The sequence below is a fragment of the Halichoerus grypus genome, chromosome 9, assembly GCF_964656455.1.
Source record: "Halichoerus grypus chromosome 9, mHalGry1.hap1.1, whole genome shotgun sequence".
NCBI classification, from domain to species: Eukaryota; Metazoa; Chordata; class Mammalia; order Carnivora; family Phocidae; genus Halichoerus; species Halichoerus grypus.
The window spans coordinates 59,948,669-60,092,847 of NC_135720.1; the positions used below are offsets into that span (position 1 = coordinate 59,948,669).

Sequence of the window (144,179 nt, forward strand, 5' to 3'; positions counted from 1 at the left end):
AAGGCCAGCCAATCAGAAAGCAGATAGTCAAAGTCACTTTGTGGTGATATACTAGCTTCCAGCTCTAACGTCGGTGAGGATTCGGGATGCCTGGGTAGGGTAGTGTTAGATCTCTTCCCCACAAGTCAAGCCAAGAAAGCAGAAGCTTTACAATAAAATCCAGGGTAACATTATCAATTAAATTGTTTATTCTTTGAATAATATTTTAATTTTTAATATTTTAGAGATATTTTAATAAAATGACATCTTAAATTTTATAATGTAAAACCAGCAACAGTACCAGCATCACATCCACTTATTATTACCACAGCAGCAAGGTCTTAAATCTTTTAAGCTGTATTTTGAAACATGAAGTATAATATAAATTTTTTCAAGTATCAATGACATTTATAAAAGAATTGTATCCATTTGTTTATGCTCTTTGTGTTGGCACTTGAGAAAGTTGCTATGCTAACAGTAATCTCCCAGGATCCTCTGTTTTCTCCCCCTTCCCACACCCACTCCCCTCCCCCACAACTCTCCTCCCCATGGCTTCCTCTCTCAGCTCCTAGCATTTGGACTAGGACCTCTCAAAAGTGATATGCATTCCTGTCTCTTCTAATTGCTCCTCTTGAGTCTTGATTCATTTTCTCTCCATGTCTGATTCTGCCGCACCAACCCTTTTATCTGTATGTCTGGTGTTCAAACTCATCAAGAACTGTGACTTGATTGGGTTGGTTTAGAACCATCCAACATGGAGTGTGTGTGTGTTGGGGGGGTCCTTTTGGGCAGAGTCTTTGATCCTCTTCATAAGCTGGTGGTGTAGACCACTTTTATTTTTTTATTATTTTATTTAAATTCAATTAATTAACATATAGCATATCATTAGTTTCAGATGTAGAGTTCAGTTGGCTTAGACCACTTTTAATCAAAGTATGGTTTAGTCTTACCAGGAAGCTTGTTAGAAATGCAGAATTTCAGACCTCACACCAGAACTACTGAGTTAGAATTTGTATGTTAAAAAGATCCCAAGTGATTCATATGCACACTAACGTTTGAGAAGAACTGATCTAATTGTCCCTTATTTGATCATTATGGCAGAGCTGCAGCTGATATACAAGTTTGGGAAGCACCGATTTACTTGTCCCTTGTCATATCATCAAAGCCAGGCATAAATAGGCATAGCAGTATTAGCATAAGGAACTGTCTGAGCCCACCTTTCTCCAAAGGTGACAGTATAACTGGTAGGTATTTGAGGATTTGTAGCTATGAGATTTAGACATAGTTCAGAATAGAATGGTGTAAAGATGGAATACCATGGACAGCACTCTAGCCCTGCTACATTTGAGATACTGTAGATGGTGGAAAGCTCAAAGGGCTGCTGGTGTAAGACACAGTGGGTTTGAATCCTGGCTGTATCATTACCTAGCTCTAGGAATTGAACTTGTTAATTTACCTTCCTTAGCTTCACTTTCCTCATTTGTTAATGGGGATGGCAATACTTATCCACTACAGGTTGTTTTGAAAAGTTACTGAAAAAAATATCACCAGACAGGCAGGTCTGGTGTACAATAAATATTAGTCCCTTTCCTTTTCTTGTCTTGTAAAACCTCAATTAGAGTTAATAAAACAAAGTCCTTGCAAAAGAAAAATAACAAGATCCCTCTAGCTTGGAGCTAATGTCCATGGTTTTGACACGAAGGCTGTCAGAATTGGTGGCGGTGGTGCGAAGAGGTGGACATCTGGCACCCATAGTCTTCATACCATTTCAGTAGCTGAAGGAGCCCTGGGAGGGGGGCTGGAGGGCAGGCATACTTAGCTCTCTACACCTTCATCCTGCAGGACTAGGAGTCCCGCACAGCCACTGGGGATTCAGCCTGGGATCTGGCCCTACACAGGGGATTGTGAGGAGCCATTCTTTGGAAGACTCAGTTGTTGACCCAGGTCTGTTCAGTTCCCCTCTGGCTGTTAACTACACCACCACCGCTCCCCTGGAGCTGAGCCCCTGCCTCTGAGCCATAGTCTTCCTTCTCTTTACGGGTGGGTTGCATCACTTTGTGGAGCAGCTTGGCCATGTAGGGCTTGTCCGAGCTTGCACAAAGGTTGGTTAAGCCTTGCATGGCTCCTGTGCCTTCACAGCTGTAGCTGCTTTCCTTGTTCCCCATAGCTTTGTTCTGACATTCTCATACCAAAATTTGTCCACTTCTTATGTCTACTGACTCTGCAGAGATTACTCTGCCTCCTTTCACTTTTCTACAAGCTGAGTTTTAGTAATCTCTCTTCTATGCCACAAGTCTAAAGGCTAAATTTTAATTTGCATCAGATTAAGATTATATTTTAGCTTTTCTCGTGAAATTTTATTTTATTTACATGTGCATCTAAAAGATGTTTCCTTCAGGGCGTCTCTGAAAATTTATTTCTTTTTATTTTTTTTAAAGATTTTATTTATTTATTTGACAGAGAGAGACACAGCAAGAGAGGGAACACAAGCAGGGGCAGAGGGAGAGGGAGAAGCAGGCTTCCCGTGGAGCAGGGAGACCCATGCAGGGCTCGATCCCAGAACGCTGGGATCATGACCTGAGCCGAAGGCAGGCGCTTAACGACTGAGCCACCCAGGCGCCCCGTCTTTGAAAATTTAAACCACATTTGAACTAAAGACCAGGTAATGCTCAAAGATGATCTGATAGGACCAGGAAGCAGCAGTTAGCCGGGCTTCCATGAGTGGGTGGGGCAGGTCTGCCTACCAGAAGAGCTGTGGGAGTAAAATGCAGCAAGTGGCTCTCTGGGATCAAAACATTCAATTCATCTGGTTTCTAACTTGTTTCCTGGACATCAAGTTTGCCAGTGTTGATTCTCCCTTTTGCCTTCCATATTGCTTCACTGCAGGTGATTTATGCTCATCCCCATGGCTGAACCTGGACACTCAGGCAAATAATTCAGTACCAAATAACAAATGGTCACTCTTTAAATATTGGCTCAACTTCTAATGAGAGCAAAGACTTAGTGCTATGTGGGAAGGGCATAGAAGAACGAAGAATCACTGGTGCAGAGCTCCTTGTCCCATCTCTGCACAGAGCATTTCTTTCTTTCTTTTTTAAGTTTATTTATTTAAAAAAATTTAAAAATAAAGTTTATTTATTTAAGCAATCGCTACACCCAACGTGGGGATCAAACTCACCATCTGGAGATCAAGAGCCGCATGCTCTACCCACTGAGCCAGCCAGGCATGCCGGCATGGAGAATTTCTGCGCTGATCCCAAACTTGCCCGCTCTGCTTCCTGAAGCCTTCTGGTCCCTCCCCCAGGAAGAATCTGGTGACCACCTCTGTCACTCCAGCAGGCCCTTGGGTTCCATTCCTTAGAACCTGCTTATGGGAATTTCGCTTCCAAGCGCACACACTGCTTCTCCCACACAGGTCACGTGTGCGGACACAGTGGTGAATGGAATCCCGCAAGTGCTGGTTCATGGCTAGCACCTTCCGCCGTTATCTCCTTCATGGTGGCCCAAAGCCCGTATTTTAGGAACGTGACAGCATTCACTGCTGTTCTAAGGGGCTGGTGTGGTAACGGAAGTAGAAAGGGAGTCCTCCTTTACCCCAGTGTCTGCCCCCTGACGCTAAAGCCTGGAGGGTTCCTATACCCATCCTTTCACCTTTGGAGTGATAGATAAATCCCCTACTTGATTTTTTTTTTTTTTCCAGTTCTTCCAAACAATTTTAAGCTATTCATGCTCTTGCTAAAATTCGTGTGTGTATCATAAAACTATGAAACATGGCCCTATTGTTTGGACTTACTAACTTTTCAAAATGAATTTAAAAATGAAGTTAAAGGAAAAAAATTGAACACACACACACACGCCACATTTTCTGCACCGAAAAGAAAAGGAAAACAAGCCCAAACACCCCACATCTATGAGTTCCCTGATACTGATTTCAAAGGGGAAAGACTTGAGCTGGGTCTGTCAGAGGGGCAATCTCTCTAGAGTACATTTTTGTTGTTATTTGTCAAACCAGACATCTCTCCGTGAGCACACGGCCAAGACCCAGGTAACTGTGCACTGTAATAAGAGTGTTTTTATAAATTATGCAAATACACAGCGCTTTCCTAATGGCCAGAACAATCTAATTGCCGACCTTAATCCGGGCCCTAGTTCCCAGCCCCCGCCGGGTGGCGTTTCCTGCCTGCCCCTCGGCGCGGCCTCAGGTGAGTCCCGCGCGCTCCGCGCTCTCGGGCCTGCGGGAGGAGCTGGAGCGACAGCGGAGGGCGGGCCGGGGCCCGGGGGCCGGGGGGAGGGGGGGCGGACGGAGATCCGGGCCCTGACTGCAGCTTCCTCCCCGTGGAGCCGCATTTCCAGGCACCTCCGCAACCCTAGCCCTAGCGCGCCGAGCCGTTCCCGGCCGTGCCGCCTGGAGGCGCGGAGCCCGCCGGGCGCGCCCAGCCCTGCAGCTCCGGCCGGGGCGGAGGCCGCCGGACCGCGGAGATGCGGGGCGGGGGCAGGGCGCGGGGTAGGTGACTTTATCCCGCCTCTGTTTCCCTGCCCCGGGGAGCAATGACATCACGCGGCCTTCTCCAGGCGCCGACACAAAGAGCGGCGCGGAGAGGCCGCTGCGGGGGGACCCGGCGGCCGCCGCTGCCGCCCCGGGCCCTGGGGCCCCGCCGGCCAGGCCCGCCGCCCGCGGCCCGCGCCCTTCCTGCTCCTCCTCCGCCGCCGCCGCCGCCTCGGTCGCCGCCGCCCGCGCCGCCCGCGCACCCAGCGCGCCGCTGAGCCCGCGCCGGGCCGCTCCGGCCCCATTCCCATGCGGGCGGCGCGGGCCCTGGGAGGGGCGCCCGCAGCCAGCCGCGCAGCATGCACTGGGGGGTTGGCTTTGCCTCGTCCAGGCCGTGCGTGGTGGATCTGAGCTGGAACCAGAGCGTCTCCTTCTTCGGCTGGTGGGCCGGGTCCGAGGAGCCCTTCTCCTTTTATGGGGACATCATCGCTTTCCCTTTGCAGGATTACGGTGGGATCATGGCAGGGCTGGGCTCCGATCCCTGGTGGAAGAAAACACTTTACTTGACCGGGGGAGCTTTGCTGGCCGCAGCTGCGTATCTGCTCCACGAACTCCTGGTCATTAGGTGAGCCGGAGAGAGGGCCCCGCGCAGGGGCGCCGAGAGGGGCACCTGGCCAGGGCAGGGCTGGCGCGAGGGGGGACCGTGCCAGCCTCTCGGTCACGCCGTGCAAATGCCCAAGAATCCTGCCCTTAACCTTTCCTTAGAGGCAGTCCGTGGTCACCTGGCCTGAGGGTCAGTTTCGAGTTGACAGGAGAATTAAACTGGTAGTGGGAGGGGAAAACATTTGTGTCCCAGTCCTTTGGTGCTAAAAAGCAAAAATTCTCCGGGTTGTTGTGGAGCAAGAGTCTATTAGGGAATGCCCTTAGTAAGATCCTAAGTGCAATGTTTGCAACAATAGAATGAGGCCTGGAAAAAAAAAAAAAAGAATGAGGCCTGGTAGAGATACTAAGTTACACTTTCATGAAATGCCTTATTTGTTTGTAGGTAATAATGCCGGAATATTAACCACTAACCTTATCTTTTACTTAAAGGTTAGTTCTTCACTATCCCTCCCCAAATTTCAACATCATCAAAGAGCTGAAATTGCAAAAGCCCCAGAGCCCTCCGGGTCCCTGTTAAAGAGGCACGGTCAAGTAGAGTGCTGTGCAGGTTTGGTGCAGCCTTAACCTGGTTAGCGGCTGCTCAGGTATTTCAAGCTAAGCACCCTTGTGGGGTTTCAATGCCATTGTCGTGCGAGCAGTGGGAGATCCGAGGACGGGACTAGCACATGGGCGCGTTTGGCAAGAACACGGGAGTCACCCAGGGCCGTAAACAGTTGCATAGGCTGCCTGCCGCAGAATGTTTACAGGACTGACTTGGAAATGCCAGAAAATGGAGGCCCCTACTGTTGGTACATCCAGAAAGACATGAGATCTTTGTTTGAGTAGGGGAATACCATAGGCTCCTAGGATGGGCCTTTGGCTCACTGATAACATCAATTTATGATTAAAATTTCCATGCGTTGGAGCCATATGACCCTGGGAGATGACCAGAAGTGGGCAGTTTTCAATAGCTCAGAATATCCCTGTTGGTCAGTATTTTTTAAGTAGTGACAAATGTGTTCCACACTGCCTTTTTCCAGGGGGGGATCCTACACAATAGCTTATAAACAAAGACAGTGATCCGTGACCTTTAACAGGCCTGCAGGGATTCCAGGACATTGTGACAGGCTAACTTAGGTATTTTGAATATTTCTAGTCTCTTGAGAGGGTGGGAAATCATTTAGGTCTGAGGAAATGTATTGGCTTTCACTATTATTTAGCCATAATTGAGAAGTTTTATTTTAAGCTTATTATGTACCCTGAATTCTCTCCCTTAGCAGGTGGCTTGAATCATCTAGTCGAAACACATAAAGATTTTTAAAGTGAATTTAAAGTGAATTTCTCTAGATCATTTCCTATTTTTGCTAGTTTTAGAACTTGATTTCAAGTTAGATTTCAAGCTGTATGAAAAAACCAAAACATTTGTACAGTACTTTAAATGGTAACCCAGTTGTTTCTCAATTATATTTCAGTCCAGAACCTTTTCAGGATCCAGAACCATGTAGCTTCTCGCCGGTTTAACACTTTGTGGAGGGAGTGAAGGCACAGCTTCATAGGACCAGGTCTAAACCTTGCTTAAATGACCTTGCAGAAATAGCCAGGAGCCCAGAGCTCATCCAGGGAACAGGCCACGCCCTGGCAGGTGTGGTCTCTGGACACAGAAGAACCCTCTGCCCACAGATGTGTCCTTCCCCACTTAGCATACTACTTGGATACTTCTTTAGATTGGGACGTTTTTAATCCTTAGTTTATTCACTTTTGTTTCTTGATGGATGTCTAAAGCCTGGGTAGGAAATATGTTATAATGGAGTAGAAAACCCTGTTATAAGGCAAATAATAAAAATGGCCGCCCACTTTTGATCTCTTAGTAGGGACTCTGTATAGAAGTGCTTTACTTGCATTTATCCCTCTCAACTGTGGTTGGATGCTTGATTCCCATTTCTTAGAGAAGGCATTTACAACTGAGGGAGGGAGGTTAAACCACTTGCCCAAGATCACACAGCAAGAGTAGTAGGATCCAGACCTGGGAATGTGTGTGTGCGGAGTCTGCATTTTTTCCCGCTGCCTCCTAGAAAGTACCAATGACAACATAAGCCTGGCTGGAGGGAGACGAAGAGAAACGTAAAGAATTGGGGCATGGCCCAGGGAAGACAGGCCTGTGGCAGGGACCTGAGTTTTTGACAGCCTCTAGGGACACAGAAAGACAGGGAGAAAGACTGAGCAAGTTCTGGGACTGTAAGTCAGAGGTGACATGACAGAGACTTCCATTTAGGGCGAACTCTCAGTGTCAGATGTCTCTGTAGTTTAGGCAAAACAAACCAATCCGGAATCTGCAGGCTGGAAGACACACCTTGAAGTGATCACAGCGTCTGAGGTCACGGACAGTGGTGAAGTCGTTACCACTCGACTTGGATTTTCTGCGGGAGAGACTTAACCTGAGTGTGTGGCCATGTGTCTAGCGTGTAAAGGAAAGTTGACTGGTGAGAATTACTTAGGAAGTTTCATTAAGGAGTATAACCAAAGGAGGTATTTTGAATTTTATGCCTGCTTTTCCCATGGCAGTATTTTTAACCAAATATTGTCTCAACCCTCTGCTTTACTTCCCCTGAGCAGTGACAGCCTAGCAGCTATCTTAAATTCAATCCATTTGAGAATGTGTGGTTTGTAAATTGAATGACTAAATAATGATTGTGTTGTTGGTAGATCTTTTGCACTTTGGGCCCTTGGGCTCAACCTGTCCTAGAGAATTTAGGGACTCAGAGCAGCCCCCAGGTCAACCAACATCGGACCTCCATAAACCAACGGCTGGTCAGCCGTACACAGAGGCATGGTCATCCATGATATCCGTCATTATGGGAGTAGGGGCTAGTCTTGCTGTTCCGTACGTGTTCTCTTATATAACCCTCATTATAAAGCCACTTTGGAAAGTACAGCTGTCCAGGTATTTTAAAAAATACCCGCTCCTCTGATTCTTCTACGTTAGAGAGTAGTTTCTGATGTGTGGAAGGAGGGCTCTGGAGCCAGAGCAGGTCCACATTCACTTTGCTTATTTTAACCACATAACCTTGGAGATGAGAAGAAGCTTCTTGGCTACTTGGTTTTCTCATCTGTAAAATGGGGGTAATCATAGTAGCCTGCCTTATGGAGTTGATTGAGTTAGCACGTGTGAATTGCTTCGAACAGTTTGACATGGAAGTGAGCATGCAATAAAAGTTGGCCATCATTGGCTATCAAAACTTCCTTCGGTAAGTTCCAGGCTTGAGTGGCCTGAGTCAAACTGGCTGTTTTGATAGAATTACTTGAGAAATTGCCCATTTCAGTGGTGTTGAAGGGGCTTAAGGGCTTGGGATCTGGAGCTAATAATGACCTGATCTTACAGTGATACTCCTTTAACCTCTCTGAGCTTCAGTTTCCTTATCTACTGTATAGTATAATACACTGAATTCAAACTATAACAATATCCACGCTATGGTGTTACTTCAGAATGAAATAATATGCATCATGTATACAAAGTCATTGGCATATGCTTGTCGCATCCATTCTTAATATGATATGGCCCAAGTTAACCATTAGAATTAGGTATTTCTGGCCAGCAGAGCAGAAGATTTTACATTTATCTCCTCTCTTTCCAGTTCTTAAATTTTTGTCTGGCTACTTTACATGAAAATACCACTCTGTGACTTGAATTATTGGACTGGACAAAATCAGTTAATTGTCAAATCTAGTTTGTGCTCTCTGGGAACAGTCTAAGACGCTTCTTAATTTTAATATCTGACCTCCCCAACATTTCATCTGAATGAAAGTCTTTGTTTTATATAGCAAATATTGCTGGAAAACAGCAAATATTTGTGTTCTTTTGACTTGAGCAGTGTTTTCCAAGTGAGTCATTCTGAACCCTTTAAGTGGAATGGGCGCTCCGGTGGTAAACGTCTCCGACAGAGTTGGTTTTACTGAACGCAGATGCCGCAGGATGTGAGCTCCATGGGCTGATGATACAAAGAGCTTGCCCTTGCTTGGGTGGAAGTAGGTTAAACTGGGAGTGATGTGACGGAACCAGAGGCTCAGGGAAGGCCCAGGGGAAGAGTGAGGTCTATCTGACTGGGAAGTGGTTGGGTCGAGCTAAAGACGGGGAATTGCAAATGGTTCCTGAGGGTGGTGTAGGAGCGAAGCTGTGGGGGATGATGAGATAGTGTAGTTTAAGGGGATAAGACCGTATCTCTGAATGAGAATAGATTTCTACCATTCTTACACGCTGCTTGATAGCTCCACAAATATTTACTGATTTTTAAAATTTAATCCTCATGCTAACTGATGCAGAATTGGTACTGCCCTCACTTTCTGTGGGTGAGAGGAAGAGAGGCCTAGGGTAACGTGGCCAGTAGGAAGCAGGGCTTGGATGTGACCCCAGGTGTCCACACTTGGAATCTAGCATTTTCTCTGTTATACGGTGTCCACTGAAAAGCTGCACCAGGGAAATCCTCCCACCCAAAAAAGTAGCCAAGGGAAAGCTAGACGTGTGGCTGAGAGAGAAGAAAGAGAAGAGGCAGGGTATTAAGTTAATATGCTGTGTGTCTAGAGCGGGGACCCTGGGAAGCTAGAGAAGATGAAAGCCCAGAAGCCAGCTTCCTTGGCATCACACAGATGAAAGGCCAGGTGAGGGCACACATGGTTTGGAAGGGGGACCAGAATATTCAGGGTCTCAGATTCCCTGCAGTCTTGGTTCCTAGCAGAGTAAAACTGTGCTGTTATTCCTGGGTTCTAGGGACAGTTTCATGGTACAGTCCAGGGGTCAAGAACGTAGACTCTGCTTGCCTGGTTCGGTCCAGGGTATGCCATTTACTAGCAAGGTGACTTTGGGCAAGGCAATCCTCTCTGCCTCAGTTTCCTCATCTATCACCCATGATAAGAGTAGTAGCTCCCTCATAAAGTTATTGTGAAGATTAAATGAAATAATACCTGTGATGCCCTTAGAACAATGCCCGACACCCAGGAAGCACACACTGTCATTTTTATCCCTTCAGCTTGTACCTGGCCACTAAGCATAGCCCGCTGGAGAAGGGTGGGCCTGTATTACAAAGTACTCTTCCTGCCCCCATGGGCTATAGTGAGCCGAGGGAGGTTGATACATAGCTACTCTCTAAGCCCTCGGGGTCACCGCGATCGTTTGTCAGGTTGTCTCGTGTTTTGGCTAAGCTTCCAGTCTGCTCCTGGGTGAGGTGAGCCCCTGTGACAAACAGATCTGCTTGTTCATGGAGGAGCTACAACCCACAGGGACCTCCGGGGAACTCAGGGAATTGAATGTGTAACACGTGGATTGTTCTTTATTTCTGTTTTGGTTTTGGCAGGAAACAGCAAGAGATTGACTCCAAAGATGCTATTATTTTGCATCAGTTTGCAAGACCTAACAATGGTGTCCCCAGTTTGTCTCCTTTCTGTTTGAAAATGGAAACTTACTTAAGGATGGCTGACTTACCCTACCAGGTACTTGTGTACAAACGTGTCTTATTCTCACGACAGTAACATCAGAGGGGGAGTTCCTCATCTCACACGGTGGGAAGGGCTTGCTCTTGGTGGCCGAGGGGTGGGTATGAAATTAGCAGTGCCTGGTCCTTAGATACTTAGGAGAGCCTGGATTCTAGGGTCTGTTGGTTTTTACATCCAGTTTAATGGGGGATCCAAAGGGTATGGACTTTTGTAAGTTTCAGGGTCATGGTATTTTTTTCCTGACATAGATTAGGCCTTGGTTAAGCTTGGATAGGCCTCCTGGGCAGCTATTAATAAAGGTGGGGTACCATTGCTCCGTGTGGTTTTTTCCTTGAGATTTCTGTTTGATAGCATTATATTTTGTCTCTCATGAATCCTAGGGGGCAGAGCACCTGGCAGGCCACCAGGGAGCTAGTTGTAGATTTTGTGAGAGCTTTTCCAGGGTGCTCCATGTTCTGCTTGTGTGGCTTTCAGGGAAACATTCGCTCATTTCCGCATTCAAGAATGACCAGAGGCATGTATTTAACAGTATCCGTTCTTCTGCGAGCTGTGTCTCACAAATTTGGCAGGTTGTGTTTTCATTGTTACTCAGTTCTATGTATTTTTTAAAAAAATTTTTCCCTTCTCTTTCTTTTTCACCTGATATCTAGCTATATATACAAGTTTGTAAAGCTTTGATTTTTGTTATTGTTTTTTAATTTTGTGATCAGAGCAGACAGTCTCTGTGATACTGAGTCCTTGAAATTTACTGAGGCTTTAGCCTAGAGTGTGGCTAGTTTTTATGAATGTTGAAAATCATTCCGTATTCTCTGTTTGGGTGAAGAGCTCTCTAGATTTACTTGCTTGAGCGTTTGTTTAGTGGATTATTTAGCTCTTGTATATTTCTGCTTATTTTTTGTTTGCCTGTTCTAGCAGTTTCTGAAAGGAGTAGATTTAAATATCCACGGGTATTTGTTGATTTATCTTTTCTTCCTGCCATCCTCTCAGTTCTTGGTTTTTTTTTTTTTTTTTTTTTTAAAGATTGTATTTATTTGACAGAGAGAGACACAGCGAGAGAGGGAACACAAGCAGGGGGAGTGGGAGAGGGAGAAGCAGGCTCCCCGCTGAGCAGGGAGCCCGATGCAGGGCTCCATCCCAGGACCCCAGGATCATGACCTGAGCCAAAGGCAGACGCTTAATGACTGAGCCACTCAAGCACCCTCAGTTCTTGCTTTATGTAAGAGATCATAATGGTTAGGTAGATATAATGTGAAAGGTCATATTTATACTCTTTTGTTTCTTCTCCCAGTATACATAGCACATGGCTGTGTCCCCTGCTTTTTTTTACTGCTTGAATTTTATATTGTCAGATATTGAGATTGATTCTCCAGCTCTCTTTTGGTTCATATTTGCTTGGGATACCCTTCTCCATCCTCTTTCTCTTTTCTTTGTGTGTATCTGTCTCTCACAGGCAATGTATTACTTGTAGCCAATCTAAGAGTCCTTAATTGCTGTGTTTTTTCATTTACACTTGTAATTATTGTTTAACTAAGTTATCTCTAACATCTTTATTTATTTATTTATTTATTTTTTCCTAACATCTTATTTAATATTTTTTCTCCATATTACATTGGTTTTTAAATTTTTTTCTCGTTTCCTGCTTTCTAATGGATAGATAAAAAGAAACTTTCTTATCATTTAAAACAAATTCTGTTTTTGTTGTTATGGCGGTTGCTCTTAAGATCCAAATTGGAGTTTATTTATCCCTATTATCATTTCTCAAATGCCGTCTTAGTCCTCTGATAATACAAGGATCTTACAGGTTCGTGTGAACCTTGGGTCTTTCTTTTCCCAGCCCTGATCCCAAGTGTGTTGTTGTTGTCTAATGTTTTTAATTCTGGAATTTTGGAAATCCTTTCCTTTTTTTTCCTGGTTCTTTTTTAGGCAACAAAGCTGACTAAGTTTTTGACCAGCCTTATTTCCCATGTATCTTCTCCTCCTTGTTTATTTATCCTTATATTTGAGCACTTCCTTGATGCATACTTTCAGATTGAGCCTTTATGCAGCAAACCTCCAGTGGCTTTGCATGCCTGAGGACGTCTTTATTTTGCCCTCACGTTTGAGATGTCTGCGTTCAAAGTTCTTTTCCTTCAGGGCTTTTTTTTTTTTTTTTTTTAAGATTTTATTTATTTATTTGACAGAGAGAGAGAGACAGTGAGAGAGGGAACACAAGCAGGGGCAGGGGGAGAGGGAGAAGCAGGCTTCCCGCCGAGCAGGGAGTCCGATGCGGGGCTTGATCTCAGGACCCTGGGATCATGACCTGAGCCGAAGGCAGACGCTTAACCATCTGAGCCACCCAGGCGCCTCCCTTCAGGGCTTTAAGAATATCACTGCCTTGTCTTTCTGCGTCGGTATTGCAGACGCAGAAAAATCTGATGTTAGTCAGATCTTTTGCTCTCTCTTTCTTTCTGGAAGCTTTTAGAATTTGCATTTAATCTCAATATACTTAAATTTCACTATGATGTGCCTTGGTGTGGGTCTTTATGTATCTTGTTTGGTCCTTTCTAAACTCTTGTAGTATGAAATCTTGAATCTTTTTTTTTAATTCTGGGGAATTATTAATTTTCTCCAAATACTTCCTTTTCTTTTTTATTTGTTTTAGCCTTCTTCCTTCTTGTCCCCTATTATCCGGATGCTGAAATCTCTGCTTTTATTTTCTCTATATCTGAATATATTCCTTCATTCTTTTCTTCCTCCTTCTAGCTGAATTCGTCTTCCTGACATTCCGTCGCATCTCTCTGTCCTCTTCTTGTGCCCATCGAGCTGCTTGTCTATTGTGTTCAACTTCTGTATTTTTCTTCTTAATAGTTCTCCGTGATTTGTATTACAATTTCTTCTTTTACACCTTAGAGGATCTCTGTTATGCTAATTAAAATTGGTCTGTCCCCATAATCCTGCTTCATGGTGTAAACATTCCGTCTGATGAGGTTGTACACGTCTCGTATCGACTTTGGTTTGAGATTTCCTTTTGCCAGAGATGTCCACTTCCCTGCCTGGGGGTTTGTACGGGGCAAGGGCCAGAGCTTACGCTACAGGTTGGTGCCTCTGAGGGCATGTAAGAAAAGTAAGAGGTGAGCCCAGGCACCCCCAAACCACTATGGTCCCTCTGGTTTGCTGCCCCTCTCCAAGTGCCTCCGACTGGTCAGGGCTTCACCTGTAAGCTCTGACAAAGTGGCAGCACCGGGAGGAGGGGTCTCCTGTGCTTGTAACAGAGCAGCTGGGCCAAGCTCTTGGCTGCCGGGATAATGTTAACCCTGCAGCTCCCGGTGCCCCCGGGCCTGTGGTTTCTGAGCCAGTTTCTCTGCAGAAGAGGGGATGGGGCGGCAGTGACCCTCCTAAGGCAGTGCTGGGATGAGATGAGTGGCAGCCTCTTGGCTCGGTGAGTGCTATTATGGAGGCGCCACTGGGGAAACGATGGGAGTGGTACCTAACGGACTGCGGGTGAAGGGCTCTGGGAGGGCACGGCGTGTTTGGGGACCAGAAGGGGGTTGTTTGGGACTGGGAACTGGAATGCAAGGGCTGAGTCTGGAGAGAGGAACACAGCTATTATTTGGAACTTTCTAAGCCAGGAATAGAGGAGAAAACAGCACTGAAGACAGACAAAGCTTGAAGCATCTAGATGCAGTGGGTCAGATCGGAAAGATCATTGTTGAGCTTGGTGTTGGCAGCCTGCGCTGGAAGGTACGTGTCACCGAGGGCTCCAGCAGCTGCCTGTCTCTGTGTCATCATCACTCTTGACCCAGTCCTGACAGTTAGCTTGACAGCTTTGGGGCAGTTAGGGCGCCGGGACTGAATTTTGTGCTCTGTAGTCTCTGAGGGCTTTCTAGATCTCTTGCGCCCCCTCCCCTTGATGAAGCGATCGCGCTGGTTGCAGGGCCGGCCCAGCTGCCACGCTGTGCTGCCCTGTCCCCTCTTGCCTGCAAGCCTGCCAGTCCTGCCAATCCTGCCTTTACCAGCAGCCCATGTCGCAGAGCAGCTGATTTTAGTGCGTGTGACTGGAGCTGCGGGACACACATCTCACCAGGAGCCTGAAGCTGGTGCAGAGGCCTTGGGGGAGGTGACCACTTACCCCCTTGCAGAATTATTATTTCTTGTTTGGTACATATACTATATCTCTCTATAATGTATGTATTTTAAAAGAAAGGTGTGGGCGTGATTTTTCTTCTGTGAGGTCTCTGTGGAAAATAAATGGAGGGGGTGTTCAGCTCAGGGCAGAGATTTGTAAGAGAAAAACGGTTCTGTGGTTTAGAAGGCTGCTCTGTGCCTGCCCCGGGTGCCTTGGGACCTGTGTGCCCTCAGTGAGGGTTTGGGTTTATGCAGCTGGCGCCTGGGAAGTGCTGGGTGGGGGCGGGGGATGCGTCCCCTGTGCTCAGTGGTACGGAGGCATTTTGTCGGAGGTCCAGAGAGCTCTACGCTCTGCCCCTTCTTTGCCCTGTGCCGTGAAAAAGAAAATTTTAAAATGCCATATTCCTAAGAGCACGACTTTATATTTGAAGTTTTTTTTTTTTTTTTTTTTTTTACGTTTTAACCAAAGAGAGACTGGAATAAATATTTGATGACCATTAGTAGAAACTAAAAGGCTTTTGTTTTTTTTTTAAACCCTGATCGATGGGTCACAGTTACTATCTTTCCATCTTTTTAAAATCAGAATACACATATTAGTAGGTCAATTTTGAAAACTTTTCATTTTGTAATAATTATAGATTCATAGGAAGTTGCAGAAAAGGTACAAGGAGGTCCTGCAGGTATGGTTAATTTTTTTTTCAAAACGAAAATATCTTTATCTTTTTTTTCTGATTACATATAGATGATGTGTGGTCCTTATAAGAATTTCAAACAATACCCAGAGTGTAAGTGGGAAGTGAAAATCACCTGGCATCTTACTAGCTAGAGATTGCCATCACTAACACTTTGGGCCACCCTTCCATACATTTCTCCAGACACACACGAAGATGCCTACATCGTTTGCCGTAACTGGTTGTATTAAGAAGCCTGTATTTCACACAATAACTTTTTTTAAATATGAGAAAGAAACAGAAAGAAAATGGCTCATTTGGAACTCTGCTCTGGCTTTCAGCCCTTTTTTTTTTTTTTTTTAAGATTTTATTTATTTGAGAGAGAGAGAGAGCTAGTATGAATGAGGGGCAGAGGGAGAGGGAGAAGCAGACTCCCCGCTAAGCGGGGAGCCCGCCGTGGGGCTTGATCCCAGGACCTGGAGATCATGACCTGAGCCGAAAGCCGACGCTTAACTGACTGAGCCATCCAGGCACCCCCAGCCCTAACTTTTGATTGTTCTATTTATTTGCTGATCTTGTCTGTCCCCCACCCCTGCCCCGTCTTTTTGTGTTAAAATTTTCTAAGCTACAGACAAGTTAAAAGCCTAGCACTGTGAATATCCATATGCCCTTCACCTAAATTCACCAATTATTGCCTTTTTTGCTTTATTTCTCTTTATATAAACCATCGTGAACAATTTTTTATGAACCATTTGAAAGTAAGCTGCAGAAATCATGCCATTTCACCCCTTAATACTTCAGTATGCATCTCCAAAAAATAAGGACATTTTTTTTCTACAAAACTACAACACATAGTTGTAAAGGGAAGTGCTCCATTTTTTCCTTTTTATATGGGAGAAAACCCAGTTTTCCCTATTGTGTGTTTCTTTCCTGTGAGTCTCCTTTACTACTAACATAAAACACTTCATTTCTGACACTTCTGGTCACCAAATGTGTGGACGTTTTCCTCCACACCAGGCAACTCTCTGTGACACGATCTGGGTGTCCTATAATTTAATTCAATTCTGACACTGTCTACCCAGAGACAGTGTCATATCCCACAGGTTAAGGGCTCAGTCCCACACACTGTATCCTTCCCCCTCTACAGAATTCAGGGAAGCACTTACGTTTACCAGTTCATTAAAAATACATTAAAAGATACAAATGAGCAACCAAATGAAGTGATATGTAGGGTGAGGTCTGGGAGGCTCCGAGTGCAGAAGCTTCTGTTCCTGTGGAATTGGGGTGTGTCACCCTCCCCGTATGGATGTATCTGCTCATCTGAAAGCTCTCTGAACCCCATACTTTTGGGATTTTATGGAGGCTTCCTCACATAGGCATGATCAAGTATTAAGTCAATTTCCAGCCCCTCTCCTCTTTCTGGAGGATGAAGGAGGGGGGCAGGGCTGAAAATTCCTGGCTGCTAATCAAGGTTTGGTCTTTCTGGTGACCAGCCAGCACCCAGGAACCATCCAAGGAGCCCACCCAGAGTCACCTCATTAAGACAAAAGATGCTCCTAGTGCTCTTATCACTTAGGAATTTTTATAAGGCTTTTAGGGGCTCTGTGTTGGGAACTGGGGGCAGAGACCAACATATGTATTTCTTACTATTTCATAACAGTGGATGCATGGATTTTTTTTTTTTCCCAAAGTGTTCTAATCCACAAAAGTTGCTCAAATTATCTGAAATGTAGCCAGTGGGAGACCTTTCAAGATGGCTCCAGGGACGCAGTGAATGTAATGGATGTATATAAGCTGAAAAGTGAGGGGACCATGGTTAGTGTAGCAAGTCAGCGTCCCAAGACTTTGGGATTACTTTTTTTTAAAAATTTTTTTATTGTTATGTTAATCAGCATACATTACATCATTAGTTTTTGATGCAGTGTTCCACGATTCATTGTTTGTGCATAACACCCAGTGCTCCATGCAGAGCGTGCCCTCTTTAATACCCATCACCAGGCTGACCCATCCCCCCACCCCCCTCCCCTCTAGAACCCTCAGTTTGTTTCTCAGAGTCCATCGTCTCTCATGGTTCTTCTGGGATTACTTTTAAGGTCTCACATTCTCCATTTCAGAATGGTGATGGTGATGTTAATACTTCTGATGAAGGCACCTGTCAAACACTTCATGTGCATTTTCTCACTTACTCCTGCAACTGTTGTTATCCCCATTCTGTAGATGAGGAAATTGAGGCCCAGGAAAGATTAAGGGAGACCCAGGGAAGACCAGGGCCACACTGAATAAATGATGGAATGAGATTTTTAAACTCAAAGCCTATGGCTTTCGCTGCTATGCTAATAATATAGTGTAAGTGTAGATTCTCTCGTAGGGCAGACTTGCAGGGGGAAACTTCAGCTCGGGAAAAATATAGAGGATTTACCTCTTCATGTTTCTTCTCAAAACTACTTTCAGAAACTACCCTCAGTGGGCCAGTCAGACTCCAATTGCTTAAATAAAACAGGCCAGGAGTTCTTGAATATATTTAAGGAAGTTAAGGAAAATTAAGTATTATTTTTAAAAGATATGTTTTTATTTTAACACTAATATAACCAATTCTGAAAAATTGAAGTTCATGGAAAGATCATCTGCATCTCATACTCTTGCCAATTACTTTAAACATTTTTATGTTTCTCTTTTTAGTATTTTTTGAATTCACCTAATTTTTAATTAGATTTGATCATAGTGTCTCTAAAATGTTGTCTCCTATTTTTTTATCTAGCAAGCAAGTAGTTGATCTTTTTTATTTTTATTTTTATTGGAGTATAGTAGACATGCAATGTTATGTTAGTTTCAGTGCACAACAATGATTTGACAATTATATACATTACAAAGTACTCACCACCATAAGTGTAGTTACCATCTGTCACCATACAAAGTTATTACAATATTATTGACTATATGTCCCATACTGTACTTTTCATCCCTATGATCTTATAACTGGAAGTTTGTACCTCTTGATCCCCTTCACCTATTTTGCCTAACCCCTACATCCCTTCCCTCTGACACCCACCAGTTTGTTTTCTGTATTAATGAGTCTGTTTTTGGTTTGTTTGGTTGGTTTTTTTAGATTCTACATATAATATTCCACATATAAAGCATATGGTATTTGTCTTTTCTGTCTGATTTATTTCACTTAGCATACTACCCTCTAGTTCTATCCATATTGTTGCAAATGGCAAAATTTCATTCTTTTTTATGGCTGAGTAATATTCCATTCTATCTATCTATCTATCTATCTATCTATCCATCCATCCATCCATCCCACATCTTATTTATGCGTTCGCTTATTGATGGACACTTGTGTTGCTTCTATACCTTGGCTATTATAAATAATGCTGCAGTAAACATAGGGGTGCATATATCTTTTCAAATTAGTGTTTTGTTTTCTTTGGGTAAACACCTAGTAGTGGAATCACTGGATTGTATGGTGTTTCTGTTTTTAATTTTTTTAAAAGATTTATTTATTATTTATTTGAAAGAGAGAGAGTGCACACAGGGGGAGGGGCAGAGGGAGAGAAAAACTCAAGCAGACTCTGCACAGAGCATGAAGCCCAATGCGGGGCTTGATTACAGGACCCTGAGATCACTACCTGAGCCCAAACCAAGAGTCAGACACATAACTGACTGCACCACCCAGGCGCCCCTGTTTTTAATTTTTTGAGGAACCTCCATACTGTTTTCCATAGTGGTTGCACCAATTAAGTTTCCCACCAACAGTGCATGAGGGTTTCCTTTTTCCTACATTCTTGCCAACACCTGTTATTTCTTGACTTTTTGATACTATTCTGGCTAGTGTGAGGTAATATCTCGTGGTGGTTTTGATTTGCATTTCCCTAATGATTAGTGACATTGAACATCTTTTCATGCATCTGTTGGCTATCTAAATCTTCTTTGGAAAAATGCCTGTCCTGGTCCTCTGACCTTTTAGAAATCAGATTATTATTATTATTCTTTTTTTAGTATTGAGTTGTAGGAGTTCTTTATATATTTTGGACATTAACTCCTTATTGGATATATCATTTGCAAATATTTTTTCCCTTTTGGTAGGTAGCCCTTTTGTTTTGTTGATGGTTTCCTTTGTTGTGCAAAAGCTTTTTAGTTTAGTCCCAGTTGTTTATTTTTGCTTTTGTTTCTCTTGCTTGAGGAAACAGATCCAGAAAAATATTGTTAAGGCTGATGTCCAAGAGATTACTGCCTACATTTTCTTTTAAATGTTTTATGGTCTCAGGGTGCCTGGGTGGCTCAGTTGTTAAGTGTCTGCCTTCGGCTCAGGTCATGATCCTGGAGTCCCAGGATTGAGTCCCACATTGGGCTCCCTGCTTGGCAGGGAATCTGCTTCTCACTCTGACCCTCCCCCCTCTCATGCTCTCTCTCTCAAATAAATAAATAAATCTTTAAAAAAAAAAAGTTTTATGGTCTCAGGTCTTACATTTAGGTATTTAATCTATTTTGAGTTTATTTTTGTGTGTAGTGTAAGAAAGTTGTCCAGTTTCATTCTTTTGCATGTAGCTCTCTAGGTTTCCCAGCACCATTTATGGAAGAGACTTTTTCCATTGTATATTTTTGCCTCCTTTCTCATAGATTAATTGACCATATAAGCATGGGTTTATTTCTGGTCACTCTATTCTGTTCCATTGATCAATGTGTCTGTTTTTATGCCAGTACCCGTACTGTTTTGATTACTGTACCTTTGTAGTATAGTTTGAAATCAGGGAGTGTGATGCCTTCAGCTTCGTTCTTCTTTCCCAAGATTGCTTTGGCTATTCAGGGTCTTTTATAGTTCTATACAAATTAGGATAATTCATTCCAGTTCTTTGACAAATATTAATAGTATTTTGGTAGGGATTGAATTGAATCTGTAGATTGCTATGAGTAGTATGGACCTTTGAATAATATTAATTCTTCCAATCTATGAGCATGGTATATCTTTCTATTTATTTGTGTAGTCTTCAGTGTCTTTCATCAGTGTCTTATAGTTTTCAGTTTTGGTCTTTTACCTCCTTGGTTAAACTTATTCCTAGGTATTTTTTTTTCCTCTTTTGATGCAATTGTAAATGGAATTGTTTTCTTAATATTTATTTCTGCTAGTTCATTATTAATGTATAGAAATACAACAGGTTTCTGTATATTAATGTTATATTCTGCAACTTTACTGAATTCATTTATTCTAACAGATTTTTGGTGGAGCCTTTAGGGTTTTCTATATGCAGTATCATGTCATCTACTAATAATGACAGTTTTACTTCCTCTTACCAATTTGGCTGCCTTTTATTTCTTTTGTGTGATTGCTGTGGCTAGGACTTCCAGTACTATGTTGAATAAAAGTGGCAAGAGTAGACATCCTTGTCTTGTTCCTGATCTTAGAGGAAAAGCTTTCAGCTTTTCACCATTGAGTATGATGTTAGCTGTGGGTTTTTCATATATGGCCTTTATTCTCTTTAGGTATGTTCCCTCTATACCCACTTTGTTGAGAGTTTTTTATCATGAATGGATGTTGAATTTTGTCAAATACTTTTTCTGCATCTAAAAATAAAAGTTTTGATGACAAAAACCTACTAGAACTTTCATTTCCATAAGAATCAATAATTAATTTTTGTTACTCCAGTTTTTAAAAGGGGTCTAGATAAAATGTACCAAATGCTCAGGGAGGGGGGTGGTCTAGAGGGAAAGGCAGAGGTACAAACAGTAATATTATAAGAAGAGGGGAATATACACTGTACAGTGGAAGCTTGGAGGAAAGGAAGTGATGGTTGCACCTTGGGGAAATAGTTCACCAACAAGGTGAAATTTGAACTAAATATTTTAGGATGGATATGACTTGGCAGAGGTTGGGGGAAAGGATTCCTATAAAAGGTAAAGTGTGTACAAAGTCAGAGAGGTGGCAAAGACTTTGATGTGTTTGGGTGTGGGCAGTTGGAATTCAGAAGGCTGGAGGGGTTGATAGCAAGGAGGCTGGGCAGGCGGGCAGTGGCTAGATGGTATAGGCCTAGACTGCTATGTGGAAGGGGTTAGAATAGACCCATTAAACACCACTGGGTAATTTTGAGCAGCAGAGATCTTGTATCTCATTTGCATTGCAAACAGTTTCCTCTGATGCCAGTGTGCAGGGTAGAATCCGTCTGCAAATGACAAGAGTCCTGAAGGGGATGTGTTAGGATGATATGGGTGGTATAAAGAGTTAATCTGAAACAGGTGCTATGTTATATGGTAAATTTACATCTTTAGTGTACAAATTACAAGAATGTCTGATGTACCAGCAACTTTTAGAGGTATGTGACATTTCTCCTGGGCAACATCAAGGGAAATGTCTAGTGCCTGGCCAAGGAGTGGGGGCAGCAAATGTCACTCTAATTCCCAGTGTTCATAAAGTGTATGACTCCCTCACCCTGACTCCACCGCATCTGGGACCATGTCCTCTGAGACACTGTAAGATTCTAGCACGAGTGTGAATCAAAGGGGAACTTATCACAGATACAGAGTTCTGGGCACCATTCCTGGGATTCTGATCTGAGCTGGGGCCCAGGAATCTACATTTTAGCTGGTACTGGAGTTGAATCTGTTAGATGCATGTTCTTACACCTAAGTGTTATAATTTCTGGGACCACTTGTTTGCAGTGTAGTGGTATTAAGCATTATTTAGGCATAAGTTGGTGGGTTTCAGATGAGGTCTTTGGTTAGTAGCCTGGCCAATGTGAGCCTTATTACGGTTTATTTTCACTGTTTTGCATCTGTGGCTTGTTCTTACATTATAACTAGACCAACTGTTACCAGGATCATTTCAGCACTACCTCTCCTCTCTGGGCTTTTTTGTAACAATATACCAGAGCTCATGATAAAATCTATGGGAGTAAAGTAATATCTTCATGTGAGGTAAATCCTTTTTTTTTTTCCTTCAAGAGTGACTATTTATGGTCTTAAAGAGTTTATGTGCTGAGTTCATTCACTTGAACAAGTACAGCCACGATCAAATATAGGGTTGAAATGTTTGTTTCTGTTAACCATACAGTGAAATTTAAATAAAACATTGCTTTTCTCTTTTTAAAATTTACTCTGCTTAGAATTATTTTGGTGGAAAACTTTCTGCTCAAGGGAAAATGCCTTGGATTGAATATAATCATGAAAAAGTTTCTGGCACAGAATTCATAATTGACTTTCTGGAAGAGAAACTTGGAGTGAATTTAAACAAAAACCTTGGCCCTCACGAAAGAGCCATCTCCAGAGCAGTGACCAAGATGGTGGAGGAGCACTTCTACTGGTGAGTCCCCTGGGTGTGCTGGGTGAGTGCCCAGGGCCTGTCCCCGGCCTTTGGACTAAGCCCAAGTTCTGTTTCACTTTTCAGACACTCCCCAACCTCTTCAAAGTTTTCTGCATTCTGACTGATTTAGGGGTCAAAGTTATGACCATTAAGTTTCTAGGTATCTAGACCAAGAGTAGACCTTTTTTATAGAGGCCCAGCTAGCACATATTTTAGGCTTTGTTTTAGGCCATGGCTCTGCTTTCGCTCCTTAAACTCTGCCATTGTCATGCAAAAGCAGCCATGGATGAATGACACGGAAATGATGAGCAGGACTCTTTCAACGAAACAATAAAAACACTGACATTTGAATTTCATTTAATACAAAATGTATTCTTCTGACTTTTTCCCCCAACCATTAAAAATGTATTTAAAAAAATTTTTTTAACTTTTTTATTTTTATTATTTATTATTTATTTTAGAGAAAGAGAGAGAGAGAGAGAGAGCAAGTGGGTCGGGGGAGGGGCAGAGGGAGAGAGAGAGAGAGAGAGAATCTCAAGCAGGCTCCACTCGGAGCTCGATCTCATGACCCTGAGATCATGACCTGAGCTGAAAACAAGAGTTGGACACTTAACTGAGCCACCCAGGCCCCCCTCCAACCATTTAAAAATATAGAAACTTTTTAGTCTTTGGGCTGTGTTTTGCTGACCCCTGATCTAGACTACAGCTCACTGAGGTGAGGAAAATATTTCAACTGACTCTGCCCTTTACCCACACAAATTGCGGAAGTAAAATACTATTACATCAGACACCTAGAGGAGGGAACAGAAGACTAAGTCAGGATAGAAGTCTTAGGTGAAATGAATTATTCAAGCTTTGTAAAATTATCATCAGTTTTCCTTAGACGACAAGAGCTTCTCCGTGTTCCAGAAGTCAGGTGTACTAGTGCTTTCTGAGTATCTTTGTCCCGCCTGGCTGACTCCTAGGTTACGTCCCTTGTCTGACCCATCATGCGCTGTGTGGAGGAATTGCCCGTGTTCTGCGTGTGGTATGGTGTTGGCTAGGACCTGTGAGTTAACAGGCACAGGTCTTTTTGGTTTACAAACTCATTGTCTTGTGGGCTTTTTCTTTGCCTTTCATCCATTTTCTGGAGTTTTAGCACCTTTTTGGACACCCCAGTAGGTAAGAGAAATTTTCTTCCTGATTTCTCTAAACTTTTCTTATTCCAGAGATTTAATTAAGAATTGTTAAGCCCACTTTTTGGACATTCATTGTGACTCCTGGGTCATTGCTCACCCAGTAGCTTTCACCTCCCCCACTGAGAGATACCCACTCAGTGAAGGGTTGATTGTAGAAGGTTCTTCCCCATCACCTTCTGATCTCATCAATCGACTTTCTTTCTAAATGGAAACTTGCTTGTTCTTTCTAAACAGAAAACTTGCTGTTCCCTCTCTTGGATTTTAAGTGACTCTCTATTTCTCTTTCTGCTTGCAGTTGTTGCCCAGTTTATTCCAGGGCAGACCTGAAGTGCCGCTTCTCTTCCCCCTCTCACTGTAGAGGTGAGGGGGTGGGGAGTGGGGGGAAGGAGGGAACCCGGCAGAGAGTGGAGGCAGGGGTGCAGATTAGCCTGGAAGTCATCACAGACTCCGTATTCCTGGAATGAACACGGTCTTTTCTTGAGGATACCTGTGGAGAACTGCTGGGACTCCCATCTTCTAGAGTGCAGGGGTTAGAGTGTGGGCCAGACAGATGACTGCATGTGATGTCCTGAGCCTCAGGGAAAAGTCCATGGGACAGAGCCCATCTTCCCTCTTGCCAGGTTCCAGTCCCCACTTTGCAGCAATTGAGGGAAATGAAGAACCAGCACAGAGCCACCCTGACCCTCTCTCTGTGCCTTCTTTGGATGCAGTCCTCCAAAGTGCTACCTTGTTTGACTGATGGGCCCATTAATGCGGAGAGCTCTTGCTTTGTGAGCTAACTGAAAAGACGCTGAAAGTCACCTTTCATTTTCGTTAGTACTTGTGCTACAACTCTTTGATTTTTATAGTGGTTCATGAAATGTATATTCTAGTCAGAAAGACTTTGATCCAGCAAGACTCCCAAGAACCACCTGTCCCTGCTTTTGGCTCTGGGTGTGCAGACGTTCTAGTTCTATATATTTACTCCCTGGTAGAAGTTCATCTTCTGCTCTTTCCCGCCCCTTCTCTCCCTGCACCAGCCCCAGCTAATACTTGATGGGAGGCAGCTCTTGGTGGGGGAGGGAAGGGTGGGAGGGGTGAGTGGGAGAGTTGGGAGGCGGTACCCTGCTAGGGAAGAAGCTTAATTTTATGGACCATAAAAACCCAAGTGCTTGGGGGAGTTGCTTAGGTCACACAGCGACTCTTTTAAGGATAATTTTGTTTCTCTAATCAACTTTTTGATTATAAAATACATTTTCAGAGGGGGGCAGTTAGCCACTATTTCTCATGTGTTTCTCCTCAAAGGTTAATTTGAGAAAGAAATAGTGAAGGTGGGAGGTCAGATCTTGACAGAGATACAAATGTCCAGTGAACTTTCAAAAAAATTCCTAATTCCTTCAATTCCCTTTGGTTCTTAGCAGCAAAAGGAAAGCAAGCCTTCCTCTGTTTCATAAGGTTTCCTAACCTTTAGCTATGTTCTTGCTTCGGAGAGACCTTGAACAGGCTTTCCCTAGAGCTCTAAATCCCAGAGGAGAAAAGACGCCTGTCCCTCCAGTAAGAAAATGCCTGAGAAGGAGAGTTTGTGGACACTCTTCATCAGGTTCCTCTCCTGCTCCCCCCTTTCTTATCTCAGAGGCCACACACAAAATGTGCACCCATGGAAACTGGGGCCAGCATGAGAAATGGACCACCATTTGTAGAAAAATACAAGGATGAGCTTTTCATGAGAGCTTGTTAAATTCTGACAACGCATGATCTCCAAGGTTGTGTCTGTGTTTACAGCGGTGCAGGAGATGAAAGCAATTGTTTGACTCAATGGATTTGAATTATCTGGAGTTTTCAGATATGTTTATTTTGGTCTGAAACTGTAAAAACTCTCCAGGTATGATTTTCTGAAAAGCAAAGACAATGGAAAACTGGCATTTTTACATAAATACCATCCCATCATCCCAAGGCTCTAATTCTGGTTTGTTCAAATAAGCACACGCTAGAAAGAGGTTTTTCTTGAACTTGAAATCCATACCAGCCTGTTCCACTTGCATGACTATTATTGAACATGAGGAAGACAGGTTTTTATCCTCTTTGTTCCACTGAGTGCTTAAGTTAGATCCAATGCAGGCAAGTTGGTATGAAGGGCAGTACGAGAGACATGGGGTCAAATTAGTGGAATGAAATTGAGCTTTGGGAACAGACACTACGGCTTCTTCTGTATGACACGTTAGTGTGGTAAGAGCCTTGTCGGGAGGCGTGAGAGCACTGTGGCAAGCCATCTAGTCATACCACTTTGATCCATTAAAATATAGGCGTTAGAACAGGGAATTCAAATTTGCTTCTAGGTTGGCCATGATTTTTAAATTCTGAATTTGGCTTTTGGTATAGTTTCACTGAATGGGGGAGGTAGGATCCTTTGACTTACCCAAGATCTTATCTAAAAACCAGGAGTCTCTCTCTCCTTAATGACTTAAAATGACTTACCCAAGATCTTATCTAAAAACCAGGAGTCTCTCTCTCCCTGATTACAATTGGATTAATGTGTTTCACTCTTCCCTGCTCCCCCTGCCCCTAATTTCAGATGTAGTGAGAGGTCCTGTTGGGAGGGGGTGGTCTAGGGCCTGTGCAACTCGGTGAAATCACAGAAGCTTATCATACGCTCCTGCACCCCATGCGTTTAAAAGACAAGCAAACAATGACAGGGATGGAGCAGGACATGGAGAAAGGCATCCATGGTCAGGAAGGCCACATGCTAAGGCTCACTCATCAAACAGTAGATTGCCATGGTTTGCACTTTCCCACATGTTAATATCATCTCTGCTATAGGCCAGGGCTCCTGTTAGGTTATAAGGAGAGATATCTTCATTGAAACATCAGGGGTCGGCTCTTCTTTCCTGTCTTCTTGACCTCCTTTAAAAATATTGAACAGTATTTATTCTTCTGTTCTGACTAAGGTAATCAATCTTTAAGAGAAACCTTGACCCCATTTTGCAGAAGAGATCAGGTGCATCAGTTGTTTAAAGGAAATGAGTATCAACTTTCTGGAAGAGGTTCTCAGAATGATGACTTAATTGTTTAGCCTCGTCTAGTTTCCAGATTGGCCCTCCTTGCCCTCACCAGCTCATGATTCATGACTCCTTGTGCAGTGGGCCTCTTCTGAGTAGAGAGTGACATGGATCTCAGAAGGGAACAGTCAGCCCCTTCTTCATTCTTCAAAGGCATTTCTCTTTTTCCTTCATTCTATTTAAATATTGTCAACCCTTAGAAACACTACTTAGCAGTAGCTGGCTCAGAAGTGAAGCTTTTTTACATGTCAATCAATAATTCATTCTTTCAGTAAACTTAATGAATGACTGACGCCTAGTGGCCAGACTCCATGCTGGATGCGGGGGAATGAGGCGGTAAGATGCTGTCTCCATCCTCTGGTGACTCCCAGGCCGAGGGAGACGTCGAGCCATCATAACGGTGGGTGCTGGGGGAGAGTTTGAAGAACTGAGGAAAGGCAGCCAGCACCTGCTGGAGTGATGAGGGAAAGGCTTTCCCAGAGGAGATGGTATCACAAACGAAGCGAGGGACCGTCAGTGGTGGGTGAAGGGGCTGGACGCCAGGGGAAAGATTAGGATATCTAGGCAGAGGGAGCAGCGTCTGCAAAAGTTCAGAGGTAAGACCGAGGAGCCTGGGAAGGCACTTGTAATTCTGTGTGGCAGGTGCACAGGAGGCAGTGGCGGGGGGGTGGGTGGGGCGATGGGGCCAGAGAATGGCCAGCTGAGTGTGAGTCAGACTGTAGGGAGCGGGGGCAGTGTGCCGAGCTCAGGAGCTAGGGGGGTTCATGAATGGCTCCAAGAAGCAGCCTGATAGGACTAGATTTGTGTGTTAGGAGCTCTTTGTGACTGCCTTGGGACAAATGGATTTCTGAAGGGCCTTAGGGGATGTCAGGAGACCTGTTAGGAAGCCACTGTGCTCAGGGCCAAGAAATGATGAAGGGCTGAGCTACATGCTAATTGAGTTGGAGAAAAGGGCAAATTCACAGGGTGACTGGCTATCAGGAGCGAGCGATAGAGAGCAGTGAAGAACGAGTCCTGGGATTCTTTCTGGCTTGGGTGAGGAGAAGCAGATTTGAAGGGAAGGAAGATCATGAGTCCAAGTTTGGAAATATGGGTTTGCAGTTCCTGAGGACCCCTCACATGGATCCCTGGGTGTCAGGACAAAGGTCTGGGCTGGGTGTAGGTTTGGGAATCATCAGTGTGAAATCATGGGTGTGAATTAGATCATGCCACAAGTGTGGAGTAAGAAATAGGAAGAATAGTGATGAAGATCTTGGGAACATGCACGAGGTGGTGGGAAAAGCAGTAGAGATGTAAGCTAAGGGAGAGCTCTTCTACAAAAGACACGGACAGTGTCACATGTTGCAGACAGTTAAAGAAAGAGAAATATACAAAGAATGTTTAGGGGCACCTGGGCGGTTCAGTCAATTAAGCATCTGACTCTTGATCTCAGCTCAGGTCTTGATCTCAGGGTCATGAGTTCAAGCCCCGTGTTGGGCTCCTTGAAAAGAAAAAAAAAAAAAAGAAGGAATGTTTATTTGGATTTTGCAACAAGGAGGTATCGTTGATTTGGATAAGAGTAGTTTCGGTCAAGTGTTCATAGTTTGCCGGAAGCTTGGTTATGGAAGGAGGTGGATTCTTGGTTTTAAGGATTTGGAAGCATGTGTAAATGAGGTTTGCTGCCTATAGTGATTAATTTAGGATTCCATGAATTACCCATTTTCTTTGGTGTTTAAAATTTGTACCCACTTCATAGGGATTGACCCTTACAGAGCCTGGCTGGCCCTCATTTGCTTCTCTTCACTGACACTGGGCTGCAGTATTAGGCACAGGGAGTGAAAGAGGAAAGAAATCAAGAGCAGGGTGGGAAAGAGAAGAGAGGAAGACCAGATAGTTTCTCAGGTTACCTCTAGCTGCAAAATTCCAGATCAACCCAGTGTTCCTCCTTCTGTGCCCTCTATTCCACCCACTAATGGAGGTAGAGAACCTTACGCCATTGCGTTAGTGGGGATTCCTCCAGCTTAGCTGTGCGACCCAGGACAGCTGCCTCTTCCATCCCCATCTGCTACTTGAACCCATTAGTTGTGCAAAGCTCTCTGTCCATCATTGCATCCTCATCCTGTGCACATGCCCCCATTTCCTGCTCTATGGAGGAAACTGAAGTCACTTGGCAGGAACTCTGAACCTCTCTGCAGCCCCTTACCCCTTGTGACACTCTCCTCCTCTCTATCTCAGAGAAAGAGGTGTCTCTGCTTCTCTCCAAGCTGACCCTTCCAGCCTGGCCTTCTCACAGTCTAACTTGCCCTTGACCTGTGGATTCCCTAACACCACTCCTCACCCTAGCAACTTCCTTAGGTGACTCCTCTCCTCTGACAGCTTTGGCACTCTCGCTGACATGCCCTCACCCACAAGTTCTCTATCTTGAGTCTAAACCTGTCTCCTGAGTTCTCAACCTTCTGGACATTCTCATTTGGGGGTTCCATGGGGCCTTCAAATGCAACAGCTTGATGCGTCTTTCATCATCTGCATCTGTCGCACCTGGTGTGTACCCGCCCATATCGGTTAATGGCATTATCATCCACTCAAGTCATCGGCCTGAGAGAAAAGACTTAATCTCTCCTTATACCTAATCCATTGGTCAATAGACTCTTTTTCTCATCCCCCAGAGTTTCTCCTCTGCATTCGCTGTACACCCTCCCTCTGCCCACGTTGCCCTAGTTCTTAGGTCTTGCCAGAGTCTTCTAGCCAGCCTTTCTCCATTTCCAGCCCTTCCTTCACATTGCCTCAAACCTGATTACATTTCTTGTCTGCTTAAAACCTTTCAGTGGTTCACCTTTGCTTCCAAAATAGAGTTCATCACCCTTTGTCTCAGGCGCATCCGGATCTGGTCCTGGCCCACCCTTCCATCCTCTGCCCAGGCATCCTGTGCCCCCCGGCCGGTGCTCTTCACGCATACCCTTCCTCCTCTGCTCTGCCTGGTGAGCTTCTGCTCATCCCTCAGGATCACTTAGGCTTATGATGAAACCTGTGTAATTCATCTATAAAGAATGTATTTTTATGGGGTGCCTGGGTGGCTCAGTCGTTAAGCGTCTGCCTTCGGCTCAGGTCATGATCCCAGGGTCCTGGGATCGAGCCCCGCATCAGGCTCCCTGCTCCACGGGAAGCCTGCTTCTCTCTCTCCCACTCCCCCTGCTTGTGTTCCCTCTCTCACTGTGTCTCTCTCTGTCAAATAAATAAATAAAATATTAAAAAAAAAAAAAAAAAGAAATGTTTAAAAAAAAAAAAAGAATGTATTTTTTCACATCAACCTGTCAGTTTAGAGCCACCACATTCCTCAGTTTTACTCTTTAGACACTTCCTGGATGCTCTTATGACCTGGTCATGCTTATTTTGGGATAATTTAGTTTTATTCTCAGTTCATGGACTTGCAAAATAATCAAGGATGGTCTAGCTCTTTTATTGTGCCTTTCAATCCAGTACAACTTGAATCAAAGTGCTGAATTATTCTAATGGAATGAGAAAATTGATACCTTAATTACTGCAGGTGTAAAAAGAAGAGCAAGTAGGAAAGTATTTAGTTTGCATGTTTATAAAGAATTTACCAGAGCAAATGTGAGATCTTTTATGTCAAAGATCCATTGACTTCTCTGTCCGTATGTATTAGTTACCGTTGCGATGTACTTTTTCCTATTTTCAGCAAAATCCATTTCTTGACTCAATATTTTGAGAGACTTAATAAAAAAGAAGTACACAAAGCTTTCTTTTTTTTTTTTTTAAGATTTTATTTATTTATTTGATAGAGAGACACAACAGATGGGAAAAGTGACTCAGCTGAGTTCCTTCGGTCTTCGTATTCACTTTAGAGATCTGGAGCCCAAACTGAAACAGTTCTCCAGGCTTTCTGGAGAGCAAATCATATACATAATATTTATAATTTATATAGTTTATACCAACATTAGATAGGTATACTACTCCCTAATCCTCTGTCAAAAAGGCAAAAGTTTTCTTTTTTAAACAACTCTTTGATATGGTAAAATCTAAAACGCATACACAAATTGTGCGAAACAAAAAGGTGCAGCTTAATTAATGAACACAGCATATATCTGCACACCCATTCCTCAGATCAAGAAAGAGAATGAAGCCAGCCCTGTAGTCTCTGTGCCTCCTTCCTGGCGTCCCCGTGGGTACGCACGGTTCTGCCTCAAAACCTTTGGAAGTGCGTTTCTCCTGTTTTCTGTGGGGTTGCCTAAGAAGGTGTAGAAGCCGGCCTTGGGAGGTGGGGGGGGCGTGGATCTGAGGGCGGGGGCCCGGAGATGTTTGGTGGAATTGTAGCATGGCATCGTTATCTGGATTTGTTCTAGTTTCTCTTACAGACCCGAAGTCTAGGCATTGGCCAGAAGCTGTTGTCGTATCTGCAGAGACTGCTCTTTGTAAAGCTGCTCTGGCTCATTTCCTCTAGAGTGTGCTGACTTGTGACGCACTCACTGGAAATGGACTCTGAGGAGCTGACATACATCTAATGCCCAGTAGTAACCTGTTTCCACACAATTCCAGGACGTTAGCTTATTGCCAGTGGGTGGACAATCTCAATGAGACCCGGAAGATGCTCTCTCTTAGTGGTGGCGGTCCCTTCAGTAACCTGCTGAGGTGGGTCGTGTGCCACATAACGAAAGGAATTGTGAAGCGCGAGATGCACGGCCACGGCATTGGCCGCTTCTCAGAGGAAGAGATTTACATGCTGATGGAGAAGGACATGCGGTCCTTGGCAGGGCTTTTGGGTAACGTACCACACCTTCTATTCTCTATTTTATATAATTTGTACTTTTTTGCATGATTAGTAAAGCGCTGTTAGTTGACTGATTTAAAGTTTTATTTGGATTGGTTTCTTTGCTTCCACGTGTAGGTGGCAGTCCTACCATTTAACCCGACCCCCTAATTTTCAGGAGCAAACGTCTCTCTCCTTCGTCACTAGCATGAGCCAGGCTAGTGTGGCGAGGCCGGTGCGGAGAGGACACAGAGCGGGCCCCCAGCGGCTTGGAACGTGTTGTGAGCCAAGGGTGATTGTGAGCAAGGGAGCTCTTCTATTTATACACAGGCCAGGGTGAAAGGGCTGCTTGTAAACACCTCTGCTGGAAGAGTCAACTGCATCTCCGTGGCCATCAAGCCGGTTCTGACCCATTCCGCGTGCACCTGCCGCGTGTCATTTCTCATGCCTGAGTTTCCATTTGTGATCTTAGCACTCTTCTTACGAGCGTGTTGTAATTCTTCTGATTTTGCATTTACTGCGCACAGTGGGTTTCCCTGTGCTTGGGAAGCCCCTCCAGGGGGAGCCTGGAGCAGCATACGTGTGGGTGGGTGAGGCTGCTGAGTGGAGTTCGGTGTCTTTGCTCCCCTGGTTGGCTGGAGGTGGCTGGGCTGATGTGACTGTGCTGGGCGGAGCTCGAGTCTTACCTTTGTCAGTTCATAAACACATCATGTGAGTTCAAGAGCTTCTGTGTCGGAAATGATGGTTTCTCCTGGGGACAACTAAGGTCTAGGGAGCCAAGCCCTCTATGTGACCAGTCACGTGACCTGGTCCTTTGGGACTGCTTATTTTGCCCGGGGAAGGTGAGTTTCCACCTAAAAGGCACCCTTACCTCCATTCTAGAGCATATTACGTTCCTCACCTCCTCCAGGAAGTGGGGTTAGGGTCTGTTTTGTTGAAACCCACGTGGGGCTCCAGGAACTGGGGGCTGTACTAGGTAGGCCCTGCCCCCTCCAGGGTGACTCGTTCTGACTGGCTCCTTCCCTCTTCTGCACTCCAGATGCTTCCTGGACCTGGAGTGCCCCCCTGAACCCTGGCCTGCAGGGGAAGAGCCCAACAGCATATCCAGCTCTTGGCCAGCTTTGTTTTGGGGGGGTGGTTTGATGCTGACCAGACCTTCTGGTGCTTTGCCTCTCTAGGCCCAGAGGGGCCTGCCTGACGTAGATATGAGTGGAATTGGCCTCAAACGTTTGCCTCGTTCCCGTGGAAACAGTCCTGGGCTCACAGCCTCACAGAGCAGGTCTGCCGCGGGCTGTTTCCTCCTTAGTGATGGCCCTACCTGCTCACTGCTTCCTTTCCAGCCCACGCTGTCGGAGCCCCAGAAGCCAGGCACTGAGGCCTCAGAGTTAAGCCAGAGATTATGCAGTAAAGTGCTGCTCTTCTCTAAAAACTTCACAGTGTTGGTTCCTTAACCAGGGAGGGCTGATTGTCACTTTTCTGGAACGCTTCTTCTGGTTGGGAGAACCAGGGAGCAGGGGGATAGCGATTCTCTGGTACTTAATGACTTAGCAAAATGCTTCTTCCCCGATTATGGTGAGGTGGGAGGTAGAGCTATTGTCGGCAGCTAGGTTGGATATCTGGCAAGTATTCCAAACAGCATCAAGTCTAGATCATTTCCTGAGATGAGAAATTGATTCGGCTATTTGAGGGCCACCTGGGTGGCTCAGATGGTTAAGCATCTGCCTTCGGCTCAGGTCATGATCTCAGGGTCCTGGGATCCAGCCCCGCATCGGGCTTCCTGCTCAGCTGGGAGCCTGCTTCTCTCTCTCCCACTCCCCCTGCTTGTGTTCCTGCTCTCGCTGTGTCTCTCTCTGTCAAATAACTAAATAAAATCTTCTAAAAAATATTGATTTGGCTATTTGAAAAGCAGGGGTTTGCTGGAGTTCTATTCCACGTGGGAGCTCGGGGAACAGTCTAGGCTCTCATAGGAGAAGCACTTTTGCTGCCTTTGGGGAGAGAGAGGCTCCTTGGCTGAACATCAGAGGTTTTCTTACTAAATGAGGCAGAAAGCATCACCTCCCCCCTCACCTGGAGATATAGCTTACTTTTAAGGCCCAGGTGCCTGAGAGATTCAAAATGCATAATGACTTTTTGTTAAGTAGTTCAAGATTTGGGGAAATTGTCTAGGGATGTATTTGAGTCATCAGGATAAATGAATTATTGGTGTTTCAATTCAGTTGACTTCAAGGATTGAAGACCTTCTTTGGGGCAGGAGCTGGGGAATACAAAAGTGGATAAGAGATGGTCCCCTCTCTCAGGTAGCTTACTATCCAGTGGGAGAGACGAACTTATAAACCAGGAATAGGTGAATTATGGCCCATAGCTGGTGGCCTGTTTTTTTTTTTTTAATGGCCTATGAGCTAAGAATCATTTTTATATTATTAAAATGTAAGGAAAAAAATGCAACAGAGATCAAATATGGCCCAGAAAGCCTAAAATATTTACCATCTGAAGCTCCATAGAATTTTGCTGACCTCTGCTCTAAATGAGTACCCACGTTCAAGTTGGGCTCTAACAGGTGTCATGACAGAGGTTTGTGCTTGGTGCCCTGGAGACACAGGAGTAGGGGTGAAATGGCAGGGAGAGCTTGGGAGGGCTAGAGAAGAGGCAGCAGGTGTTTTGGCCCCAGAAAGTAAACAGTTGTCCCAAGGAAGAAAATAGGGAAGGACCATCTGGGCAAATCATGAGAAAAGGAGTCACAAGTGAGGGGCATTTTGTAATCATGGTCGAAATGAAGGTTTAAAGGTAGTTTGGGGCCATATTATAAAAGGTCACAATTACGCTGAGATATAAAACATGTAGGTGGTGCAGACTTCTAATATTAGAGAGAAAGAGGCATATTTGTGATTTAGAAAAGTGGCTCTGTTGCTGTCAGGGCAGACGGCTTGGGCCTGAGGGGTGGGTGGTAACGAGAGACTGAAGAGAGGCGGTACATATCTTTGGATGTAGTTTAAAAAATTGTGATTAAGTTCAAATTAAAATAAAAAATTAAATTTAAACAAAATAAAAATTAGTTGAGAAAGATGATATCTTTGTGTTGGAAAGGAGGAGACAAAATTATTATTTATAGAAATTAAGAGATTATGTAGCTAAAATAGGGGCACCTGGGTGGCTCAGTCAGTTAAGCATCTGCCTTCGGTTCAGGTCATGATCCCAGGGTCCTGGGATCGAGCCCCACATCAGGCTCCCTGCTCGGCGGGAAGCCTGCTTCTCCCTCTCCCTCTGCCTGCCGCTCCCCCTGCTTGTGTTCTTTCTCTGTCAAATAAATAAATAAAATCTTTTTTAAAAAAAATTATGTAGCTAAAATAATGGAGAATTGAAATTATAGTTAATGAGAGAGTTCAGTAATTTTACAAAGTTACAGATACCCAGATGGCCAACAGACACATGAAAAGATGCTCAACATCACTCATTATCAGGGAAACGCAAATCAAAACTACAATATATCGCCTCACAGCTGTCAGAGTGGCTAAAATTAACAACACAGGAAACAACATGTTGGTGAGGATGTGGAGAAAGGGGAAACCTTTTGCACTGTTGGTGGGAATGCAAATTCGTGCAGCCATTGTGGAAATCTGTATGGAGGTTCCTCAAAAAATTAAAAATAGAACTACCCTTTTTTTTTTTTAAGATTTTATTTATTTGAGAGAGAGAGAGAGAGAATGAGCAGTGGGGACAGGCAGAAGGAGAGGGAGAGAGAGAAGTAGACTCCCTGCTGAGCAAGGAGCCCGATGTGGGGCTCACCTGAGCTGAAGGCAGACACTTAACCGACTGAGCCACTCAGGTGCCCCAAAATCGAACTTACCCTATGACCCAGGAATTGTACTACTGGTTATTTACCCAAAAAATAGAAAAACACTAACTAAAAGGGATACATGCACCCTTATGTTTATTGTAGCATTATTTACAATAGCCAAAGTATGGAAGCAGCCCAAGTGTCCACTGATGGATGAATGGATAAAGAAGATAAATATATATATAATGGAATACTATTCATCCATAAAAAGAATGAAATCTTGCCATTTGCAGCACCATCGATTGAGCTAGAGAGTATTATAGTAAGTGAAATAAGTCAGTCAGAGAAAGAGATACCATAGGATCTCACTCATATGTGGAATTTAAGAAACAAAACAAAGGAAACTAGAGAGAGAGACAAACCAAGAAACAGACTCTTAACTATAGGGAACAAACTCATGGTTACCAGAGGGAAGGTGGGTGGAGGGATGGAGGAAATAGGGGATGGGGATTATAGAGTACATTCATCATGATAAAATAAACTAAAATAAAATGATAAAAAGTTTACAAAGTTACAAACATGTAAATCTTGATATCTCAACTGATTAGGAAATATAGTTAAAAATTTCCATTTATAATAATAAAAAATCAAAATATTAGAAATATGATGTATTAGAAATATTCAGGTCCTACAGAAATAAAATTAGATAGTCCTAATAAGAGATAGTAGGTTTTTTAGAAAATGGGGAGTGTACCTTCATTCATTCATTTGAGAGTGATACCTCTGGAGCCAGAGGTCAAACCTAGCTCCATCACTTCCGAGCTCTGCAACCTTGGGCAAGTTTCTTAACTTCTCTAGGCCTCAGTTTCCTTATGTGTAAAATGGGGACAATAATGGTGAAAAGAAAAGTAGCACATGTAAAGTGCTCAGAGTAGTGCCTGCAGGTCGTAAGCAATCAAGTAACAAGCAAGTGTAAAACACAACTGCAGTGAGGACAGGAAGCAGAGGTCCGCGGTGCTGCGAGGGCTGATGATGCGGGGAGGGTTGCCCAGTGGTCAGTGTTAGTCTCCATTCAGTTCTGCATGTTCCCGTGTCCCTTGGGGCAGGTGTGTGCGTTGGAAGCAGAGATACGACCTGTAGCGGCTGCCTGACTTTCACGTCATGCGAGAAGTGCGAATGCTGTCTATTTCTGTCCCCTCCCCAAAGGGTGAGAATCAGAAAAGCATGGAAGACATAAAAATCAAGAAGAGAAAGGTTAGGTTTTTGGGAGGCAGTGTGGCTGGAGACAGGAACTCAAGTGGCCACACGAGAGAGGTATTTCTGGAGTCAGATCCCCCGGGGTTCGCATCTTGGGCTCCGCCACTTAGCAGCTGTGTGACTTCCCATGAACCACCTGAACTTTTTCATCACAAAATGGGGGTGAGAACAATGTGTCCAGCATAGAGTGCAAGGACTCAGTGAGCACTTCTGTAATGTACTTACTACAGCGTTTGGCACATAAACAATGCTGAAAAGTATTAGCTATTATCATTACCACTGTCACAAGTTTTGTATGTAACACGACTTGTAACAAGAACATTGTTTTCTGAGAAAAAAGTCTAAGGAAACCTTTTCTCTGATTTTTACATGTATTAGTTAATTGTAGAAACTTGGGGAAGTTCAGAAGCACACAGAGAAGGAAACTAAGTCACTGTAATCTTGTAACTTACTGCTTGCTAACCACAGTTGTCCTTTTGGTACACGTCTTTCCAATATTTTTATGTGTAATTTTGAATCATATAGATGTATTTGTGTAAATGCACACATACACATAATTTTCCAACCTGTCTTTTCCTCACTTAATATATTGCAAATATTTTTTCCTATACCATATAATGCTGTGTGCCTGGTATCACATAAAACTGACGTAAATCTCATCAGCCTTCTGCCTCTTTTATATTTCTGTTCTACCATTAATCCTGAGTCTACAGGTATGAACTTGAAGTGGAAGGGAAATAAGACAGAATGAATATAAGAAAATAAGAATATAGCTGTGTCCCACGTTAGCACAGAGATCCCCAGCTGTGATCATTTGATAGGAGATTAAAATAAGAAAGAAGATGGAATCTGGTACACAGTAGAAGTAACACCACCCATTTGGCAGATGAAGAAACTGAGGCACAGAGAGGTTGAGTGGCTTGCCCACAGTTACACACAGTAAAAAGAGACATTGGTGAACAAGTTGGGCACAGGCCTGAGCTGCTAGAGCTGCCACGTGATGAAGATACTGTTGCAAACATTTATAAAATGGCAAGACTTGTGAGAAGTACCACCTGGAGAAGTACTAGGTGCAAGGAGGGTGCTTTTGTGGGAGAGACTAGTGTGGTCAGGGAGGTTATGCAAGACTTCTTTGAGGACATGATACTTCTGGACTCTGAAAGATAAGCTGGAGTTAGGCAGGCATGTGTGTGAGGAGGAGGAATGGGGTGGGACGGGAGACCAGCTTGGAACATAGAAGGGGCATCACGTGTGAAGGCTCTGACATGAAAAGCAGCTGGAAGCCTTCAAGGAATGAAAAGATGGCTAGTGTGTTAGTAACTGTGAGAACCGAAGTGTGGCATGAGGTAGAGGTGGGCGGGGGGCTAGATCACACAGGTCTTCTATATCACTTAAATAATCTTGGCCTTTGTTCTAACAAGAATGGAAGCTGTCAGAGGTTGAAATCGGGGAAGTGGCATGATGCCCTAGAGGGGCCAATAGTGGATGTGGGGTCCAGTGAGGAGGCTGTTGCAGCCCAGGAAAGGTAAGATGGTGTTGTGGTTACAGCCACGGTGACAGAGTTGGACATACGATGGTGGTTTAGAGCTATATTCTAGAGACAGAATTGACTACAGTTTGGTGACTGTGTGTGGGGGGAGAGAGGCGGGGATGAGAGGGCAGGGGTAAGGAATAACCAGGTTCTTGAACACTTAGTGGACAAAGTAGCCATTCAGAATTGGAGAATGCTGGAGTAGAGGGGATGATCATGAATTTCAGGGGTGGGTACGCTGAGTCTCAGATCCCTGTGAGACAGGCACGAGTGGAGACAAAGCATAAGATAAGGGCGCCCTTTTTTTTCTTGACTCATTAAAAAAAAATTTTTTTTTTTAAAGATTTGGGAGAGCTAGAGCACGCGCGGGGGGAGGGGCAGAGGGAGAGGGAGAAGCAGACTCCCCGCTGAGCAGGGAGCCCGATGCGGGGCTTGATTCCCAGGACCCTGGGATCATGACCTGAGCCAAAGGCAGACGCTTAATGACTGAGCCACCCAGGCGCTCCATTTAAAAAATTTTTTAAAAAGATTATTTATTTGAGAGAGAGAGCACGAGTGAGGGGAGGAAAGGCGGCCTCTTCAATCAGTACAGAAAAGACAAATTAATTCAGTAAATGGTGTTGGGACAGCTGGCTGACCTTTTGGAACAAAATAAGTACAGTCCTCCTGACTTTATGTCATACACCTGAATACATTCCAAATGGAGTGAGCATTTAAATGTAAAAAATAAACCATAAAGGTGTCAGGATAAACTATGGGAAACTTTTATATAATCTTGAACTTGGGAAAGTTTTTCTAAATATGGTACCAAAGGAAGAAGTGACAAAAAGTTGGATTGCTAGATTTCTTGAGACAAATAAAACCACCTGGATGTCAATAATCACCATAAATGAAGTTAAAATTGAAACGGAAAGCTGGAAAAAACGTTTGCAACCTGTGACAAAAGAATTAATGTTACTATTTGAAGAACTTCTGCAAATCTGTAAGAAATGTGAATACTTGGAGAAAACTGGACAAAAGACATAGAAAGAGAATTTGCAAAAATGACACACGTGATGAATAAATATATGAAAAATGTTGAACCTCTTTAGTAATCAGAGCAATGCAAGTTAACAAAGGAGGCACCACTCTGTCCATCAGGTGGGCAAAGTTTTGTTTGTTTGTTTGTTTGTTTTCTTAATGTGATGAACTGGGGGGGGTGTGAAGGAGACCCTGCCATACTGTACTGATGGGAAATAAAAACTAGGACATACTTTCTGGAGTTGAGTTCCACAGTTTTAAAAGTCATAACATCTTACATATTTACTTATTAAATAATTCAAAAAATCAGGAATTAAAGCTTTGAACCTTAACAAGAAGAAATAGGGAGAAATGTCAAATTCTGTACTTAGGTACATTGTATTAGTTACACACTAAGTGTAATGTTAGGCTCTTGGGAAACAAAGATGAGTAAGAATGGTCTCTACCTTGAAGAAGCTTATAACCAGTAGCACTTAAGTCTCTAAGTCCAAACAATGTCCATTGTGAATAAATCATACCAAAATGACTATTGTGTCTTGACTTGTTGGATTTACCAATTGGATAGACCATGTCTTGATTTATTCAAACCATTAGATACCATCTCTCAAGATATTCTTGTAGGCAAGATGGCTGGTTTTCAGAGGGGGCTTCCATGGGTACATATGTTGCCACCAAGCTTCCTTAAGTGCTCTGGTGGGGAGGAGAGGAAGCCCTAGCAGGTTGGACTCTCTCCACCCCTCTTTTACCTAGAACAGCTCCCTTGTTATCTGTTTATATATTGGAAATCCGTTTTATTTTGGTTTGATAGAGAACTTTCCCTACCAAAGAAAAAAATTTGAAAGCCCCCAGATTAACTAGTGGATTTGTGGCTGATTGAGTGACAGTATCTTTACAGTGCCGATCAACGGCTTGGTATCGCTTAAAGAGAGCTCTCCAGGGACTCTGCTCTTGACTTTTCTCAGTGACCAGTTGACACCTTCAAAGGCGTGCTTAGTGGTTTTTGAATGACTCTAGGTGGAAGGACAGCTAAAAAACTGGGTGGGAAAATCAGGAATCAAAGCTTTGAACCTTAACAGGACAAAACCTAATAGGGAGAAATGTCAAATTCTGTACCTCGCCTGTTTAATGCAGTGTAGTGTTTCAGCTTAAAAGTTGTTTCCTTAAGGAAACCTTTCTGGACCTTTTGTCCCAGTGTGTCAGGCAAACCTGTTCCTTGCCCCCAGGCACTTGGTGCTTTCTTCCTCAGAGCACTCCTTGCACCTTCTTTTAATGATTTGGTTTGTCTCCTCAGCTCAGCTGTGCCAGGCCTGGTGTTTTCATTTCTATCTCTAGGGCGTGACTGAGTGCCCGTCGCACGTTAGGCATCAATCGAGTGTTTGTTGAACAAAGGAGTTCAATGTTCAGTTCTGGGATCCGTCTTTTTTTTTTTTAAGATTTTATTTATTCATTTGAGAGAGAGAGAGAGAGACAGAGAGAGCATAAGCAGAGGGAGAGGGAGAAGCCGACTCCCTGCTGAGCTGGGAGCCCGATGCGGGGCTCGATCCCAGGACCTGGAGATATGACCTGAGCCGAAGGTAGACGCCCAACCATCTGAGCCACCCAGGCGCCCCTGGGATCCATCTTTTAAGGGAACTTGACCGAACTAGGGTGTGCCCAGAGAACGGTGGTTAGGAAGGTGGTTAAGTCTCAAAATAATTTCATGCAAGGAATTTGAGGATCCTGGGGGAGGATGGTCTGCAGAAGTGAAGATGTATGGGTCATATACCGGCGTTTTTCTGACTTAGGTGTTGTGGCAGAAGATGGACGTATTTGGGGAAGGGGGAGGGGAACAGAGGAGAGGGTGGAGTGTGTATGTGGGGGAATGACAACAGATTACAACTCGGGGTAAGGCAGCACTTTAAACAGACCAGTCCTAAATGGGAAGGGCTTGTCTTGTGGAGTGGTTGTTCTTTGGGATTACTCCGAGGTGAGGTTGATGACCAGCACCACCAGTCAGCAACCACCATCACAGGTGGTGAGATCTTTCACTAGAGATGGTCTCTGGTGGGTCCTTCCAGTTCTGATGGTTTCATGATTTTATATTCACTCTCTAGAGAGGAGAGCAGAGATGTTTCCACATTACGAAACAAGGCAGAGGCCAAAGTAGAGATCACTCGAGTTCTGGTTGGTCTCTTGGACTGTGATTTATGTTAGGCTGCCGCTCCTGCCTTCGGCGGGCCCCGTGCTTTAAATGATCTGTGTTTACGTCTCCAACCAACAACGGTGGGTTCCCAATAAACCTCTTTTCTAATCTTCCACTTTTTACAAGTTATTTTGACTCAAAGGTTTTTGGACAGGGGATTTTGTTTTGTCTTGTTTTTAAGCAGGCTTGGGAACAGGCTATTTTAATAGCTGCTCTTCCTACCCTGTTTAATTATATTATGCAAACAGCACTGCATCACGCAGGTGTGGAGGTCTAGGCTGGGAGCCACCTGGGCCACAGCAGCCACACACGGTGCCTCCCAGGGAAAGTGACGGGGGCGGCGGGGAGGCCTTCAGGACTAGGTGTTGGAAAAAGACGAGAAGCATTAGGTGTTACCTGCCACATTTAGCATATGTTGAGTAACTGAACAGAGGGCAGAGGAATAAAGACATAGAAGTAATTTTGCCTGTCAATCTAGCTAGAAAGATAAACACACAGATAAAAGAAGAAAATAATAGACACTAAAAGGAATGTTTCGGAACCTCAAAGCAGTGTTTCCTAGTGGGGGTTCTAAGCCCTCTCCAAATTACCGGCACTATCTCGCATAATGGTGGTTCTTGGCCCTGATTGCTCATTAGATCACCTCAGGGGCTTATAAAACACAGCTGCACAGGCCCTGTGCCAGGCCAAATAATTCAGATCTCTGGGAGTGGGGTCTGGGGAAAGGTATTTTTTAAACTGAGCAGGTGATTCACATGTGTCTGTAATCTAATACATAGGGCAGCCAGGAGGTCAGAAGGGCTGGCCTCGGTGCTGGGAGGAGGACTGGAGGGGGGCGGGGTGAAGACTGGGGAGGGGTAAAGACTGGTGTGTGGGGGGGTAAAGACTGGTGTTTTGGGGGGGTAAAGACCATGGAAGGGACCCCAGGAGGGCACTGGGCCTTGGTCTGGGCAGGTATCAGAAGGGAGAAAATTCAGAACAAGCCAAGCCTACTTGATTTTTGTCTCGAGGGTAACCCTGGTTGGGTCTGTGGGCACGTTGCTTAGCACAGGCTTTCCTTCTTTCCACGTCAAAAACCTAGTAGGTTGATTTTTCGTGTGGATAAATCTCAGATATTTAGATACATTAAAAATCTTTAACAGCATCTTTGAGATATTGTGTCTTACAACACCCCCGAAAGCTAGTTATTTTACAGATGAGAAAGCCCAGCGAAGGTCAGAGAGGTGAGGGAGTGGGTCTCAGGCCGCTTAGCTAATGGTGACATTTTCTTTGGCTCTAGTAAGACTTCTGTATGTTTGCATTGGTGGCTTGTTAAGATCACATGCAGGGAGAGTAATAATTTGACCTGGAAACCATAAATTCTATTTTTACCTGTACTGATTGGGTTCCAGGGAGTGCCTAAGCTTTTTACAAGTTCCTCCTGGAGTCCTGTACTCACCTCCTGAAGTGGAAGTGATTTACTCTACACGTATTATCCAATAACTCTCAATTGCTTGCAGCCCACTACTGGGCATCAACTCTTCTTTTGAGGTATCCTCTCCAGTCTAGAGTTCCGGGAGGAGGAGGGAGGAATGGCTGGCCAGGGGCTGGTGGGGCCAGGCCCTGCTCATGGGGTTTGTGCCCGCATGGGAACGAGGCAATTGGGGTCCAGATTGTGGCTTGTTCCTTTTCCATTCTCACTGTTGCTATCTTAGTGGGTACAAATATGTTGGTTATTCATGAAAACAATAAAAAAGGACTTTTAGCACAATAAAATTAAATGCTAATGAGTTTTTGGAAATCTTTGTGGCTTATTTTGCAACACAAGTTGGTTGGTATAATTCTGACGGAAGCAACCTGATCTCTATCCTGCGGGCATTCTGGCTGTTTCTTCCTCTGAGAGAAGTGTCTTTGGCTTTGTGTTTAAAATGTCAGGGTTCCCATTCCTGAATGATTAGAATAAGAGAATGAAAAATTCACAAGATAGCACCCTGTGGATAACAGGCTTTTAAAATCGTCCCCAGTACCCGTCCTTTCCTTGTGTTGCCAGATATGAAAGCCCTTCAGCATTTGTGTTCTGTTTGGGCTGATTTGCCTGAGTAGAATGCCTACCTCAGGGAGGAATTAGAGATCAAGGATGACCTGATGTATCATAATACATTAAGTCCTTGGTGAACCCAACCACACTTTTATTTATTTAAAAATTTCAATTTGTATTAAAAAGACTAATCAACATTTAAAACATTAGGAAAAAATGTAGATCTCTTTCATCATTCTGTCACCTAACTCAGTGACCATTTTCTATTTCCCTACATCTTCCACATGCATATTTTTAGGAAATATCATTTCTGATGGACACATCTTTGTATTCTGTTCATTTTTTTTTAAAGCAAATGCTAAAATTAAATGTGCTTTACTTTTGAGGAATTATTTACTTGAAATAGACTCATAGGAGTGAAATTACTGGGTGAAAGATTATGAACGTTGTTAGGTCTGTTCCTAGGGACTGCCATGGTGTTTTCCAAAAGAGAAGCACAGATTTACGAAGTGACCAGTAAAAGACTGAGGTACCAGTTTCACTGAAGGCTTACCAGTAACCATTCTGAACACTAAAAAAAAAAAAAAAAAATCATTTACCACTTTATTTTATTCATTATAAACTGTTATCTTCAGGTTAGTCTGTATTCTGATTCTTTAATCACCTGTAAGAAATATTTTTTCCTTTTTATTTTTCCTAATTGTTTCTTAGTGAATCAGCTGTTCCAATTCTTTTGTCCACTTTTCACCTGAATGAGGTTTCCATTAAAATGTAATTGGTCTATTTATATCTCACAGATCTACTCTCAGTGATGTTTGAGGCAAATATTTTCTCAATCTCACTTGGAATCTTAAAGATGTATGCAGAGGGACAGTCTGATTCATGGTTGTCCTCGTCTACCCTGACCCCGCTGTAGGCATCCACAGCGCTTGTGTGGGAGTTTGTCCAACACCTCCCAACCTTGAACCCAGCCCTGCAGGGACCTCTGCTCCTTCCACTGAGCTGCCTGCCTTCTCCCCGAGGCCGGCTCCAGACTCAGAGGGCACCTGGGGCTGTTGACTTCTGACCAGGACCTCAGAGCCTGCTGGAGCACCCCGCGTAGCCCACGTCACTCCCACACTTGATCACTGACTGCCTCCCAACCTCTGGTTCCTTTCTCCATCACCTTCTCCCCACCCCACCATTTTGTTAGCCTCCCTTCCCCTACTTACTTCACTGTCACTCAGCCTAGCCTGAGATCCGTCATGGAAGCTACTCTCATCCCTAGTATCCCCCATTTGCTCACCTTCCCCACCCAGCAGTGCTCCGGGTGGCCTGGTCAGCCTGGCTCCGCGGAGTCCCGGCCCCTCCCTTCCTTCTTCAGGAGTTTGAAGAAAAATTCTTTCCTCTCTTCAACCTTTATTGCTTTACAGATTCCTCCTACTTAACATCTAAGTCTCTCCCTCCCTTAAAAACAGCACTCCAGTTCTGTCCTGTCTCTTGCCTTCCCTTCACACAGCTTGTCTGAGAAGTAATAACAGTCACACTTACCTCCCATTTGCTCCTTGCGCCGCTGCACCCAGACTCCTAGCCCCCGCCCCACAATTGCTCTTGAAAGGGTAAATAACAACCTGCCTGTTCACCAGATCTACTTAAAGGCCTTATTTTTATGTCCGTTTTTTATTTTGACCTTTTGGAAGAGGGAAATGTCTACCTGAGGGAGAGACTTTGAGGAATCTCTCTTGCCTGCTGTAGGCTTAAAGGACATGAAGTTTCTTGGGTGTGTTGAAGAACAAAGGATTGGGGCGCCTGGGTGGTGCAGTTGGTTAAGCGACCAATTCTTGGTTTTGGGCTCAGGGCATGATCTCAGGGTCCTGGGATCCAGCCCTGCCTTGGGCTCCGTGGTCAGCCTGCTGGAGATTCTCTCTCCCTCTCCCTCCCCCTTTACTCTCTCCCTGTGCTCGAGTTCACGCTTGTTCTCTCTCTTTCAAATAAATAAACTTTAAAATAAATAAATAAAATCTTTTTAAAAAAAGAACAAAGGATTCAGCCTTTCTCTTTCTCTGGAGGCTTCATTTTTCCATTTTCAACTCCACAGATTCCCAGGTGCCCCCTGAGGAGGCATTCGTCTCTTGCTGTTTCAGGTGGTGCCCCTGTTCTTGACTCTAACCTACCAACACATGCAGGCATTTCATTTTTATTAACTCATTAGTGCTCACAATGATCTTTTTTACCATGAAGAAATTTAGGCACAAAGAGATACCTTCCCAAGGTACGCCCAGCTAGTAAATGGTGGAGCTTAGACTTGAACTAAGTGGTCTGGGAGAAGCCAGAAGTCCTTGCTGAACACTTTTTTAGCCTTTATCTTACTTATCGGATCTGTCTGACCCTTCTTTCCTGCTTTTCCTTTGCAGGTTCCTTAAATACTGATGGGGAAGGGAATGAGAAATTATTTTCTATCCTTTATGTTCTTCTAGTTGGACTAAAAATTAAATTTACTAAGATTAACAGGAGAAAAAAAAAGAGTTTTATTACATGTGCAGAGAGGTCCAATAATGAAATTGAGAACGAAAAAAATGACCAAGGCAGGCAGTTTTTATATTTTTTAGACAAAGAGACAATAAATCTGTGAGGACCTGATAGGAAAAAGAAAACTTTGGGAGCTTCAGTTAGTAAGGAATTCTAAACAGAATTTGGGCTGGGGTAGTAAATTAGTAAAAAGTAACATGGGTTGTTTATATAACCTTCTCGGCTCTAAATCTCCCACCTCCGGGGGGTAAGATCGTCTCTTTAGCTCCTGGTACAAGGAGGATGCCTTCCACATGGGAGATTCATTTCCTGTTTTCAGGGGGACGGGAGGGGCTGAGTGTGCTTGCACAGGCTGTCTCTAGGTCACTTTTATACAAAATAATCAATATGCCAAAGCGGCATGTTTTGGGGCAGCTTGCCCTTGGCCCCTGCAAGCGTTCCTAGGATTCCATCCCCCACCATCCCCCACCCTCCCGAGTCCAGCTCCTTTCTGTATCTTCACTTAGATGTCCCACAGCCGCCTCAAATTCAGCACATCCTGAAGGAACTCCTCACCCTCCCAGGAGACCAACACGCCTTCCCATGACCTCTCTGTGAATGGCTTCGTCATCCATTCAGTTGTTCAGGTTGGATGCTAAAAAGTCATTCTAGATTTCTCCTTTTCCAGGAGATCCTCCAGATCTTTGCATTGCCAGACCCTCCTTGACATTCATATCTCTGAGTAAATATCACCTCCACAGAGAGGCCTTCCCTGACTGACATAGCTGTTTAGTGTAGCTGTCAGTCACCCGCTATCACAGCACCTTACTTTAATTCTCTGCATGGTACTTATCACTTATTGATTGATTTGTTTATCATCGCTCCATGTGAAGTAAACACCATGAGGGCAGTGACCTTGTCTGTTCTGTTAGTCCCTGCATCCCAAGCATCCAGAGCTGTCTTGCATATCATCAAAATAATATTGACAAGAGCTGACATATATGGAGAATTGCCAATGTGCTTAAGCAAATAGTAATACAGTATATAATACTTACCCTCATATGGTAATCCCTACTTTCATAATAATATACATAATGTATATTCTACATTTATTATATAATTAACATATATATGATATAAAATATCTATGATATATAATATGATATGTACATATATATGTGTGTGTGTGTATCCTCACAGTAATATAATAACAGTACCTATGCTCAGATGATTTTGGTGAGAATTAAATGAGGCAGGAACTGTTCTCATTAATTTTCACCAATGTATATGAGGGTAGGGATATTGTTACTACTATCAGTAGTATTATGCCTGGTTTGTCGGTGAGGAAACTGAGGTACATAGTGGTTAACTAACTGACCTAAGACCACAGAGCTGATACGCGGTGGGGTCAGGCTTGGACCCTGGCGTCGGGCTTTTGAGCTGGAGGCTCTATCAGTGATCGCTGAAGGATTGGCTGTACCTCGTCACCGGGGTGCTCCCCAAGTCCCTTCATCTCCTGTCCTTTCTGCCCCACAGCCGGAGGAGGGGCTCCCAATGTCTCTCGCCTGGATTTTGCCACAGCTTCTTAGCCGATGTCCCAACCTCTAGGTTTGCTTTTTAATTCTACTAGTGTTTAATCTAAAAAGCAAATCAGAACTGTAGGCTCCCGATCTTGTAGACTAAAATCCAAACTCCCTTTCTTTACAACCTGAATTCTGCTCACATCTCTATCCTCCTTTCCCACTTCTCCCTCTCATGCACATCTATTTTTCCCACACCAAATGACCCTGGGATTGCTGAAGCACACAATTTCGTGCCTTCGCATGGGCTGTTTCCCTTGCCTTGCTTCATCCCACAGATTCTCAAGTTTTATTTCTACTTAGGAACTTTCTTAATGTTCTCCTTAATCTCCTCCAGCCCATGGGGCTCCCTACATTGGGTGTCTCTCTTCTCTCCTGTTTCATTTTGTGCAGACTTACATCATGGAAATACTATATGGAACTTGTCTAGGCTCCTCCTCTGCCCCGCCCCCCACCTGAACTTTCCCCTGTCCTTGCCTGGGAACATTATTATTTTGAAGGAATTGGCTGACTGGCTTCCCTCTGACCCTGGTATCTAACAGAAGGCCTGGTAAATAATAGGCACTCTGTAACTGTTGGCTGAGTGAATACTAACTTCCAAAAGGAATTTGAGGCAATGCACAGATAAGAGAGGGCATAGTCAACCGTGATATAAAACTTTCAGAAACCAAGTGAAAAAATCATGTTCTTGGAATGAGTTTATTCCTGGAATTGGGCACACTTTATCTTTGAGTTTTTTGGCTACCGAGATAAAAAGGGAAACTTGAACTCACGACCCTGAGATCAAGAGTTGCATGCTTTACGAATTGAGCCAGCCAGGTGCCCCTTATAGACAGTGTTTTTGAATATAAACATTTGTAAGTTTTCCTTAATAAAAGCTCAGGGTTTAGCATCGAATTGCTGTTCCGAAGGCACTTTTCTGGGGACTACTTTAATATAGTTCCTATATTTTTCTGATACAATTTATTATGGGGGTGGAGCTTGGAGAGCCTAGGGGTTTTAGTAACTTACTCCACAACCACAGCACAGGCGCCTCATAGATACACCTTGTAATGTAAGTTTTAGGGGGAGAAGTTGACAGCAAACTTCAGCTAGTTCTGAGTCAGCTATTTTACATTTAATTCTGTGGTGACTCTAGTTCTTCCATGTTGTTGTTTAAAGAGGGTTCTCCCTGCATTAGAAACCAGGTGGTCCAGGCTTGGATGTTCTCTCATGAAAACTTAAGGACCTGACTTGTTGGGCTGCCCGGTTAGAAGGCCGTCTTGCGTCCACGAAGCAGTGAGCTGTAGCTGTCTGGGACCGGGCCGAAATAGCTCAACTACCTATACAACACCTTGGTTGAGCCCCAGAGTTCTAGATCCTAGAGTTCTATGCCATCAGATATGGGAGGGATGACTCTGGTCCAAAAGATTTAAGGCAAGGTATTATAAAATACTTGTCATTCACTAAAAAATATACTTATTTTTTAGTGAATGGGTACCTACTGTGTGCAGGGCACTGGACTTGGTACTGGGGGGTACTGTGTTAGCACTCGAGTGGGGCTCATTGTCTAGTATGATTTCGTTCTTCACTGAGTTCACAATCTAGACAAAGTCACAAGGAACCATTCCAATGATACGGTCAGGGCCCCTAGGTACCAAATAGGCCCCCAAGTAGCTGAGTTCATTCACCTGGTAGATGAGGGGGGTTAGTATTGTCCATTTAAACATTGAGGGACATCTGCCAAATGTTATAATTTAACATAAGATTTAGCTTAGTTGATGCAATTTTACCCCTTGATCCATTTTTGGTGAACAAGATCATGTGGTTTTGATTTTTTTTTATTAGGAAATTTTCAAACACACAGAAAAGTACAATAGTAGTACAATGAATAGCTTCATTATCATCACCTTGATTTCGTAGTTGTTAATATTTTGTCATATTTGCTTCAGCTGTTTTTTTTTTTCTTTTTTGGTGTGCATTTTAGAATAAATTACAGATATCATGACATTTAACTTCCAGACACTTTTGGATGTAGCTCCAATAGATTGCTTCTGTAGTAGGCAGCCTCCAAGATGGCCCCCAGTGTTCCCTGCCTCCTGGTGTTCATCCTCTTGTGTAATCTCCTCCCTGAGTGTAAGCTGGATTTATTGATTTGTTTCCAACAAATAGAATATGGTAAAAGCAATGGGATATCCTTTCCAAGACGAGGTTGTAAAAAGACTGTGGCTTCCATCTTGGGCATCCTCTCTCTCCTCCCTTGCTCTCAGTCGCTTGCTTTGACGGAAGCCAGCACTGTTGTGAGCTGCTCTATAGAGAGGTCCATGTGGCAGAGGATGACTGTCTCTGGTCAAGAGCCAGCGAGCACCTGAGGCCTGTTGGCAGCCATGTGAGTGAGTCTGGAAACACTCTCCCTGAGTCAAGCCTTGAGGTAACCGCAACCCTGCATAACTTCTCGATTAAATCCTGTGAGAGACCCTGAGCTAGAGGCACCCAGCTAAGGGCCTGGATTCCTGACCCACAGAAACTGAGATAATAAATGTTTGTTGTTTTAAACTGCTAAGTTTTGGGGTAATTTTGTATTTGGCAATAATAAGTACACATACATAACTCCAATCCTATTAATCCCGGTAGGAAACTCTTTCAGCTGCTGCTGAGTTGTGAGGAGTGAAGCCAGGCTGTCAGCCAAGGAAAGAGTGTTTAACCTGCGATGGTGGGTGGCAGGCATCGGATCTCAGTTGCCTCAAGTTATTTAAATAAAAGGTTTTACATCTTTTAGAAGTAGAATCTTATCTTTCTGTCTCTCAAGATACTATTATTATTGCCCATTCTGATTTTTAAAGGCTTATTTTCATCTTGGCTCTGAAGAAATCTGTATCTATGCCAAAGTAATAGAGCTTGGCATGTAGGAGGTTTCTGTCTCCAGATTCAGTGATCTTTGAGAAAGCAGTCTGCTCTGAGGAGAGAGCTATGTGGCATGTTTTAACCCATTTAATGGTCAGGATACATGGACAAAAGCATTCAGTATAGGAGTAATCGCTCTCCTATAAAGTAGGATAAAGACTCAGTCCTGCGCTGAGCATCAACAGAATTTTGATGTGATGTTTAGCACATGTGTAGGAGTTTGTTTGTTTGTTTATTTACTTATAGAGGGGGGATTGGAGGGGCAGAGGGAAAAGGAGAGAGAGAACCACAAGCAGGCTCCACGACCATCGTGGAGCCCAGTGCGGGGCTTGATCTCAGGACCCTGAGATCATGACCTGAGCTGAAATCAAGAGTCAGACGAGCCACCCAGGCACCCCAGGATTCCCATTTTTAAAGCTAAAGTCTGTAGTAATTTGATTTCCCCCCAAGGGATCTGTGCCTATTGAGTGAATCTGAGTAAGATCCATCACACTGGGCCTGCCTTAAACGGTTCTGGTGGTTAAAGATCTTTACCCGGTTTTGGTGCTTGCTCTGATGTTTGAAAATGGTTGAGGATCTTGGGTTCCAACTAAGGTGAAACCTGAGATCCATAAAATGAATAAAAGTTCTTCAGGATTGTGGAGTCTGTTTCCATGGCCCTGATGGCCAAACACAAAACCTCCCATGGGAATGAATCTATTACTAGTCAGCTTTCTTAAAAGAAGTTCCTTACAGAAGGATTTGAACTTAAATTTCGATGTGACATCGAGTTCTGCCTGATACGTTGTTTCATTAACCAAACCAGAATGTGGGAGCTACCAGATAGTCTTTATTGAATAAAGGGATGAAACAACTGGCTCGTTTGCCCAAATACAGGGCAGCCAAGGCTGAAATGAAAATAAGGGGAAAGCATCTCCTGGGATGTAGTATGAGTTGAGTGATCTATATTCTTTACCCTCAGAAGGTCTACTTGGGAAGGGGAGATTGGGGAGACTTTTATACCCCTCAGATCTCAGTCCAGTGTGTAGTCAGACTCTGAAGCAACAATATTGCAGCAACATCAAGGAGAGAGAATTAAGGCCGGTCATCGGTGAGTCGGTAACGTTACGTCACCCTTAGAGATTTAGTTGTAGTGCATTCCGACTTCCAGGAGCTGCTGTTTGTTGCTAGGAAATGAGAATGTGAGTCTGAGCAGACGTTTGCCGCCTCCTGAGGAATACTTTCCTAATCTAGATTTCCCACGTGTGGAGTTTTTCCACAACTGGTGCAGATCCTTCATCCCAGTGTTCTAAAGTTGTAGTATATGCCCACGGGGGCTTTGGGTGTGTGGAGGTCAGAAGGCGCTCGGACACATTAAGAGGGCTGACGTACAGAAGAGCAAGCACAGCTCCTTCCTTGTCGTGGGGAAGGGATGTGCTTCCTGTCTCATCCCAGGGAATCTGAAGAGCTGGGACATCAGCAAAGAGGAAGAGGAAGTGAGGTGATTGGTTTTGGTCCGTGGCGACAGGGTCAAGATAGTTCATACAAGCTGAGAAAAATTCTTTCTGTGGGCTCTTTCAGAAAATCCTACAGAAAATTGCAGGAGTATCTGGTTGCTTTCCAAAAATTAAACCTGCGGAGGGATTAAATATACGTGCTGCTTCTGGTGTGTCTCCTGATGGTTAATAACCTCACATATAAGATAGCAACCCCTTTTCCCCCCATAATTGAAAGACTCACATACACAGCAATTTTAGAATATGCTGGGAATACGAACAAGAGCTCTTTAAAGGAACTGGCCTGACGAAAAGTGTCTGATCGGGAGTGTAAGAGAGAATAGAAAGTAGAATAGAACTGTCTAACCACAGAATAGTCTGTCCTGCCCAAGAAGTGATAGAGACGACTCTAGCAGAGTTGGGGCTGGGAAATATGGGGTAGGGAAGTGGGAGAAGGGATTTCTACCCTGGGAGAGATCTTGGACTGGTTCTGTCCACAGTCAGTACTTGTTCTCATTACTGGTGATGAGTAGAAGATCACGTCTAATGTTAAAATAGCACTTCTAGTTTGCAAAGTACTTTCACATTAGTCTATCTTCTAATACTTGCAATAGCTCTCCATTTTAAGAAAGGACAGAGATCACACATAATTAAAGCTATTATCATCTAATTGACAGTTTCTACTCTGATAGGTACCCGATGGACAGAAAAGTAAAACTGAGGGTTATTTGCCATCAAAGAGCTGAAAAACTACTTGAGGAGATAGCACATACACACAAATCAGACTAAGAGATAGCATGTGTGAATTACTTAATGGTGAGCTAGATCGGTGGTTCTCAAAGGGTGGTCCCTGGACCAGCAACATCAGCATTATCTGGGATCTGTTAGAAATGCAATTTTTTTTTTTTTTTTAAAGTAGTCTCTATGCTCAGCATGGAGCCCAGTACAGGACTTGAACTCACAACCCTGAGATCAAGACTTGAGTTTAGTACAAGACCTGAGTTTAGTACAAGACCTGAGTTGAGATCAAGACCTGAGTTGAGATCAAGACCCGAGTTGAGATCAACACCTGAGTTGAGATCAAGAGTTGGATGCTTAACCAACTGAGCCCCCCAGGTGCCCCGTAGAAATGCACTCTTGAGTCCCACTCCATACCTGCTGAATCAGAAATTCCTGGTGGGGTATCAATCAGTGTTTTTAAAAAGGCCTCCAAATGATTATGATGCATGCTCGAATTTAAGATGGCTGATCTAGTCCAGACCAATACTTCTCAAACTCTGGCATGATAAGAGTCACCTGCAACAGTGCTATTTTTTTAAATTTTTTCAAGTTTTTATTTAAATTTAGTTAGTTAACATAGATAGTAAAATTGCACCTGAAACAGTGCTATTTGAAATATGGGCCAAGAACTGCAGGCTCTCCAGGTGATTTTTACGGACCTGAAAGCTTGTTAAAAGACAGATTTTCTAGTCCTACTCCCAGACATTCTAATTCAGTAGATGGGACCTGAGAATTTGTGATGCTGAGGGGCTCATACTGTTCTCTGAGCAACCGTGCTCTAAGCGGTTGTGCCTCTGGGGTTTAGGAGAGGAGTGGGCAGTGAGACGGACTCATGCACCAGGTCTGTGTGGGTGGTCTTCACAGAGTAGAGGAAGGAGGACCTGTTCTGAGCCTGATGGGAAGATTTAGGTTGGGTAAGAGGAAGTTTATTTGAGGCCAGGGGGAGTAGGATGAGCACCCAGCATGTTTGACTGAAGTAGAGCATTCATGCTAGCTAGACCTTGGCTCATCCTGCCTGGGATTGGGGCAAGTTAGCAACTGTCTGCTCTCACGCATCTTCCCCAAGGAGAGAAGGCTGAGAGCCAGGCAGCAGGCAAACAGCCTAGGACCAGGAGTACTTTCTTAGTTGTGCTGTTATATGGTCCCACCCTCTAAGTGGGACTTTTAAGACCTATTACTGCTCTCTTCTTTTCTCCTTTTCCCTTAGTTCCTCTGCTCACCAAGCCTGGCTTGCTCGAACTCTACAGCTTGTTCTCTCAGTTTGGCCTGAATCTTCAGGCTTGGATTCTGATCATTCTTCTCAGACTCCATGTTGATTTAGTTCTCCCTGGACAACTGTGTGGCTTTGCTTTCCATATTCACCCTTCCCCCTCCTCTCCCAGCCATCACCTCAGTCAATCCTTAGTGGGGGTGAGGAAGCTGGCCAACATGCTCCGTCTTCTTCCAGATACTGTCATCTGTGTTGTGTCCTGGTGTCTCCTGGTCAGCTCTGTGTTGCTGTCCATGACAAGAGAAGTGGAAGATAATGTGGCAAGAGCCAGCTCAGGCTTGGAGGTCAGGATAAGCAGCCTTGGATTAACGGGGTCACTTAAGATTTTGACCAGTGATCTTGTAAAATCCAATCACAGCTCAAGTCTGAGGTACAAAGAGCGAATATCCTTTAGGGCTCCGGAACATTTTTGTTATCCTTGACTTAGCACTCAATCTGTGGTCATCCTTGGTGCCTCAGTGGTTATTGCATCTGCATCATGGCTTTTTCCATGGAGAAGAGCTGCCCACACCACCCAAGAGAGGTAGGATCAGATTCTAGGAACACCCAGGACCAGCTAGTATTCCCTAGCCCTTGGTGGAGCCAACTCTTATTGCCCCTGCCATGGGCTCTTCTCCATGGCCCCTCTCCCCTGGCTGTTTGGTCACTGTCCTTGCATGTCCTCACTGGTGTCTGCTCCCTAATGGCCACTTGAAGATCCAGGCATGGAGTTCTGTGAAATCACCGTGGGCACCCGAAGTCACCCTGCCTTCATTGGCTGGATGTACTCCACACCCTCTTGTGATGTGGGCTCGCCCTCACAGTCAGGAGGGCTCTGCACCCTCACGGAGGTTTTCCAGATGCTTGGAAGCTGGCCTCTGGTGGAGCATCCCTCAGGGAGTCTGATATCCCTCACCTCCCAGGGTTTCTGATATTTTCAACCTTCATTTGTGCTCACCAGTGGTTCTGGTCCACGTTCCCAACCTGGAGGCTGGCAGGGAGTCACAGGTGCTCAGGTAGCTCTGAGCTGCTTCTGTCCCTCCCTACAGAAGCCAGTGGGGATAGTTTACCTACTGAAAATGAAGCTTGAGTTGCCTCATCCTCCAAGCCTGTTCCTTCAGTGCCCTTCAGAAATGCCCTTAGTATTTTGTTTTTGCAACGTCTGGCTGCAAGATCTGGAACCACTCGTTGAAAGCTGGGAGTCCTGCAGTCTTGAGACCTTAGCCCGGCCTCTTTGTCTCTAAGCAGAGTCCAATCTAAATTCAATTTCCCTCTTAAAATTACTTCCTGCCAATGTCCAAAAGGCCAAAGCTAGAACAATTTGAGCGATAAAAATATATAACGAAAGTACTGGATTATAAGCCATAGAATAAAATAAGTATTGATGAATACATACTTACATAAATAAATAATTGAATACATTAGTAAATGGGGGATGTAGGGAAAAGTAGGATTCTAATCAATACATGTAGAAGGAGTGAGAAAAATAGAAAATCCTGACGAGGCAAACATCATAGTAATAATTGTTTCAGAAAACATCTACCAGTGGATGCTGAAATCAGTGGGCCAGAGTTTGCAGGGAAACATGATATTTATACAGTTTCAAAAGATCTCACCCAAGATTATTAGTTGCAAAGGAAAAGTAGTACCACTACAGCGAAGAGCCCTCATGGGCGCCACCTTTACCACATAGTCAAGGTTAATATCACCAGTGATAAGACACATGGACATTATGGACCCTCTGAGAGGGTGCCCTGAGAAGGTATATTAGTCAGGTTTCCTAAGAGAAACAGACCAATAGAATGTATGTAAATATAGTATATTCGGGATGTATATATTTAGTATAAAAATGTATAAGGAATTGGCTCCTGCAGTCACAGAGGCTGATGTGTTGCAAGATCTGCAGGGTGAGTCCGCACACTGGAGACCCAGGAGAGCTGAGGGTGTGGGTCTAGTCTAAAGGCTCAACACCCAGGAAGAGCTGATGTTTCAGCTTGAGTCCAAGGGCAGGAAAAAACCCATGTTCCCCTTTGAAGGCAGAAGGAATTCTCCCTTACTCTCTGGAGAGTCAGCTCCCCCCACCTTTTTTTAAGGCCTTCAACTAATTGGATGAGGCCCACCCACACCAGAGACGGTAATCTGCAATACTTAGTCTGCCACTTAAATGTTAACCTCATCCAAAGCACCTTCACAAAAACACCCAGAATTATGTTTGGCCTAATAACTTAGCACTCCGTGGCCAGTCACATGGACACATAAAATTAGCCATCACAGAAGGTGACATTATGACTTCCATGGTATTCTTGCCAAAAATGCATGACCTGATCTAATCATAAAAAGCCTTAGGCAAACTCAAATTGATGAACGTCGTACAAAATAACTGACCAGTATTCTTTAAAAGTGTCAGGGTTATGCAAGACAAGGAGAGACTGAGGAATTTTCAGATTGGAGGAGAGAGTAAGGATACATGACACCTACAAGCAATGTGGGATCCTAGCTTGGATCCTGCAACACAAAAGGGCATTAGTTGAAAAACTAATAAAATGTGAATAAAATATGAGAACTAATAAAAATAGTGCAGTTAATAGTATTGTATTAATGTTCATTTCTTAGTTTGTTCCATGGACTGTGATCGTGTAAGATGTTGATATTGGCAGAAGCCGACTGAGGGGTATACGGGAGCTCTGCTATTTTTGCAACTTTTCTGTAAGTCTAAGATCCTTTCAAAATAAAATTTTTAAAAAGCTTCCTGCCATTTGGTCCTTGAGGACTTTTCGATAACAGTATATTTTGATGTTCTTTAAATTTATCACTGTTGTGTGTGTAGACACTTGTGATTTTGTATCTACCATTCAACGTTTTCCACAAATGCTAAATTCCATCAGTTTTTTTGGAAGCACCTTTCAAAAGCCCTAGACTTCTTTTCTTTTCTTTCTTTCTTTCTTTTTTTTCTGTATTCCGTACTTCTTCCTCTCTAAAGCATTGTTTTTGGTAAATGATCACAGCTCAACCCTTCAGGTGGTGTTTATCTCTGAGATGATGACCCAAGCCTATTACACAGAGCAAGGAGCCTGAGGTTGGAGGTCGGAAGACCTGGGAGCCAGCCTTCTTAGTCCGGTTCTATTACTAACTAAATCCATGAATTTTCAGTGTTAATGTTCTGATGCCAAATGGGAAATTCGGGTTGAATACTGTATGCATAGTTGATGTATGTATTCAAATGGTTACTTTTTTTTTTTAAGGATTTTATTCATTTATTTGTCAGAGAGCGCACAAGCAGGGAGAGGGGCAGAGGGAGAAGCAGGCTCCCCACTGAGCAAGGAGCCCGATGCAGGACTCGATCCCAGGACCCTGAGATCATGACTTGAGCCGAAGGCAGCCCCTTAACTGAGCCACCCAGGTGTCCCCAAATGATTACATTTTTAATTATTTATTTTTTTTCTTTTTATCAAGGTCCCAGGTGCTCTATGTTTAGGTTCCCAAGTTTTTGTTTTGTTTTGTTTTGTTTTTTTATCCGTATGTATTTTTTCCTCTTGCCTCCAAAGTCTTTGGGTTCTACAAAGACTCAATTTACACACTTCATTCTGGCATTTCCCTTAGACAATCACTCTCCCTCTTTCTCTTTTTAAATCAAATTAAGGAGATCAACATTTTCTTTTTTTTGCTTCTGAGCAGGAAGCTCCTGCAGCTGTCCTCTGTCTTGTTTTTCTTCTCTCTGAAACAGTGTGCGTGGCCCTTCTCACAGTCCCTAAAACTGTCCCATGGCTTCTGCATTGTGGGCTTCCTTAGGTTTGGGCCTTGACTGGGCTGAGCCCTGGCACAGTCCTATAGGGATCACTGGCTGGCACGCCCCTCCTGCCCTCTCAGGATGGCACAAGAGCTCTGGGTCAGGGTCCCCCGGCCAACCTGCTTCACTAATGCCAGCCCTAAGGCCAAGGCATGGAGCCAGCAGGGTGCATTAAGAAATAATGGACACTTTTTTTTTTTAAGATTTTATTTATTTATTTGAGAGAGAGAGAGTGGTGGGGAGGAGCAGACAGGGAGGGAGAGGGGGAGAGAATCTTTTTTTTTTTAAAGATTTTATTTATTAGAGCATGCGTGCATGTCCATGAGTGGGGGAGGGGCAGAGGGAGAAGCGGACTCCCCGCTGAGCAGGGAGCCTGATGCAGGGCTCGATCCCAGGACCCTGAAATCATGACCTGAGTCGAAGGCAGATGCTTAAGGCGCCCCAGAGAGAGAGAATCTTGAGCAGACTCTGCACTCAGCACAGAGCCTGAGGCGGGGCTCAATCTCACGACCTTGAGATCATGACCTGAGCAGAAACCAAGAGTCAGACGCTTAACCAACTGAGCCATCCAGGCACCCCAAGAAAATAACTAACACTCTTGAGAACAAATGATTTACCCAGGTTTGCTTTTTTATTTTTGTCCAGGTATGGACCACTTGCTTGTCCTCACCAGAGTAGATAGATAGTTTGGTTACGTTCAGCATATTGTAGGGCATTCCTTGGTCCCTGTGGAATATAGAATATAAATGATTTTTTTTTAAAGATAATCTCCAGTTCCATTTGTTGTTGTTTTTTTGTTGTTTTCAACTTATTTTTAAAATTGAGATATAATTGACATGAAACATTATGTAAGTTTAAGGTGTACAAAATGTTGATTTGATACATTTCCATATGCTGGTACTGTGCTGTGTTGGTCTGTTAACTGGCATTCCCAACTCCAGCCATTTCTCCTAGCTTGTTTGTACGCAGTCATCAGATACTTAATTTTGTCCGCTTGCCACTCAAGAACAGTGAAATGGGTAGACATTTGTAGAGTACAGCCTTTAGAACCATGCCTGGTATGTAGTAAACATTGCATTAGAGTTTGCTTAATACAAATAAGAAATTATTCTTACTTTCAAAGAACTTACCATTTAGCTGAAAAGACAAAATGCACAAACAAGCAAAAACCAACCAGCACATAGCACAGTATGGAGACTGGGCTAGAAGAGGCAAGACCTCTCTGCTTGCTCTCCTTGAATCACCTCACTTATTCGCCTAAACAACCAGCAATTCCTCCCATTTTATGGTTCAAGAAATTGAGGTTAGTAGGCATAAAAGGCCTTATGGTTCTACAAGGTCCTATGTGTAATAGCGGCATTTGAACGCAGGGCTATCTCAACTGAGACTCCCTTACCACCAGATAGAATAGACAGAGAAAGCTTTGGAAGGAGGCTCGTGCTGGACCTCGAAGGATGGATAGAATTTACCAGATGAGAGAAGTGGGGAGCACATACAGGTTGTGGGGGGCAGGGAAAGGGGTGGGCGCAGCCTGGGCGAAGATGTGACCTTGGGAAGCATGAAGTGTGGGAATGGGAAGTGTCCCCCAGGTTTGCTAGAGTAAGGAAGGAGCGACAGAGAAAGCCGGAACATGGGTTGGAGGCAGAGCATAATGAGCCTTGAATTCCGAGTTTCGACTTTCTTTCCTAACCCATTTCATAGCCCATTGACGGTGTTCGTGGGAAGGGGAGTGACGTGGTGAAAAGAGCACTGTAGTGATTTAAGTCAGGTGGGATCCGGAATGGGCTGGAGAAACAGAGGGGCTGCTATCCTGAAAGCTAATGCTTGAGGTCCCGACATAGGGTGCTAAGTGCTTCATGTGCATGATGCCATTCATCCTCACGATAGCCCTGAGAAGTGAACACTGTTAATATCATCCTCATTTTCCGGATGGGCACACTGAGGCTCTGAGAGCTTAAGTACCGACCAGGCTCCCACACTGAGTAATGGTGTTGCCAGGACGTGAACCAGGTGGGCCCAGTTCCACCTGTGTTGCCTCTGTTTGCTACGGTGCCTGCCAGTGCCTCGGGAGATGGACTGGGGACAATGTGAATGGGTCAGAGGGGACGGTCCCGGTGATGAGGACTGAACTGGTTCAGTAGTGATGGAAAAGGAGAGATGGGGGCAGCAGTGCGACACATCGTTGTCCGTCAACCCGATTGCAGGGTGGGGCCTGTAGTTTCATAGTTTCTCTTCCTGTGGAAGCTGGTGTTCAGTGGTGAGGGCATTGCAGAGACCGTGGTGCAGCGTGGGAAACCTTACCACGTAGCCTAGACTTCTTGAGTTCTTCCTGAGGAAATGTTTTAATTTAATAAAATAAGTGCTGAGGTTGGTGTGCTTGGTGTGGGTTACTTTTGAGATGGGTTCAGCAAATTTCCAGGTGTTCTCAAGCATCTCAAGTTTTAATTACTAGAGTTTGAGACAAGGAGATGCCTTCAGAGGTCTGTGGGTGATCAGATTTCCCTTTTCCCCATGAACTCTCCTCCCTTACCTGCTTTTCTTGATATGTTCCCAGTTATTTCCCTGTTTGGCTATTATATGGGTTGATCCAACACAGAATTAATTTGTTTTCCTTTTGTTTCTATTTTTTTTAAGATAAAGGGGGTGCATGCGTTTTGACTCTGCAAAGCTTTTGACACACAGTTAAATGAACCTGTAGAGTGTGCTGAACGCCATGGTGACCACGTGGGGCAGTGCAGGCCAGCCCAGTGACCTCTCCACTCTGTCTGCTGCAGGTGATAAGAAGTACATCATGGGCCCCAAGCTTTCTACTCTCGACGCCACTGTCTTTGGACACTTGGCACAGGCGATGTGGACCTTACCTGGGACAAGACCTGAACGGCTGATCAAAGGCAAGCCCTACAAACCTCTTCGGGCTTTAGGAGTTGCTGTGGGGTGAAGGGTAGGGGTAACACAATGGAGAATTCTGGGTCAATACCTGTGAACTTGACTGTGCTTTATGGAGATACCAGGCTGTGGTGTCCAGGGCTGGGGTCAGTTTATTATGCTCAGGATGTGTAGGGGTTGAGGAAGACCGGGCTTCTCACCTGCCCTCTTGCCTAGACTGTGTCCTCAACAAAGTTGACACAAATTGTACTGTGTATTACACCAGCTCCTTACATGGTGGACTTAATACTTGTTGATACGGGGCTTAAATTCCACCTAGTTCCCTTGTTTTGTTGGTCTTCCTTAATTTCCTTGGGACATTGGTGCCAAGCCTCGCCACTTTCTGATCTATCTAGTTCGGCAGCAAACATGGTGGGCTACGGGGCTGATGGACACATTGCCCATCTAGATGCTGTTTTTGAGTCTGAACTGGTGTTACATATTTCACATGAAGGTATAAGTACATATGTTTCTATATCATTTGAATTCAAAATGTTCTTTTCTCCTATTCCAGTGGGTATCTGTAGATTATACATTGAGAGTGGTAAAGCTGGTAAGTTCCAGATTGTGAAAAATGGGGAAAGTGTCAACAAATGTTTTGTAAGTCTGATACTATGTAAAATATTATTATTAGTAATAGTAATTGTTGTATATTTTGGCCAAAGAAACATAATCTTGTATCTTTGTAGTATGATCTTGGCTGTAAGACCTGCCAGAGTTACATTATGGACTGGAGGGTAGAAGTGGGGATGAATGGGACCAGACGTAAAGGATGAATGAATATATGTGTGGGGTTGGAGGGAGTGGTAAGCCAAGAATAAAATTCATGTTGGCAAGGGGGCAAGGAAAGTAAGCTCAACGTGGGTCGATGTCAAGGGACCAGATCTTGGTGTGTGTGTATGTTGGTGGACAGACTGGCGGGGTGGGATGTACATGGAAGCTGGGCCTCTGGGAGAGGCTTCTCCTGTGTTGGTAGATGGGAACTGTTTGGAGTCATCTCCAATTTTTTTTAAAGATTTCGTCTATTTATTTGAGAGCGAGCAGAGTGAGAGAGAGAGAGCAGGAGCGGGGGGTGGGGGGGTAGGGGCAGAGGGAGAGGGAGAAGCAGACTTCCCGCTGAGCAGGGAGCTTGATGCGGGGCTCGATCCGAGGACCCTGGGATCATGACTTGAGCTGAAGGCAAACACTTAACCAAATGAGCCACCCAGGTGCCCCGAGTCATCTCCAATTTGAAGAAGTACCTAAGCAAGTGCCTGGGAGCTGGGGATATAGGGATCAAAGTCCAATATTTGGGTTTGGGAAAGGGAGTGACAGAGTTGACCAAGGTATTTGTGCCCCAGCTGAGAAGGCTGGGGGTGTAGATGAGATCACCAGTGAATAGCATATAGAATGTTTTTAATGTTGATGGATCAATGGTCGGAACCAAGCAAGGCAGAATCATACAAGAAACTGAGGCAGGTGAATACCACTCGTGTGGTGGCCACAGGTGGGTGGATAGGAAGGTTGGTGAAGGCTGTAGTTCTGTGTGTGCATATGTGTGTGTGTGTGTGTGTGTGTGTGATTCATGTGCATGCCCAGAAGCTCAGACCAGGCTAAGGACAGGAGGAATCATTCCCCAGATTCTCCTGTTGGTGGGGATGGGGCTTCAGATACATTACCAAACCTCGTTGGAATGGATCAGGCATTGACTGAAGGTCTTCCAGAACTTCAGCTGGGTGAAGCTAGGGATAGCATGGACTAATATTTAATTTCCTATGTGATCAGCATAGAGCTGTTCCTTGTCTTGCAATGTGTTGGAAGTTACCTAAATAGAACTTGTTATCCTATTGGTGATGTTTGTAGCATTTAAAATAGTTTCTCTTCATTTTAATCATCTAAAATATATTGGTTCCCTTTAGTTCATTTAGAGGTATGTTTTATATCTACACTCTATTCCTGTTTCTTCCTACTCCCTCCCTCCACTTCCCTAGCACACCACTCTTACACACCCATGAGCACACACACTGCCACATCTCCTCACCTACTTCTATACACATATACCCCAAACACACCCACTTGTACACATGCGCGCAAGCGCGCTAACACACACGGCTGACGTCATCTGTTATGAGTCAGAAGCATTTAGGTACCCATTATGAGTAGAACTATCAAATTCTATAGAATCCCTTCTTATAGGAATGAAGCATCTTTTGTTAAATTATTTATGACTTGGCCCTTTTCACTTTTACTTCCTGGAAGGACTCAAGACATTTAGTGTTCTTTTTAAAGAAATGGGTCAGCCTTTTTGGAGGATCAATTTTGAGTCCCACCCACACATTTGGGGGAATCCGACACCATCGTCTGCGAGGGACTTTGGCACATAGTTGCATGTACTTTGGTTCTCAAACAAGTTAGCAGCTTGCAGCTCTCCTTGGGGACTGGTGTAGCATGAATCGTTAAAGTCCACAGAGGGTCTCTAAATCTCATTTTGGTCATTGGTTGTATGCCCTTCCAAAGCTTCTGATTGTAGCTGCTAATAGGCAAACTACTACTCTGGTTTCTGCTTCTTTCTCCGCCTTTGCTCTTTCTATGGTGGAGACTTGCCCAAGAGGTAACGAGAGGAAGGAGAAGCAGAAACAACTAAGCACCTGTATGCTTTAGAACTGGCTCAAATCCAGGAGCGTGAATGCTTGGATCAGGCAGTTTTCTGCCTTAGCTTTGGAACAGCCAGAGCGCTGTTGGCCTGGCCACATGTGTAAGTGTGTGAGTGTGTATGTATAATATTAGCTTCTGGTTCTAGATATTAGTTACAATATCTAGCCACATAGTGTACCAGAGCCATCTAAAACAGTGAGAAATTTTCCTTAATTTAGGTGAGTAAGATGACAGATGTTGAATATTCAGCAGTTCTTAAAATATACTAAGTATGTGTTTGTGTATTATAGATGTAGATATATGAAATATTATTTCCTTGCTGGAGAAAATTTAGAAAATATAGAAAATTAAAAAATATAACTTGTGCCCCTTGTCACCCACAGAGAACTACTGTTAATATTGTGGTTTGTGTCCTCCTCTTTCATCAAGTACATGTATGTGTATATTTTTAAAAATTGGGATCATGATGTTGATACAGTTATAAACCTATAGTTTTAATTAACTTTGTGTCCTGGCCATTTCCCTTGTCATTAAATATGCCTTAAAACAACATATTTAGTAGTTGGATAATATCCTATCCTATGGCTACATTGTAATTGATGTGATTAATCTTCTTTTTCTGGACTTGTGGCTTGTTTCACATAATTTTTTAACTAATATTCTCTGGTGAATATTGTATAAAAATATATTCTTGCTTATTATCTCTAGTTATTTCCTTAAGCCAAATTTCTAGTTGGGGAATTTCTATCTCAAAAGGTCTAAGCTCTTGGTCTGTATGGCTAAATTGCTTTCTAGAAAGACTTATAGCAGGGCGTCTTCTCATGAGCAGTGTCTGAAAGCACCTCAAATTTTATTCCTCCGTTAGGATCTAATATTTATTTTGAAATTTTTGCCATTTTTCCAGTAAAAAAATCTCAGTGTTACTATCAGCAAGGTCGTCGAGTGACATTTGACATTTTGTTCAGAGAGTCCTTCTCAGAGAATTGCGCGTGGATCCGGGCCCTCTTTGGGATAGGCACGGAGAATGGCAGAGCCCAGAAAACCGGACCAGAAGCGCCCGACAGGCAGGAGTTGTGCCCTGCGTCCGCCCGCCAGGTGGCGCCACCGCAGAGCCGCACAACCTGATGCTCTTTTTCGGAATCTGTGACAACCACACCTTCTGTGTGCTTCTGGAAAACTTTATTCAGGAGCCCTTTTACCAACAGTTATTTATTGCTCTTGGATGTCTTTTCTTGCTTATTATCTGATTGATTGATAACTTTTTCCACCTTTCAATCAAGTGCTGGATATCCTTGAGAAACAGTTGAGTCTATCCCCACCCCTGCACTTACCGTTCTCCATCTGGAATGTTCAGGAAGAGGTGGCTGTGGGGCATTCGGGGCTCGGGGAGGGGCTGGCTCAGGTGACTTTTGTGGGTATTTGTATTTTGCGATCTCTGAGTCAGTACCCTTTAGCTTCAGGAGATGAGGGGAAGGTGGTGTCCTCATCACACCATTCAAGTTTGTTTCAAACTTTTCTGGAAGAGGACATGCTCCATGCCCTCCCTGCCTGTGACAGAATGCTAAAGAGAGCGAGCACGGGCATGGCCAGCACCTCACACAGGTCTGCAGCAGGGAGGTGCCGAGTAAATGCCTGCAGATCAGATGAGTTCGTGTGGGTGCCGGCCCCATGTATTCCAAAAACTTGCTGGTTAATGACCGAGGCCTGGGCAGGGGGAGCTGGGACATGCTGGCAGGCTCCCCCCTCGCTTCTCCCTCCCTCTCATTCCTGCTGTGCACGATTGGCAGCTGGGAGAAATTGAGCCCTGGGTTCTGGGCCTGGTTGACAATGTGTTCAGTGTCAAGTTGTACACAATATTTTTGAATATTAGAGAAATTGCAGTGATACAGGAAAATAAAATGAGTCACTTTTTTTTCAAAGAGCGGCGGGGGATATTTCCATTTGGAGAAACTGAGAAAAGCTCTTTATTCTTTTTGGGAGTGACCTCTGGGTCGAGGACCATTTGGCTTTCTGATAAATAGCCTCTCAAGCTGTCTGAGCATATCACTTATCACTCATTAGTATTTCACTAATGTACTTTATTGGAACTTTAAATTTAAAAATACATGATTGTCAAAATAAGTTGAATTATACAGGAATATTTTAAAAGATTTATGACTTCCCCCTCATCCATGTCCAATATCCACCCCCATGGAATAACCAATATTAAGAATTTGGAATGAATCTTTCTGTGCCTTTCTTTTTCATGTGCAAATTTACATAGACGTATATAGTAGTTTTGGTTTGTTTTTATTATTTTTAAACTAAACAGTGGAATTGCATTATACACATTACTTTATAACTCCCTTTTTTCACTTACTAGAATATCATGCCTTTTTAACAGCTGCAAAATATATAGAATTGATACACCATAATTTCTTCAGTCAATCCCTACTGATGGACATTCAGGCCATTTTCATCTTTCTTTTCTTCTTTATTTTTTACTGACACAATGCTCTTGACATCCAAATACATATATCTTTACATACTGGTGCTTTTATTTTAGTAGAATAGAGAAATAAAAGTGGAGTTCTGAGCCAACAGTTAGAATTTCAACAGATGACATTGGATTACTTTCCAAAAAAGGTTATAGCAATTTATAATTCCACCAGACATGTAGTTACAATGCCTGACCCTCCACATTGGATGTTATCAGACTTTAATTTTTACCAGTTTGATGTATGAAGTTGTAATCTGATTATTGAGTACACTTTGAAAAAAATGCAGTTTTTCTATTATTTCACAAGGTTCACACCTTCAACATAAGCATTTATGTTAACACAGGCATATCTCTCTCTCTCACACACATACACACACACACACACACACACACACACACACACACACAGAGCCTGTTTCTAGTGCCAACTTTTTTCTATTCTTTTGGCTGGTAGCACGGTGAGTGGGTCAGGGACAGAAGGGATTGGCAAAGCCAGACAGGGTAGAACTCAACCAGAAAATTTCGTTCTTTATTCCACTGTTTTTATCAGTGGCAGGATATGAGGATGGGTATGTGGGCTCCCAGTTTTTGCTTATGAAAAGCAATCCCTTTCTGGACTGCATAATAGAATGATCACTTCTTCTTGACTACTCATTATCTTTGAGGGGCAGCACCTGTCTCCTCATAATTCTTGAGATCCTGAAAAGAATTACAGAACAATCTTCTGTGACAGGGAGTATGCAGCTATTAATTCCCAAGCCAGGCTGTCGGCTCATCAGTAGAGAGAGAGAGAGAGATTAGATTTGTGGTGAAGGGCATGGAGTCTGGAGACTGTGGGTGTTTGAATCCTGGCTCTGCCACTTTCTAGCTATGTGACCTTAGGCAAGTTAATTAACCTCTCGGTTGCTTCAGTGTTCCCATGACAGATGGGGATAATAATAGTTCCTGCCTCATAGGATTGTTGCAAGGACTAATTCAACAGACGAATAAAGCACTTCAAACAGTGCCTGGTACACAGTAAGGACTATATGCATGTTTGCTGTTATTATTATTATTAATTTTTATTGCACGCTGAAGGGGTATTCATGTCACACAGGACGAAGGCAGGGCAGCTCTCCTGGAAGAAAAGTGAGGAAACAGGCAGTAGAAAAAACAGCCACAGAAGAAGTGGCTAGAACCATATATGGTGTAGATCCTGTGGATACTGTGAATAGATTCTGACTTTCTAGCTGCTTGCTAACCAGCTCATAGCGAATGGTCTTGATTGAGGCAAATGCAGCTGCCCCAGACCCTGCTGTGAAGTGACCATAATCCCCCCCACGCCCCTGGCCAAACTTTGCAGCTGCCTCCACAGCTTTGTCCAAGTCTGGGTTACCTGGGACTGGCAGCAATACCTGGTGAGGGGTTTCCTGACTGCTTCCCTGCGGGAGAATCTAAGCGAAGGCTTTGTCTGCATCATTTCAAGGAGCGCGGGTGTTGGCTCCTCGGCTTCTGGCTCCTGGGCGCGTATGTACGTACAGTCCTTGAGTAGGGGGCAACCAGAGTGGACGCTTGCACAGGGTGAGTGGAACTGTTATGATCTCAGGCAACTGAAAATGGTGACCTGGAACCAACATTAATCCACCGGTTTCTAGGGTCCATGGAGTAGAGGGATTTGCTTCTTTATGTTTTATAGGGAACAGGTTTATTGAAGCAGAGCAGCAATCAAGTTTTGAAAAATTTTCATGGGAAAATGTATATAATAATGTTATGCAAAGTAACAGGAAGTAGTAATAATGACAATAAATAGAAAATATGCTGAAATAAATTACACCAAAATGTTAATTGTGATGACCTTGGGTTGATGAGATTTATAGGTGCCTTTTGTTTTCTTCCTTATCTAAATGGTATACATTTTTATATACAGACTTCTAATTTTCCAAAATGAGAATGTATTATATTCTTTTTTTTTTTTTTAAGATTTTATTTATTTATTCATGAGAGACAGAGAGAGAGAGAGAGAGGCAGAGGGAGAAGCAGGCTCCCAAGGAGCAGGGAACCCGATGTGGGACTCGATCCCAGGACGCTGGAATCATGACCTGAGCTGAAGGCAGACGCTTAACCATCTGAACCACCCAGGCACCCTGTATTATATTCTTTGATAGAAAATAAAATAAAGACTATAATCAATAGACACATTAATATAGAAACAACCTAAATGGCCATAAAGGGGGTGTGGTAAAAACAAAATGAAACTATGGTATATCTGAATAATGAACTACTGTGCAGTTATCAAGGTGGTAGTGTGAAATTGAAAGTTTTTTATTAAGGTTGTTAAGTGGGAAAAAGTAGAGTAAGAAACAGAATATATAGTAAATGCTAAATAGCAAGTATAAATATATGTAAGTGTGTATATAGGTATATACATTTCTGGAAGAACATAAAAATGTTATTACAGTGGATGTGATTATTGGTAATTCTTTTATTTTTTGCGTATCCATTACTTTCTAATTTTCTGCAATAAAACATGGGTCACCTATATAATAAGTAGATGTTTATATGACTTCTAAAAAAACAACATCCAAAGAATATTTTTAGGGCGATGAAATCCTGTAAGGGATAGTGACAAATTATGTGTTTGTAAGCAATGTTGCCATCTGGTGGATCAAAGGCAAAAACTCACTCTCTTCATTTTTCATCGGGAATTAGGAAATGAATGTCAAATTCTGTGTCATGTTTCAGACAAATGCTTGGACAATTTTAGCAACTTAACAAAAGTGTTCCTTTGATTCGCATGAAAAAGAAGTAGCCCAGTGAGTGGGAATGTAATTATGGGGGTAGCTTTTCAGTTTTATTTAAAAAAAATTTAAAAAAAATACCTGTTTTACTAAATGCGCCTGTGGACACACTCATCCATAGACAGTTCTGAGTTACCCATTTTACTTAGGATTATTTAGGGAAAAATTTACATCTTAACATAACTTTTTCCAACTACTTGGCCTAGTACCCAGTTCTTAATAACACTACAAATGTTTGTGAAATGAATGATTACTTCTGGCTGACTTAACCCAACTAACCGTTGGTGTAGTCTCACGGGCTATAAATTAATTTAAATATGAACCATCGAAGCACCAGTTCTCTTGATAAGCAAACATAAAATTATAATGCTTTACACAGCCAAATGATGGTAGTTTAGCTGCCATTTTGGATAAACTACCCACCTCCCCTCATCACCATAAGATTCTCTCCTGAATCTCACTCAGCCCACTCACAAATTTAACTTTTCCCACTCACCATTCTTCTTATGTGCATGAAAACCTAAGTATCTGATGGTCCCTCTGTGGAAAAACATTGTAAACGTCTCCCCGACCGTATTCTTCCCAATTCCCTGGGCCAAGTGGCTAGCTGAGAGACTGCTGCCTTTGAGAATTAACCCTGGCTTTCCTTACCCCCCGCCCCCCCACAGGTGAGCTGATCAACCTTGCCATGTACTGTGAGAGGATAAGGAGGAAATTCTGGCCCGAGTGGCATCACGATGATGACAACACCATCTATGAGTCTGAGGAGAGCAGCGAAGGAAGCAAAACCCACACACCCCTGCTAGATTTCAGCTTTTACTCAAGGACAGAGACCTTTGAAGATGAGGGAGCAGAGAACAGTTTTTCCAGAACCCCAGATACGGATTTCACTGGACACTCACTCTTTGATTCTGATGTGGACATGGATGACTACACAGACCACGAACAGTGCAAGTGATGTTCAGCCTCGCTGACCCTCTTCTGCCGGAGCTGCCACACCCTGGGGTTGGTCCAATTTCCCAGGTAGAAATCCATCTCAGCTGGGAGGAAATCTTCGTGCTTGGCACACTTCTCACAGGCTAACTGGACTCTAGCAGCCTTATTTCCTTTTGTACAAACAAAACACAGAACCATTCAGATGGCTCCATTTAAAACAAACAGGCAAAAAAAAAAAAAGTGTCAGCATGGTTCCTGAAATCCATTTTTGTTTTCATTAGAAAACTAACATTGTGTGGTAGAGCCCATGCAAGAACAGGTTGTCTGTGGATCGTGTTTATGTAGATCCTCTTCAACCCGAGGGCTTAGTTGTGAGACGGATTCTCGAGCATCCTTCATCCACGTGGGTTCGAAGTAATGAGCGAAGTCATCAGGAGAAATGTAGGAGACAAATGTTCTATGGTGGCTGCTTGTATTTTATGTGTGTATATTGTATGTTGAGATAATTCAAATAAAATCCATAGATATTCAGTGAACACCTACTATGTGCAAAGCACTGTGCTAGGTGCTAATCAGTATAAGTTTTCTTCTCAGTCCTGCCAGTGACTAGCTGTGTGATTTTGGGCAAGTCCCTTAATTCTTGTGTGCCTCATTTCCCCCACCTGTAAGGTGGGGCTAACAATACTCTCCACCTACCTACCTCACAGGGGTGTTGTGAGGATTCATGTGGTAACATTCAGCGCTTTAAACCTCTTGGAAGAGCTGTGACATAAACACAACATTTTAGTCTTGATTGTGCTTCCAACGTATGAAGAAGATTCGAGGGCAAAGGAATTCCACATCCAGCCAACAACAGCCACAGTCACTCGCAAAGGCCGAGCAGATGAAACACATGCAAAGGCACAGCTAAGACTCTGTCCTCGTTCTTCCCTGTGATCTTGCTTGAATTGAAATCTTTTGTTGAAAGAACCTTGAACATATTTTTACAGATCATCAACAGCTCCAAACAGTCTTCAATGCTGTGTATCTGCAGAAGTCTTTCTTTCGTTGCCTGAACGCACACTGGAATGTTGTCCTTTGTTGACTCCCGAGGGTTAAGTTGCCTCTGTGTGGTTTATCTGAAGGGAATAAAGCTCAGGAATATGATGGGTTTCATAGAGGTGAAGGGGAAAGGATTTGACTGCTTTTTCTAAGCAGACGCTTGCCAGCTTGTAATGTCTTTTTGAAAACAAACCTTGCAAGATGTATTGAAAAGATGAAGTATGAAGAGGATCATGTTACTGGTATCAAAGCACTTTGTGCAGTGTAGACTCTATGCAGTTTTACTAATGCAACTTTTCTGGCATTCTCAGGCATTGTCCCATAAAAGGAAGGCAATGCTGAGGACAAATCTTAATGTTTCTTAAGGATCTCCCATAGCCTCCCTGGGCTCCCTCTCCTTCCCCGTAGAGCACGTGGACCCTTGCGGTTACTGTATTTACTAAGGCACTCTGTCTCTGAAGACATAATTTTTGTTGACTTAGAACATTTTCCAGTGAAATATGGGGTGAAGATGCTGGGGTGATGGCCATGCATTGGGGCTAGGAGAGTCAGTGTTAAGATTTACAACTGCAAGCAGAACTGCTGTACTCCTGATCACTACAGACTCACTGGGTAATGGCTATTCATTGTGGGGCTTGAGAGGCACTGCTTTAAAGACCGCAACATGTGCTGAGAAGTTCATGTACTTTGCTTGAAAAAGACTCTCTTTGCATATGGCTTTTGCAAAAACAATCCTAAAATGCTGTGGATTCAACAAAGAGGTAAAGGGGGAGAGTTGCTGAGGCTGTTTACCATTGAAGCAACCGTGTAGGACATATGTAACTGGGAGGAAATGTGGAGTTGCCCTGAGTTAGAAATTCTTACTGCACAGGAAACCCAGTTGTTAGTAGCTTATTAAAACCATTCATCTTTGAGAGGACTGTTTGGTGCCTCGTGAAAATGTGGTGGAGAAGATATGAATGGATGAGCGTGTTTTATCTCCAGGGTCACTTGGGAGGACTGCTCACCTCTTTTGTCTCTAACAAACAAGCATGTTCCAAGGTCAGCTGGTGGTAGTTCTGTGTGACTAGGGAAACTTTGGGCTTGAAAATTTCAATACAGTAAACGGATGGACTGTAGACCTAGCCGCACAAAGACCGAGTTGCCCTGTCCCTACCCTTAGCTGGAAAGAGTTGTGTTTGAAATTTTGCCTACAATTTATTCTTACTATATAGCACCAGGTGTGTTGTATCTTTACTTCAGGAATGATTAAGTTATGACTGTGTAGAGCCCTGTATTTTTTTATCGTGCATTGTTTGGAGGGCGAGTACATGGAGAGCCGGTGTTCATTGTAAAGTAAGTGATTCTATCCAGGTACCTCTCACAGGGGCTTGAATGGACATTACCACTTGGAGTCTTGGGTACTAGCCTGACAGCTCATGACTGGGTAGCCAACATTTTGTAGGTGTAACTTGATTTGGAACCCTGGAATAATATCCCCAGGTTTTACCTTTCCAACGTGGGTTATGGAAACAAAATGACCAAGACAGAATCGGTGTGGTGTGGATGACCTGGGTAGTCTTTATTGGGAGGGCTTTAATTTTATCTTTTTTAATTTTAATTTTATCTTTCATTCTTAAGCTCTCCAGATTTGAAGTATTCTCTAGTATGGTGAACAGGTGCTACTTATAAGAAAAAATAACAAGAAATTAGGGGACATTTTGGTTATCTGGCTTACTTGTTCAAGTTGTGTTTCTTTTTTACTGGAAAGTAACTTAAGGAAAGTGTGATCTTTAATGTTAACAGATGTTCTTGGTTGGGCAGAAGACCCGCTAGCCACCTGTTCTTTTTTTTACCTGTCATTGTAAAAATAAATTCTGCCCCTCTATCCCTCTCCCTTTGCCCCTCATCCCCACTCATCAGAATTGAGGAGCAGCCACGGTATGATTTAATCTGCATATGACAGAGTAGATATAAGGGCAGTATAAGTTTATAGCATTTTGTTGTTGTAACATAATGAATTGTGAACAGTGATGCTCCCGAGGCCATGAGCTACCCAGGTGACTGATCATAGACTTAGAACAACTTGGACTCGAATCACAACTACACTCTGGCCCTCCAGTGAGCCCTGCCTGTGTGTACTGTGGTATTTGGTATTAGGATATGTTTTCCTGAAATAGAGTTCAAGGAAAGGAAGAGCTAGGGATTTTAGCTTCCTGGGTCTTGCCTAGATTATCTGAGAAAAAGTGTAGAATCATAGCAATGTATAGCTGGGCCATGGGTTAGTTGTAGAAAGCTCCTTACAAGAGAGCCTCTGAGGTTGTTACTGGCTCCGTGTCATATGCACATTCATTTGCAGGGCAGGACCCGGACTGAAGTCTTTCACCTTGCCTTAGATGGTTCTTGCTATTACACCACTTTGACTTGGTTTCCTTTTCCACGTCCCCTGAGAAATCACTCCATGCTCGTGGAACCAGCATGTCCCCAGCCTCTCTCGAAGAGTGCTTGGAGTCTTCCACTCTTGTCCTCCATGTCTGTTCAGCCGGGTCCAGACCAGTTCAAGAGATCTTTCGTTAGGATTTACTCTGTGCAAGGCACTGCTAGGCTCTATGAATGATACCAAGTCACCAAGACTCCTTATTCTTTGTTACTTATCTTTTAAGAATCCATTCCCATATGCTCACTTATTGCATATTTACTGAGCACCTACCCTGTGCCTGGCCCTGGGACCCACACTGGATATAGAGTGGTGAACAGAACAGACATGGCACTCTAATTTTAGGGCATCCTCTTTTGCTTAGACTACTGTGATAGCCTCTTTTAAATGCTTGGTCATTTCCCTGATCTATTCCACCCATCACCATTAATTTTTTTAAAAAGCTCTGGCCCTGAGGGCATGCCATATTGCCTCAGGGTGAGGGCCACTCCCTGGGGCCTGGTATTCTCACCTCTTCCTTCATCTCATTTCCTGGGGTGTCTGCCAGGGCTCCTCCATGTGAGCCATCCAGTGCATCCAGGTTGGTCTGCTTGCCGTTGCCTAAACATGCCTCATGTCCCCACTCCGCCTCTGCTTATGCTAGCCTTTCTCCTGAAATGCCTGCCCTTCCCATCCACTGGCCCAATGCATGCCCACCTCTCAAGGCCCAGCTTCATGAGTTCTGCAAGAAGACTTCCCAGCTCATTATAGTCTCCCCTTCCTCTGGAAACACAGCACTCATCATTTCCTTCCCTGATGGCTGCACGGGAAAGGTATGCCCAAAAGCAGGACACACACTAAAAGGTAGTGGTTTTAGATTGATGTCAGAGATGCCACTGATAATCCTATGAAAATCCTCTACCTTATTACCAGAAAAATACATATATGCAAATATACAAAATGTTACATATAAGTTCAGATTTAGAGACCTGAAATCATCCATGGATTCCTTAGGGGGCTCACGGACCCCAGTTGAAGAAGCCTTCTGTATAAAGAGTCTTTAAAAGTGACCGTTGTTAGTGTTCCTTCTTTCTTGCCTTTGACCTATTCAGAGAGGAGAAAAATTGGTATGGGACGTGTGTGCAAAAGCAATCTCTTATTATCCATGTTGAGTGACAGGGAAGGAAGGAAGAAGAGCTGTCTTACATTAATTGAGAAAATAGCTTTGTTTTGACAGATTTGGCATTTTGAAACTGACAAGGTTTTATTGTTATTGTTTTTGTTGGTTATCTTTAAACCATCCAAAAAGTTGGTTTATCAAAATCAATTCAGGGCCACGTGAGCTTCATATCACCTCTTGAACCCACCACTTCTGCATGGGTAGGCTGACCGGCTGGGGGCTTCAGGTAGGAGAGAAGAGGCTGGATTGTTCCTTATAGGAAAAAGATCTGCACAATCACATTTTCCTGTATTCATCCATTCATTTATTTATTTATTCATTCATAGGATAATTGTTGAGTGTATTTTCAATAAAAGGACGGTGCCTTTGTTGATAGGTAACTACTCAGGTTCTTCTCTGTCGTTGTCGTTGTCTTTTTTTTTTTTTTTTTTTTTTTACAGGGTGAAGTTATTTTTATTGCTCCTGACTATGATCCAAGATCCTTTGCTCTCCTTTACGTGCAGTGCTGTTTAAGTTGAACAAGAATCGATGAAAGTACATTTGATGACAAATACTTCTAAGTCTGAATGCTGAACTCTGGCAACCCATCTTTAATAGGTCCAGCCATCAATTATGTATGATTGTGGGGTGCTTGACCTTTATTCAGTTGCTTCCAGTGGACTGGGTGAAACTTGGCGAAGTTTGAAAGGATCCCCTTGGTGGGTGGGGCAGGAGGTCCCACTTGCCTGGAGTGCTCTTGCTAGTGCCAGGAGTAAATGCAAACACATCATGAATGTTTTCTTCATTTGAATTCCTTACCAGAAACCTGGGTTTTTAGTCCCTGACTTTAAAGAATATCTGAAAGATAGTTAAGGTTCCTTAACCTTCAGGATAAGATAACTGGAATGAGTAACATATTGGCCTTTGTCTTTAGAGATGGTTACAGAGGAAACTGAAAAATAGCTTAAAGGAAAGCGACTCAGCTCTCTTGGGGCTGACAGTGTGACCCCCTCAAGCATTCTTGCTCTTGCCAAGGCAGGGGACTTGTCCCCAGAACAAGGCTCTCTGAAATTTCCGTTGCTGGCTAGATTATGACAAAGTGGGATGCTCAAATTTCAAGAAGATTATTGTCCTAAATTGTAAAACTTGTAGATAAATAGAGGGGCCCATTGCAATAATAAACTAACTTATGAATGTGGTCTAGCCAGCACTAACACTGTGATCATTTTAGTGGGAGAGACAAGTTACCTAGAATAAAAGATTGGTAGAGACTTTAGTGTTCTTACATAATTAAATAATGTCAGCAATGAACTTGATGGCCTTCTTGGATTTTTAAAAATTGTTGTTGTCTCTAATTGCAGCTTTAAATATTTTGAAACAATTCACCAATTGTAGAACAATATATATTTATGATAATGGCTAATTTTATAAAAAGTAGTATTACTAAGTATGACTAATTCACCTCCCCGCCCCGTAGCAAGCATCTTTTTTTTTTTACTTTGTGGTCGGAATAGAGTAACTCATTTATCAATGATAGTTAAACCTTTTCCTTTCTTTAGTGTTTTTAAAAATTACCTATGGCTTTAAAAACAATAGGATTTAGCTCCTGAATTGCCATGTTAATTAGCTGTGTCTAAACAGATAGCAGAGAGAATACAATTGTTCAGTGGAGGGCTAGGAAAGAGAAATCCTTTGGATATTTACCCTCCTCTTAAAAAGCAAAACAAAACAGAACAGCAATCTGTGGACTTTTCCCTTTAACAGTTGTTCAGAACTGGAAGTGTTGTGTCCTATTTGCTTCTGTCTCTCGATAAGAGATCCCATTTGGCTTATTCAAACACAAACCATGTCCAAATGATTGTATTTTTACTTTAAACAAATTGTATCTGACTTCTCTTGCAGCAATAAGATTAAAAACAGTGCTCAAATTTTTGAGACATCTCTGCTTCAGTAGGGGCGACATGTTTGTGTTCCTCCTGTCAAAATGATTACTTCAAGTAATCCATCTCACGGGATCATGCTTATCATAAACATGTGTTTTCCCCAGAGATGTGCATCATGCAGAGCGTCTGACAACTCACACGGTGGTGATGGTCGGGAAGATGAGGGTCTGAATCCTTCATCGGGTGGTGTTAGGATTTCGCGGAGTGGGAGGTGACAGATGCGACGGCTTCAGGCGGCCATGTGGTATGGCTGTGCTAGGATGTGTCAGGCGCATCAGAAGTTGTCTCAGTGGTGGCTTTAGTATCACAGTACAGCATCCAGGCTCATCAGTCAAAAAACACATGCAATCTGTGGGGAAGGGTTGTTTGTGGATATACAAGACCGGTGCAGGAAGCACTAAAGTTACATTGATCTTTGTCTTCATTTATATGCTCAAGCTCCGGGACTGTCCCACCTGAAGCCAAGCCTGGGAAGTAGGGGAGCAGCTGAGAGCGGAGCACTGGCCGCCACCCCATTCCTTTGACTCTGGAGCTTCCTTCTAGTTTCTCAAAAGGGTTTGTGGCATATGGTTTCCGTTTTATAAATATAAAATGTACAAAGTAATGTATATTTGTTTTATAGATGTCTTTTAAAGGGAGACACCCCAAATGATCCATATGGAGGTAGTGGTCTCCAAACCTTTCTGCTCATTCACCCCACAGTAAAACTTTCTGAGCTTGCCCTTTAGTATATTTATTTGTAAACACACACACACACACACACACACACACACACACACTGCACACACTGCTGTACTGATATGTACATTAAAAACCATGGCAAACATAGAATTTTTCAAACACACTATTCTCCTGTACTCAATAGAGCTTAGGGAATGGGGCAAGGTGTATTTAAGGGTAGCACCTAGAAGGCTGCAATCGATTAAAGAATGTGTATGTAACATTTGTGGCAAAGTGGATGTAAAATAGGCATGGGCGCATGATCGTAGGTCAAGGAATGTATGTATGTGTGTATTTATTTTTACTTAAAACGGGCATTTTTGGTTGGGGAAGAGAATAGTGAAGAAAGAGATGTCTCCTTTACACGAGCTATTTTTAATTCTGTTTTTTGGGACCACTTGATCTAGAATGTTTTGGAAATTTCTGAAAGATTTCACAGTCCATGGATTTAAGCAAAATAAGAAAACATAGGAGGGGGAGAAACAAATAATGCAAAGACGGGATGTATTGCTTGAGAATTTCAGTACCGATCTGAAAAGCATGTTCCAATAATTCCTGGTAACCATCATCTCACTGATTATATATCTCTCTTCTATTTGTTTATAACCCCACATCTCCAAATGTGTGGAAGATGCACAGATTCATTTTCAGATTATCTGAGGTAGGAAGGACCGATGTTGGTATCATTTGAACCCACATTTCAGCTGCTTGGGGGCTGATGGGTGGACACGGCCTGGAAGCATTTACCTACACCATCTGTTTTGCAAACACAGTGAATAGCATCTTGCTGAACAAGGGCCTCAATGTGGAGGTGGCATTCCAGTGTTTATTTCTGGACCTATGAGTTACTTTAGCACAGTTATTGTTAGTAGTTTATAAAGCCATATTTAAACTTGTACACTTGATTGTAAGATAGATTTGAATTGTGCACTATGTTGATTACTGTATATAAATGTGGAAATTCTGTACATTTGGTCTCAATGCTGTATGTATTTGATGTGTAAATGATAACTAGCGGTTATGAAATAGCTTGCTGTGAATGTCTTTATTCGCATTTGCTTCTCTTTTGCAAATTTAAACTTTACACTCATGAGAAAAGTCTGAAATTTTTGCAGCTAACATACTGTTCAGTGGTGGTCTCTTAGATTCTTGGGAAGATCTTTTCCTTATAAGCTCTGGTATAGTTATAACAGAGGTAATGAATTTTTTAGGCATATAACTTTTGGATCCAAAATTCAAATGAATGTTTTTTAAGGAGAAAAACAGGTCTTTGAATATGCTCTCCTACCCTCTCCTGCCTTTAGATCTTGCCCAGAGCTTTTGGGGAGTGATGTCCGCTAGTAGAGAGAAGAAGAAGAGGAGAGGGTGGGAGCAGGACACACGTTAAGACCTTCACCTTGGGCGCTAGGCCTGATGAGAGAGCAATTTCCCCTTCCATTAATAGTGTCTAAATTAGTTTTTGTACCTCTTCAATGAAGTAATTATGATTCCCATTTTGTAGATGAGGAAGGAGACTTAGGGAGGTAAATTAGGGTAAAGTGACTAAGATGTGCTCAAGTCATAGATTTGCAGTGAGTTTTTAGAAATACAAATATTACTAAGTGTTCCACACAGACGTGCCTGGCAATGAACCGCAAAAGATAGCTGGGCCTCAGGGCATGTCGGGATTGAGAGAGACATTTAGGATGTTCGAAATCCTACCTAGAAGTTTGACCAACTATTATTCACATATTAACATCTTAGCATTTAGAGAATATTGCAATAAGGTAACAGCCAAAATCCCAAACTTCCCAAACCATGGGAATGTCTATTAAATAGAAATTGAGAGAACACCGTAATCCCACATTCTAGAGATAATAGTTTGGTTTTTAGACTTCCTTTCTCTCTTGACTTATAAATCCCAACTAGTCAGCCCTGCTTACTAACATAGACCCTTATTAACATAGGCTCATAACTGAAAATGCTTTGGGACAAATCTGTATCCACTTCAACTTAAGTTAGCTCCAGACCTTCTAGAACTTGTGTGGAGGTCCTGGGCTCAAGCCTGGTGTCTGTCCCCTTAGGGAAGCTTGCTCTCCTTGCTTTCAGAGGCATCAGACGGAAGAGGGTTGCTCGCCTTCCCAGCGCGCTGTGCTCTCAGAAGTGTGAAGAGAAATGCCTTGCTGCCGGTTATACTGAGTATCCCATGACTTGAGTTTTCATAGTTTTGTCCTTCTTTTGTTTTAGAGAAGAGTCAGGGCAGTTGGTGTCCTTGCTCTCCCAGGGCTGTCTATTTTGTTTGTACAAGATGCCACTGTCGACACCCATGAAGCACTTGCCAGCCATGTGGGGCTGGTTCCCATTAGCCACAGACTTTTCTTTTAAAACCTACCAAAGTTAAAGTAGCTGATCCCGTGGATGAAAGAAAACTCTGGAAAACAAAGGAAAGAGGACCAGCTTCCTCCCTCATGGTAATGACTGTGTTGCTGCCCTGTGTGCCCAAGAGGTACCTGGTCTATTTTCGTGGTAGTGGTGCGCTCGTTGTGAAGACTTAGGGGGTCATCTCCAGTTGAGGGCCTGTTAGATTGGAGGTTCACCTACCCGGGGGTGTGTTTGGTCTGGGCAAGCACACTAGGTAACCCAAGCTCAGCATGTAAACATCCAGGTAAACCGTGACTAAAACAATGTCACGGGCAGCCTCGAAAGGGAGGAGGAGAGTTGAGGGAAGGGCTGTCGGTGGCAGGGGGCAGCCCTGGGCCCCTCCCCCAGCCCTCCTGTGTCCTGTATTTATTGTGTGGAAGCCTTGCTGCTTCCTTCTCCACCCTCACAGACCTCCCTCTAGCCAGCCGGCGCGTTCCAGGGCCAAGAGTGGACATTTTAGGACTGCTCAGGGATGTCAGCGAGTCCAGATTCACTGGTGGCCCAAGCATAAGAAGGGGGGAAGTGGGGAGGAAGACTGGGCCGGATGGTTTGGAAGTCATCCCTCTGAAGGTAAGGAGGGCTTCTGAGCAGGGGACGAACACAAGGAAAGAGTATGTAAATAAGATGTGTCTGATGACAGCCCAGCTGCAGGGCTGCAGGACGAGTCAGACAGGACAGAGCGGCTGGGCCTGATCTCAGCGGCTGGAGTAGAGGCGAGACGTGGGGCAGGGGTGCAGGGGGAATCAGGAGGGGGAGCCGCCAGCCACAGAGCGCAGGAAATGCTGACTCCTGGATGTGGGGAAGGAGAGGACCCCGGTAAGGAGGTAATGCTGGGAGACTGGGGACGCCCGCTGCCAGGTGTAGGAAATGTGGAGAAGGGGCACTGGTGTTGGGGGGGGAGTGGTGTTTGGGGTTAGCCACACCGAACACGAGGAACCATGCGGGACTGGAACTTGTGAAGGGGGGGAAAGGGACGCTGCAGCCCCCAAAGGCATGGTGGAAGCAAATGGGCTGGAGAGAGATGAAAAGGCTTTAGCACCCTGCATTTGTATAATGTTTCACTGTCTTTAGGATACTGTCTCAGCAACTCCCTGGCCCGGACACCTGGTGTCCTCATATACAAAACGAGGGCTCTTGCAGGTTGATCTTCAGGTACCTTCCAGGTCAAACCTCCTTTCATCGTCCCCCACGGTTGAATTCCACTTCTCTGTCAAGTGATTTCACCTCCTGCTTTGTTGATTCTCATCATGTCAGAAGGAGGAATTTCATGATCCAATCAGCTACTAACGGCTAACATTTACGTATCACTTACTACGTGCCGAACGCCATGTTCTTGGCAACCTACGCACCTTAGCTCGTTTAAGCTTCACCACGACCCAGCGAGACAGGTACTGACACTGTCACCACCCATGACACTATCACCACCACCACCTTCCTCAGCATCCTCACCATCAGCCCCGTGTCTGGTTCACAGATGAGGAAACCGAGGAGAAGAGAGGTTAACTGACTTGTCCCGGCTCTCCGCCGAGGGAACGGCAGAGCTGGGGTCTAAGAGCCTGGCTTTGACCCTGCCGTGCGCCGCTGGCTCCACACCATTCTAGTGGGTGTGTGGCTAGACCGCACAACCTCTTGAGGAAGGGGCTGTGAGGATGGAGGTGCTTGTGTTGAAGCAGAAATGACTTGACCTAATTAACTTCTGCCGAATCATTCTCAGCCAACTGGGTGGGCTTTGCCTTCTTCTAGAACACACGCAGACCCTGCCACCAGGTCCTTGTTCCATGTTCAGACAGACCCTGGCTCTCTGTTGGGGGCTGTCTGAGATGCGGGGTATCCCTGGTTCATGCACTTCACTTCTGGTGGTCATGGCCACTGGCCCCACACACTTCATTCACCTTGACTCCTTAGAGAGGGAATTCCTGGGGGGATGACTGAAAAAGGAGAAAACACCCCTAAGTGGCAGGGTTCTTAGGGTTCCTACCACCTGCTGCCCAGAGGAGCTCACCACGCACATTGCTGGCCACCTTCTATAAACAGATGCTGCACACTTCCCCATCTCTAAGCCCAGACCCGCATGTACATATGCCTGTGGGATGCTGCCTGTGGATGTCTCCACCTGTCCAGATGTGAGCTGATAATCCCCTTTCCCCCCCGTGTTTCTGAGCCTCTCAGTAGCTAAGCAAGACCCCTGGAGTCACCCAGTCCTGTGGATTCTGCTTCCTGCAGCCAGTTTGAATTCATCTCCTCCTCAGCTCAGCCTCACCTTCTGGGGCTGCTGTCTTCTCTCCAGGCTCCTTCCTTCTGGTCCGCCTCCCTCAAACCCGTTCTCCGCCTTGCTGCCAAGCTATTCCCGAATTTGCATGTCATCCTTGCGCAGGGGCCATGCTAATCTCTGTATCGTTCCAGTTTTAGTGTTTGTGCTGCCGAAGCGAGCACTGCCAAGCTACTCAAAAAGGGAAAGTGTCCACGAGGCTTCTGTAGCGTTCAGGATAAAGTACAGGCACGGAAGTCTTTCCGTGCCCTGGAACCTGCCTCCCTCACTTGCCATATTTCCCACTGCTGCCCTTCCCATCCTCATACACCAAACCCCAGAGCTACCAAACTATGAATTTGCCACTTTGTTTTACCTGTCATTCCACCACTGAAGGGATGATGCTGTTGTAAAACAAATTTTATTGGCATTTTTTTCTCTTCTATTCACATAGATAACAAATGGTTGACTGTAGTTGATTTTTTTCTGTTTTCTCAGCTGAATGCCTTCTTTTCACCAGACTTCCCCCAAGGAGAGACAGCCAAAGAGAAAGGTGTTCTCTTTCATTTCTTTAATCAGACACCGACTCTACACTCACTGGCAGGTAAGACATAAAACTCCGGTAAAAGATAGATGCTGATAAATACCACAAGAGAGGGACAAATAAGATGGCTTAGACCCCATGGTGGGGGGACTTCTTCCAGCGCAAGAATGCAAGAGAGGGAGCCATCCGTGCCTCTCTCTGCTGTTCTCCTGCTTTTGCTATACTGACGGTAACTTACTTTTCCAACTCGTCACACTTCCAGATGTGCCCTCTCTCTGGCACAGAAAGCAGGAAATGTGTCTTTTTTTGGTTAAAAGGACTTTCAGAAGATTGGATGTTTAAGAACGGTGGTCCAGAGACCACGTGATCTGAGCGGTGATAAGTGTAAGGTACTGCTGGAACCTCATCCTTCTGAGATGACCCCCACTGTCAAGGACCCCATCTCCACTGTCAGCATCTTAGACAGGTAAATACCATTAGCACTGAAGGGATACAGGAGGCAAAAAGCTGTCTTTAAAGGGCTAATATGGACATGGAACACATTTGTGGTGGGGAAGGACAAGGCTTTCCAGCAGCTGCTTGATGGCAGGTGGTGTGGGCTGATTGGGTGCATGTGCCTTATGTCTTAACATCCGCTTTCTCCTTAAAAGCAGCTTCTACAAGTCACTGTGCTGCAGCTTTTCCTAGGAGTGCGTATTAGCTTCGGGAAACTCTTAGACAGGATGGAACACTCTGGGAATGCCACCTACAAACATGTGTAGTTGCACCCTCATCAAGCATTTGCTTCACTCGTTGTGGGGTATTTATTCCCCAGGCAGGGCTCTCTCGCTGGCTGTAGGATGTCTGATTTCTGCTGTTGGATAACTTCAAGGGTTTAGGGTTGCGAAAGGAACCGCATAATCCCCTTCTCCAACAGCATAGTTCATGTAGTAAATGCTCAATAAAGATTGCTTACAGGAATGGACAGATTCTCTGGTAAAAGACAGATCAAATTGCAAAGAAATCTCCAAAGTTTGAAGTTTGACATGATATACTGGGCAGAGGCAGCCAGTAAATTACTCATAGAACAAACCACAGGTGACTGAAATATGGGGTAGTAATTTTTGTAGGCTCAAGTGGTTTTATGCAGTCCTCAGGATCTCTCGATGGAGTTATAGCCCCGTAATTCAGATAGCTCCCATTTCCTTGACACACACAGACCATGGATCTGAATCCCACATCCTGCCCATGGTTGGCACTGCGTTTTTCTCCACCCCTGCTGTCTTATGCTGCCCCACAAATCCTTGTGTTGGAGCCTCTAGTATGAGGTACATTCACCATTTCTTGGTTTTATACTGTTTCTATGTATTACAGCGTATTTAACTTATGAATGAGACTACATCCATTAAAATTGTGTATGGCTTTCTTTGGGAGCCTTGGAAGTTTATTCCTTTTAGCTATCAGTTTTTGCATCCTATAGAAAGCAGAGTGATGTTAGTGATACTTTCTCAGCTTGAGTGTTGGCATGTATGGATTTAGCCCGATCTCTGCACACAAAAATAGAGGGAGAAATCCCTGGTAGGTAGGAGATAAGACTTCTTTTTTTACTTTTTCCTCCTCCTACTTCAACTCTTCCCTGATATGAGGAATTTGAGCTCATGCTAGTGTTGTGAGCTCTCTTTCCTATACGGTCTTACATATGCAACCAGTACTTTAACATTTATATATATATATATATATATATATATATATATATATATATATATATATGTATATTTTAATGATTTATTTATTTGAGAGAGAGAAAGAGAGAGCACAAGCAGGGAGAGGGAGAAGCAGACCCCCCACTAAGGAGGGAGCCTGATACGGGGTTTGATCCCAGGATGGTGGGATCATGACCTGACTTGAAGGCAGACACTTAACTGACTGAGCCACCCAAGCGCCCCGCAACCAGTACTTTAAAAGCAGACATGTCACATATGATTATAAACAACTTATTATTACTGGTTTTTAAATTGCCCCGTCAAAGTCAGTCTCAGGGCTAGTTTTCCCCCTAATATTGGATGAAATTTTAGTCAAGCCCATTGTTTATCTACTTACTTTTGGGTAGTGAAAAGTTCGGGATCTCTTTAGTCTCTCAAAACAGGTACAGTTCTGTTATGAATATGTGCAGTCATGTAATAATCAAAATTCTGAATTGCATTCAACAGGGAAGCTGCTCCCTTGCTTTGCTTGAGTCTCCATCAGAAGGGCATGGGACCTTTATTTTATGTCTTCTGTCAACCCCTACCTCCTTACCCCTTCTGCACTTCATACACGCATTGGCTAGCTGTGACTTCTGACCATTTTGGGGTTAGAGCAGAGGAAAGCATGTCTAACTTGACTGCCACCAAAATGGTTGTAGATATTTATAGATTTTTTGAAAGATTTTATTTATTTCTTTATTTGAGAGAGAGTGTGTGTGTGTGTGAGAGAGAGAGCACAAGCAGGGGGAGTAGCAGAGGGAGAAAGAGAAGCAGGCCCCCCGGGGGCTTGATCCCAGGACCCTGGGATCATGACCTGAGCCAAAGGCAGACACTTAACTGACTGAGCCACGCAGGTGCCCCTATATGTAGATGTTTAAAGATGACCCTGGTGGGGGGCACTTTCATAGAACCTTTGGAGACCTCCCTAGTACTAGGGATCTTTCACCTGGCAGTTCCCATGACACAGGCAAATGCATCTCCCTGGCTGATCCTTTATGACTCTGCCATTTCCCCTGGGTTGGAATTCTACCACCTTTCCCTCTTGGGCAAAGTGCCTTTAAGATGGTGCCATTATCTCTGTCTCTTTTAATGCTAAAATATTGACCTTGCCACTAAAATGTTGAGCTCTCTACCAAATCCTGTTCACTAAGCTTGAGGTGATTGGAAAGTAACCTCACCCTTCCCCCACCTCTGCTAGACCTGCTTCAGTGGTTAGAGACCCTGCTGCAGAGTGGGATTCATTCATTGGAGCCTATTGTCCTGGGGACTCAGTAGAAGGTGAGAGTACACTCCCAGTTTTACATCCTGTAAAATGTAGCATATGCACGTGAAAGAGAACCAAGTGATTTTTATGTGGGTTTGATAGTCATAAGTCTCTGGAGAGCCACTGATGTCCTCACCTAAATGGGCAGGACTTTGGTGTCTTTTCTCAGGCTAGATGTGGGAGGCTCTTACCACAGTGGCTCTGCTCCAAGCAACTGCACCTTTCCTGTTCCTTCTCATGGGCTTCTATTTCTTCCTTTATCATTGCAAAATAAGAGAATGAAATATTCTGTTAGTCCAGTGAACTGGTTGATCTTGCCCTCAGATCTTGAGGTACTCTGAAGCTATCCCCTTGGCATGTAGGAGTATTTCCAAATATCCTTTTCTTTTAGTAACCTAGAATGCAACTAACATCCACATATAAAAATCAATCATATAATCAATCAGTCAATGGATAATCATGGCTCACCTTGTGCTCTCTTCTGTGCTAGTGATTTGGAGGGGCTAAATAAGGTCATTTTTTAATATGGGAATATAAACTATGTAGATGTGAAAAGATATCTGGCAAGTGGGTAAGGTGACTGTCAGGGGGCCTGGCTTGGAGATTGACTAGTAGGAGCACTTGGCTTTATGGAAAGCTGGTGGAATTTGATGGGACAGGTTAGTGGTTTTGTTTTGTTTTGTTTTTGTTTTTGTTCTTCTTAGAGGGAGAGAGGAGAGGGGTGGGCAGAGGGAGAGAGAGAATCTTAAGAAAGCTCCACGCCCAGCACGGAGCCTGACATGGGACTCGATCTCATGACCCTGAGATCATGACCTGAGCCGAAATCAAGAGTCAGACGCTTAACCGACGGAGCCACCCAGGTGCCCAGGGAAAGATTAGTTATTAAAATTTCTCATCTAAAGCCAAAAATGAAGGGTAAATTGTTCATAAATGTTTATTCCTGAATTGTGATTCAGGGAAGTTATAATGATTTATGTTTTAATTCTGCCTACGTATAAGATTTGGGTTAATCTAAGACTTATAAAAATAGTAGAAATCTATGCTTTGAAAGTTTGGCTACTCTGTGGGTGCTATAGTTGTGCCCCCCGACTGCTTGAATGCAGTGGTGGGGTCCTGTTGTAAGTGGCAAATGAGTTTGTAACTAGGTCTGTGCAAGACACTAGAAGAGCATGGCAGAGGCCAAAAGGAGGAGTTTGGACTTGTGTGGGATGCACTGAGGACTTTCAAGTGGATGATAAAGATCAAGATGATAAAGAAAGATGAATCCTGCAGCAGTGGGCAGAGCAGAAGGGAAGAGCAGAGTGTCTTCTAAATTTGTTCCTTCCTTTCTATTCACATTGTTGCTCTCACCTTGGATCCTTATTGCTTCTTGTCAGAACTTCTTGCTTTGATGATTCCTCACCCTCTACAGAGTAGTCTCAACTCTTTAACCTACTTGCCAAGGGCTTCTGATACCTGGTTCCTAAATTCTTATCTTCCTGCTCGCCTCTGTGAAGCTTGTTTATGTGAACTCTGTTCTCCAACCAGAAAGTTGAGTTATTCAAAATGGTGTCTACCCTTGGTTACCTTCATGTCTTAGTTCATAGAGTTTCCATCCTGATGCTTTATCCATTCCGATTCCATGCATTATGGGCATATCAAATTCATCCTTCTTCAGGAAATGTTCCTGCTCTGAGAAATGGTCCCTTCTTAATTTCTGAAGTACTCATCTGTTCATTGAGCACCTAGCATGTGCCTACATGCTTTCCTATTCATCTCTTGTTGTATATCACATCCCACATTCTAGATTATAAACTTCCAGAAATAACACCTGAGTTTCTAAATTTTTAAAAATTTCCTCTGAGGCTTTAGTATATGTATATTGCAAAGACAATGGAAGTAGAAGGAATGAGACAGATGCATGAATGATTTTGGAGGAAGAATTCACAGAACTTCGTGATTACTGACTTATCGAGATGCTTCTTGGGGACTTATTTTTATTTGTATGCTGTTTAAACTCTTGAGATAATGGGTTCCATATACATCCATACTCCTGTGCAAAGAAATTCTTCCTTTTATTTGTCCTAAATTGCCCTTTATACTGATGATCCTATTTAAAGCATAAGGTCTATATGCCTTTTAAAGGTTAGGGCACTGTTTAGCCAGACGCCCAAATATTTATATACTGAGACCTACACGAGTGTTGTCTGATTAATACCTGTCTTCTTGGGAAAGCTGTGAATAATGTCAACATGAACTACATTATTCCTGCTAAAAATTCATCCATTTAGTTTAACTTGCATGTAATGACACCTGAAAGTCAGGAGCTGTTTGCTGAGCGCTATTGCAATCCTGTTGTAGCTCATTCATAACGAATGGCAATGAAGTACCTTCAGCATACCAAATGGGAGCATCAGCATAAATGGGAAATTTAGGGGCTCCTGGAAACCTTTAATAAGTGATGAATATAAAAGGAAAATGCAATGGGTCTCAGAGAAATCCTTGTTTGGAAAAAAAAAGACACCTTCAGTAATAAAACTGAATTGGAAGTTAAAACTATGGTATTAACCACATGCTCTATGTTAATGCCAGCTGAAATTTATCAAAATAGCTGAACAATAAAGAAGGTGGAGATGGAGCTATTAAATAGGCCTAGGAGGGGCTGGGGAAGGGCAGAACCCCTCCATTTTCTTTCCATCTTTCTCTTTCCTCCTTTTGATTCCTTCTCTTTTCTCCAGTTACAACATCAGCCTCTCTTTCCTCTAAAGGCCGCCTCCTTTCTCTCTCCCTCCTCTTTCCTACTCTGTGAGCCTACCCTCCCTCCTCCGCCATTCTGTTCCCTCTCTGTTGTGAGTCATAGCGTTTTGCAATTTGAGGGACCTTGAGACCATCTAATTTAGTCTCCTTCTTCTTATAGATGAGGCTGAAAAGCCCAAGAGGAATTAACGTACTTGCTCAAATCACCCAGACAGTGAGTGAGAGGATCTGCCCAGGAAGTACCACATCTTCGTCTTGAAAGGGACTGGGATGTCCTCTGTGCCACTCATCCATCCAACGTGGAAGCACTTTCTAAAATACCCGGAAACAGTTAGCTTGTTTGAGAATATTTCCAGGGAGGGTAGTCTACTTCTTGGTTAGGTGCCTTATTATATTATTGGAAAATTGTGATAGCAAGCTATTTTTTAGGTTAAATTCTGCCTCCCTCCAATTTTCTTCCACTGTTGCTACTTCCATCTACTGAGTTTCAGTGAAGGTTTTCTTTCATGTGCTTGTTCTTTAAATATGTGATGAAGCAACTGGACTCTCTTAAGCCTTTTCTTCTGTAAACCAAACGTCCCTGATTCTGTTAACGGTTCCTCATGTCACATGGTTTACCCACCTCTCTTTGAGCCCTCCCCTTGGTGATCTCTAAACAGTGTCATCCTTATAGAATGACAACAGATGTAGACACCATACTTCAAATAATATTTAATCCACACAAGTTGCAGTGTCATTATTACCTATCAAGATCTGGAAATTTGATCAGTTTATTAGTGCTCATCATTTTAGCTTATCGGGAGATTAGACTCAGCTGAAACCCTCACGTCTCCTCCATTTACACTGCCAACAAGCCAGATTTTTCCAGCTCCTCGTATTTGATTATGTAGATGATTATAACATTATGTCTTAATCGCTATTCCCATAAAATCTGATCATTTTGGTTTTGTACCATTTTCCCCAGCAACCTGTGTTCTTTCCGGGTTGGTAGCTTTTGTCCCCATTCCTGCATTTTACAGTGCACCAGCAGCTTCCTCCTGGTGAGCAGCCAACTTTGATCAAGGTGTAAATTTATTTTAACTACAACTAAGTGCCCATACTGTCACAGTGATATCTGCCAGATAGGATGTTGTGACAGAGTCACTTGCTATGGAGTGGAATGGAGTACTCCTTTGCTTGTATCAGTTAAGGTTCATTTGATTACAAACAACAGAAATCAATTAGAAAAACACCTGGGGCCCCTGGGTGGCTCAGTCAGTTAAGCATCCATCTCTTGGTTTCGGCTCAGGTCATGATCTTAGGGTCGTGAGATCAAGCCCCACGTTGGGCTCCACACTCAGCAGGGAGTCTGCTTGAGATTCTCTCTCTCTCTCTCCCTCTTCCCCTCTCCCCTCCTCTAAAATAAATAAATCAATCGTTGGGAAAACCCTTATGTCTCACAGAGCTAGAGGAAGAATGGGATGAGCAAATCTCAGACTGGGCAACTCTACGGGTAAGTGCTCCATGTCTTCTAGAGCCTGGGGACTCCTAGTGTCTGGGTTTTTTCATTCTACCTTTCAAGATTCTTGGTGAAAAAATCTGATTGATCGCATTTGGGTGCCACTGAAGTCCCTGGCGCTGTCTTGGTTCCTGCTTTCCCCACTCTTGGTTGTCTCACTTTGCTCTGAATCATGTAGTCAGAGGTACAAAGTTTTGTTACATATACGCAGAGCCATCGGACCCCACTCCTGGGCCTCTGACTTCCATATCCCTTTCCATATCCCTGATAATTCTGGTATTTGCAAGTGAATCACAAACAAAGCCAGTCTGGGAGCTCCGCCCTAGAGAGATTGCTGGCAGGTGATGACTCTCGACATGGCTCTGAGAACTGGTGGCTCTGGGGGTGCGGATGAGGCAGTAGTCCTTGGAGTTATCCAGCTTGGTATGGATGTGTTCAGAATAGCGGAAGTTTAGATTTTGTTTCCAAAAGCTTCATAATGAAGACTGGAAGGTTCTGACCCCCCTATTCCACTGCCCTGTGTTGTCCACCATTTCCCCATTGGCTCCCTTCTTAGACACAGGTCCTGGAAGGACTCAGAGTTCTCAGAGATCATCAGGCCAGAATCTGCATTTGAAACATGAGAAAACTGAGCAGTCAGGTGCCTCGTGTAAGATCACACAGGTAGTTAGGGCTTCTCCTGAGGTTCTGACCCAGGTTTCTTGTTCCCCAGTTCGATCCTCATTCTTCCAGATCACCCTGGCCCTGAAGACAGAGGAGGTGTTTTTTGAGAACTATATTTCAAACTAGGGTGGGATCAAAGTTCACATTTATTGTTAAAATAATTATTTTATAAAACTTGTAAAGATAAAATTATCAGTAGATAAGAAAATATTTTATAATTAAATATAGTATATATCAGTAAAATATACTATTAAGAACAATTAACAAGTGAAAAATATTTTATAAAAATAATAAACAGTTATGGAATTACTCACACAAGGCCAATTAACTGTGTAGTTGTGGGGAGGAGGAAAGTGGATCATGGGAAACTGCAGGGAGGAGCTGATACTGAACCTGAGTCTTAAAGGGTGAGTAGTGACTCACTAGGGAGTGCCGGTGGAAAGTACAGGGGAGATGTCCCAGGGAGATTAGCATAAGTGGTGGGTTAGGGGGCCATGCAGTGGGGCAGTTTGGAGAGAGAGGCCAGAGAGGAAGAGTAAGAAGGCAGATAGGACCAGGGTGTTAAGAACCTTGTTTGCTTTGTGAAAGGTTTTAGCCATCCTATAGAAAAATGCCCTTCAAGAGTACTTTCTGTGATCTTGGACATGTTCGGTATTTGCACTGTCCAATATGGTAGCCATAGGTAGCTACTGAGCACTTGAAATGCGACGAGTGCAATGGAGGGTCTTTAATTTTAATGAATTACAGTGTAAATTTAAATAGACACGCACAGCTAGTGGCTACCCTGTTGGACAGCTTTAGAGCTTTAGAGCACTGTGGGGCCATGAGAGGTTCTAGACAGGGGAGTGCTGCAATTAGATATAGGTTTTCTGATTCCTCAAATGGAGGAGTCGTTAATATGAAGCTGCATTTATGCAATTCTAGGACAGTCAGCCAAATACGAAAAAAATAAATTTCATTGCTTTCTGAATGGACTAGCCTTAGAATGAAAACAATGGTGATTTGGGGATGGAGGATGCTCATAAAACAGGCTTTTCTAATGTGCATACCCCTGGGATCAGAAGGATTGTTCCAGTCCTAGTGTAGGAGCCACTGCATTGTGACATGTCAATAAAAAGGTACTAGTAAATAAAGTACTGTTTTATTAAGACTCCCCTCTTTCCTTAGATTGCTAGAATATGCTGTTGCATTTCTGTAAGATTTCTGAAATTTCATGTATATATTAAGAATGTAATAATTAAAAAAATCCATTCTGGTTCATTTATCTGTCACTAGTTAAGTTGCAAATTATGTGGCGGCTAACAGGGAAATCTTAAATCTTTCATTAGCATGGGGTAGTCTCCAGAGAGACTGGGACTTCAACACACAGTTTGGATATATTCCAAACCAGGGAGGATAACTTTCAACATTCCTAAAAACAAAAACAAAATCCTTTTGCTCCTGAAGGGCTAAAGTCTGGTTTGGCCCACTAGGGATGAGCCTCGGGCTGCAGTGGGGGGCATAACATCTGGTTCCTGCCCAGGCTACTCCGTGTGAGTTCACCTCCCCTCCAGCTCCCTGGAGCCTGGTTTGGTTGATGTGGTTCAGGATTTGATGACAGGCCTAAGCCCTGGATCTCAGCTACTTTAGAGAAGATGTAACTCTCAGAATTGGTTCCGGAATACCTCATCCTGCTATCTGTGCCCACCCCCCACCCCCCTTAACTGATCCAGGGTTAGGTCAAGAGCCCAGATCCAGATTTGCACCATAGGAAAATGATAAACCATGACAAGTCAGACCTCTTATTGTTTCTCCTCCTTCCCCTTCCAAGGCTAAGGATAGACCCAGACTTCCTTTGAGTACCACGGGCAGTGGCCAGAACTAGACCCATATCCTGGCACCCAGGATGGTTGGGACCAGGCAGATGTGCAGTTGTTCCAGGTCCTTTGCAGAGGTGAGCAGGGCTTCTGGACATGATGTGTATTCCACACCCCCCTCCCCCCCCGCCCCGCCTTTTACATGTCCCTGAGTCTTGCAAAGCAGAGGGGAAGGATACCGAGTCACCCACAAGAGGGCAGCAAATGATTTCCATTCTAGTTTGGTTTCTCTTCCACGGAGCTTCTATTTAGTCAAGAAATAAAAATTTGATGCTGATGGGCGGAATGGGGCCCAGGTTTCATTTCCCTGCGCAGCTTTTGCACATTTCTCGTGTACCCTTGTTAGTACAGCTTATCGCTGGAGTGTGGCAAGTCCCAGCTGGTGGTGTCCTGGCCCAGGCAGGCAGGATGGGGAGGCCCGTGGGGACCAGGCCTTCCTCTCCGCTCTGTTTTCAAGATGGGGATTTATTCCCGAGGAAAGGAGCATCACAGACCCGCATTCAGGATTTATTTTCTTGTTTCAACCTCCTTGTTCTGAAAGATTCCTCAGATTGTGCCTCTGCCCAAATGATCAGATGCTGCCTGGTTGCCGGTTTGCACACTCAGGAGACCGAACAGCTGGAGATGTCTCCTGGGCAGAGGACTTTCCCTCATTGGTCGTCATGAGGCATGCTGCCCTGTTGGTGAATGGAGAGGGTTTACTCCTGTGTGCCCACAGTGTGAGGTTCAGATAGGCTTAGGCTCAGTTGTGAGATGGCCCTCACCTGGCATCCTTTGATTACCTCCTTCTCTCTGCCCTTCTTTCCCATGAGAGGGGCTTTCTGTGGTCTCCAAATCCTAACCAACAAATATTAAGCAGCCCCCGGAGATGCTCAAATGACACTAATAATAAAAACTGATTTATTAAATGTGTGTGCTCAGCTGTTATCATGATATTTAATGAATCTCCTGAACAACCCTATGAAGTAGGTATTCCTCCCAATTTCTAGATAAAGAGATCGAGGCTGTGAGAAGTGAAGCAGTTTGTCACTTAGCCAGTCAGAGGGAGGAGCAGGAATTTGAACCCACGTGTGGCTGACTCCAGGACCCTAACTGTGGTGCTCCATTCATCTTCTTCCGAGAAAGGCCTTTTGTCTCAAAGGCCTTGTAATTTAATGCAGTGGTTTTCCATTTGGGTGCACATCAGAATCACCTAGAGAGCTTTTAAAAAAACCCCAATGCCAGGGTCTTATCCCAGGCCAGTGAAAGTTGTATGTGTGTGTGTGTGTGTGTGTGTGTGTTTGTGTGTGTGTGTGTGGGGGTGATGTCATAGACACTGGCATTTTAAAAAAACTTCCCAAGGGGTACCTGGGTGGCTCAGTCGGTTAGGCATCCAATTCTAGGTTTGGGCTCAGGTCATGATCTCAGGGTTGTGAGATCGATGGAGCCCCGCATTGGGCTCGGTGCTCAGCATGGAATCTGCTTGAGATTCTGTCTCTCCTGCTCCCTCTGCCCCTCCCACCAACTTAGGCTCTTCTCTCTTTCTCTCTCTCTCTAAAATAAATAAATAAAATCTTAAAAAAAAAAGCTCCCCAGGTGATTCCTCTGTGCAAGCAGAGTTGAGGAGCCCTGCCCTTGTGGAGGAGATGGGGTGGGCGATGTGAAGTCTGGGCAGCAAAGTTAAGAGGCATAGACTTGTTTTGGTTGGGATCACCTGTCCATGTTGCTCACCCCTCTCTAGCAGACAGTTGACTGTTCCTGTCAATGTGGGTACTTAACTGCAAAAAAGCTCCCATTTGGTAACAGTTACCATAACTAACATTTCCCCCAGTACTTGCCCCCTCTAAGGCAGTTTTACATTTTGATCAATATTAGTTACTTTAATCCTCTCCACAACCTAACGCAGTAGGTCCTACCTCTTCATCAAGTCTAAGATGCCATGGGTTCTAAATGCACCATCATTTTATGTACACTAAGAAAGAAGGAAAAAACACTACCTACTAATTGTAAGTCACTGTAAGCGATGATTTTTTTTTTTTCAGAGATGTTAAAATGTGAGAAAACATGCATAGTAAAATGAATGAAACATGGTGGTGGTGTCTCACTTAGTAGATGAAGAAGCAGAGGCGAAGGAGGCGGAGTAACGCCTCCAGGATCGCCCAGCTGGGCAGGCATGTGAGCATTTACCAGGCCGTCAATATTCTGCCTCCACGTAATTTGTAATGGCAACATTAAGTTTCATATAAATATGCCCTAATTACTTTAATTACTCCCCTAATTTTAGTTGATTATATCTTGATGTAGGTTTTTCTATGTGTCTTTTCCCAGGGCATTGCCAACCATACATTAGGTGCTGACTATTTTATAGCCGATAATTCAGTTAAACCATCCCCACTGATTCTCAATATGACTCATGTGAGATCGATGCTGGGACATCCCAGGCCTCTTGTAGAGCTTTCTCTTTCACCACGTGCTCTCTTCACCACTGTCGAACCCTGTGGATGGCGGGATGATGATGGGCCGCACATGGCTGGTTTCTTTATCCAGCATCTCGGGTCTGTCAGCCTCGGATTGTCCTCCACGCTGCACTCACCCCGCTGCTCTCTCAGACCTCGTGACCAGTGGTTGTATAGTGAGTCAGGTCTTGGGAGCATTGCTTCCCATCAGCATCGGGAAGTGAGTGGATGATGACGACCTGAGGGGTGAGCATGCTTGATCAGGAAAAAGTTGCCGGGGCTTTTTGATTCTGGGAGATCCAGCCCTTCTCCCTGCAGACATCTGTAGACATTCCTCATGCGTGAGCCCTGATAAGCTATTGGCATTTCTATAAGAAGCCTGGCCAGTTCTTAGTAGAGCCTTTCTTTCTCTTCAGCAAGGTGATGTGGTTGGGAGTTTAGACCTTAAGGAAAACGACGAAGTTGATAGTGTTGGGGGGAACAGCTGTTTGAGAGTTTAGTTGGTCATACCTGAAAACAGTCATCACCTCCCTTTGAAGAAAGTATAGCTGGACACTGACTTCCTTGCCTTTATCAATCCTCCTCTTTTGGGTGGATAGTCATGTTTTTCCAAATGCAGTGGGGCCACAGCTGAAACATCAGTTGGCTGCTGGTTGGTCACAGGGCCATGTTGCTTATTTTCTGTCACATGAGGCAGATTTCTAACAGATAGGGCTAGCATCTTGGGATTCCAAGACCCTTCCTGATTTACCAGAAGTACATTGTTTCGGTTATTTATTGTTGTGTAACAGCCTTCCCCCCAAATTTAGTAGCTTAAAACAAAGGCCAATTTATTAGCTCTCATTTGGTTCTGTAGGTTGACTGGACTCGGCCAAGCAGTTCTGCTTGTGTCACTTGGCGTCTCTCACATGACCAGAGTCAGATGGTAAATGGAACTGGGTCATCTGAGGCTGGACTTGGATCCTGGGAGGGCTGAGCCTGCCTCCCTCTCTATAGTCTCAGAGCTTCCCCAGTTCATGGAGTTTCTCCACCAGGATAGTCAGATTACCTACACGGTGACTCAGGGATCCTGAAAGAGCAAAGATGGAAGTTCCCAGGCTTTCTCCAGGCTCAGTGTCATGTGTCTTGTGTCATAGTATCATGTCTCTTCATTAGAAAGTCACAGGGCCAAAGTCTAGAGGCAGGGGAAGGTTAATAAATGACACCTTATGGAGGGAGTTACAAAGAATTTGCAGCTATCTTTAGTCTCCCACATATGTTCACACTTTGGGTGGTCATATTGGTGAAAGTAGGCTAAGAGATAGACCCGACCCAAGGACTTCAGGGTGTGCAATTGCTTCCCTACCGTTGCTTTGATAAAGATGTCAGACGAGTCTTGTGTGCATTGGCAAATGTTTTATTAGGAAGAAACAGGAAAGTATAGTGGATGGAAAATGGTGTTTGGTGTCTTTGTGCTTTGGGCATTGACCACCTAATCCAAATACAGAAAGGAGAGATAGGCATGTTACCTAATTAACAGTGAGATTTGATTTTACCTCTAATAGCTATAATTTGTTGTCATTTTTACTCCGTTTTGGCCGATTGAAGCCCTTTTCTCAAGTGTTGGTGCCCTTGGAGAGCTCACAGCAGAACCTACTGTTGGGGTGAAAGAGAAGAGAGAGTCTAGCTCTACCCATTTAGACTGCATCTCCTGGAGGACAGGGCCTGTCTCTCACCTACCTTTGTGACTATAGCACCGGGCACAGGATCCAGCATACAGTAGACAAGCAGTTAATTGGTTTTTGTCCAGCTGCGAGTGTAAGGAACGAGACAGGGCAAACCTAGGTAGGCTTGGATAATGAAAAGCACAAGAGCCAAAAGAAGCAAGTGACGTCTTCCTACACACAGCTTCATATGCCGTGAGAGATACGGCAGGAAGGGAACTACTTGAGACTAAAATCGGGACAGGATCACTAAGAAAACCTTCAGTGATGCTAGTAGAAAGAGAGAGAACTCAGGAGGGCCAAGTGGGTTTAGGAATAGGGAGAATGTAATGTAGCACAAGCGTCTCAAAGTTTTACGTGCAGGGAAATCACGTGGAAGTCCTGATAAAAACTGAACTCTTTTTTTTTTTTAAGATTTTATTTATTTATTTGACAGAGAGAGAGAGAGAGAAAGAGAGCATAAGCAAAGCAGGGGGAGTGGGAGAGGGAGAAGCAGGAGCCCCAGTGAGCAAGGAGCCCAATGTGGGACTTAATCCCAGGACCCCGGGATCATGACCTGAGCCAAAGGCAGTTGCTTCACCAACTGAGCCACCCAGGCACCCCAAAAAGCAAATTCTTATTTAGCAGTTTTGGGGTGGGGTCTGAGAGTCTGCATTTCTAACAAGCTCCCAGCTGTTGCTGACACTGCTTGTCCAAACAGGATCTGGTTAGTGTAAAGAAGAAACATTAGAAAAGTTTTCAGAATGGAGAAAAGTAGGTGAAGCTTGGAGGTGGTGCTCGAGGATACTGCTAACGGAATCTAGGTTTTCTCTGGATAACTCTTACCATAGGAACATTTCTGTAGCAGGACTGAAAGATTAGGAGGCGATGCCCTTCTAGAAGAAAACTGTGTGGGAGTGAATGGAAGAGAACTGTCTCAGGTTTTTGTCTATTTAAAATATTTTGTATAACAGCAGGTCGAATTCAGATACTTTCTTAAACAAATAATTCTCCACTCAGCACTCCCCTCCCCCACAGTATATCGGGATTCAGTTTTCCTAGCATCACCTGTAAAATGGTCTCAGAGATTCATCCCTGGGGGAAAATAGGGAATTCGCTAATTTTGAAACTGCTGTGAGATTATGGACAGATGCTGGGATAGCCCAAAATTCATTTGAAGATGAAAATGATGTATAAAGACCTCAGGTGATCAAAAAATATGAGAAACACTTGAAAAATCGATCAAAAGACTATTTCTTACTTAAGGTTATTATTTATTTTCGACAAGACTTTACCTTTTCCAGTCAACATGGTAACCATTTGAAGTAATGCGGGGTTACTTCTACTTTAAGAATATGTTTCTAGGCTCCCAATAAAATCCTGTTGATCCTAGGGCCACTTGACAATGATGGACTAAAGGTATGATAATACCTGAGAAACCCCTGGCCTCCACTGCAGCTACACGGAGTTCCGTGTCTCCATTGCCCCTGAGATGGATGGGCGCACGGCCACCATTACTTCCTTGGTGAGAGCTGTTCTAGACTGTAATGGGAGGTTAACACCTGTGCAGATTTATGACCCCCAACCACCCCAAGTGACTATTCAGATAGACAGTAGCTCCTCTTATCACATCTCTTCTGTCATAACATTGGAGATAGTGACTGGGGCCCAGATGAATAATACCACTTGAGTTCAATTAGTGATTTTCCTATCATAGTAGTTATTTCAGGCGGATTCTCCCAAACTCTGTGAAATGTGGTCTCGTGTCTTTCCTATACTGTAGGGACTGCTGATTTGTAACACTCATTTTCCAGATAATTGTTTTCCTTGGTCTTGTATTGCTGCAAACCACTCCCTGGAAAGCTGATACTGTATCTTCTTCTTTTAAAGTGGCCCAGTTTAGATAAGGAAACATGATTTCAGATTCTTATCCAAAGCCTATGCAAACCACTTTGGTTGAGAAAATTGGTCTGTAAATCTTACAGGTCCAGGATCTTCTCTGGCACTTACATGGGTTCAGGTGCCTCAGAAATATTGATGCCGTCTATCCTTCCAATTACAGCACTGCTCCTTGAAGTCAGCCTGTGATTGCAAACACTGGGTGTAAGTACGAAATGGAAAGGAGAGGTACCTGGGTGTTTTGAACTCTAAAAAAAACATCTGTTTAATTTCCATTTCAGCTGAAAGGTTAGTCCTCTCCAAAGGCAAAGCTTAGTTTGTCCTCTGGGGCTCACCTGGCCTTGATAAGAAAGAGGGCCAGGGGCGCCTGGGTGGCTCAGATGGTTGAGCATCTGCCTTCAGCTCAGGTCATGATCCCAGGGTCCTGGGATCGAGCCCCGCATCGGGCTCCCTGCTCCTCGGGAGGCCTGCTTTTCCCCCTCCCTCTGCCACTCCCCTTGCTTGTGTTCCCTCTCTCGCTGTGTCTCTGTCAGATAAATAAATAAAATCTTAAAAAAAAAAAAAAAGAAAGAAGAAAGAGGGCCATAGCTCCAGGGGCCACAGCTGAAGGCAGTCAGGTTGAAGTCATGGTCCATCTGCCTCATCTGTTGAAGTTGAAGTGCGTGGGCTGCTTGCGGGGGTGGGGGGGGGGTTAAAGGGACAGTCACAGTGGTGTACAGGTGGCTGATATGCATGACTTGTCAGGGAAGGGCACAGTGGTAACTGCTCCCATTTATTTGTGCACCTACCGTACGCTGGGCTCTGTGTACTCATCGTATCATTTAATTCCCTCGGTAGCCCTGCAAGATGGGCCTTGTCATTCCCACTTCCCAGTGGAGGAAGCCACAGCCTGGGGAAGAAAGCTCCTCAGCTTTCTGCCGGGATGACAGTGGAAGGTGCTGGTGATACAGCTAACTCTAACAGTGGCGAAATAGTAACTGCATTGGTCTTCACCTCCAACCTCATTTATCGCTTTAGCTTCTTTGTCCTGCCTGCGCCTTCCCCACCCCCAACCCTGCTTTTCCCCTTTGGGAATCCAAGGAGGGCAAGAGGGGGGAGAGGGGGAAGGAGCAGAACAAGAGGATGATATTAGTGGTTCAAATTAAGAAAAGGACTGCACAGACTGAGAGCGGAGGTGAATGGAATCCAGTTTTGCCCCATCTGGGTCCTCTAGCCACTGATACACATGAATATTTTTTTCACAGGAAGGAGACAGGAGTCTCCTTCTTTGACTTCTTTGTATTCTTCTTTTTTTCTTTTTAAAGATTTTATTTATTTATGTGAGAGAGAGAGAGAATGAGAGAGAGAGCATGAGAGGGGGGAGAGGCAGAGGGAGAAGCAGACTCCTGGCTGAGCAGGGAGCCCGATGTGGGACTCGATCCCGGGACTCCAGGATCATGACCCGAGCCGAAGGCAGTCGCTTAATCAACTGAGCTTAACCAACTGTATCTTCTTTGACTCGTCAAAGAGTAAAGAGAGCAGGAGTGGAGGAGAGGCTCCCTGAGGCCAGCTCTCTTTGGCATTGTTGCCAACGCGGAGGATGCTATGGTGTGGAAGATACAGGAATCTTCCTTTAGTGTAGGCGGCACTCTCCTATTCTCTAACACTGGGCCAGTGGCTTCTATCTTATTAACATTCAGAATTCAGATAGTTTTTTCACTTTTTTTTTCCAATACAGGGAGCCAGACTTTGGTGGGGGGCACTTCCTCTCCTTTGTCAGGTGTACAGTCTGCCCCACGGGGGAGGATGCTCCTGCATGGTGTTTCACACAGCTGTGCGAGGAGACACCACAGACCCTGGTTCTGGAAAGTCGTGTCTTCCTTCTGGAATTCTCCATAGCAGCTCTGGGTTTGCAAGGCAGCTTGTCTCCCTTCTTTGAAACTGGGATTATTTGCTAAGCAAAGGCAGCACCATCACATCTTGCTGACGCTCCAAGCAAACATCAGTAGCAAATGATCCTCTTAAGCAAGTGCAAGTGGCTGGAGGCATTGCTGGGGGCTAAAAATACGGAATGGACTAAAACCAAAACAACCGCTCAGTCTCAATGCCACCGCATCAGAGGACCCCTTCAGCATACTGATGTGGGGAAGGTGCCTTGAAAAACTGCAGGCTGATGGAATGGGAGAAGGGGCTTCTTCCCTTGTGAACAAACTGCTCTCATCCTGGGGCACCGAGTCAGGGACTTTCAGCTCTTCTGCTTTGTCTTTCTGGCTGGAGAGAGGCCCAGGCTCCGAGACCAACTTGGATGAGGGTATAAGAGGACTACTGAGTGGAAAGGCAAATGCCTTCTGTACGTTCTGGCTTCTTGATTTCAGTAAAGCAGAGTTCCTGCGAGCCCAGTGGACCGCTTCCCGTCTCTTCCAGTGGATGGCAGAAGTCCCTGCTACTTGAGTGGATGGTCTGTGTCTCGACTTCGGAAAAGAAAACCTTTGGATATTTTTCACATAATCCTTGCTCCGGTGTAGCATTCCTATCGGCAGTTTATTCTAAATCACGGGAATTCTCTTTTCTGACAGAGGCCTGGGACCGAGCTCTTTGCATGGAAGGGAGTCAGGGAATGTTGATGGCTGGCGGCACACGTGTTATTAGGCTACTAGTAGTAACACTAGATTATTGACATAATTGGAGCACATAGAAGTGGGATCACACGAGGGTTCAAGCTTCTCAACTGTGGAGCTATTTGTCGGGTGGATATGTTTTCAGATGCTTGTTGGAATTGTCCATGATATTTGATGTTTGTATTTTTCTGGAACCCCATCTCAGTTCTCCTTTACTGGAGTCATTAAGGTCCTGTTTGCTTCCCAGGTTGTTTGATTTCCAGCCTCTCTTGTCCCCTCTCCCCACGGCTGGATCTTCCTGAACACCTCTGTCGTCTCAGCTCTGCCCTGGGCTCTAGGACTAAATCCATCTCAATGTAGGAGAGATTTAACCAGTTTCAGGTTTTAGCACCAGTGGTCTTTGGTGCTAGTATAGCCTTGACCTCATGCCCCAATTCTGATAAATTGAAGTTGTGTGCTGGTCCCGAGACAAGGTCTCACTCTGTGCCTTAGGTCTGAGAATTGAGGTTCTGTCTGGTGCTCAAAATCCAATTGTTGTTGTTTTTTCATCGGAGAGTTTAGTTTTTGTGTTACTTGCCTCATAAATTACTATGTTGATGATCTTCCATTTATTTTGGTTTCTCCAGCATGGAGGTTCTGCTCTTATTAGCTGCCTCCCTGTTCTTTCTCTCTGAATACCTTCCACCTGCTGATGGACAGCTCTGGTGTTGCCTGCCTGTTGGGACTGCTGAGTTTCTTTTGTGTCCCTCATGTCCCCTAATTGGCAGTCCATTGCCTTAACCACTCGGCCACCTCGTCCCTCATGTCCCCTAATTGGGTGGCTTTAGAGGTAACACACGATCTCTTTATGGACTCTTGACTAAATGCCCATCCATCCTTCCACCCACCCACTCACCCATGCATCCACTCATCCATCCAACCACCCATCCCTTCCTCCATCCACCCCGGAGCTACTGAGTGCCTACTGCAGGCCAGGCATCATCTTCTGTGACGACATTCTTTAAAGACCATTTGCACCTGGCAGCCCTCTTTCCTTCCAGTGTGTATAACTAGCTTTATCTTGCAACTGCTTTGAGCGGATCCAGTCCTGGGACATTCTTCCCTGATGTCAGGCCTTTCCAGCTGCTCTGTCTAGTTATACTTTACCGAGCTTTCTTGCTTGCCCATATATGGCAGAATCTTTAATTCGGCTTTTTCTTTCTTTCTTTCTTTACGGTCATTTATGATTCTGATCACCATATAAAAATATTTAGTTTAACATTTTAAATTCAATTATTATAAATTCCATGGTATTCCTGGAAGTTTGTTTAGTAAGACACATGATTCTCTTGTTCCGGATATGTTCAAATTCCTTCTAAGTTGTACAATTAGGGCATATTAATTCCACTCCTGCTTTCATCTTGATAAATTTTAATGTGTCCTTCTGAGAAATTTTGTACTGTTTTGTCAAAATCGCTCATATTTTAAAGACACTTCTGGAACAGTTGTGGAAAACACTTACAGAACACAACAAGGTGAAAAGGAGTAAGTGTATTGCCCCACTCAGGCAACCTCAGAGAGCGACGAGATCAGAGAGAAGCCACTCAGTGCTCTCTCTTCAGACTCCTCAAAGGTAATTATTGTTCAGCTTTGCAAATCAATCGTTTAAAATTATTTCCTTTGAAGTGGTAGATTTGTTCTGCAAAATAGCAAAATGGTAGAAAAAAGTTAAGAAATTAGGAAGACATAATAAAATTATTTGGTTTGAAGGAGTATGAAAAGACACTTAATGATCTGAAAATACGGTGAAGGGATTTTTTTTTTAAACTTAAAAATTAGTGGCATGTATAACAAATTAGTCCAATAGCAAGTGCTAAAATGCAAATTAAGTGCTAAACTCAGTGAACTGGTAGAATCCATAAATCTCTCAGAGGGAGGAGATTTGTCGTTTCGGAGGAAGACTGTTGGACTCTGGTGACATTCTCCGGAAGGTCAGAGGTCCTGGGGATGAGGGCGGAGACATTTAAAGCGAGCAGACCCCACTGGAATCCTGGGCACTTTCATTTAAGCTTCCAGACAGTGTGTTCTGAACAAGCACTTGAATAGCTCCTCTGGGCAAAGTCCTTAGATGTGGTGGCTGGAAGCCAGTTCTATTATCTCCACAGTCCTCCTTTTCTCTGTTAACTTGATAACAATTCACTTGATTCCCCAATGAAATGTTTCTCACCCGTCAGAGTCTTTGATCTGGCATGTCCGCGTCACATCAGATTGCATCACCTGCTCTCTTCTCTCCTTGCTATATCATCTGACTCTGTTTCTTCTCAACCGCATGTCCCTTCACATTTGGATGATTATGTTTGAAAATGCTGCCTCGACATTTTGCCTATTGTATCATGTGTCTTGTGCTCCCACTCTCTGTTGGAAATGAGAATGCACAGTTAAAAGAAACCCAAACATTTTAGTTAGTAAGATAGGACAGAAACATCCCTATTTGTGCTATGCACTGGAATACATCTGAAGAGAAACCCTCAAAAGCAAGCCTCTTCCCTAAAGTGTTGCATCTAATTCATTTAAAGTAGTTAAATTTCAAGTCTAGAGAACTCTGAAGTCTACATGGACTCTGATTGGTTTATTCTCTTCTGCCTTTTTTCTTTTTTTTTGCCAATTATTTAGCTAAGACCTACCTGCTAAGTTATATGGTTGTGTCTGCTCTTTATTATAGCATAATATATATTATTTATTATAGAATAGTGTTACGGTCTATCATATGTTACCAAGTGTGATCACAATCATCTGGACCCTCATCAAACTTATAATTACCATAGATACTACTTACTAAGCACATACTATATGAAATAGTGGTTTTCAAACTTGTGTACCTCAGAATCACCTAGGGAGCTTTTAAAAATCCCAGTGCCCAGGCCACACCCCAGACCAATTAAATGAGAATCTCTAAGAGTGGGACCCAGTCATTAGTATTTTTAAAAGTGTCTTGGCAAGGGGAGAGGGGTAACCAGACTCTGAGCTGAGTGCAGAGCCCGATGCAGGGCTCCATCTCACGACCCTGAGATCATGACCTGAGCCGAAATCAAGAGTGGGATGCTTAATGGACTGAGCCACTCAGGTGCCCCATCTACTAAGCGTTTTCAGGTCACTCATTCACAAACAATTTATTATGTTTCCACAGCATGCCAGGCACTGCACAAGGCTCAAATTCATCATTACCCAACCAAAGAGTATCTGAGCATTATTTTATGAGGAAATTGAGGTGTGGTCAGGTTAAATATCTCAAAAAGGCTCAGCCAGGATTTGAACTCTGGTTTCCGTTACTCTAAAACACAAGCTTTTCCCGCAACACCAAGCTGCTCCTAAGTATAACTCTTGGATATTTCCTAAAGTAAACCAAGTACACAGTACTTCCTTATTAATGACATCTTTAATCTATTTATCAAGAACAGAATTCAAGGTAAGATTGCCTGGTGAAACATGGAGTTCCTGGCAGAGAAACATAGGAAGGTGATGAGTTGTACGTCAGTCAGTGATGCAGAAAGGCAGGAAGCAGGACAAAAATATTCCCCTTTGGTTATAAGTGAGTCCCAGGGGACCCACTGAATATTCATTTTAAAGAGGAAATATCCTCAGTGAGTTCTGTGGGGGCTCTTGTGTGCCTAACTGGTCTGGAAGAACCAAAATTGCCTGTGGGGTAGCTTCATGTAATTCGACATACACTCTTGTCATCTCACTCAGTTGTTTGCCTCAAGGGCATCATTCTGGGGCTACTTGTTCCAAGATTGTGTGTAAACAATTCACGGGAACTCTAGTAGCTAGGATGTGAGGGATATTTGATATGACTGAAAATGTGCTGAACGATGTATATTGCATGTACTCATATTATTTCAACTAAATAGTAAGAATGATCTGCCACTGTAGTTCTCGTCCACAAATCTAACTCTTGGCTATCTTGTGTCCGTTCTCTTCCCAAATTAGAGACAGTTTCAGTGGAACACTTCTAAGATATAGTAGATGCAATAAAATGGAATAGGTAAAATAAACCCTACCTTTTCACTTAATCTTAAGTATTTTTTCCTGTCATTAAAAACCATAAACATGCAACAGATTTTTAAAATTACTGTTCAATATTCCTCATAAATAATAATCTAGGGTAAAAGACATGAAGTCCTCTTCCCCCAAATCCATACCAATTTCTGAAAATGATTGTGATGGACTGTGTTTATGTCATATTTCCATCCCCGAGCCAAGCCCTATGTCCTGGGAGATGTATATTCTGATTGGCCAGCCAGAACCATGTACCCACTTCTGGGTTTGAAAATTCCATCAGCTAGAAGGGAAGCTACCCAAAGAAAAAGTTGGACAGACAAAAAGGTAAATGTGGAAGACAGAAATCCTTCATTGTTTGACAATCTGGGCTCCAGTTTCTTCAATAATAAGATAAAGAAGTTGGATGAGATGAATCTCTAAATTAAAAAAAAACAAACTTTGTTGACTTACCTGATTCTCAAAGTAATATATGTTGGTGTAAAAAATAAAACAGCACACAAATTTACAGTGTGAAAGAAGATAACCACCTAATCTCCAATTTAGTAGATATTTCCTAGGCTTTCTCCCCCAATATTTATTTTATAAAATTTTATCTACTATTGAGCTGCTACAGTGAAATACCACAGAATGGGTGGCATATAAAGAGCAGAAATTTATTGCTCACAGTTCTGGAGGCTGGAAGTCCAAGATCAGGGGCCCAGCATGGTCTGGGGAGGGACCTCTTTTGGGTTGCAGATTTTTCGTTGTGTCCTCATATGATGAAAGGGATCTAGGGATTTTTCTGGAGCCTCTTTCATATAGAAAACACTAGTCCCATTCATAAGGGCTCCATCCTTATGACCTAATCAAATCACCCAAAAGCCCCACCTCCTAATACCATCACACTGGGGGGTTAGGATTTCACTTTTGGGAGAACACAAGCATTCAGCCCATCACAAAGAGTATGTACATTTTGAATATAAATATATGGTGTCAAGTGATTCACCAAGAAGTTGTATGGGTTTGTGTTCCCTCTGGCTGTGATTGAGAGGGCTTGCTTCCCTGTAGCTTCATCAACATGAAACAGTGTCTGTTTTCTTAATCTCTGCCAATTCAATAGATAAAATACATTTTCATGTTCTAATCATAATTACCATTGACTGAGTTCTTCAGTTTATCTTCAAGGCTTGCCATAAGGTGGTCCTGGCTTATATATCCAATGATCACTTCTATAATTTCATGTAAATTTGGGTAATATGGTAAATTTGTAAGGATTTTTGCAGGGTTGTACATGGGTCACAAGAGAACAGTGCATGACTATAGCAGACATTTCTGCATTTATGAATTCATTCAGCAACAATTCATTGAGCACCTACCATGTGCAAGCACTATGTTTGGTAGTGAATATGTAGAAGTGATTAAGATAGATATGATTCCTGCCCTTTTCCTCTAGGAGGGGCAATGGATATTGCACAATTGATTACCAAAAGGAAAATAGGATGCACTGGGAATTAAAATAGGGGGACCAGGCCTTGTCCGGAGAATTAATTAAGCTTGTTTGAGAAAGTGGCATTTCTATTGAAACCCAAAGGATAAGTTGGCTATAGGAGTGAGGGCAGAGAGTATTCCAGGCAGAGGAAATAGCTTGTGGGAAACAAGTGGAGGACTGGAATTGAGAAGGATGGTAGCCCATTTAAAGAAATCCAATTTGGCTGGGACAGAGAAAACAAGAGTGGTATAGGCTGTGGCCAGACGGGTGGCAGGGAGCCAGATCATGTGGGTCTTGTAGGCCATGGTAGAGTTTGGGTTTCTAAAGGCATGGGGAATTACCGTAAGGTTTTAAGCAGCAAATGACAGGATTATATTTGCATTTAAAAAGACCACTCTAGCTGAAGTATAGATAATGGGTAGGAAATGAGCAAGACTAGAGTGTAGAGTTCCCCAGGAGGCTTTTACAGTGGTCCCGCAAGGCAGAGTGGTGTCTGGACCAGATGAGAACAGTGGAGGTAGAGAAATGGGAGAGATATGGGACAGGGGCAGGAGAGAGAATCAACAGGACTTAGGTGCAGGGGTGGGAGACTAGTAATGGGTGCATTTGAAAGAAGTTGGCCTACTCCTTTGCTCCTCTGCAGTGATAACATTCCATGAGCCTTGGGCATATACAAGATCACACAAACTTGAAAATCTTTTGTTCAGAAATGTACTTGGTCCTAGGGAGAAAATGACAATCCTCAAACCTTGGAGGAGTCTTCAAAGCCAGCATAAAAATAAGCATAACAGTGATAATAATAACATTCATCTATTACTTTTTCAATATTTAAAGCTTATTTATTTCTATGCAGCTTTATTAATATATAAATGACATTCAGGGGCACTTGGGTGGCTCAGTTGGTTAAGTGTCCAATTCTTGATTTTGGCTCAGGTCATGATCTTGGGGTCATGAGATGGCGTGCCCCCCCAACCCCGGGGGTGGGGGCTTCCCTGCTCAGTGGGGAGTCTGCTTGAGATTCTCTCTCTCCCTCTGCCCCTCCCCCCTCCAGGTGCTCTCTTTTTCTCTCTCTAAAAAAAAGTAATAATAAAACAAAAATAAAAAAATAATAAATGACATTCAGCAAAACTACGTATAAAGACTCTACATTTCATAAGTTTTGACACATATATATACAACCACAACACCACAGCAAGCAAGATACTGAACATATCCATCACCCCCAAATGTCTCCTCATGCCTCTTGGGAGTCCCGCCCTGCCACCCAACCCCAGGCAACCACTCATCTACATTTCGTTGCTATGGATTAGTTTGCATTTTTTTAGAGTTTTATGTCAGTGGAATCATACAATAGTGTACTCTTTTTGCAGGGGAAATTCTGGCCTCCTTCACTCATGAAACTCTCTTAAATACATTATCTTACCTAGTTACTGTATCAATAACCCTATTCTCACGAAACTGATATTCAGAGAGGCCAAGTCTTAAGGTGACCCAGCTAAACAGCAGCAGCATTGGTCTTGGAGCCCGGGCTTTCCCAATTGGCACGCATAGCCCGCTGGGACACTCCCCCCCTGCCCCCACCGAGCGTACAGAGTCTCTGAAGTACCACCTTGCCGTGGCATGAGGCTAAGAGGAGAGGCCCAGCCCACGTCTCATGGGTTTGGAGGTTGGGATCATGACCTAACGAGCTGAGGATGAGCCCTGTACCTCCCACAACAGTGTACATGTGAAGGATTCTAGTGGCAGACCAAACAGACACGAATGCCGCGAAGTTCTGTAAGATCTTCATTTGTGAAGGCCACCGGAAACCGGGCTGGTGGAGACGGAAGGGATCAGTGGGGCAGACGAGACTCTCATGGCTTTGAAACAGAAGGCAGCGCAGAGCTGAGTTCAGGAGAAGGTGGGAGGAGGCTCTGGCTGCCCGCCTCTGCATCGACCGCACCACCTCTGTTCTTATCTATTTCAGTTACTGTGATTCCGGGTAAGTGTGCTCTTGACAGAAGACCTTCATCCTTAAACAAGTTTGGAAATCCTGAATCTGGCTTAATATTCCATTTAGAGGAGGAAACTGAGGCCTTGGTAGGGTCGCCAGATAAAATGTAGGCCAGTCAATCAAATTTGAATTTCAAAGAACAAAGAATAATTTTTTTAGTATATCTCAAATATGGCATGGCACCTATGTCTATTAAAAATTATTCATTTTTTGATGGACATCTTGGCTCTTTCCATAGTTTGGCAATTGTGGACATTGCTGCTATAAACATTGGGGTGCATGTGCCCCTTCGGATCACTACATTTGTATCTTTGGGGTAAATACCCAGTACTGCAATTGCTGGGTCGTAGGGTAGCTCCAAAAAAAAAAAAATTCATTTTTACTGGAGCCGACAACCCTGGGTCTAGGGAGCATGACTGCCTTGCCCAAGAGGCGGTCAGATCCGCCGAGGTGTAGCAGGAGGTGTGTGGCTGGCTCCAATGAATAGCCTCCTGCTCAGAAGTGGCCCTTGGCCGACTATGCTGTATAAAAGTACAAGGGCCTCCCTTTGCTGGAGGCCTAAATGTTTTTGGCAGAGCCACAACTGTTTAGGTGCTGGAAGTGAGAGAGGCTAGTGGAGGCCGGCCTGGGTGAGGCCCTGCTGCCACCCACCGCACCTGCCCCTTCTCTGTGCGTCATCCCGTCCTCCCTTCCCAGCCGTGCCCTGGGGGATGGGGGCCCAGTAGCCCATGACACTTGGGGCGATGAGCCTTGTTAGGGATGAGCGTTGGTACCTAGTGAAGGGGGACACTGAGTCCTCATCCTGAAAGCTTCCAGCATTCTCTCTGGAGTATGGGAGAGAGGACAGGCCTGAAAGTTAACAAGCAAAATCACTCAAATGATCTCCCGTCTTACTCTTCCTCGACTCGGCCTCATTAACACAAGGAGGCTAATATTTGGCTCTGGAGCGAAGGCAGGACTGAAGCTCTCTCCAGGGGCTCTGTTAAATGTCATAAATTGCGAGAGCGCAGCTTGAGGAGTTTGTGAATGGCATCTGAGCCTGAGGCCATCTAGTAATATTTATACTGTGGAAGTTCAGCCTTTTTCCCCCTTTAAAAAAAGTTTCTGATTTGTTTCAGAGGATGTCCATCTTAATCACTGTTTCTAGTGCTCTAATGGGCAAGATTCTCAGTTCCTGGATGCCAGGGGAAGGCCGTGGAAGAAGCAAGGCTTCTTATTCTGGGAGGTGCTCACTGGAGCCCAGATTCTGGACCTTTTATTCCACCCAATGCCTTCTTTCTGTTTGGGGTACAGTTAGGAAACAGGTCTCTAGCTGTCCTGCGCAAAGAGAATCATTCTTATTTTTAGTCTATAAAAATCCAAAGAATGAATTAAATATGCCTGTTTAGCCATATCCAAAGGGCATGAAACTCCTCAGCAGGAATGATGGAATATTACCAAAAATAAAAAAATAATAATGTACACATACCTAGAATTTATTATTTACCAGGTTCCCTGTTTTAATGAATATATATATTACATATATATGATATATATATAGGAGATCATATACATATGAGAGAGCTTATATATATATGAACATATATATATATATTCATTTTATTCTTGGAACAATACTATGACATAGGTACTATTGTTATCTGCATTTTAAAGGCTAAGAAACCGAGGCTGAGGTCTTGACCACTAATCTCTGTTACAGATCCAAGCAGAGGATCTTACCAGCTGCTCACACCTAGATTGGCTTCTGAACCCCAAAGTCTAGTATTCCAGGCCCCTCACAACTTGCCCCCAACCTGTCTTTTCAATCCTATCTTCCATGACTCATCTTTGGGCACAATTCAGATATGGCAGGTCTCACTGAGCTCTCCCTGAGCTCACCAGCCACATCCCTCCTCGGAGACTCTGGGTCTATTGAGTATATTGTGAATGTTGTCTGCCCATCGCTTCACATAAAAAAATCCATCCACCCTTGGATCATGTTCTACCTTCTACTCAGGCATCCTCGGGGCCATTCTAGGCCATTGAGATTTCTCTCTTGCTCTGAATTATTGAGGAGCTGCTCCTCAGTTGGTTAAGCCTCTACAGACTTGAAGGTGCTTTGTATTGCCGCTCAAATCTGGTGCTCTTTCTTAATGACTCATCTCTCTGTCTTGTTCCCTAACTAGATTATAAGTTTCAGGAGGAAAGAGGCTTTATGTGAACATAATGGTCCCTCAGTCAGAGATACTAAAGGATAAAAGGGCTGAGAGGTTATTTTGCACTTGTTGGCTTTTAAAAGAATCACAGAAGAGGCAAGTGGTTCTCTTCACGTGCAATTGGGATGCTCATGGTGTCTCTTGGAATAGGCAAGGTCTGAGATTTAAGACTAAGTATAAGCGGACACTTCATGTAATACTGGTCTTACACAAATTCTGTTTTCCTAAAATTATTCCATAAAGCCCATAATAAGACTTTAGAGCTGCTAAAAGTTTGTGGTGCACAGGGACAAAGAGTCAACTGTTGCAAGCAGCAGTCCCTGTGAGCAGGCCTTTCCGTTTCTTTCTGACATGATTTTGGGGATCAGAGGACTCACGGTGCATTGGCCTGTGGTACATCCCTGTTCTTGTGTCACTCTCCCTTTAGAGGCCAGGAGTTTCCATTAATTGCCTTCCCGTGAACTGCAGAGCAGAGATTCCTGAGAGGCTGGAAGTCTGACTGAAGATGTAAGGGTCAAGTCCAGAGATGCCGACATGGACTCCATGTCCAGCCATGGAGGGGTGGGTCCGTAGATTGCGCTCATGCTTATTTTTATGATGTAAAAGTGTGCCCTGACAGGGATTGAAAGGAAGAGAAAATGATGCTGAGGTGGTTTTGACTTTAGCAAAATTTGAGTTTTGCAAGACCTTTTTAAATGAACAGATGGGTGTCTCAGGGAGCATTTGTCACTTGTGAATCTGGAGACGTTAAACCAAAGGTGAAATATTTCTGGACATGTGTAAGCATTTTGTGTCTTTACCGTTCGTGAGATCTCCAAGCTCATGCCTACGGTACTTCTGGCCACCAGGCCTGTCCTCAGCTTTCCTCTTTGCCCAGGGAAAGCTGTTTGTCCTCATGACAAGAGGGAGGAGACCCTGTGGGCACAGAGAATCATGACTGCTTTTCATTTATATTCGTCATAAAGATTGATACTCCACGTACAATCTCCACATTGGGCCATAAGTATGAGTAATTATGGAGTAATTACATGTGCTAAGGGTGGCCAGGATGTGAAAAGAGCAATTATGTAGCTAACTCCTCTGGGCTGACTTCACTCTGAGTTGAAATGAAATAATCTGAAATATAACATCAAGTTTCAGAAGGAAGATTTCAAAGTTCTCTTCTGTTACAACACTGTTTACCTGTAACATAACTTCTTTTTTTCTTCTCAAAATTTAGTGAACAGATACCAGTTTTAGGACCTAAAACAAAGGGCAGAGACTAAGTGAATTCGAGATGGTGCTAAGGTAGCTTGTCCCTATCTGCTTATGTGCATGCTTCCACTAGAAGCTTGCTGGTCTTTCAATGTCTAGTTCAAATGCTACTTTCTCTTAAAGAAATTCTGTGTGATCTGAGTTACCTTGGGTCCCTCCCTGACTCGATAGTAGAATCCCTTCTACTTCTATAGTAGAACTCTGTAAAATCTGTCTTATTTTATGGCTTTTTGATAATAAAAGTAATAAAAACCTTTCCATAGTGCTTTGTGATTTATAAAGTGTTTTTCACATATCTTATCTCAACAACCTGCTAGTGTGAATAGTATTGCAAATTTATAGATGAAGAAACTAAAGCTCCAATAAATTAAAACAGACTTTTAAACTCAAAAGCCAGTAGGGGCCAAACAAATACAAATGCAAAATAATGTGTTCAGGTGTGTGTATCAGTCAGCACAAGCTAAGGTATTTGCAGTAATAAAGCAATCCCCAAATCTTGGTGGCTTGTATCAAGAAAGGTTTATTTCACAATCAAGTTTCATGTTCATTGCAGGTTGACTGTGGTCCTACTCCATATATTTTCCCTCTGGGATCCAGGCTCACTAGCAGGCACATTGCTAGGAGTGAGACAAAAGATAATATGGTGCAATAATGTGATAGCTTCTAAAGATCCTACTTGGAAGTGGTGAACATCTCTTCTGCTCACAAATCAAAACACGTCCTTTTCCTCAGGCCTCTCTAGAAGATCCGTGTAAACCAGACATTCATCTTGCATTAGGGGTTGGCAAACTCATGCTCATGAGCCACCCCTTGTTTTTGCATGGCTTGTGAGGTAAGAATGGTGTTTAGATTTGCAAAAGATTGAAAAAACTTGAAAGAAAAAAATATTTTGTGTGCATGAAAATCACATGAAATTCAGATTGTAGTGTTTTTGTAAATAAAGTTTCACTTGGACAAAGCCACTCGTGTGTTTGTGTATTGTCTCTGGCTGCTTTCATGCTATGATGGCAGAAATGAACGGTGGTGACAGAGACCATATGGCCGGCAAAGCCTCAAATATTTACTGTCTGGACCTTTACAGGAAAAGTTGGCTGCACCCTGTCCCATATCATTGGTCAGAAGTCAACTCGGTCAGGTTGGAGCTCAGACTAAGTCTCAGCTGCTTTTTGTTGTTTGTTTGCAATCTCTGTGGACATTGTGTTTGGGATCCAGGACCCCCATGCATCCCAGGGACTGTTGTTCACGTAGCTTCCTGCATGGCTGAAGCCCCTGAACTTGGGTGATGTGGCGGAAGTGCTCCCACCAGTGATGTTAGGGTTCTTACCTCTTTCTTGGAACACTTTCAAAATGGCATACAAATAGTAACTAATGCAAAAAAACCCCCCAAAACCAAAAAACACCCCAAGTGAAATTAAAAAGCAAATGATAGCCTGTGGGAAATACTGACAACAATATGGTAGACCAAAGACGGATATTTGTAATGCATAAAGAGCTCTTCAAAATAAATACTACAATATAAAAAATAGATAAAAGTTACAAATATTTAAGTAAATGTCCAAAAATATATGATAAACTATTCCATCTCACTAGTAAAGAAATGCCAATTGAAACAGTGTGCTCTCAATTTCACCTATTAAATTGGCAAAGAAAGGGAAATGTCCACTATTGGCAAAGGTATAAGGAATAGGGCATATTAAAAAAAAAAAAAAAGGAAGAGGGCATATTCTACAAATGTGTATGATTTTGGGTTGGCAACTTGTTAATATAAATCTAATGTTTAAAAACATTCATATTTCCTGACTTTGTCTACTTCAAGGAATTTATCTTAAGGAACTAATAAGTTGAGATGCACAAAGAGAATTATGCACAAGGACTTTTACTACTGGTGTTATTTCTAACAGAGAAAATTAAAAACAACTTAAATATGTAACAGTAAATACTATATGACCCTTAAAATTATTTTATAGAAGTAAAATTGAGGGATGCCTGGGTGCTGCAATCAGTTAAGTGGCCGACTCTTGGTTTTGGCTCAGGTCATGATCTCAGATTGAGTCCGGCGTGGGGCTCCTCTCTCAGGGGGAGTCTGCTTCAGGATGCTCTCTCTCGCTCAAATAAATAAATAAATCTTAAAAAAAAAAAAGAAAAATTGATGTCATAGGAAAATGTTTAAGGTATATCATTAATATATCAAATGTAAATACAAATAGTATACAAATAGCATATGCAATATGTTTCCAGTTTTGTAAAGAACAAAACCAAAAGAGAAAAATGTATATGTATGGATAGAAGACTGGAATGTATTCACTAAAATGCTCATAGCAGTTATCTCTGAGTTACTGGATAATGATTGATTTCAAGTTTTACCTTTGTGCTTTTCTGTACTTCTTTAATTTTCTCCCATAAATATATATTACTTTGGTCATCAGAAAAGAAACTATTTGGACTGAGGGCATGTTGTACTTACAGGATGCTCCTGAGTATAGTAGGGACCAGATAATTGTCTTCATTATTTTCTTCAACATGGAGAAACTCATTTTGAACCACTTTTTTGCATGAATCATGGGCTTTGTTTTCCATGACATACTTAAATATGTGTGATTCCTGATCATGCTGGAAAAAGAACATCGTGCTTTGGTCTTTCTTACCTGGGTATTAAAGAGATTGTGGGATGCTCTGAGGTATTTAGAGAATTGCCTCAGTTCAACAGACCACTTGATTATTATAGCGATGGCTTAAGACAATCAGGGGCCAGAGTGCTTTCTGAGACGAAATGAGCCAGCTCTGAACAGAAACATCTTCTAAATTGGGGTAGGACCCTGCAGCATGTGGTTTTCATTGAGAATCAGCATGCTCCCCCACCCCCTGAGATGAGTGGGCGCCTCCTCATCCTGGCCCAAGCATGCCTGAACATCAGCGGGGAGCAGCCCGGTGTGGGGCCTCACTTGGAAAGGTTGCTGACTACTACTCAGGAAAATTGCTTTCATTCTCTAGTTCTCGTTACTGCTAGTCTGGCCCTGGCTGTCTGTGGTAAATGAAATTCTAAGCAAAGTTTGGAGAAAGTTGAATACTTTTCTTGAGTCTGAGGCTAGAAATCTAGAAAGTTCTGGGCAAAAGCCTGTTCATTGTTTTTGGAACTCAGCTTTAGCTTGGCCTCTTGGACATGGTGCTGTCACAGAGGCTGTTACCTGGCATCTCTGGCATCCTGATTTTCCTGCCTTTTTTTTTATTTTTTAAAGATTTTTATTTATTTATTTGACAGAGAGAGATAGAGATAGTGAGAAAGAGCGCATAAGCAGGGGGAGCTGCAGGCAGAGGGAGAGGGAGAAGCAGGCTCCCCGCTGAGCAAGGAGCCCGATGCAGAGCTCAATCCCAGGACCCCGGGATCATGACCTGAGCCGAAGGCAGCCGCTTAACTGACTGAGCCACCTGGGTGTCCCCCCCTTTTTTTTTGAGACTCACACTGCCCAGTAGTGTGATCAGGTGCTCACGTGCAGATGGGGCAGACTGAGGGGAAGTGGGAAGAGGCTGGGAATGTCTCCTGGTCAGCTGCAGGGGCTGAGAGAGGATTGGTCTGGCCAGAGCAGCAGAGATTCCAAGGAGTAGGGAAACAGCCAGGCACAGCCCAGCCATGCAGTCAGCAATGGGGATCCGAGACAAAGTAGCTGGGGGCCCCAGCAGAGAGGCAGATCCCAGCAGAAGGAGTAATTCAGTGTTCTGAATTCTCAGTGAGTAGCCAGTCAGTGGGTGCTAGCCCCCAGGTGAAGGTTCAGAGATGCTGGATGCTTAGCAGATCCAGCATTAGAGCATGGAAAGAGTTTAGCCCTGCCCATGTGGTACAGCTGAAGGGGCATGGGCTTTGGAGCCAGACAGACATCAGTTCCATCCTGGCTTCACCACTAGCTGTGTGCTGTTGGTAAAAGCCTCAGGTGTTCTACCTTCAAGTAGAGCTAACATCACCGAGCTCTGGGGGGTGTTGGGAGAATTACATGAGTTGAGATAAAGTGTATAATGTGTTCAGAACACAGCAGACACACAAAGGGGCCTCCTCAGATCTGTTTTGTCCCCGTTTGGAATTAGAAGCAGGAATGGGGCTGGGCTTGCAAAAGGAGACGCAGTGGCCCAGCCAGGGTGAACTGCCGTGCTGAGGCTGAGAGCCAGCCTGGGGCTTAGGCTGTTGAAGGGACTTTAGCAAAGTATTCCTGCTGGGTTTACTATTTTCTTTTTTTTTTTTTTTTAATGATTTTTTAAAAAAGATTTTATTTATTTATTTGAGAGAGAGAGAGCACAAGCAGAGGGCAGGGGGCAGAGGGAGGAGAAGCAGGCTCCCCGCTGAGCAGGGACCCTGAATTGGGGCTTGATCCCAGGACCCTGAGATCATGACCTGAGCCCAAGGCAGAGGCTTCACCAACTGAACCACCCAGGTGCCCCCCCTACTTTCTTTTCTAACGGCTTCCCTTTGGAAGGTCAAGGACTTTGATCTGATTGATTACGTCTGAGATGATTAGACAAGAATGAGGATGGTCTGAAGAGCAACTGAAGTTGGACTTGCAGGCAGAATTCCAAGATGCAGCAGAAATTCTTGCAAAGAAATAAAGTTACAAATGTCTATGGAGAGAGACAATAAAAATGTAAAGATTATTGTTCATCCGACACATTGCCTTCTAATTTCAGTTAAGGAAAATGAGTGGGGACCTCTTCTTACGGTTTTAGATCCTTTGCAAATAATTTGAAGATTTACTGAGGTCGATATTTTTTTCATTAATTTGTAGAATTACTGCCATTGTCACCCTTTCAGCACTGCACTAAAAGGTTCCAGCCTTTCTAGCATTATGACATAATGCCCACTACACCATTCAGTGAAAATAAAATAACGATGCCAACGCCTTGCGGCCTATGGGAATGGTGCCGCATCAACCTTTGCCTCTCTGCCTCAGCCCAGGGCTTCCCTCCTCCCCACAGGCCTGCAGCAAAGGGGCATGGAGCTGAACTGAATGACAAATGGCATCATTTTCTTTTGTTCTATTTTAATTAATTAAATTTCACTTATTTGTATTTATATTATTTTATAGCTGTATTGAGGTATAGTTGATAGACAAAAACCTGCACATATTTAATGTAGACAACTTGATGAGTTTGCACCTATATGCCCGTGATGCCATCACCACAATCAAGGTAATAAACACATCCATTACCTTCAAAACTTCCTTGATAAACAACATATTTAATTGAGTGTGCTCCACTTTCAGAAAACCCAAAGACCATCGAGGTTTATGAAACAGATACGTGAGATGGTGGGGGTGGTTTGGCACTCACGACCCTGAGATCGAGACCTGAGCTGAGATCAAGAGTCTGACTGAGCCAACCAGGCGCCCCATAAAAATGTCTTTAAAAAGAAAATTCCCACGTTGAATTAAAAATAAGATTTAACTTTGGGAAATTCATCTTTATGTCTCTTTTTGGGAACATGTTAGTTTTGTGAACTAAGGAACATAGATACTTTTGTTTCTATTAAAGTCATTAAAAAAGTTTGATTTTCCTTGAGGGTCAGAAAATGTGTAGTTCTCTGACCCTGAGGGAGAAGACCCTCCCTAATTTGGCTATGGGCCTAAAACTTAAATACCTGAGACCGAAGTTCTAAGCAGTTCTCCAATTCACCCCCTTATATCCGTGTCCTGGGTCATGTGGTCGAACAACAATCATGGGGACAGGAAATCCCTGGACGGTAGGTGTTGCTGTGTCTGAGTCCTTGGCCTTCCAGCACTGGTCATTCTTGGTGTGAGAGTTCTTCTCTGCAGAGCGCTGAATGTCCCTGTGCCTGCTTGGGCTGTGGGGAGAGGCTCTGGTTCCGGAGTAGCCAAGGGGCAGACGCAAGTCCTCAGTAGGAAGGTGATACTCCTGGAGAAGACAATTCCTGAAATATAAGAGAAGAGTGGGTTATTTACTGTTTGGCTATAAAATTCAACCTTGTTTCATTGCTTTGACGTACTAATTTACCAATGCTGAGAGCCATGCCACTGAGATATTTGAAACATCTTTTGTGAATCATAAAGATAACTGTAGTTGACGAGCAGGAGCATTTCACAATCAATATTGGAGGCCATTCACAGACACAAAAGCAAAGTAGATTCCATTTGAGCTGGTCTCTTGGTCAAGTAGTTTGTCACTGAGATCGAATGAGATTCTTTATGCAAGGATTGAATTTTTAAAATGTCATTCATATTTTATTTTATTTTTTGAGATTTTTATTTATTTATTTGAGAGAGAGAGAGGGGGAGAGAGAGAGAGAAAGATTGAGTGGGGAGGGGGAAGGACAGAGGCAGAGGGAGAAGCAGCCTCCCGGCTGAGCAGGGAGCCCAACGCGAGGCTCCATCCAAGGACCCTGAGATCATGACCATAGCTGAAGGCAGATGCTCAACCGACTGAGCCACCCAAGTGCCCCAAAATGTCATCCATATTTTAAAGATTATTTCAAACTATCCATACTATATGTTGATCTTATTGTATGTTGGTGTATAATCCAGCTCTCTCCTACTGCATTTCTCCCACTATGTGGACCCTGAGGTCCAGCTTTGCTGAATTACTCATCCCTTTACACTGCCTGTGGTTATTTGCCTCTGTGCCTTTGTTCCGACTGTTTCTTCATCTGAAATCCCTGCTCTCCGCAAGCCAAATCCTATTTTTCTTTTAAGACCCTGCTATGGACTGAATATTTGTGTCATCTCCAATTTCATATGTGGAAACCTTTTGCCCAACATGATGGTATTGTGAGGTGGGACCTTTGGGAGATGAATAGGTCAAGGGTGGAGCCCTCATGAATGGAATTAGTGCCCTCATAAAAGAGGTCTGACAGAACTCCCTAGTCCTTCCCGGATGAGGACACAGAGAAAAGATGGCTGCCTAGGAGCCAGGAAGTGGGCTCTCGCCAGACATCAAATCTGCAGACACCTTGATCTTGGACTCTTCTGCCTTCAAAACTGTGAGAAAGAAATGTTTGTTGTTTATAAGCCACTCAGTTTGTGGTATTGTTATCGCAGCCTGAATGGACTAAGACAGACCCTATTCCAGTACTGATTCTCCATGAAGACCTCCGTAGCATATGCTGGGTGCACCACCCACATTCTCTTACTCCACCCGGGGGACCCACAGGCAGGTTCTGCAAACACTGGAACTTCCTGCCCCCCGACTCTGGAGAGTTCTCTCTGGCCACATGCCGGGGTCTGGGCTGCCAGGCAAAAGGAGTTCACGTCCTAGGAGCGAGCCCTGACACAGAGATGGGAGTGGGGCATGAACACTCCAGCCTCCTCACCCCTCACCCATGATGATTCTGAGGCATGTTCAGCGCTCCGCAGGGGCTCCCCAGGGGGGTGGGGAGACCCTGTTGCACATAGCATTAACCTACTCATTAAAGTACTCTCTTTTGGTTTTCCTCCCTTCGCTGCCTTGTGCTTCCTGAGATCCTCTCCTTCCCAAATACACTACTTGCACTCAGATCCTTGTCTCAGGATCTGCTTTTGGGGAAACAAACTCCAGATAACTTGCCCGATACTCCAAATGCCAGTGATTTCTTTCCATTTCTGACGTACTTTTTACATTGCATCTATTGTATTTTACCTCATCTTAGGGAATTCTATCTATGACTTATCTCCTCTGTTAAAAGCATAAGGTTTTGAGGGCAGGATATCTGGTGAGTGCTTCTTTCAGTTCCCACATTGCCTCACACAGTGCTTCTCGCAGAGTATCTATCTACTGAATAAGTGAGTCAGCAAATGATGAATGACCAAATGAACAAATGGCAAAGCTCCTTTTCATGTTACGCTTTATCAGCGCAGGTGTAGGCAGGACACATTCCAGATGCTCTGCATCCCCAGTCTTTGCACACGGGAGGAGCACTAAAGATGTTACTGGAACGAAAGGAAAGCATATTTGGCGGAAACGAAGTGATCTGCGGTAGGGGCCAGGGTCTTTTACCAGACTTGTGTCCATTTATGGTAACCTGATCCAGTGGTATTTGAGAAACCTGCGTATTCTGCCATTGGCAGCCAAACCCAGTTTGCAGGGGCCTCACTGAAACAGCCAAAATGGTCTGTCAGTCTGGGCTCTGTCCCTGTCTCAGCGAATGTGCCTCAGGACTGGCCAGCGGCAAGAGGGAGACCTGCCTCCCTGACAGCTGTCAGCTGCCCATGGATGGTAGGAAACCAACTCAAGTTGCAGCCTATCAAATTCAAATAACTGCTCGGAACCACAGAGGGGAAGTCTTAAAACCCCTCAGATAGCGCCCTGGGGCCTGATCTCAGCCTGGAGGAGCCCCCGGGGGGTCCGGGGCTTGCTGGACTCCACTGGGATAGATGGGAGGGGGAGCCCAGAAAATTCTTTGGGTTGTGGAGGTGTTGAGGAGACGATGAGGCCCCGATGCAGACTGTCCACTGCTTGAAGTGTTTTCGTGCTGGTGGACTGTGGGGAAACCCAGGGTCCGGGTGATGGAAGGAGGACACCTGCTCCCCATGTCAAGGGAATTGCTTAGTGTGCTAGGACGAGACCTCACCAAAAAGTAGGGATGGGGGCAAGGGCGCTCACATGCATTAAGTCACTGCCCAGTGTCACCACTTGCCAGGAGTGCACTTGGGAGCTGAAATCCCAGAGGCACAGTAGGAAAAGACAGACCTCGCTCTGATGCTTATTAGTCCTGGGCATGTGCCAGTCGCAGAAACATGCTCAGCCGCAGTCGCTTTCCCTGCTCTCAGGAACAACAGTGATGACCGAGGACAAGTAGAAGGATAGTGAGAGACGAGGCGTGTAAAACACCTGCTTCATGGGAGATGCTTGAACCACGTCCTCTCTATTCCTGTCCTCTGCTCCTTTCTCTTCCTTTCCATTTCTTTCTCATTTCCCTGACACCTTGAAAGGGTAACAAACTAGAAAATATTCCTAAAGTATCTCGTGTTTTATCCTTATCTCTAAGAGATGAGATTGACGAGCCTGTGTTTTGACAGCTGCAGAGGCCCACGCGGGAACACGCAGGTTCCAGTCAGTTGTCATGAGCGGCCCCAGGCAGGGAGCCCTTCCTGAGGGTCTTCTCCTGGCCTGTCCGGGTGCCAGGCTTCGGGCGCAGCCCCCTCCTGCCAGCCCCGTGCCTGGGCTACGGCTCTCTGAGGGAGCTGATGCTCCCACGTCCATTCCCGTCACCCGAGGCAGGCCCTTTGGTGGGACTAGGGATGCTCCCAAAGTGGAGAAACTCAGAAGTAATCCCTTTGACAGAGAAGGTCTTGTATGTGCCTGCCTCCTGAAAGGAAGCAGAGAGAAATACTTGGTTAAAAAAATAAGAGAAAAAATCTCCTGGGAGCATCCCAGACAACTCAGAAAAGACAGTAAAATCAAAAACTTTGTAGTTTTCGGTGTTAAAAAGCCCGTGACTTAAATTTGGTATACTTGATAACAGACAATCAGGAATGGTGCATGATAATGACCTTTAACACTTTTGTTGGGAGGTTGAGAACAATGAGGGGAAATTAAACTTTTGGAAGCCAAATCGGTTTTGCGAAGGAGAGAAAACAAATTTTTGCAGTCTCTTATTACAGATAAGTGAGAACTCTCTTCGGTCTCAGCTTTGTTTATGACGTTGGCAGCTACACTTTCTATGACTTTATTAATTAATTTACCTACATATCCTTTTTAAAGGATTCACGTTTCAACAAAGCAACAAAGGGCTATGTGTGTTTCTATAATCTCTGTCCGTTATGCTGAGGGAAAATACATTTTGGTGTAAAGATGGTGTTATAGTTCTATCTTGGTATACACATCTGTTAATCAAGCATTATGGGATATATTTGTATATTTTACTGGCACAAAGTTCCAATGAAAATAATGATGTTGACATTCCAAATACTCTTTCTTATTTTGGAGAATGGAATGACCTTAAAATGCTTATGTATAAAAAAATGAGGTGTCCAGAAAAAAATATTCCATCTCTTCTCAGCTTCTGCATGTAAATTTAGTTGTTGCTTAAAGCTCTTGACCACCTTGAGTGGGACGTGGATGTGTGTGCCTGTGGTTGTCGTGGGGCTCTGGTTGGCGTTGGCAGGAGAAGTTGAGGTGGGCACGCAGATGGGCCAGGGGCAGGGGAGCCGTTTCCACTGGAAGGTCGTTAGATGCTCAAGCTCAGAAGAGGGAAGCGTATGTCTCCATTGATGTATAGAACCAGAGATCAGTGCAGCCTTATATAGGAGCGGGTATGGGAGACTGGGTGGGTCCAATCTAAGCATAGAACATAGGTTCTTAAGAGTGGGGAATCTTTCCAGATCATCATCAAAGGGTGACGGGACTACAGAAAAATGATCAGAGAGATGCAACATTGCTGCCTGGAAGATGGAGGAAGGGAGCCTCAAGCTCAGGAATGCAGGTGGCCTCTGGAAGCTGGAAAAGGCAAGGGGATGGATTCTCCTCTAGAGCTTCCAGAAAGGAATGCAGCGCTGCAGATACCTGGGTTTTAACCCACGGAGACACGCATCAGACTTCTGATCTACAGAGTTGGGAGAGAATACATTTATGTTGTTTTAAGCCACCCAGTTTGCGAGTTTGTTACAGCAGCAGTGAGAAATTAGTGCAAGAGTAGAGAATGACTACAGACCTCTTAGCACGTGTCTAGTCCTGGGACTCCTTCGTCCAAACTGGTTTATTCAGCACCTTGTCCTATACGAGTTCTTTCCCTGCAGCCTCACATCTTTCCAGACAATGTGACAGCGTAAAATATTTAAGTCAAGACTTGAATTGGCTTATCTTGACTTTTATAATCATTTTCTCATTGATTAAAGACAGTTTTTTTTTTTTTTTTTTAATTCCGTTCCCTCAGAACAGTCTATTTCAAACACGCTTCTTTTGAAAGCAGTTCGCGTGTGTATCTCCTGCACATTGTCAGGGTTTTGTGCTCTGGGACCTTAGGAAATTAACTTTTACGTGTTACCTTTGAGCTGCCAGGAAGAGACACCGACACCTTAACAGACACATTTTAATTAAAGCTGAAACGAAAAGGTACCAAGATGCCGCCGGAGCTGACCAGTCCTGGCTGAGGAGTGTTCAGGACGGCACCGATTGTGAGAGTCAGGTAGCGAGAGGTAAGAACTCAGGGAGCGCAGAGCAGGCAGTCAGGCTCACCCAGCTCTCACTGAGCTGCCAACCCCACGGGACTGCTCCGGGAAGGGGGTGCCCTTAAAAGCCGTCGTTAGGCAAACGTCCTAAAAACGATTGTTTTTAAGGATTAAAATGAATATTTATACTCACAAGACTAAAAGATTTTGAAAAGGTCATTGGATCTGTCTTATTCTTTCCCAGAGTGTCCTTGCTTGCCCTGTTTTGAGCTCAGAAAGAAAGAGAAAGTGCAGAGATGGAGAGGCATCCACTTTTCAAAGATAAAAATGAATTAAATCTCCACTTTTCAACGGGTGAGAGGGTCACAGCCACTGAATCACAATTTTCTTTTTGAACCACTATTCCCTAGACCCCTTTTTATCTTAAGGGTTTCTGAAACCCATGGACAAGAAGATAAATCTAAGGCATACCATTGCACTCTGTTTTTTTCCATTCCACTGAATTAAATCATGTTTATGAAGCACCTATTATCAGTCAGGCATTGTATCAAGAGTTGAGGAAACAAATCAATAAGATATAATTTTTACCCTCAAAGGATTCACTGTTGAACAGGGAAAACATGCAAATAAATATCAGTTGAGGGGCTAATCGTACAATAGGGGTAAATATATAGTGTAGAGGGAGTAGAGAAGGAAGGGATTAATCAAAGAGGCAGGATATCCAGGAAGGCTTCCTGGAGGAAGCAGTGTCTTTATTGGTGGTTGAAGCATCTGCAGGTACATTCTCTCCCACTGCTGAATCGCTGATCGGAGCCCTTCAGAGTAGATTGGTGGCTGAGAGTTAGTAAATATATTGACTATGGACTTTGTTTCCAGAAGACCTGCATGTGAGTCTTGCCACCAGCTTCCTGTGTGACCTTTAAACAGTTACTTAATCTTTTAAAGCCTCAGATTCCTCTCCTATAAAATGGATATATGAATAGTTGCCTACATTATAAAGCTGTTCTGAGGATTAAATGAGCTAATGCTTTGCATATTGCTGAACATCTAGTAGACAATAGTACTTATTATTTTTGTCCCTGCCTAAATATGGTCCTCCAAGAACCCATGGGCAGCTCTTTCTATTACCACAATTCTGTCTAGGTCACTAATGTGTCATGAATATTAACCACATTTCCTCTCTTTAGCCAAAGACATTGGAGTCAGAATTGATCAGAAATGAGCAGTAGGACAAGCAGATGGCATTTGTGGGTGAAGCAGAGAAGGTGACAAGCAGGGCTGGCTTCATGGTCGTGTGACCCATGTAGTTGCACAGGGCCCTACACTTGGTTTCTGCTCTCAATGTCTTGAAATTCTCAATAATTTTTGAATTTTTAAACCAGTGCATTTTCACTTTGCACTAGACTCTGAGTGTCATGTAGCTGCTCTTAGTGATGGGGTTGTCTCAGAGCAGGCCTGTCCCTTCTGTGCCATACTCCCCTCTTACTCGGGGACTGTGGATCACACCCCTTCTTGAGGTCCTTCTTCAGGGAAGGGCTGTGGGATCTCTTTCTATGGATCCCCTGAGGTTCCTGGTACAGTGTCAAGACTGGGCAAAACCCCCTCAGCCATTAGCTCCTCTGGTCCTATTCTGAAGGCATTCTCAAAGGTGAGAAGCTCACACTCTAAAAGGTGGCGGTCAAAGTACATACATAAGCAACTCCAGATTGATATGGCCAGAGCTAGAAGTCGGAAGGTAGATGTTCTGGGAGTCTGAGGAAGGATGTGTGGGAATTACATTTATTGAACATTTATGACGTTCGTGTGTGGTCTCTTTCTTTAACTTCTCTTGGCAGGAAGAGTCGTTTTTCTCATGATTTCATTTCCCGGAATGAGGGTTCAAGGAAGGGAAGGTTTGATAGTGCAATTCTTGAAACTGGAAAAGCCACCAAACCTGGAAGTGTTTGCGTAGAGACGTTCTGCTGCTGAGATCTTACAGCGGGTTCTGGAAGCCCTACCTCATGGAACAGTATGAATGGTTGCAGCTAACTCTACAGCCTGCCAAACAGGCACCTAAAGGCAATGGGGCCTTTGTCATAAGATCTTTTTTTTTTTTTAAGATTTTATTTATTTGACAGAGAAAGACACAGTGAGAGAGGGAACACAAGCAGGGGGGGGTGGGAGAGGGAGACACAGGCTTCCTGCGTAGCAGGGAGCCCGATGCGGGGCTCAATCCCAGGACCCTGGGATCATGACCTGAGCCGAAGGCAGACGCCTAATGACTGAGCCACCCAGGCGCCCCTGTCACAAGATCTTTTAACATGCTTTCTAATAACTTTTCCCTGGTTCATCTTATCTTTTTCATAATATGTTTATCTCCCTCCTCACTTGCAAATGCCTTGGGGGTTGCCTTTGCTAGAGGTGAAAGCATTCTAAACAACAACAAAAAAAGATTCTTCATTTAATGCTCTCAGTTTTAAAATATTTTCATTGGTCACCCAAAAAGATGATTTGGGGGAAATTTAGGTTTTTGTCTCCCCTCTCTGACAAAAGAATTATATACGAATGTCTAGACTGGAAGGTGGCCCCCAGTGGTAAAACTGTTATCTCTTCGTACTGAGCTCCATGGAGGCAGGACGCATGTCCTGATGATCTTTGTCTCTGCTGTGCCCAGCACAGTGCCTGACACCTGCGAGGGCTCAAACGAGAGTTGTTGGACTCATATTAGAGCTGTAGTGAATGCCCTTTGGAACGTGAGGACCAAAAAGCAATTTTGAAAGGTATAATGGACCTTCCACAGCTTCACTTGCTGCTGAAAAGTAGCAAATGATGGCAAACTCCCAGTCAGTTCAGGGCCCTGGAGTGTATCTACCTTCAAACACCCTGGTTATGTCTCCTTGATGCCAAGCAATTGGATCAACTGATTTCGGCTTTCCCTGAATTGGCCAGTTGTGTACCATTCATGAGGAGAAAATCAGCTGAGTGCTCCAGGTTCTCTTCAATACATAAACTGAGGTCCGAGCACCTCTCCAGAATATTTCCCAGCTGAGTTGATTCAATGTGTTGCATTTTTCTATTTAACCAAATATACCCTTTCCAAGTGGAAACAACAGACATGGGGGTTCACTTCCAGCCAAGGGACGAATGTGCGCATCTTTAACAGAACACATCGCTCTTTCAGAGCCAAATTCCACCTTAGGAGCTTGACATTGCCCCTTTGGAAAGCACCGGGAGCTCAGAGCCCATCTCCATGGACGTCAGTCTGGGCTTTTCATCCAGTCATGTTCTCCAACAGTGGAGGAAAGCATTTAAGGTGAGCGGGAGCTCTCGGGAGCTGAACTTCTGCTCCCTATTTCCTTATGAGAAGATTTAAGGCTTCTCATAAAATAACACCTAGCATTTGTTTTACCTGATGGGGAGAGAGAAAGAAAGAAAAACCAAGTAAAACAGAATATCTTAAAATGCAGTATCTTTGTAGTTGAAGATCTGAGCCCGGCCCCCTGCCCTGGATGTCATTCTCCTCATTTGTGTAAGGAATAGCAACTTGCTGTTGATCAGATGACCACCATCGCCATCATTATTATATAGCAGACACAGAGCACTAGCTACATGCGACATGACTTACAATCATGCTTTATGATTTATTAAAGAGAAAATAATTCTTTGAAGCAAACTGACTTTTCATCTGGGGAGTATTTGTCTTCTGATTTCTGGTTCACTTAGCTCAGGCAGTGAAAGTAAATGGCTCATTCTCACTCCTGAATTTGAGCACATTTGTGCACAACCTCCAAGTTTTAGAATTCAACACTTTGGTGAAAAGTAAAAGCTAGTTTTTAGACTTTCATAAAAACATCTCTTCTGCAGTACTTGTAATATTGGTAGTTATAGTGAATTTAAATTAGACAAAGAAAAAATACGTTAGAAGACTTGGGTTGGAAGGAAATATCACCTCCATCACCACTATCCTACTCCTGCCTCTCATCATTTCTTAGTGTAGATGATCAGGATGACTTGTTCCATCTCCCCTTCCATAGTCACCATCCACAGTAATGGGTTGACAGAGGGAATCCTGTCACCCCTTGCTTGAACTTACAGATGGCTTTCCATTGCTACCCAGCATCTGACATAGTAGATGTAAAGTAAACTTCAGTTGGATTTGTTTGTTGAAATTCTCATTTATTATGCCCCTAGGCCATAAGGACAGTCAAAGAGAAAGGCTTTTGACTGATTACTAATGAGGTGGAATTTTTCCCTCTATGTTTACTGAACCTGTGTGTGTATGTGTGTGTGTGTGTGTGTGTGTGTGTGTGTGTGTGTGAATTTCCTGTTTCTGTCCCTTATCTATTTTTCTGATGTGGTAGGTATACTTTTCTTTCTTGGTCTCAACACATACTATTTAAACACTATCTTATAAAATGTGATGGGCCGGTTCTTGGCTCTCTCGGCCATAAATATGTATGTGTGCATGTGCACACGCACGCACACACACACACACAGCTATTCTGTGACCTCTGCTTTGTGCATTCATTTGGTAAATTTTGTGTAAACTGCTTCAATAAAGAAGTCTTAGTCTCATATTCTTTCCTTTAAAGGCTTGCTTTTCTCTTTATCCCAGATCTAAAGCACACATTGGTAGCATTGACACTGTCTAGGCAGGTAAGTCCCACTAATGTGGTCTCAAATATGGGGATAAGTGAATTCCTGCCCTAAGGAGGCCCAAGCAGCATGCTCTGGGGTGAGCCCTCTCCACTGTGTTGGGAATCCTCTCTTAGGTCCTCATGCTGCCCATTGCCCCCCTCTGCAGTCCACTCTGTTTTCCCCTCTGCCATGTCATGAAGCTAGTAATGAAGGACTGGAAAAGGAATTGATGTTCAACAAGTGCATTAAAGAGTACCTCCTGCACACTCTCATCACTGGGCAACTTGGGGAGAAGACCTGGTCCAGCCCCCCAGGAGCGTGGCCCTGTTGGGTGGTTGGGCCATGGAGACACCATAGGCTTCAGTTATGAAACAACGAGGCCATAAGTAGTTAAGAGTTTGAAGGAGTGGTTTAGATAATAAGTGCTATAAGAATCAAAGAAAGGACAGATCTACAGAAGCCAAAAGGGTGGGGAGGTACAGCTAGAGAAAATGGGGACTCGATATGGGGTTTGAAGAGGGGCTAGTTTGGATTACAAAGATGCATTGGGCAAGACAATAGAGTAAGTGGGGTTTTGGTTGCAGAGAATGGGGAGGTAAGGTGGATTCATTAGGCAGGTCTGGTTATCATATGGTCACGGGGCAAGGGGAAGCCTGGACTCTGGGCTGAGGACCCGCTAGAGGCTTCTAAGCAGGGCTGGTGGGATGTTTCAAGAGGATGACTCCCCTGGCATCATGGGGGCTTAAATGATGAGGCAAGAGCCTGGGAGGAGGGAGACCCTTCACCTGGGCTCAGTGGTCCAGCCAGGGTGCTGGAGGAAGGCTTCACCTGAGGAGAGCAGTTACAGCGGACAGGTTTGGCCAGGTAAGGGTTTTGATAACTAATTGCACATAGGTCAGAAGTTTAAAACACGACTCTCTGGTGGGGTCACTGACCATGGCATGCAGAATGGGAGGGTACTCTGTTTCTGGTCTTTGGTGAAAGAACAAAGGGGCTGGTGCAGCGCTAGAGCTTTGAGGGAGAGTGTGCACTGGTCCTTCAAGGTTGGGGCTTCTGTCTCTTGGCCACTTCCCTCCTTTCATGATCACCTCCTTCCCTCCTTTCGGTGCCACCTGGGCCATAGGAGATTTCACGAGGCCATCAGAGGGCCTGCCACCTCTGTGCCACTCCTGAACATTAATTCGTTCTGAGGCTCCCACACTTTCCTGGGAACTGGTGGTGCATGTGTGTTGAAGGACTTACCATCCTAAACCTGGCAGCAGCCCATCTCTTCCCTTCACAGGGGACTCTGCCTCACTCTCCTTTCTTCTCGGGGCTTTGTTTAGGAAGGGCCTATGTTCTTGTTGCTCTTAAGTTTTCCAACCTACAATCATACTTCATGCCTTCCCCCAACACACACACACACACACACACACACACACACACACACACACACACACTGAATATGCACTTTACTTCTCTACATCTCCTTCGACCCTTCCTCTACCCAGGCAAGGGGACTTTTATCTAATCGTGGTATGGTATCCACGTAGGGGAGGCTTTGCTCTTCTTCACATTGCATCTTTCCAATTACTTTGTCTATGTAAGGGCTGAGGCATTTTTTAAAAGATTTATTTATTTATTTGCGAGAGAGAGAGAGAGTGTGTGCGAGTGGGGGGAGGGGCAGAGGGGGAGGGAGAGAGAGAATCTCAAGCAGACTCCCCGCTGAGCATGGAGCCCATCGAGGGCTCGATCCCAAGACTCTGAGATCATGACCTGAGCAGAAATCAAGAGCCAGCCGCTTAACCAACTGAGCCACCCAGGCGCCCCAGGGCTGAGGCATTTCAATCAAGAACTGATCCTGTGTTTTCTGCTTTATGCTGTGTCATCTTTTTCCTGAGGTAATTAATACTGCATCAGGAAGAGTAGGAGTAATAAGAAATATTAGGAAAACATTCTGACTAATAATTCAATGTATGAAACAAATGTGGGGATGATAGTGTATCCTGTTGTTTTACTTAAAATTGTATTTTCACCATTTTCTGCCTCTAAATATTTTTCTAAAGCATGATTTTTTTTAGAGAGAGAGAATGTGTGTGTGTGTGTGTATGTGTGTGTGTGTGCATGCGTGTGAGGCAGGGGAGGGGCAGAGGGAAATGGAGAGAGAGAATCCCAGGCAGGCCCCACACCCAGTGTGACACCCAATGCGGGGCTCCATCTCACAACCCTGAGATCACGACCTGAGCCAAAATCAAGAGTTGGATGCTTAACTGACTGAGCCACCCAGGTGCCCCTAAAACATGACTTTTAATGAGCATATCATTTATATAATTACCTTTCTATTGTTGGGATTCATTGTGTCTTAGTCTGTTAGGGCTGCTACAGTAAAATACCATAGAATGGGTGGCTTATAAGCAGCAGAAACGTATTGTCTGCAGTCCTGGAGGCTGGAATCTGAGATCAGGGTGCCTGTGTGGGCGAGGGACGGCCCTCTTCCGGGCTGCAGACTTCTTGCTGTAGCTTTACCTGGTAGAAGGTGGTTAGGGATCTCTCTGCAGCCTCTTGGATGGCACCAATCCCATTACCTCCCAAAGGCCCCACCCAATACCATCACCTTTGGGGGTTAGGATTTCAATGTATGAATTTTGGCCAGACACAAACACTCAAATCATAGCACGTCGTTTCCAAGATCTTTTTTCAGTTTCAAATAATTCAGTGATGAAAAACATTGTACATAAGTCTTTGACTACATTTCTTTCTATTTCTTTAATATGGATTCCCAAAGAGAAATTACTGAGTCAAAGCACATGAACAGTTAAAGGGCTCTTCATAATGGTGTCCAAATTGCCCTCCAGCTAAGTTGTTCCAAACACTCCAAACTGCGGTGTCTGCTTACTCATGCTGTTAGCAGCCTGATTATACTGAGTGCCATCAGTTGTAGAATCCTTTTCATTTTGAGACTCCATCTTCCTGTGTAGTTTTAAGTTGAATGTCTTTATTTGTAATGAGGTTGAATATTCTAAAAGCATTTTGGGGGCTTTCTGGAGGAGTGGGACTGGTGTGGGGTTATAAGGGAAGAGGGGAAGGGACATGGTAGACTTGGAAAGGGATTCCTATCTGTGCATCCAGGAAGGCAGGTGGGAATGTGGGACGAGGAAGGGGAAATGAGGCTTGGGCAGGATGGTGGGGGGTCTTCCTGGGAGGAGGGGATGGAGTCAGGACATCCAGGGACTTCCTAAACCTTCAACTACTTACGAATCTCGGGGTAGTCACACTCACGTTTATGTTGCAGGGGAAGCATATTCATAAAGAAAACCATTCTCTTTTTTTCCTAAGTAAACTAGAAGACAGGAAAATTGTAAGGCTGACATACAGCACATTCCAAGTGGGACCCATTTGCTGGCTAAGCAGTAGATCAGCACAAATTATGAGCATTTAGACATGTGTTAACCTACTAATTGAGGGTAGGGGGACACTAGATGATGTGTTCTCCCTAGATGCCCTTGATCTTCCCCCTCCTGATTCCTGAAACACCAATTAACACTCTCAGTCAATACTAGAAAACATATGGTGAAGATAAACACTACCCTATAAAAAATCTCACCCCTGCTCATCTCAGGACATTAACCGACCCATGCAGGCACCCCTAAGGGGGTGGCAGCAGCAAATTATAATGGAAAAGTTACTCTTTTCCTACTTAACTTTCAATTTGAGAAAAAGATCCTTTGGATGTCTAGAACAATATAAGACAAGTGTGTGTGTGTGTGTGTGTGTGTGTGCGCGTGCGTACGTGTACACACACGTGTGTTGGGTCTTATGGTCTGTCTCATTCTCATCCACACATGTGATAACCAGGCTGTTGCTCCTTTAGTGTACGTTCGGCCTAATTGCAAAGTGCCTGGAGGAGTGAGTATATGATATGATGTGTTTTGAGAAATCATCCAAATAGCTTCCCAAATGAAGTCTGAAGTTTTACCCCCTGTGTCAAGTGTTGCCCCTTCCTCAGGGAGCTCCTATGTCATGGAAGACACGGGATGTCCCTTAGCCTAGATTAGTCCATCACTTCCCACTCTTCCCTGAAAGGAGAAATGAGGCCATGTTTGAGGCAGGGTGCGCTGGTGGGCCCCCGGGATGGAGATGGAGAATGGCACCGGCCCTGTGACTGAGGGCTCTGTAGGGATTGTTCTCTCGCCTGTGGTCCTTTTCTGCTCCATTCTGGGCCAGTGCCTCTCAGAACTTTGGGGCTTTGCTTTTCCTGTTCTGCAGGCCTGTGGTGGCAGGTTAATGGCCCACAAAGCTGTCCAAGTCCTAATGCCTGGAACGTGTGTGTTAGGTTACGTGGCCAAGGGAATTAAGGTTGAAGGTGGAGGTGAGGTTGCTGATTAGCTGACTTTGAGATGGGGAGAATATATTCACTTAACCAAGTGGAGTCAATATAGGCACAAGAGCCCTCATAAGTGGGAGAGGGAGGCAGAAGGAAGAGAACCAGAGAGAAGAAAGTGAAAAGGAGTCAGCCTGATGTTACTGGCTTTGAAGTTGAAGAAACGGGACCATGAGCCAAGGACTGGAGGTGGCCTCTAGAAGCTGGGAAACACAAAGAAATGAATTTTCCCCTAGCGTCTCCAGAAGGAACGTACCTCTGCTGACACCTTGATTTTAGCCCAAATGAGACCCCTTTTAAACCTCTGAAATCCAGAACTGTAAGATGATAAATTTGTGTTGTCTTAGGCCACTAAAATTTGTGGCAACAGGAAACTAATACAATACCCAAGATGTCTGACCGTCAGCCTGGAAACCCAGTAGGGACATTGGCTGAGCTCCCACCAAGCTCAACGTTGTGTTTAGTCTCTTGGCTGGAATATGCTGATTATTTAGTAGAAACCTATCATTGCCAGGCATGGGGCACCCGCAAAGATGCTGCAGAATATTTCTGACCCAGGCCAACTGGGTTGGTGAGGAGATAAGAAAGACACAGGAATGATACTTGGAGGCTTGAAGCAATTTTCAACTTATCAGGAGTTCTTTTGTGGTCCCTCTTTAAATCCTTTAAGCTCTGCTGTCCACTTGGAATCCTCCTTGTGTTCCTGTTCAGCCAAGGCAGTTGCTTCGGGAGGTTTGTGCCATTCAGGACATGAAGAATCGTGAAAAGAGGTTTTTGTCTTCAAAGCAGAAGACTGACCATGTATTCATTCATTCATCTAATGCAAATTAACTTTAGGGTTTTGTTCTACAAGCGGGCGTGAGGATACATATCTCCTGCTCACGAAAGGCAAACCTGTGGGAAGGTTGAGAGAAGGACATGGGGCCTGCCCTTGAAGTATATACCCTCTTGCCGAAGAACTGAGACAGATAAAAGGCCGACTTGATTACAAGGGAGACTGTGGCTGTTCCCTGAAAGAGGTATAAGTAGGGGGTGATGTGAATTCAGAGGGTCAAAAATAAAATGAATATGTTGGGACATTGGAACCAGTCTTTAAAATGAGACAGATCATCTCCTGCAAGAGTTCATCCTACTTTGAAAGGAATCTAGGATTCAGGGCAAGTTTGGTTTGAGAGAAAACCTCTCAGCACAGCCACAGGTATAGACCAGCATTTAGTCTTAGGGCCAGAAAAGCTAAACACATTTTTAAAAACGGGTTTTCTTTTTTCAGGTTTCATGATAATGATGCAAGTGTACAGCAGAGGCATATTGTCCTCAAACAAAGGCACGGGGCTATAAATATAAATGGTCAGAGTGTAACAACGTCCTAAGGATGTGGACCATAGGAGGGCAACTCCAGAGGGCTTAAAATTGAGTTGCTTTGTTGTCTAAGCTCAAGTAATGAGCCAAGCAAGTATCTGTGAGTCATCCCACTTCTGTTTCCAAAACAGACTCATTGACCTGATTTAAGAGGCATTAAAAGGGACGAAGTTGACATTTGCAAATATATTTAACTTATTTGTCTCGCAGGCAGAGAACATGTTGGGACAACTTTCAACTGCATTATGTGTGGTCCAGGAGTTTTGATCTCTTTATGTCTTCTTTATATTGAAAAAAAGCTTTGAAGTATCCTGCAATAACGAATACAGTAGACTCCTGTTGTAATGGGTTGCTATGAAATTGATTTGACTCTACCAAGGGTCAACTCTTGTCTCCTGGTGAAACCCTCATGTGCTGTAAAAGCCTTTTGCTTCTCAGTAACCGAAGGGAAGAGTGTTAGTCATACTTCCTATTTTTAGTCCAAGGAGGGTTATTTATGCAATTTAAGTTTCTCCTTCAAGTCATTGATTAGATCTGTGCCAAAATGGCCATCACATGGGCCAATACAAGTGGAGGTGACATGATTTCCATGCATCTATCTCAGGGTGTTTTGTTTTTTAGTTGTAAATGAATTTTTTGAGTGATGCTGGTGATTTTGACATGATGCTTTTTCTTACGACTAGTCCATTGATTAGGAAAACTAATGTAAAACCTAAAAATAACAGTCTCTTGGATTTATATTATCCATGGATCACAGGCAGGTTTAGTTTGATTTATCTGACACTTTTGAGTACATAAAAAAACCTATCTTGTGTTTGATCAGCTGAGTAGCCCTTTTTAAGTTCTTTGCCCAGGCTTTCCAAATTGGACCAAAGAATTGGGAACTTTATAGCCCCTGAGGTCCTGCCTTTGCTGGGCCATGGGACTCAGAGCCAGGACTTTCTGAAGGGGGATGGTATGTACCTGTGCTAGTCATTTTTCAGGGATAGAACAAAGTTGTAGAGCATATTTGTACTTCCACTAAGCAGAGATAATTTTCCTTTTTGTCTTTTTTCTTTTGCTGGCCCCTACCACGTTCTGGTCCTTTTTTTCCCAGGCTTCTGGTCGTATGGTATTCCTATCTCAGAAGTGGAGGTGGGTGACCAGGAACAGAGTGTTCACGTCTCTATGTTCATGCTCCCTTTCTGCACTGAGATGGCCCTGTGTGGGATATGAGACTTGGCCTGGGTTTTGCCAAACTGTGTCAACCCTTTTGTGAAAGTCTTACCCAATGGGATGGGCCATGAGTACCCACTAGGCCTTACATCTTTTGAGTGAGGCTCATCTTTTTTTTTAAAGATTTTATTTATTTATTTGAGATAGAGAATGAGACAGAGAGAAAGAGTATGAGAGGGGGGAGGGTCAGAGGGAGAAGCAGACTCCCTGCTGAGCAGGGAGCCCAATGCGGGACTCGATCCAGGGACTACAGGATCATGACCTGAGCCGAAGGCAGTCGCTTAACCAACTGAGCCACCCAGGTGCCCGAGGCTAATCTTTAATGCTGGGTACAGTGCTGCCAAAAGGGTGGGGAACAAAGGGGTGGGCCGAAGTGGCAAGTGTCCATCTCTCCTGCAGTGGGCAGGGAGTGTGCCTGTGGCCTGAAACAATGAGTACTGGAATTCCAACAATGAGACACTGGTCTTCAGTACACTCCAAATAATTTCCTTTCACTGGATTGACTTTCACTTCAGGAAGATCCGTTTGTGGCCTGAAATCATTCTCAGGGCTCCTTTAATGAGAAAAATAGTGACCTGGGATGAGAGGCCTGTTTAGAGCACAAATAGCTATTATTACAATTGTAGATAACCCAGTCTAACAGAAGGCCATGTGATTGAAAGGACAGATGATAAAATCTAAATATGAGTACAGCCTGAGAATGCACTCTTTCTTCTAGTGCTGACTATCTAGTTGTGTTTGTTATCTAACCCTGTAATTAGGGTGGCATTCAGAAAATATGAGGAAAGTTGGTATTCTCTTCATAACCCCCAAATCTTTGCATTGCTGCATGAAACTTTTGGCTTCAGCTTTTCCCTGTTCATTAACCATGCCAAAATTTTTAATCTAACACCACTGTTAAAGAGTGGCAGGCTTCCAGGGAAATATATCAGCCAGGCTTATTAATTTCATGCCAAGTGCTGGAGGCGTGAATGTAGAGAACGCTGTTTGACTTTGGATAATAGGAATCAGGCAGCTTAAAGGCAAGGGATAAAGATCAGGAGCCCTGTGTCTCAGGAGGAGGAGCAGGTGCAGGCTTCAAGCAAGGCCTTCAGGCCCAAAGGGGCAGCCCATGCTTAAAACAATCTGCAGTGCATTTTTTTTTTTTAATTTGGCGTGTGCCTCTCACAGCTTAACAGACCGCTGCTCCACAAAGAGGGGTAAACAGAGAAAGGGAAATTAAAAAGGGAAGTCCCAAGGCAGACAAAAACAAATTAGGGCAAACAAATTACACAGAGTCAACAAATAAACAAGGGAACATCTGTGAATATATTTCTTGGATTTTCTGATTCTGAATGCAACCTGAGAAATGATAGAGGGAGGTGAGCAGTTTAATCTAGAGCAAAGTCCTTTTTGGAGGGAATGAGCAAGCTGAACACAAAAAGAGTGAGAGGTACCTAGAAGTCTAAGTCTCAGCAGGATGCTGTGGGAGGAGGTCAGAAACTCTCCAGGGGGGTCTGAACAGCCTGAGGCAGGACCCGGAACGAGCTGGTCCTCCTTTCCTCCCCAGCAGCACCCCATCTCCCTGGGACGGCTGTTGCTACCGTGCTTTCTGACACCCTTCCGACTGGAAAGGGCTGTACAAACAGAAAGAGGTGCCTGTTCCCATCAGCAAACCAAAGTAAAGCAAGGAACATTCGAATAGCGGATGTGTGTTCACCTTATCCCCTTTTCACATCTATTCCTGATGGGCACACTTAACTCTTCCAACCAGTAGATGCTTGCCAGGTGTTGACTGGATATTGGGAAACATTTGATCTGCTCCTTCTGGCAGTTTGGTTGCTGCTGACACAATTTCCCCTCTTACCTCAAGGCTGGTGAATAGGTCTCCAGGTTTTAAAAGGAAGTTCAGCATATTGCATACGGTTAACCAAAAGCAGAAACAGAGTTAATGAATTTAGAGACTTATCTATCTTTATCTAAAAAGTAGGCATTTGTTTGCAACGTCTTCCATAGATCTTCCCATTGTGGACAGTGGGCAATTATAATATGGGAGGGGGCAGTGAAGAAATGATAAATATTTGACTTATTCATTGTATAAACTCAAATTATATTCACACTATTTCTAAAACTTCTCCTTTCAGATTTTTTTTTAAGCTTCATGAAATATGTGGTTGTTTAGGGTCTAGACTACTATTTTTCTAATCTTATTATTGTACTAAATGCCCTATTTACCTATCTTCTCTTGTGCCTTCATCAGGTAAGGATAATAACCTGCTAGAAACATTCAGCAAGGTGGGAACTTTTCTTTGTAAAGGTGAGAGTGAAATGAGACTCCAATTCTCCTCCTATTCCTCACTTAAAAATTTTTGCTTTATTGTTTATCCCTCAATGGGACAGAACAGGTGAGCTGTGTTAGAAGCGTTACACTAGATGTGTCTGGGAGGTTCCAAGATGGTGTTGCAGGAAGATCCTGAACTCACCTCCTCTCAAGGACACACTGAATCTACAGCTACATATGAATTATTTCCCTCTGAAAAAGATCTGAAAGCTAGACGACCTGCTCTCCACAACAAAAGATAAAAGGACAATGTGGAGACAGGTTGAAGAGATGAACAGTGGTCTTGCAAAACACCCCACCTCCAGCGCAGCAACACACAATAGGGGGGCATCTTATCAGACAGGTGCTTCTCCAAGAGGAGCAAGGGATTTTTGCCCCACATGGGGCACCTCAGGCCCAGGGATCTGCACTGGAAAGGTGAGCCCCCAGAAAACCTGGCTTGGTAAAACCAAGGGGGCTGATATTCATGTGTCCCGAAGTGCTATGGGAAACAGAGTCCCCTCTTGAAGGGCTCACATGGTTCTTGCTTGCCCCAAGACCCAGTGGAGAAACAGCAGTTTGGAAAGTTGCCTATATTATATGTGAGAGAGATTCATTTGCTAATATGGGGGCATTGGGTGGGCGGGGAGGGAGGGCAGACAGAGACAGGCAGACACCATTATTGTACTTCCCACATAACCTGCTAGCACAGGCAGGTGGGCTCAGACGTGGCATCCTCCCACCACCTTGTTGGGATGGGTGGGGTGAGCAGCTGTGGCACTGGCTGAAACTAGAGAGCAGAGGCTGTTACAGAGCTCTCCCACTCCCTGGCTGGGGTTGGTGACTGCAAGCTGTCACAGCATTCTCGTGCACTTAGCCTCCGGCCGGGGCACATGCACAGACAAGGCACTCTCTTGTTGTATTGCTGAAGCCTCTGGGCATGCACAAGACAAGACATTTTCCCACTGCTTTTCTGAAGTTGGCAAGTATGCTCTGCCCCCTTCACTTTCCAGCTGCCTAGGTAACACCATTGGATACATGTGATCCACACAAGAGACACCCCTTGAGCTCCTGGCCCCAGTGGCCAAGAAGACTGGTGTTCCAGAGCTCCATGAGACTTTAACAATCAGAAAGAAGCTCTTGGCAGGCCACCACCCCGGGGCACTGCATAGACAGTAGACTAAAACACAACCCCAGTCCTCCTGTGAAAAAGGCCTATTTATTTAGCCTGGAACTTCAGCCTGAGGGACAGACTTCAGGTTTCCTACATATCTAGAGACTAGGAGGGCACTCCCAGGGAATGTAAGCAGGGAAAAACCATTTCTGTGCACTCCCTTGGCCTTGCTACAGCTTGACAAGAGTTCCTAGAAAGGAGCTTATACTCGTCTGGAGCCCCAGTTTTTGCTACTTGCCTAGGAGACACCTCCAGATCTCCTGGTCTGGATGCCAGTAGAGATTACAATTGTGATCCCACAGGACTGTGTATATTTGCATACTTTAAAAGCTGCTGCCTGTGGGTCTGGCTCCCAAATAGTCTGAAACTAGGTGCTAAATGAGATTCCTCCTCTTGGATCACTGATAGGTCTTGGCACACCTTCAACAATGGGGGCATATCAAGAATAAATCAGGCAGTTTAGGCAATCACAAAGGTTTAAGAGACAACCAAGGGCTAGGGCCAGGTTGAATGAGAAGGATCATCACATACACAAAGCCACTTTTTCAAGACTGAAAGAGGTAGCTATTTTGCCTAATATGTAGAAATAAACACTGAGAGTCAGGCAAAATGAGAAAACAGAGAAATATATCCCAAATGAAAAACAAGAAAAAGACCTGAATGATACAGAGATAAGTAATCTACCTAATAAAGAATTCAAAGTAATGGTTATAGAGATGCTCACTGAACTTGGGAGAAGAATGGATGAGCACAGTGAGAACTTCAACAACAACAACAAAAAAATAGAAAACATAAGAAAGTACAAACAACAGTCACAGAGCCAAAGGATACAATAACTGAACTGAAAAATACACTAGAAGTATTCAACAGCAGACTAAATGAGGTAGAAATATAGATTTGTAAGCTGGAAGATAAAGCAATTAAATTTACCAAGATAGAGTAGCAAAAAGGAAAAAGAACTTCAAAAAATGAAATAACTTAAGGGACCTTTGGGACAACATCAAGTGGAATAACATTCACATTATAGGGGTCCCAGAAGAGAAGAGAGAGAGAGAGAAAAGATCAGAAAACATATTTGAATAATGGCTGAAAACTTCCCTAACCTGGGGAAGGAAACAGACATCCTGGTCCAGGAAGCACAGAGAGCTCCAAATAAAATGAACCAGAAGAGAGCTACACCAAGGCACATTATAATTAAAATGTCAAAATTAAAGATAAAATCTTTAAAAGCAATAAGAGGAAAACAAATTGTTACATACAAGAGCAATCCCATAAGACTATCAGCAGATTTCTCAGCAGAAATTTTCCAGGTCAGAAGAGAGTGGCATGACATATTCAAAGTGCTGAAGGGAAAACACTCCTAACCAAGAAAACTTTACCTGGCAAAATTATCATTCGGATATGAAGGGGAGATAGAGTTTTCCAGATAAACAAAAGTTAAAGAAGTTCATCACTACTAAACCAGTCTTACAAAAAATATTAAAGGGACTTTTTAAACTGAAAAGAAATGGCACTAATTAATAACAAGAAAATAAATGTAAGCAAAAATCTCACTGAAAAAGGTAAATATATAGTAAAGGTAGTGGATTAATTACTTACAATGCTACTAAGAAGGTTAAAAAATAAAAGTAAAATGAATTAAAGGTACAACAATTAAGGGATACATGAAATAAAAAGATGTAAAAAATGACATAAAATACATAAAATATGGAGGGGCACTAAAAATGTAGAGTTTGATAATGTGTTCAAATTTAAGTTGCTATCAATTTAAAATAGGCTGTTATATACACAGGATGATCAGTGTTAACCTCACAGTAACCACAAAGCAATAACTTACAGTAAATACACAAAAGAAAATGAGGAAGAAATCTAAACATAATGCTAAAGAAAATCATCAGGGGCACCTGGGCAGCTCAGTCAGTTAAGTGCCTGACTCTTGGTTTTGGCTCAGGTCATGACCTCATGGGTCATGGGATTGAGCCCACATCAGGCTCCAAGCTCAGTGGGGAGTCTGGTTGAAGATTCTCTCCCTCTGCCCCTCTCCCCACTCATTTGCATGCCTGCGTGTGCACTTTCTTTAACATAAATAAATAAATCTTAAAAAAAAAAAAAAGAAAATCATCAAACCACAAGAGAAGAGAAAAAGAGAAGATGAAAAAAACAGAGAGGAATTACAAAAACAACCGGAAAATAATTGACAAAATGACAGTAAATACATACCTATCAATAATTACTTTAAATGTATGTGGACTAAATTCTCCAAACAAAAGACATAGAGTAGCCAAGTGGATAAAAAACAACTCATCTGTATACAGCCTATAAGAGACTCACCTCAGAAGTAAGCACACACACGGATTGAAAGTAAAGGGATGAAAAAAGATATTCCATGTAGATGGAAATGAAAACAAAGCTGGTTTAGTTGTATTTATATCAGAGAAAATAGACTTTAAAACAGAGACTGTAAGAAAAGGTAAAGACATTATGTACTATATAATGATAAATGGGTCAATCCAGCAAGAAGATAAAACATTTATAAATATATATGCATCCAACATGGGGGGACCTGACTATATAAAGCAAATATTAACAGACCTAAAGGGAGAGATTGACAGCAATACAATAATGATAGGGAACCTTAACACCCCACTTACATCAATAAATAGATATCCTGACAGAAAACCAGTAAGGAAACATTGGCCTTAATGACACATTAGACCAGATGAACTTAGTAGATAGACATATACAGAATATTCCACCCAAAGCAATAGAATACACATTCTTCTCAAGTGCACATGGAACATTCTCCAGAATAAATCACATGTTAGGCCATAAAACAAGTCTCAATAAATTAAAGAAAATTAAAATCATATCAAACATCTTTTTCTAATCACAATAGTATGAAAGTAGAGATTAATTACAAGAAGAAAATTGGAAAAACTACAAATATGTGGAGATTAAACAACACATTACTGAACAACTACTAGATCATAGAATAATTCAAAAGAGAAAAAAAAAACCCTAGAGACAAACGAAAACAGAAATATGACACCAAAATTTGTGGGATGCAGTAAAATTAGTTCTAAGAGGGAAGTTCAGAACAATACAGGTCTACCTCAAGAAATAAGAGAAATCTCAAATAAACAATTTAACTTTACCCTTAAAGGAATTAGAAAAAGAAGAACAGATGAAACCCAAGGTTAGTAGAAGGAAATAATAAAAATCAGAGTGGAAATAAATGAAATAGAGACTAAAAAGACAATGAAACTAAGAGCTGGTTCTTTGAAAGATAAAATTGGCAAATCTTTAGCTAGGTTCATCAGAGAAAAGAGAGAGTGCTCAAATAAATAAAGTAAGAAATGAAAGAGAGGTGACATCTGATTCCAAAGAAATACAAAGGATCATAAGAGATGCTATGAACAATTATACACCAACAAATTGGACAACCTATGATGATATGAAGATATGGATAAATTTCTAGAAATTTAGAATCTTCCAAAACTGAAGCCAAGACTGAAAAAAAAATAGAAAATCTGAATAGACTTAATGAATCAGTAGTCAAAAACCTCCCAACATACAAAGGTCTGGGACTAAACAGCTTTGTTGGTAAATTCTACCAAACACTCAAAGAGGAGTTAGTATCTATCTTCCTCAAGCTATTCCAAAAAATTGAACTTACCACTTGTTTTATAAGGCCAGAGTTACCTTGATATGAAAGCCAGAAAAGGACACCACACACACACAAAATTACCAGCCAATATCCCTGATGAACATATATGCAAAAATCCTCAACAAAATATTAGCAAACCAAATTCAACAATACATTAAAAGGCTCATACTCCGTGAGCAAGTGGGATTTCTTCCAGGGATGCAAGGATGGTTCAACATCAGCAAATCAATCATCATGATATACCACATTAACAAAATGAGACAAAAATCACATGATCATCTCAATAGATGTAGAAAAAGCATTTGACAAAATTCAACATCGATTCATGGATGCAGCCACTATGGAAGACAGTATGGAGTTTCCTCAAAAAATTAAAAATAGAGCTACCATATGATCCAGCAATTCCACTACTGGGTAGTGGGTACCTATTCGAAGAAAATGAAAACACGAATTTGAAAGGATATACACAACCCTATGTTCACTGCAGTATTATTTACAATAGCCAAGATATGAAAACAACCTAAATGTCAATGGATGGTTGAATGAATACAGATGTGATATATATGTATGTATGTGGAATATTATTCAACCATAAAAAGAGTGAAATCTTGCCATTTGCAACAACATGGATGGAACTTGAGGGTTAAGCTAAGGGAAATAAGTCAGAGAAAGACAAATACCACATGATTTCACTTACATGTGGAATCTAAAAACCAAAACAAACAAAAATCTAAAACCCAGATTCATAGATACAGAGGACAGATTGATGGTTGCCAGAGGGGAGAGAGGTTGGGGGGAGGAAATGGGTGAAGAGGATTAAGAAATAGATTCTTCTAGTTATAAATAAGTCATGGGGCAACCTTTTTAATAAATTATCAGTTGTTAAAAAAAAAGTCATGGGGTATAATGTCTGGCTTTGGGATCATAGTCAAAACCATTGTATTAACTTTGTAAGGTGACAGATGGTAACTAGACTTATCGTGGTGACCATTTTGCAATGTACACAAATGTCAAATCACTGTATTGTACACCTGAAACTGATATAATATTTTATGTCAATTATACCTCAATAAACTTAAAAAAATTATACTAGGTATGGTCAATTTACAAACATAAGAATGGTACCACTGTTAGAAAGTCTAGCAGTTAAGATTTGGTCTATGAAGTAAATAGTGTAGGGAGTAATAGTGAGCAGAAAGTCAATACTAAGCAAAACCTCATTAGATTGGTAGTGAGGACACCCAGGCATTTTTCCTAGCAGGCGTGGGCATGTTATGTGACCTTTGTCATTATTTGACTTCTATGTGCTTGCTGATTTGTAAAATGGGCATAGCCATATTTGTTTCTTTCTAGTGTTTCAAGAAGAGATAGGAAGTCCAGCCATTCTATATGAGGTACTTTTAATTCTGGACAGAAATTGGCTATAAAAATGCCAGGCTCCATTTCTCATTAAGTCTCAAGTCACAGGGCTACAAGGGGCCTTGTGAGGTCAACCTATTCTTACCCAGCTTGTGCTTGTTATTTGGAATCTTGGAGAAGCACAATGATGGATTATCCCAAACTCCTTTGTGTCAGGGTATTAAGATGAGGTACCCAATTACTATCAAAACCCCACTAAAAACTCATTGTAGGATGCAAGAAATCAATATCATCAAATATTTATTAGGCATCTATTGGGTGCTTCATGTTTCATTTGTAACTATTTACTATGATTTTGAGTTTAGGTTTACAGGCTCTTATTTGCTATTTAGTAGCTTGTCTCCTCATTCAGTTCTTCCCCCTAATCTTTGGATTTCATTTATAAGCTGAATATGCTTCTCTGGGAAGAATTTGTAAGAAATCTAGTTTTAATATCAATTCTGGAGAGAAGACATAGAGAAAACTCCAACTGCATAGAACAAAATACTACTTCAAAGGCTACTGCTACAGTAAACCTGAAAGAAAAAACAGAATATGGTTTGTAATATTGTTATGGTTCCACTTACATGAGAAACCAAATACTGAATTAAACTTTAGTATTTGTTGTTCTATAAGTCTTATAGAAAATTATTTTACTGTAATTACGTTTTGGAACATAATTTGAGTAGCCTTGATCCCAATTTATTTACTCAGTTTGATGAAGTATCCAAACTAGCTCTTAGTACATGCTACATATTTTCCATATCCCTCTAGGACACAGGTTATGGGGAGTGACATTCTTCGTATGAATTATGTTGTACTTATGGGGAGTCTATTTCTTGGGATTTGAAATCACTTCAATGATTCTGGCAATCAGCATGTTTAGTACCTATTTTTATCTAATTTCTCTGGATACCTACATACCTAGGAACTTATTTTATTCCATTACTTTAATTTTAAATTTATAAATCAGAGCTGGAGGGAGCTAGTAATAGTCTATTCTTAATGTGTAGAAATGCTTTGAAATCCTTGGAAGAATGGTGCTATGGAAATTCAAGGTAGTTATTAGTCTAATTAACCAAATAATTTAATGAATCCAATTAGTTCTTTGTATTCCTTGTAGCCTATTAAAAAGTAATTACCACTCCTGTTTTCTATTGAGTAGCTGGTATCAGACTAACCTTGATAAGGGCTACTATAAAACACTTGTTTGAAGGCAACAAAGGGAAATCAAGGCAGTCAGGACCTGGCAGGTCAAAATCTCAAAGAGAAGGAATATGCATTGAGGTGAGCCCTGTATTTACTATCAACTTTCCCACATGGGGCATTTGCCAATTGTAGGGCAGGGTGTAGAGTCTAAACAGAAATCTTGTAGCAAGTGTATTAATTGGGATAAGCTGAGTCAAATATTGTGGGTTAATTAATACTATGTTGCTTAATTTCCAAATACTTGGTGACTTTGTAATTATTTTTTTGTCACTGGTTTCCAGACAATAAAAATTAGTAAGCATATATAAAATGTGAATAGCATAATCTACAAAATTTCCCTAACTGCATATAAAGAACCACAGTATTGAACCCTGAAAATATATATTTTCTTTTCAAGTGAATGTGGAATATTTACCAAAATAGTGTATATGCTGAGCCATAAAGCGTGTCTCAACAAATTAAAAAAAAAATCACTATCATACAGAGTATGTTCTCTGATCATAGTGGAATTAAGTAGAAATTTTACAGAGTGAGGAGAAAAAAAATATATGATCAATTCAATAAAGAAACTGCATTTAATAAAATTTAATACCAACTTATGAAAACATCCTTAGCAAACTAGGAATAAAAAGTAACTTTCTTAATTATAAAAAGACA

The 144,179-nt window shown here is 43.5% G+C and overlaps 1 protein-coding gene and 1 non-coding gene across 6 annotated transcripts; one reads left to right on the forward strand and one right to left on the reverse strand.

Annotated features, from left to right (window-relative positions):
• The first annotated feature begins 4,067 nt into the window (after positions 1 to 4,067).
• Positions 4,068 to 77,677, forward strand: FAXC (failed axon connections homolog, metaxin like GST domain containing). 5 transcript variants are annotated; one of them, XM_036121028.2, is made up of 7 exons: positions 4,068 to 4,181; positions 4,969 to 5,090; positions 10,453 to 10,588; positions 22,464 to 22,660; positions 31,407 to 31,630; positions 60,415 to 60,531; positions 69,124 to 74,404. In XM_036121028.2, the coding sequence occupies exons 2-7, from the start codon at positions 4,984 to 4,986 to the stop codon at positions 69,411 to 69,413; spliced, it is 1,071 nt and encodes a 356-aa protein (XP_035976921.1). In that variant the 5' UTR covers positions 4,068 to 4,181; positions 4,969 to 4,983; the 3' UTR covers positions 69,414 to 74,404. The 5 variants fall into 5 exon arrangements, 4 of the variants coding, with proteins under 4 accessions (XP_035976921.1, XP_035976922.1, XP_035976920.1 ...); XM_036121029.2 differs by lacking the exon at positions 4,068 to 4,181 and adding an exon at positions 4,303 to 4,483; XR_004926235.2 differs by lacking the exon at positions 4,068 to 4,181 and adding an exon at positions 74,448 to 77,677 and having other exon boundaries at positions 4,529 to 5,090; positions 69,124 to 71,193.
• Positions 77,678 to 81,378: 3,701 nt separating this feature from the next.
• On the reverse strand, positions 81,379 to 81,482 carry LOC118553853 (U6 spliceosomal RNA). The gene has a single exon (XR_004926238.1). It is a non-coding gene; the product is annotated as a U6 spliceosomal RNA (small nuclear RNA).
• Positions 81,483 to 144,179: the final 62,697 nt, after the last annotated feature.

Coding starts and splice junctions, on each gene's coding strand:
- FAXC (XM_036121027.2), top strand. CDS start 4,825: ATGCACTGGGGGGTTGGCTTTGCCTCGTCCAGGCCGTGCGTGGTGGAT. Junction 10,589..22,463: donor TGGCTGACTTACCCTACCAG/GTACTTGTGTAC, acceptor TACTCTGCTTAG/AATTATTTTGGTGGAAAACT. Junction 31,631..60,414: donor GTCCTTGGCAGGGCTTTTGG/GTAACGTACCAC, acceptor TGTCTGCTGCAG/GTGATAAGAAGTACATCATG.